General features: G+C 40.1%; 2 protein-coding genes and 1 long non-coding RNA gene across 8 annotated transcripts; 1 reads left to right on the plus strand and 2 right to left on the minus strand.

Moving 5' to 3' along the window:
• The first annotated feature begins 729 nt into the window (after positions 1–729).
• EMC2 (ER membrane protein complex subunit 2) lies at positions 730–37,930 on the plus strand. The gene is made up of 11 exons (XM_048286261.1): positions 730–831; positions 7,124–7,237; positions 7,880–7,944; positions 12,184–12,269; positions 15,104–15,161; positions 26,059–26,144; positions 26,315–26,374; positions 28,692–28,773; positions 29,912–30,022; positions 30,893–30,997; positions 36,835–37,930. The coding sequence occupies exons 1-11, from the start codon at positions 792–794 to the stop codon at positions 36,919–36,921; spliced, it is 894 nt and encodes a 297-aa protein (XP_048142218.1). The 5' UTR covers positions 730–791; the 3' UTR covers positions 36,922–37,930.
• A 9,873-nt stretch (positions 37,931–47,803) lies between these two features.
• LOC125316879 lies at positions 47,804–62,083 on the minus strand. Its single transcript, XR_007199885.1, has 4 exons — positions 61,961–62,083; positions 58,881–59,003; positions 50,892–51,022; positions 47,804–48,848 (listed from the first exon to the last, which is right to left on the minus strand). It is a non-coding gene; the product is annotated as an uncharacterized LOC125316879 (long non-coding RNA).
• A 27,273-nt stretch (positions 62,084–89,356) lies between these two features.
• Positions 89,357–124,312, minus strand: TMEM74 (transmembrane protein 74). Of its 6 annotated transcripts, none has more exons than XM_048286528.1 (6): positions 124,265–124,312; positions 116,484–123,227; positions 114,408–114,677; positions 111,465–111,527; positions 101,201–101,352; positions 89,357–93,553 (listed from the first exon to the last, which is right to left on the minus strand). In XM_048286528.1, the coding sequence occupies exon 2, from the start codon at positions 123,019–123,021 to the stop codon at positions 122,071–122,073; it is 951 nt and encodes a 316-aa protein (XP_048142485.1). In that variant the 5' UTR covers positions 123,022–123,227; positions 124,265–124,312; the 3' UTR covers positions 89,357–93,553; positions 101,201–101,352; positions 111,465–111,527; positions 114,408–114,677; positions 116,484–122,070. The 6 variants fall into 6 exon arrangements, with proteins under 6 accessions (XP_048142485.1, XP_048142483.1, XP_048142484.1 ...); XM_048286526.1 differs by lacking the exon at positions 124,265–124,312 and adding an exon at positions 123,939–124,224 and having other exon boundaries at positions 116,484–123,179; XM_048286527.1 differs by lacking the exon at positions 124,265–124,312 and adding an exon at positions 123,939–124,224.
• Between the last annotated feature and the right edge of the window lie 19,867 nt (positions 124,313–144,179).

The following is a 144,179-nucleotide window of genomic DNA, read 5'->3' on the forward strand; positions in this document are numbered from 1 at the left end:
ATCTATTTCGTAACAACTATACAGTATTGAAATCTAGAGCCTTATTTACTAAGAAACACTTCATCTCCAGAGCAGAAGCTGTGATGCCAGAAGTGGAGAGGACAAGAGGTGAGTACAGCTGGCTCACTCCTCTCTGTCCAGCCCCTCAGGGCTTCTTCGACTCACGGTCAGAAATTTATCGCTGTGGTGGTTCACTGCCCATGGGGCGTCTGGGGCACAGGCAGATAACCCTTGACGGTTCATGCCCCCCTCCAGGTTCCCGGGGGCTTACACTGAACCCAAACCACACCAGGCACCTCTTCGCCCGGCGTGTATTGAAGGTGTACAACCTCACGCCATGCGAACTGGTCCCGGACAGTTTATGCGGATGTAACACAGGAGATTAACCTGCAGCCCTTAGTGGCACCTGCACTCTGGGCTCTGAGGTTTGAACCCAGCTGCCCGCGGGCGGCACAGGCACGGAGCGCCGCGGACTGGCGATCACGCGTGTCCCCGTCGCTGCACTCCCGACGCGAGCAAGGACGAGCAGAGCCCAAAGGCCTGGCGGGACAGGCGCCGGCTGCCTGACGCTCCGGCCCTTCGGGGACTCCTCCAGCGGGGCGAGGCTCTTTCTGGCCGCAGCGACGATGATGGAGGGGTCGGAAGGGCCCCGCGGCGACCCCGGCAGAGCTGCGGGCGTCAGGCGCCTCACGCCATCCCCGGGCGCTGCCCCGCGGGCCGGCCCCGCTCCGCCCTCCCGCCAATGACGGCCGGGGCCGTCACCGCGCTGCGTCACGGGGGCGGCCGCCAAGATGGCGAAGGTGTCGGAGATGTACGACGTGACTTGGGAAGGTAACGCCGCGCAGCCGGCGGTCCCCGCCCGGGGCAGGGGCCGTGCCCGGCCCGACCGGCCCCCGGCCGCGGGGAGGGGGCGGCGCTCCCGGAGCCCGTCAGCGCGGCGGGCCCGGGCCGGCGCCGGGCGACCGTACCCAGGCCCGGGGAACAGGGGCGAGGGGTGGCGGTTCTAGCGGCCGCCGGACTCCTCGGGCTGTGGGCGGCCGGGCCGCAGAAGCGGCGACCTGCGCTCGGCCCCTCGGTGCCCGCAGCTCTCCGGCCGGTGACGCTGCCCCGGTGCGCGGCGGGCCAGCCCCGCCTCGCCTCCCCTCGGCTCCCCGTGCCTCCGCTCCGCGGGGACGGACCCCGCGTCCCCAGGGCGCGGCGGCTGCGCTGCCGTTTCCCGGCCTTCCCCCCATGGTACAGCGCTTACCCGGAATAATGGTCTCTTGGCAGGGTCAGCAGTTTGTGCCATAGTTCATATTTTGGTGGACTGAAAATTACGTGATATTTTCGTAAAACTCGATCACAAGCGTTTGTGGGGAAACTCCAAGAACTTCTGAAGTGACAAAAGTTTTTGAAAATCCTGCCCCTCAGGTCTTAATAGCTTTCGCGTCTGTTCGATCATAATGGTGATTTATTTTTCATACATCAGTGCTGTCTGAGCTTTACTCGACATTCTCAGTGGTTCTTCTTTCATAACCAGTATTCACATGTGAGCTCAAGACAGCATTCAAACCCCTTGCAGTCTCCTGTCAAGAATAAATGAATGGTTTATAATAATTTTGGCCATAAAGGGGGAACCTTTAGCTATATACCAGGCGTTACAAACATTATACTGTAGAGAAGATAATGCAGAGAGAAGTGGTGTGATCTTTGGTTTTCATTTCGTTACTGCTAATCTGTGAAGAAATAATTGAGTAGTAGAATAATTCCTCAGTCATGAATTGTTGCTTAGTTTGGTTTTGTAGCTAACAGGAGGAATATTGCATGGGATGTATTTTAGCAGAAGCCAGTAAATTGCCCATTGAAATAGCTCCCATGCTGTCTTTCCTGTACCTTTTTCTGTAGGATTGAAGCAAAACAAAATGGAATTTCAAACATTCAGTTTTTGGCTCAAATTGCATTAATCTCAGGAAAAATTTTAGCTGTTATTGAAGAAAATAGTGCTGTAAGTGAATTAATAAGGATGAAGAAGTGGGCTTGCTTGCCAGTGTGTCGGGAAGTCAGTTAATTTTACTTTGATATTTGGTTGTATCACCATGATGTCATTAGACTGATTGGGAAAACCTTGATTGACCATTCTTTTATATCTTTTGAATGAAGCTGTAGTACTTGTGAAGCTCATCTTGGATGGAGATCATATGGATCATTACTGGTGTTACTAGATTTTCACAGAAGTTGCCTTAAACCACCTTGTGTTGAAAAATTTTCCAGTTTTTATTTTTCTTGAGCAGATGTTACAAAACTGGGATTTAGGGGGTTTTTTTCCTGTTGTTCTTGAGTATCAGTGACTGGAAAGAGAAATGAGCTTTTTCACAGGGTGGGTAACATGCACTGTGAACATGTTTCTGTACATTTAGCCCTAGATTGTTTTGGCCCAGGGCATTGCAGAGTTTATGTTTATGCTCTAACATAGAGGCCAGGTGTAGGATACTCAAGCTTACTGCTTCTGGATGTGGCTAATTCATACTGAGGTGAGCTTCCTGCTCTTAGAAATAACCTCCATATTCTGTTTCCAAGAGTTCTGATTGACATTTGTGGCATTGTGCTAGGTGTAGAGTGGGTGGGGTTGAATGAGAAACTTTGGAGGACCAGCTGGTGAGTTTTATCATTTCAACTTCTCAGTTGTGTACATCCAAATGAAAGTCTGGTGTATGTTGGTACAAGAGATTGTCTCCACTTTAGAAGCACACATTCGAAAAATTCTGTATTTTTTTTCTCTATTTTAAGAGACAAAAAATAAGGTGAAAATGGAGTCCTGCAACAGACCATGCGAAGACTCTTCTTAAAGAAGACAACTTTTCTCTTTTTTTCTGTGTGAGCTTTAACAGGTCCTGGTGCAATAAAGCTTTTCATAGGTGAGGTGATCCCAGCAGTGTTGTCACCTAGTTCCTAGCAAAGAATTTGAACACAGTTCTAGGAATTTTATGTAGCTCATTTTGAATCTTTATAAAATGCCTTATTTCTGTGAAACTGAGTGTATGGTTGATATGTCCTTTATATACCCAGGCCTTTCTGAACAAGACATTTTATACTTACATATTGCTCAAAGATGAATCTGTGATTCAAAGTTAGAAAAGAAGAACTACATGAAACAAATGAAATAGTTTGTACCTTGCTTTGCTTTTAACTCAGGTTCTTTGAGACAGAGGTAGGAGTTTAACCATAGTTAAATGTTGTTAGGTACATGCGTGGTACAGGTGGTTAGGAAAGATAACTGAAAATAGCTGTGTTTTCCAGCGTGGGAGCTGTTGTTTTTATTTTTTCTTTCTTTACTTTGTTGCTGTGTCTCAGGCTTTAAAGTGTACTTGGAAATCTGTGTAGCAGGAAAACATCCCATTTAACTTCATGGTCTTGATCAATGGGCTCAGATGATCCAATACCACAGGGTGCTGTGGTATTGAAAGACAAGCTTATGTGTTCTTATGTAACATATTTTGCAGTAAAGCTTATTTACTTGAGACAAAGATAATATGTTGCTCCTTTTTTTTTTTTTGATACTAATTATCCTATAGAAAATGGCATATTTCCTGATTCCTTCATATGTAAAAGAATTGGAAACTATGTGGAGTGACAGGAAGCCAAGAACTGCAGGTGTAACAAAGGATCATAATGTATTAGGTTTGGACATCACTTGGTACCAGGATATGTGCAGCCTCTTACTAGGTGGTTCTTAAGCTATGTAGAACTTCATAGAATAAATATTTATATTTTCAGTGATACATTAAAGATGATTTTGTGCCATGAGTGGAAATATTAAAAAAAGCAAACACCTCTGTAACTTCATTTTAGGAGCAAGTTTTGGAGTTAACCTCTATGTGCAAAATTAGCATGATCTGCAAACAGGTAGCAGTTCAAGACCTCTTAAAATAACAATTGACTTTCACAGAAAATGCATCTGACATTGTCAGAATTGGACAGAAAAACCAGGTTTTCTTTTCTTACCCTTGCACAGCAGCTTAATGGCATTAACACATCACACCCTGCTAAAGTGAAGCAGTGACTTCAGGCTGTCATTCCCCAAGATTTTGGGGATCTTTGAGTGCTGTCACAGCAACTCTTGTTTCAGTCAATAATTCTCTTCAGTAGATATCATGAAAAAATGAAAAAGAGAAATATGGCATATTCTCTAAAATTAGCTTTCTTTTGATATAAATTGAAAAAGTGAAAAAAGTATTTTCTAAGATTTTTATAAGCTCTGAATGCCTCTTGCTTAAGTTCTTTGTAACATTAAATTAGTAATGCTACTGTATTAAAAATTGTACTGTTCCAATAGTGGCATTTAAAAGTTTTTGGTACCATGTTCATGTGAGACTTTTCTCAAGGAACTCTGTGTCATTTTTGAAAATATCATAAAATGCTTTATAAGATGAAGTTTTAACTGTGTATATGTAAGGCCATTTTCTTGCAAATGTGTGTATCTGGGAACGTGTTGTATACAAAAAGAGAGAAAATTCCTATTGAATTTAAAAACCGAGCACTTCCATCTTTAATGTCTCTAGTCATTAAAGTCCACTTTAGGTGACAAACTCCCTTTCTGTGACTAAGAAACTGAATTCATATTTAGTTTGCATGGGAAGACTCTAGGAAATAGAAAACAGTCTTAAGATTTTATCTCCATGATAATCTATGTGCAGTTAACTGATTTTTGATGTGGTTTTGTTGTGTTCTGTTCTGTCTTTGCTTTCTTTTAGCTATTCCTAATTTTCAGTTGTAATCAAAGGGTCAGATCAGTTTACTCTGGGTTTCATATATGGATTTATGGGATTACAGCAGGCAAAGGTGAGATGCTGGGGGTTTTTTTAAATTGAGGCCCTTTTGACAGCAGAGTTGCCAGGGTTAGAGGCAGCATCTGCAGCACTCAGCAATGACACCTGTGCCTCTGCCTGCACCTGCCACATGAGAGTGCACAGAGGTGGGCTGTGCATGAAGATTTCGTGTCTGTAACAGAGAATCAATATACAAATGAGCTCTGGAAATATAATGGCTGCGGGGTCCCTGACTGAGTGCCGTGGTAGCAGCTATATGCCAAGGTCACATTTTGGAGTCTGAAATGTCTGTCTGCCCCAAAGTGGTAATTTCCTTCATTTCATCAGGGGCTTTTAGATACCAAGGACTTGAAAACTATGATCCAATTCATCAGTGCAAGTGTAGGTAATTATAGGAGGATTACTTCATATCTGGTTGCTCAGGCCAAATGAGCTGACACTTTACCGGACAGAAAAATAAAACACAGGTTGTGTCTCTTGGCTTGCAGTAGACTTCTTGCATGGTTTTAGGAAACAGCAGACATTGTCCCAGCTGCCTCTGTTCCTTTGAACTTGTAATGCTTTTGATCTACATGTGCCAAGCCTGCCAATTTAGAAGAACCCAAGTCTAAAACAAATGTATCAGTTGCTCAGCACCAGCCTATATGTGACAGGAGAAATTGTAATTAAACTTAGACATTTCTTTACCTTGTTTTTTTCTTCTAAAATTGCTAATTGCTCCTGCCCAGCCTTGTATTACATCTCCAAGACTTTTAAGTTATTATTATCTGACTCTTTTGATAGATTTCTTAGTAAAAAATTGATTTGACTAAGAAAATGTAATGTTTTGTTTATGTTTGACAGTTTTTAAAAACCTTATGTAATTTTACTGCACTTCTTAGTGTTTTCTTCTTCTACCTTCTACATAAAATCAGTATTTCTAAAATTAATAAATCTTTCATTCATCAGCTGACATTCTATTCTTTGTCCTACAGGTTTTTTTCCATTGCTGTGAATGTTGAGCTTGTGTGATGAATGGTAGATGTACCTTCTGTTAATAAATAATTCAAACACTATTCCATTTGGAATCACACTGAAATGAAGGCATTGATAATTTCCAAGTAAATGAGTGGGTGGAAATCAGACAGCTTATTTATTTTCAGGCATTTAGCTTGTCAGCTTTTGTGAATGTTTGTGCACGCTCACATTCTTGCCGTCTAATGTTGAATTTCCAGGGACCATCATATGTCTAGAACCATTTAACTTTGCCCATGCATATGAAATGTAACCCTGTGGTGGTTTTGGTTGAATTTCAAAACACAAAATGTAGCACAATAACAGTCCTATGAGCAATCTGAGATCACTTCAGGTAGATGGAACAACTTTCAGTGCTTAATTTTTAACTGTCATTTATGTTAACTCTGTGTTTTGAAGTGCAAGAAAAACTGACAGTGTTTAGATCTATCGCTGTATTTGTTTTTCCAGCTGTTGTAAAGTTTTAAAAAAATATTAGCAACAGTTATCCTGGTACCTTCTTATTAGTAAAGCCACTATCTAGTAATGAAAACTATTTTCCTTCAGTTTTCTCCACATTTGTTCTTGTTTATAGAACATCTACACATATATAAATGTTTGTATATATAAAATTGCATTCTTAGCAATTTCCTGATCTAGAAGATAAATAAAGCTCAGGCAAGGTAGCTTCTAGTTGACTTGATGAAAATGCCTGCTCTCCTCTTAAATGTACTCTTGAAACAAAAATCCTAATGCTAAAATAACAGTCTTTTCTATCTTGCCTAGGTAAACAGTGATATTTTTTTGGACACTTCCCTGGTATAGAAAGCCTTCACATTCATGTCTACCTTTCTTGAAGCTCCTTTCTCTAGGAGTGTGTAACTTCCTTTCAGAGTGGAAGTTTTAATGTTTTTTCTAAAATTTCAAGCGAAAATTTATCCACCTGTAGCAGAAATGCAGTTTTAGTGTTGTTTGTGAATGTGTGAAACTACTTGGGAGAAATCTCTTGTAGCCTATTCTACCTAACAATGGATAAATTTTATTATTTATTGGATAACTAGGTATACATTTTTTTACTGCATGTGTTACTGTCCTGAGGGATTGCAAACTTAGAAGTTGAACTGATTATGTTAGAGTATGAGTGCAGTTTGGGTAATGAGGTTTCAGAGATCTGTTCTCTGTAGTTTTTTAGTATTAGAAGTAACTTTTTTAGCTCTGTTGCTCTTTAAAACCATTCTTCATATGTGTATCTTATCTATCATATGCACATTCAAATTCCATTACTATCTGGAAATTTTAATTTTTTTACTCCCCTTTGCCCACAGATATGCGTGACAAAATGAGGAAATGGAGGGAAGAAAACTACCGAAACAGTGAACAGATAGTGGATGTTGGAGAAGAGTTAATTAATGAATATGCATCTAAACTTGGAGATGACAGTAAGTAAACAACCATTATTTTAAAAGTTTCATTGTCTGATTTGGTTTTCTTTTTTCAGTCTCTATTTTATTTAACAGCCTTTGTATTGTCTTTCAGTATGTGCTGATGTTGATGAAATATATATTACTTTCTTAGTCTAATAGGCTTCCAGAATTCCAAGAGTTTATTTCTTTCCCAAAAGTGGGCTGCAGTGAAAACAGCTGTAAAAATTACCTGTTAGAACTGTTAACTTGCTGTACTAGTATTTAGATTGCAATGCAAAAACTTCATGTGCAGCTGTTACTTAGATGTTACTTGCCTGATTTTCTGTTCTTCAACACTGTGACAGAAATTGAAGCAAGTCTTCACGGGGATCTGGCTAGAATATGGCAGTTTTGTTGGGAAAAACAGAATTAGAGCTTTTTTGTCTTTCAAGATGTCAGAAAATACTTCGGCACTAAAAGCACTAAATTGCTTAAATACGTTTTTAATTAATTCCAGCAGTTTCTTAATTTGTCCCTGTTTCAGATGTGATTCATGAGAGTAGATGGGGAAAAATGTACAGACAGAATTAATTAATCCTGTTTACACGATAGGTGCTTCCTATTGTCTTAAACAAACTCCAAACCAATTATCTGCATTTATTGTCTCTTTGTGTCCAGTTTGGATAATTTATGAACAGGTGATGATTGCTGCCCTGGACTGCAGTCGAGATGATTTGGCATTGGTAAGTTTTCAAGTTGGCTTTTCTTTCACACTGTATGTTTTCATCCTGGGTGTCTCTTCCAAATAGGTTTTTGGACAGTTACAGGATATTCTGAACTCCGTAGCTTGGACTGGTAGAAAGAGTATCTGTCAAGAAATACACAGCTGTGAAGGAACTGCCGCCATCTACCTCCTCTAAGGCATAACTTCTGTTTATACAGATCACATCTCTTCCAATAGCCATGAAAATATTTACAGCTACTCTGGTATGGGCTAAAGGTCAAGAATAATATTAAAGTTGCCATATTGTACAGAGAATGTTTGTTTATTGAAAAACTCCCAAATTATATTGGTTTTCTGAATGTTTTGAGGTAAAATGACCCATCTTACGTATCATATTGTATGTCGTGTTGGCTACCATCAAAGAAAGTCATTGACATATTGGAGCAGATCTTCAACATGAATAAGAAGCTGGACTGCATAATGTATAAGGAAAGGCTGGGAGATCTGTGTTAAGTCTTGGAAAAGTCAAGAAGGGATTTTTGAATATGTACTGATGGGAAGGAAAGTAGAAAGAAGGTGGGCACATTTTCATAGATGTGCAGCAAAAGACAAGTGTGGGATGTAAGCTGCAACAAAGGAAATTCCATTTATGTATTAGGACAAACTTTGTGAATGCTTTATGACAACTGGCACGTTGAAGCTGTGGAATCTCCTTTGGAAATGCTTAAAAATAGATTGGGATATGGCCCTGCACTCCCTTGGAAACTGGCTCTGTTTTGAGTGGGGATTTGGAGCAGGTGAACTCCAAGGGTCCGTTGCAATCCAAGTTATTTGGTGATTGTTGATAAAAATATTGTTAATGGATATTTGAGTTTTATTAATTTGGATGTAAATTTATTTGAATGATACAAATAACAATTGAGATAGAATTAGCTTATTTTGAACTGTAACCTGTTCGTTAGATTAAAAACAAACAAAGCCACTGAAACAAAACAACCCAGTCAGCTTAGCTAATCCTTTAAAGGCAACAACAGGAAAAGGCAAAAGTATGTCTTGCAGGAAAATTTTAATAATCTTTTCACGCCTCCTTCAGAAAACAGAAGAAAACAGAGGCTTGTCTTGCACCCTGAAAGCCATCAAGCTTGAGCTTATTCTACGTAAAAAGCCATTTTCAAGGCCCCAGGTCTTTCACAGCAATTACTTCTCCAGTGCCTTGTTCTCTGTCAGATGACAAAATACCTCATAAGATCTTTGAGCTTCATGTGATGTCATTTGGGTAAAACGTAATGCAGCGGGACAGACTAGAGGATGTGGTTGGGAGAAGGGCAGTTTGAAAGCAGGCAGAACTAGACAGGGTTATCTGGCATCCCATATATATGATATATATGATAAAGTGGAATATGCTGGAAAATACAGTACAAGACTTTGAACTTGTGACCCCACTGAACTTCCTTCTCTTTTGTCCCTCAGAAGAAAATACTCTTGTAGTATAGCTGTTTGTTTAAACAAAACCAAATAGACTTACTGTTTAAATAAATACATGATTAAATAAATACTGATTTATATGTAAAACAGATTTAGTCTTTATTTTCAGGGTCTTTTAAAGAAGACTTTCACAAAATTGTTGACAGAGCCAGTGTTGAAAGATAAGTTGTGAAACACTATTTGTTTGTACTAACCCTGGCAGGGAGTTTAAATTTCAGTGTCTGTGCCCTTTAAGGAATAGTGGGGGGGAATGCAACATTTTATATGCAGCTCAGAAACAAGATTAAAATCATAGGAGGAAACTTAGAGTTATTTTTTATTTTTTAATTTGATTGATTTATCATAAAGAAGTCATTAATTCAAACAGGTCAACATCATTTGTGGCATTTTACCACAGCTGTAGCTCCAAAGTAGACAAACAGCTTTAGAACTTCTGGTATTTTAGCAGTGAGCTTTTGACAGCTGTGATGCATTTTTCTTAGGGGGAGAGGTCTCATCTACTCCAAATGAGAAGCTGAGGTAGTTTTCAGAAGCATTTCTCTGTCTTTTGTTTTTTTCTTTTTCTTTCCTCTATTTATTACTTTGTCCTTTCCATCCTGCACAAAAAGCCCATGTGTAGTCCATGCCCCTGCTGCAACCAGCCAGTTGGTTCACACAGGTGGTTTAGTGCAGTCACCTGTTGTTGGCAGCATTTGAATTACCAGTGTTTTACCTGCTGAAGTCCAGGTTTATATTTCTCTGCCTTTGTCTGATATTTAAAAAGTCAGAAAGCAAATTAAGTGCAAGCTGAAGTTTCACATGCAAATTATGTTTGCCGTTGTAACTGAGAGAATTCTGAGAGAATGTCGCAAGTAGAGTACTGACGTGGTGCAAAACCAGTTCTCAATAAAATAAATGATTATGGGGATTACAAGTTCCATTTAAAGAGGACATTCAGTGCTGCTGAGTCCAGAACATTTTGAAGATACAGCTGCTGTAATTTATTCTTGTGCTTTTGGTTTTATCAGTGTTACAGTGAGTTGTTTGTGACTTTCTTACAACTTTTCCTGTCACTTTGTTGTGTCCAATAGCTTAATCTACATGAGCTTATTTTGGCCCTCTGGCAGTGTTTGGTTGAGTAATGATTGTGTAGTGAGATCTAATGTGAACAGTTCTGGTCTTGTATTACTCCTGCACTTGAGCACTACTTTCATATTGTCAATGAGGATTTTTCAGATGTCAAAGTCCTCCTGCAGAATATGTAATTTATTATTATAAGTGTTACAATTTTTGTTGTTTGTGGAGAAGAATAGTACATGTATTTATAAAAATCACTATCCTTTGGGATCCACTGATCACTGGACCACAGGATGGATTTATTGTATTTTTTTTTAAAGTCTACAAGGTTGTCTGGGTTTTAAAAGCTGGAGTGAATCTACTTTTCTTGAGTTTTATGTAAATTTTCCTGCCTCTTAAGAATGGTCAGATTAATTCAGATGTCATGTAACATGCTGCTAAGTACATGTAGTTTTTTGTGACTAGAGGAACAGCAGTTCACCTAGACATCACTCAAGAGTGCCAGTAAACTATTTCTGTACTAAACCTGAGTCTTTCTATCTGAAATTGCAATGTAAGGATCTTGGTTCATTGCAAATTAAGTTGGTTGTGATGAAAATAGTCTGTTCTTGCTTGAGGCTAAGCATTACAACTTTGGTTACTGTTGCTTTTCTCTCTTCCTTTTCTATTTTTTAGCATCTATGAGAGATGTAAATATTCCTCTTGAATGTGCTTTAGCAACCTGTTTATCTGCAGAAACAAAGAGGGATCGTACTAATTGTTACTGATTTGTACTTTTTCCTTTGACCTGTGGATGTGGTGAGATGGAATAGATTATGTAGCTAGGCCTCTACTAGAACCTTATGTCTGAAGAACAAGTTTCTAAGTTGAGTTGCATAAATAAGTGCCTAGAAGAGGAGGATTCAGTGTGAAGCTTTTAACGTGATGCACACCACTGGTCTGTTTGAGAGCCTGTGGACTATCCTGCCTCCCACTGTTATGAGTCAGCTACAAACTCTGAAATGCTGTTTAGGCACATTCAAGATATGGTTACGAGTTAGTTTGCTCTGGGGAAGTTGTGACTCAGTCCGTTTTCGAAACATCCTCTGCTAATCTGGAGAAATCTGCCTGTGATGAATTCTTTTTATCCAGCCCAGGTGCCTCATTGATTTCAGGAGTTAAAAACTATGCCTCTTCTGCCAGCAGGCTGTACCCAAGCCAGTGGCAAACATTTTCTTTGGATTTCAGAGTTTTATTTTAAAAATAAACGCAGAGCATTGTATTAGCATAGTTTGTTCCATTGTGAAATATCCATTTATTAAAAAAGTATCACTTAAGCTCTTACTGTCTTTATTTTGTTTTTTTTACTGTCTTGTGTTACTATGTGGCAACTAAATAGAATTCAAGTTTTAATGGTATCAGAGCTGTTTCAGTACATGAGTGTAATTTTCAGGGCAAATAACTATTCCCAAGGGGACCTGACAGTCTAGTGCCCTGTATGGAAGATACTTAAAATTAGTCTTCTAACAGACAGAATTTCAGTTTCTGACCTTGTTTTTATCAATTCATTTTATTGCTTATTTCAGAAATTGGTATTTACTTTTATTCAGAACTGGCATGCCAGGTTGTTGAATTATCAGCCAAGGCCTTATTTTTTTTTTTTTTTTTCTATTTTGTCTTCTTCTAGTTTCTGTGTAGATAATTATATTCACAATAGGTTTTGTGGTTCTTTGTGTAGTTTTGTCTTCAGGAGCTCAGGCGGCAGTTTCCTGGGAGCCACAGAGTTAAACGGTTAACTGGAATGCGATTTGAAGCTATGGAAAGGTAAAACCTGAATTTGAAAAAAACATACTTTCTGTCTGAAAAAATGTTTGCTCTTTCTTAAAAAAGATTTCAGCCATTACAGAATGGCGAAATAATGATGGGCAGTTTCTTTATAGGAAGTAACAGTGTGCATGATCATATTAAGATTTTTAGACACTTGTGTTGCATTTTTGCGGGTACTATGCAGTGTTTCATTTTTGCAATCTTCCCATCAGAGATCAAAGATCAGAAGGATCTCTTACTTGACAGCAGAAGTCATTATACAGTAGAACACTGCACAGTTTTTTGGCAGATTCTGTGAGGTGTAAGTTTCATCTCACAGAGGCAGGGGAGCATACGAAAATCAGTGCCAGCATTTTTTTTGCCGTAATTGTTCTATACTCCTGATTACTGCAGGGTGCAGCTCTTTACTCTTGTTTTCTGAGCGTGGGGAAATGAACTTAAAAAGGATTAAATCTACAGAGTTTGTTATAGAAAAAAAAAATCAAAAAACATATAGAATAGAATGGCAGAACATAAAAATCAGACTGACTTTCTTGAAATATCCTATAGAAGGGTTATAGGGTACTAAGTTTAACAGAAATTACTAAAATAATGAACAGATTAAAACTTTGCAGCTTTCCAAATGAATGACCTCAGGGCTTGAGAATGAACTTTATTGTACACATTTCTCCTTGGATACATCTTTATTGTCAACATTCTGTTTGATAGCACTTGGGTGTTGAGAATGACTTCCAGTGACTTTGAATGATAGAAAATCTGTTCCGTGCCACATTTTGCATACAAAGTTGGTGAGTTTGGAGCCTTTGGGCCATATTGATAAAAAGGAATTGGAAGTACACCCTAAATGGGTTTTGAAAAGCTACTTACTTAGCATATGTTCTTCATCCATTACATTCTTGCAAAATTAGCCTTGAAAGTGGTATTTAATAGGAAACACTGATAAATGTCTGTTGCTTGGATCGAGAATGAATAAATGGACTCCATTCACAGGAGCTGTCTCAGGGCAACCAGATGCTCTGTGTTTCGCACTCACTTTATATAAAATACACATTCTTGAAGAATTTCCATTAAACCTAGCTCTCTTGTCTTCATTTTATATAGGGTAGGAAGACAGTGAGAGAATGGCAGCAGTTTTTCCCCCTTCCTGAAACCTATTCAGAAGTACAATAGATCATAATTCAGTTCAGGCTTATGTGACTACATTAAAGATGTTATTGCATGGGAACTGATCTTTGTGGGAGATGACTGCTGCACAAACATTATGTGTGGTTTCAGCAATGAAGCACTATTGAGCCATAGTTTTCTGAAAGTGCTCATGAAAATTCTTGACAAAACGTCTCTGTCAGGTCAGATCCTTGAGATTAGAGTATCAGGGAGCAGAGAAATTAATAAAAGCTGGTTTCATGTCCATAGGTCTTCTCTAGAAGTCAGAGAAGAAAGAGGCTTCAGCTTGGGGTTGTTTTAAACAGGAGCCCCTGTGCAGGTGCTCTAAGCCATGCCATGGAGGAGCCTGTCTCTCCACTGACTATAAAGGAAGTCTAGGAAGATTTAGGCTGGAGGCATCATGTTTTCAATTGAAGTGAACTTCTTATTAAATTTTAGGACTTGCAGGATCTAGGGAGGATTCTGCTTTCCCCAACAGGAAGAGGAAACAGTGAAGAACATCCCCATAGAATGAGACAGCCCTGTACACACTTGCTAGTAAAAAGAATAATGTTCTGGAAGTTCACCCTGTGAAGCTGGGATTATGGCCATCAGTCAGTCTTTTAAAATGCATTTGACAAAGCAGCAAGTAACAGAGAACAAAAATACAGCATTTTACAGTACATCTGCTCAAGTCTGTAGCAGCCACCTTTTACACGTTTCTGGTTTTGTGCTTCCTTTCGCACTAGTTCCTATACCTTGTGGTATCTGGTCTGGACAGCTGAGCTATGATAATGTCAGCAGTGCTTAGGGAACAGTGAGAGGATGTAAATGTGTGTCTAAGGTGATGTCTAAGGAATGTGGAGCATCAAAAATCAATCAGCAGTATCTCTGAAAAGCTACATATCAAACTCCACATGAAGACACAGTGTATGCCCTAGTTCTGTGGTGATAGCACAACGGCTGTGTAGTGAAATATGGTTTGAATTACTTCCTTTGTTTGGGCCATGTACACAGCTGACTGAATGCCCAGATCTGTTTCCCAGAAGGTTTGAAGTGCTCACAGCACCTGAAGTAACCTGTTTCAAGCATAGTTCAGATCGCAGAGTTAATTGATAAACAAATAATAAAAAGTGGGAAATGGTGGAAAACATTTTCTTTCAAGATTTATGTTACAATCTGGGGTAGAATCCTATAGGAATCTTTCCAGTTTGCTGTATGCAGCTGTTCATATAAAGTCACAACAGAAGAAACTTTACATGAAGTTCTAAGTTAAAACAATGAAGTGAAATGTCATTATTTTGGATGGCTTTTCAAATTTTGGAGTTTCTGTTTCTTGTGAGATGTGAAAGGGGGAGTAAGAGATGTGATGGTTGGACCTATCAGGTATAGATAAAGAGAGAACAGACAGGAGAGTAAGGTACTGGGTGTAAAATACCTAAGTTGTTGCTGAAACGGTATTCCATGAAGCAATTCCCATATGTTTTTCTTAATTGGTGACATACAATACTGCTGTTGATACTTAGCACTCACTCAAAAGAATTTTGTGTAAATATAGTTTGCTTATTATACGTATATTATATTTCAGTTTAAAAAAATGCAGGAGGGTTATTAACTATTGCAAGAAGAGTCAAAAAGTCAGAAGTTCTGTCTTAACAGAAATAAATATGACTGATTTCTTTGAACAGGTATGAAGATGCTATCCAGTTATATGATAGAATTTTACAAGAAGATTCAACTAACACAGTAAGTTTAAAAGATAATTCTAAACTGCAATGATGTGTTGTTTGAAACTGTGACTATATTTTCTGTGTTTCAGTGTGGAAAAATGTGTGTCTATATTACTGTGGTTTTTTCCTTTAGTTTTCTGTTAAAATAACCAATGTTACCTTCATTTCCTGGCGGGAAGATGTGATATAATACCTGCTTAAACACGGATTTTAGGAGACAGATTATAACTAGCAATCTTTCCAGAAGTCTTAGTAGTGTTTAGAGTTGGGCCTTTGCACTCTTTCATTTCCCAGAGTATTCAGTATTTAAAAGAGTAATATAGTTTGCCATGTGTCTTCTATGTTCCTAATGCATAGTCTTGCTTAAGGATTAACTATTAATACACTCAGGTAGTGCTTCAATAGCAGTTATTTTGATGTATGTCTGGGACACTTTACTAGCTCTTGAATCAAAATGCGTAAAGCATGCCAGTTGTATAAAACAAAATCTGAGACAGACTGTACTGTTCTTCTAAGCATTTTTGGAATACTGTTTGTGAAAGCCACTGTGAGCTATTAGCTGCCAAAATAAAAGTCTAGAGAAACTTGTAGCAATATATTTTCATGGAATTTTTTTTTTCCCACAAGGATAAAACTTGAAATATGAAGAAACTGTGGAGTTTCAGATTCTTGTATGACATACATATTTATTGGACAGTTAATAAATTATTATTAATCATTGTGGGTATAAGTGTTACTTGGTTTTGAGGAGCTGTCTATTGGGTAAACTGTGTAAATGTAATACTAATCGGCTATTGCAGATGTTTTGGCAATCTCAGGTAAATCTTCCTAGGTGTGTGTTGAACCTCTACCTTTCTTTGGTCAGCTTATTTGATGAGGTCTGCTATTCAGGGGAGGAAAACCCACAGAAACACAGATAACTGGGATTAACTAGGCTATGCCAGAGCTGGATATAGATCAAGTGCCATCCCTTAAACTAAGTAAACCATTAAAAAACCCCACAAAACAAATTAAAAAGCAAGCAGTAACAATAAAAAACACCCCAAACCACTAGAAAGTTATTTTCGAGGCAACACATCTGGAAACAATACCAAGTTAAGCACTCGGACACAGTGGTAGGTTAAAGTCTGTCTGTTAGCAGTGATAGAACTCACAGATTTTTTGCAAGGGTAAAAAGAACTATTGCAGTTCTTCACTCTTCTTTTTCACTCTCCCTGAAGAAGTAGAAGCTTGAGCTCAAGAAGTTTTGAGCACAAGCATAGGTGTCCCCAGTAAATGGTGGATTTTATCTGTGCATGGCCCAAAGAGTTTCAGAGACACTAAGTCTTCAGAGTCATGTAGAACCAATATGGAACCCATTTGCAGTGAAGTCACAGAAGGGGTCACCTTGGTGCGTGTTTTATGACCTTTTTCTGAAAAGTGAAAAATGGAGCACCGTATTACAGTGACTTTTATGGACCACAGATCTTCGAAGCGTGCATTTTTGGCAGTTCTACTCTTCAGCTATCTCAGCATAGCTAACAGCATCTGAGTGGTTTGTTGGATGACTTTATAAAACGATATATTTAAATAAGTGAAATGCATGATTATTTCTTTATTTGGATTTCTTCCGTAACCAAATCATAAAGATTATCCATAAAGTTGTAATAGTTAGAAGCATAAGCTGTAAATATTAGAACAGTTGTGTGGTTGGATTTTTTAAGATCTGATAATAGAATTGGAGAATGTTAAATGCAAAGGAAAAGCTCCTTGCTATATAGCTGTAGAATTGGTTGAGTAAGGCTTGCATGTCAAGAGTGAAAGTTAAGTAAAAAGTTTTGATAAATTGTCATGTGCAGATTTCTACGTGTCATTTACCTGTTAATTATTTCCATGCACACATGTGGCTGCTGTAGGAAAATATTTCAAGATTTTAGAAAAGCAACTGTTGCTGAGTTTGTCTTGGCACTCACCTTGCTTTATGGAAATTTCTTCTGTCTGCTGACACATGGAGTTGCTTATATACATTGAATGTTTTGACAAGTGCTTTAAGTGAAACATAGACATTTGTTCACACAAATAATGTAAAAATCATACCTTGCACTGACTGATCAAAAAGTAGCATGGAAAAAGATTTTTCCAAAAAATTACTTCCTTTAGACACATAGCAGAATTTTCCATTCTAAAAAGTAAAATTTGAACTCACATTATGTAATGGACATTTCCACTTTCATCTGAGGTTTTGTTGCATGCAAAGCACTGAAATTAAGGTAACAGTAATTATTTTATTTGATTTCTTATGATAGAATTCAAAATAGTCTTTATTTTTAAAATAAGATCATCTCTAAGTTTTATCTCACTCTGCTCTTACTTGCTGAAAAAGATAACTCATTTGACAATGGAACAATGTTAATGTCACCTCAGAAATTTTGTGTCATTTTTCAAAGCATGTAGATGTTGAGTAATAGTCACTTTCTAAAGACTTTAATGATTAAAATGTGGCTCGTGAAATGCATAACTTGCATACATTTCAATAGGGTAAGAATTGGAATCTTTTCCGTTCTGGTCTATTTTGATTGAAGTCATGGCATGTTAGAGGTCAAGCTGACAGATTACTTTTATTGAGGCTGCGTAGTATTTTCTATCACAGGGCTCTTTTTATTAATTAAAATTTCGTGTAGCGTCCAGTTAAAAATGTTGATAGTGATGCTGAACAGTGACTGATTTGTTTGTAGGTCTTCAGATAAAATGCTTGTTCTGTTTCTCTGAACAAAATAAAAGAGATTCATTGGTTTTTTAGTGGTGTTGGTAGAAAGGACTTTTTTGTTTGTTTTTGCTCTTTATGTATTTTGTTGATAAATCCTTATCATGCTCTGCTTTGGAGGAAAGCCTTCTAGGTAGACAATTTTTCTTCAGTTGGGCACTTCTTGAGGTGGTCTGCCCAGCAGTGCAGAGAAGATTGTTGATGAGAAAGGAAACTGAGTTCATGTGATCAAGACTTAGGTTGGTGTCTAACCCACTCCACTGTCATCCTAGTGCACCAGCAGTTTCTCCTGATTATTCAGCTCAACCATCAAGAAGATTGCAGAGCACTTGGTCAACACCAGGGAAAAGTGAGATAAGGCACAAAGTTCTGCCTTAATTCTAATCCACAGAAAATCTGGTGTCTTTATTAGGATAATTTGTCAGCCGTTTTTCTTGCCACTTTTTCAACCAAGCTTTTCATGCAAGACACTCTGTATGCTTCCTTAGCTTAGGACATGTGGATAGTCTCATTAACTTCTTGGGTTTTGTAATATAATTGTGTGAATGAATAATTAAAATTTTCGTCGTAAGACAGTGTTCTGATCAACTTTACTGTTATGGGAGTGGGCAGGGACAAGTGTATGTGTATGGTCACGTGAAGTTAGCATATGGTCACATGAAGTTGCCCTTTCTCTTACTGTTTTGAGATGCTTTTTGTAGATGAGCTGGACGTACTTCAGAAGAGACACAGGAGGTTCAAGACCTCTGGGAACCCAGAATACTAGAAAGATTCAGAGCAAAATCATAGTACTTAGTATCATGTAAATAGGCAGCAATTATATACCATGAATATCTGAGTTCATCTCTTTCTGTGATTGTGCATTACTGCCATCTGGACAGTATAGGTAACCCTTCTTTCCCCACCTCCTTGTCTACACTAAATAAGATGACAATAACGAGTGCTGAATTGGAGCATTGCTTATCTGTTTATCATCTGAACTGTGATATTTCCTTAAAACTGCTGCAGCAGCTGTGAATTCATTTTTAACAGAGACCTGTGAAGATCTTGCAGCTTTGTACATTCATCTACAGGATGCTCTGAGTTGCAAAAAGGAAAACTGCTCACCAAATGAAACATCTAGTGGGGAGAATTTTCTGAGGTGACATGGATGTTTCATTAAATATATTGGCAGCACTGCCAGGAAAGACAGAGCTAGACCTAAACTTAGGTGTGTACAGTAGTAGTTTTTAAGGGAATCGAGAAAGATAGCTTGGCACTGTCTGACGCAGGATGGAGCTCGTGAGAGGTGTGAAAAACTGCAGCTGCTACTTTGGTTAGTTCCCAACAAAAACTGATGGGTAAGCTGGGAATGCACTATGTGGTCCTAAAAGTACGGGTTTTTTGCTTTTGACGGAGCGTCATTTACCATTGCAGGGTTTTTTTGCTTCTTGTTCAGTTGTGATCAGTGAAGAGAGCAGAGTGCATTCCATTTTTCCCATGTTTTGTGAGTGTAGCACTTCCAAATGTTGATGGAGATTTTGTATCTTGAAATTAAGTATTTGAGAACGTAAGAACAGCTGTACTGCAGTTGTGGCAAAAGTCCGTTTTACTTGTCCTGTGTCTGACTTTGACTTATTGCAGATCCAGAGGTGTGTAAGACCAGGGCAATGACAGTTTGCTGTGGTCTGTTCTGCCACTTTCTTTTCATCTTCATGTTGCAGTTTTCCTGTGCCAGAAGTGATAACTCTGTTTTTAATGGCTCTTCATGAAATTTCTGCATAGATTTATTTTAAATTTGTTTAAGTTTGCCATGCCTACATCTACAACATAATTGAGAAATTAAATTTTGTAATTGATTAATGGATTGGGCAAATCTCCTGGGTTTTTTTCATTCCCACACCTTCAATCTAACAATTTTATTTAATGCCTCTGAATTTGTCTGTTACTGTCAGCAGTTGTTTTCACCTTATTAATACTCATGACTTTAGGGATCTTTTGCACTTTTTTCCCCTCTAAACTAACAAGTCCTAATGTGCAGCAATTCTTGTTGCCATTCTGTGCCTTTAACTCTGCTGCTGTTCTGAGTGTCAGTTCTGTGTTTTTTCCTTTATTTGGGTGAGAAATGAGAGGACAGAACAGCAGTCAGTAATGCAAGAGCATTATGAACTTAAAAACAACAAAATGATGCCACAGATGTGTCTTTTCTGTATTCTTTTCTGTATTCATTTCTGTATTCTTTTCTGATAATTCCAGTATCACCGTATTTTCAGTTTTGGGTTTTGGAGCAGGGTTTTTATATTTTTTTAAGATGGCTTCTGAACACTGAACTGATGTTTTATAGAACTGTTTATTGCAAGTCCAGTATCTCCCTCTTAACTGGATATACTCAGCTTTTTTGTGTACATTAAATTAGTATTGTTTGACCCTATATGCAGCCAGTTATGTAGATTAAGTTTCAGGGTTTGTTTTATTGTGCTGATAAAAGTATTTATTATGATTCATTATTTTGAATGCTATTTTTTGCTGTTGTCTTTTGTTCTTTATACTTAAAAAACTCCTTATCGACATTTAACTTTACATCACTATTAATTCCCTTGTTAGATCACTTATCAGGAGTGCTGATTAGTAGTTTTTAGTACAGGTGATTCTGGGATTCTCAGTGCAGAGAGCCCTTTCCTTTTTTACTTATTTATCCATCCCCTATTAGACTGTGGTAACTCTAGTTTCCTTCAGAGCTTTCAGCTTCAGGGTGAGACATCTTGTTGAAATTATTTTTTAAGTCAAAGATGACTTTTACATGGATCTTTATTCATCTACACTTAGTGACTCCTTGAAGAACTCCAGTAGATTAGGGAAGCCTTACTTTCCTCTGTGTAAACTGTTCTTACTTTTTGTTGGTATATAGCATTTTTCCTGTTTGCCAGTTCCAGGCTTTAGCTTTTCAGCCTTTACAGCTTCTACCAATTTTCTCCATGCTGGTGTTAGTCTTTATAGGTTGTTTATTGGGTTCCCCCAGAATTCTGTAACAAGTCATGTTTTGCTTTGACATTATCCCTAAAGGAGCAGCTTCAACCCAGTGGCTCTGTGCCTGCATAGGTTTGCATGACTTAACTGTCTTTCGTAACTGACTTTGAAAAAAAGTCTGAATTCTGGTAAGAATACATTCTTTATTGTGGTTGGTTTTGATTACGTGCTATTTTTTGACATCTGTGTAATTTTTTCCGTGCATCTTTGTTGTAGTTGTTTACACTTGTTTTGATTTGCATATTGCAATTTCAAGAAAAATGTTTCAATGTATCAAACTCTTAGACCAAATGCACATTTTCTAAAATATTAAAAAGAGAGAAAAATTTCTTTTTAAAATGAAAAGTATCATTTGTTTAATGCTGTAGTAGTTATAAAGATAAGAAGTTGTTCCTTTCCTAGGGGTGTTAATCCCTGAAAATTCTCCTACTAATGCTTTCTTTGCAACCATGAAATTTAGAACAATGTTAGACTCTCTTTTGGTATGTTCTACTAATGAAATGCAGAAGTTGATAAATGTTCAAGTCTTCACTTCATTTTGAGTCTACTTAATGCTAATTAAAAAGAATCATGACAAATGGACGATTAGTTCTTATGCCAGATTAGGAATTTTTAGTCTTTCAAAGAAATACCTTAGAAAGGTTCACTCCTTAACAAATTTGTACATACTGAAGTACCTTTGTCCAGATGATACTGTTTCTGTAAAGTATTACTTTAAGATGCTTGTATGTTTCAATTAAGAGTTGTGGATTTATAGAATTAGCCAATAACCATTCTAGAGTTTTGCTTTAAACTCTGGAAAATTGATGGGGGAAATCCATGTCATAGTATCTGCGCGGTCAAACACTGCAGATCTTGTTACAGCACTGGAGGTTTTGCCTTTTCCTTTTTACTTAAGGTGGAAGGAGAAAGAAGATTGAGTTAGTTTTTGTATGAGGCTTGTTCTAGAAAGCCTTACTGTTGTGATGTGAAGAACTGAAATGTACTCTCTAAATGCTATTTTTTAAATCTTTATCAAGGTAATTGTTTGTGCCTATTTTAGTGGGCTTCTTAGACTTCAAAATAATTTTAAGTCCCTGTAGTTAAAAATAAATTTCTCAAGAATATTCTTGGTCGCCTTGAAATTAATAATTGAACAGATTTGTACTCTGCATTTTGCAGTTTTTTAGTATCTTGCAGTAGGTCCCTTAAAAGTGAGTTTGTATTTTGATATGTGAGGTTTTTGGTAAAAAGGACCTTTAACATAATAAAACATGAAATTGCCTGGTTTTCTTTTATCAGCTGGTTGTAAGGCAGGTAATAAATTGGAAGTATGATATAAATGCTAGGTAAAGCTTCTGTAGAATTGGTGTGAGTCTGGCTTTACTTAACAAGTAACTATTTTTGTATGCTAAAGTGGTTATTAGTGTTCGTTGTGGTTCTGTGCAGTAAGGCATTTTGTTTAATTTGTATGGAAATAAAGAAAAATTGATCCTATGAATGTAAATTGTCATTAATTATACTGCTGTCCTCCGGATGCTCGGGAAACTGTGTGAGCCTCAGCTCACAGAGCAGCACTTAAGTTGACTCACACAGTGAGCTCATGGGCAGTGTAAATGAGAACAAGAATTAGAAGTTTGCAGCACACAAACAGGCCCATGTTTTGGTTGTAATGCAGACCTTTTTGTATATATTTTTCTTAACGTACCGACTACTGGAATTACTGAATTTTACTTTTATTTAAAAAAACCTGATAGACTTTATGATTCAAAGAAAAACTAGGAAGTCAGGTGGGAAAGTAGTTTGTGAATAATACCATTAAAATTAAAAGCAGTAGTAGTATGTTTTCATGTCTATATTTTTTCACCTGTCGTATCATGACTGTGAATCACAGATCTGAATACTTCAGATCTACTGAACACTCTGTGCATATCTCTTGGCTTTATGATTTTATTCAGGTGATGGAAAAAGTTAGAATTTGCTTTAAAAAAACTCTACATCCTCACTGAATTCTTTCCAGTGGTTTTAAAAAGACTTTCAGAAATTCTGTGCTACTAGACAATGTTTTGTTCTTCCTCAGGATGTCACCACTGCTTTGAGTGGCTGAGCCTCTCTTTTGTAAACTCAGGGTTTTCTGTAAATAAACTTAGCTCCCAGCATTTCTGAGGGTGAAGAGAGTGCAGATTCCAAACCCAGGTGCTGCTATATTTTTGGTGATAAAAAAGGGAAGTTTTAAATACCGTTTTTCCTATGTAAAAGTGTAATTTTGAAGAAATTTCATGGGATTTGGTGCAGAAGGGAGCTTCTGTCAAATGTGTATGTAATTCATTTAATTCCTAAGTACTACCACCAGAATATGTTAATTATGTCTAATGCTTTTGTCCTTGTTATTAGATTGCATTAGATTACATGTTTGCTGTAGGTAAACATCAGCTTCTATTTGGGACTAGAAATAGTTGTAGCTTTTCATAAATGAATGTCTTGAGGCTTCTTTGATTTATGTTACTTGGAAGTGCTGTGGTTAAGAAATAAAGCAGCCATGGAAAATGTGTTTCCAGACTCTTTTGGAGGACTGACTTGGATGCAATTGAAGGAGTTGCATTAGAAGCAAAGAGGAGAGTGACTTATGTAGACTGTTCCTGTTTGCCATTGCAAATTAAGTTGTCATATGCATTGATTGATTTTATACGTTTAATAGATTATTTTAGTTCTCAAGGGTTTACTTTAATCAGGCTCTTGATTTCTTTAAATTTTGAAAATAACTGAGTTGTTAATCCAACAGCTACGTTTAAAAAGCTACATTTATAAAGTCAGTAGTCTGTTACCTGCAAAAACCCTTCTGTCTTGGTTGGCTGTACGAATGCTTGATGCATTCCTTTGGCTGTGCATGCTGTTATCCCCACTTTCCCTTTTTTCATGTTTCAGGCTCAGTGGGCAGGTCACTGGGCTGTGTATAATGACAGCTTTGGGTAGTGGGTTAACGCTGCCCTGGTGTTCCCACCATAGCAAGGGGGTGACCTGCTTTACAAACGCTTTGAGAGCTCCATAAAACGTCACAGCGAACAATCACCGGGGTTTTGGTTAGGGTTTTTTTGGTTGTTACTCTATGGTTTTGTTTGTAATAGCAGCATGATAAGCATGTGGGATTATTCTTTTTGAATTTAAAGAAAATAAGTTTAATTATGCTGTTACCTTTATTTTTTTAAAAAGCAAAAATAAAATAGAGTGTTGCTGTTACAGTGATAAATGTGTCAGCAGTTAAAATTTCCAGTTATGGCTTTTAGCCAGATGTCTCTCAGTAAAAGTAGAATGGTGTATGTAACTTCACAGGTTGCAGTTTGACAAAGAAGCCGTAGAAGCCACACTGCTTGTGTTCTAATTTGGCCCCTGATGAATGTTCTTTCTGCCTGTGTCTTACGTTTAATCAGAAAAGTCAAATACTTTTTTCCTCACTTGAGTTATTTTCACTGAATTTTCATTGAATACGTGTTTGTGAGGGAGATAAAGGAGATTAATTAAAAGGAAAGAATGAACTTCATGTCAAAAGCATTTCTACCTTTTCTGTTTTGATGCTTGAACTAGTTTATCCCTCTCTTCTTTTGGAAGCAATTGATTAGTTCAATTGGTGATTAAAGTCTAAAAAATTATTTAGGAGAGTATTTATGTTTAAAATGATGTAAATATACAAGAACTCTTGCAGGGCATATGTGACTGTGAACTTGGGTACATCATGAATAAGTTAATTTCAGGGCTATCTGAAATTCAAAGATTAAAATTGTTTAAGATTTTGTTGAAAAGTTGTCTGTTCATGTGCTGTCAAGGCTTCTGAAAGGTGATACCCAACTGTATAAACTCTTTATAAGATATGAAATAGGATGAGAGCTATGAAGGGAGTAAGCAGTGGGACTTAATTACCAGAAAAGTGTGCTTTATACTTTTGGTCATTATTATCTCATGGAGAAATGGCATACAAGAGTGTGTGTACAGACAGACATCATGTACACTAGACCATCTGTTGTGTCATTTCTGATCACAGTGGTTGTGATCACCCAAGAGCACAGGGATTAGAGGTGAGGAAGGAGGCTGATGGCATTCCTTCTTTAAGTTATGTTATGCTGGAATTGTATTTTTCTTTTGTTCTCTCAGATTTCTAATCTGATGACTTTCAGGGTGGCTGAGGTGTGCTGTTTGCTGCCAGCTGGGAAGATTCCTTTGTTCTGAATCACACCTCAAGTGTATGTTGATACTCAGTTGGTTTGAGCATGGTGCTGATAACATCAAGGTCACAGGTTCGACACCTGTGTAGACCATTTTAGTAAGAGTTGGACTCGATGAGATCCTTGTTGGTCCCTTCCAGCTCAGAATAATCTGTAGGATTGACAACACCTACAGGCCTGAAAACTGTAACCAGCATCATTCAGAAGCTGGAATATTGGATTGAAGTACAGAATAATCAACTATTACAATCCTGTATATCTTATCTGCTTCTGGTCTCTAACAACTTCTATGTACTTCAAAATTTAAATACATTATAATTCTTACAACTCATTTTTATATTGTTTAAATTGAAATACTTTTCTACCCACATATCAAAGTACTGCTCAGATTTTGCCATTGAATTGACTATTTTGTATTCCCTTTACATTGCAGAGCCTACTTTGTGCTCCAAGAATGATGAGAGACTTGTTTAGGAAATTGTTGTGTATTTAGCATTAGTTAAAGATGGCATTCAGCACTCCAACAAGAATATTTTTTAATGGCTGAAAGCCATACTTAAACAGAGTACAACAACTAAGATGCATCTGTGAGATTTTCTAGGACTCAGTCACCATTTCTCCTCTATAGTCATGGATCTTGTGAATGACAAGGTGGGGTCATTGGAACGGCTGAAGATTAGCATCCCCTGCTGTTTTGTAATTATCAGAATCTGGACAGTCATTTATTTGAATGAAATAATGCATACAGTTTGTGCCTCCCAAGAAAAGCATACATAATGCGATTGTAAGAAGAGGTTTTCAATCTCTCAGTGGGATGTCATAGGGTATGTTTATAAACTTCAACCTAGCAGTGTCTCTGCAGTGGAATTCCACTGGTATTGAGATAATAATTTACACAGTCAAATTGCTTTCCTTACAAAAACCCAGGGAATTATGAGGCCTAATCCTTTATTAATGTCAACCCATAGGCAGCAAGAAAGCGTAAGATTGCCATTCGAAAAGCCCAGGGGAAAAATCTCGAGGCCATCCGAGAGCTGAATGAGTATCTGGAACAGTGAGTGTCTTGCAAGAATACGGAATGTGTTTTGCCATTCTGATAAATCTTTTTAATTAAAATGGAATTTGCATTTAATTTACGCTTTTGCTTCAGTGCTAGTCATTTGCAGAATCCCTTGTACATTCTTTCTTTTTTTTCTTTTTTCCTCTCTTGTCGTCTCTGTACAGATTTGTTGGTGACCAAGAAGCTTGGCATGAACTTGCAGAACTTTACATCAATGAACATGAGTAAGTTGTTTGCTAAGTCCACATAAAAACTGTTAATTTGAAACCCACTCTGTGTAAGTCAAAAACCTCAGTGATTTTTTTTTTTTTAAGGACTAGTGATACAAAGTATGCTGTCTCATTTCCAACATGACAGGCCTCAACTAGAAATAATTACCAAGCTTACGTGGCTACCAAATACTTTAAGAAGGCATTTGATTTTCAAACAGAAAGAGTTTACTTAATTACCTGTGTGTTTCAGTAAGTTTTAAAATCTGATGTTTAAAAAAGTGGTTTGAGTGCAGCAGGGAACAGCACTTACTTCCCATCTTTTTTTTTGTTCAAGTGATGTATTTTACTTGTTAGAGATGGTAAATTCTTTACTTCTAAAATCAATTGATCACAGCAACTGATATTCCAATTTTCTTTTAGCCTACCTCTCCCAGAACTTTTAGTAACCTTTAAAAAAAACTCCACAAAGCAAAACATGGATCCAGAGTTGGAGGTATCTGGTCGCCTGGGTACAAAACCCAGTGCGATCAAGAATGCTGAATGTTGTAGTAACTTGCTTATTGGAATTTAATGTTTTTGTTAGCTTTTTTTATTGCTGTAGTGACAGGAGGAAATCCCAGTGTGAGAGGATTAGCTCCAAGCCTTAGTGCAAGTTTTCTAATATCGCAGCATTAATTCAAACCTCCACCCAAAGGCATATCTTTTTTTTCCCCTCTTTCTTTAGTTCTTCAGCCCAGCCTGAATTATATCACATTGTTTCCTTCTTTCCTTTTCAGAGGGTAGTAGAAGAATCAAATTGTCAATGAAGAAATAGCTGTTCTCACTGTGAGGGAAAAGTTGTTCCCCAGTCACCTCTCTTTGCACCCCATTCTCAAAGAAAATAGTTATTAAATTCCTTTAAATGATGACTTCAGAAATAATCTAGAATTTTGATACCTGGATTTCCATTTGTTTGGGGAAATCTACCAGCCACTTTTCCAAGAAAACAGCTACTAAAAAAAAATTAGCTAGAAAGATACTTAAGCTTGTCAGATCTGTCAGTACGAAAGTGAATGAGAGAGTGGTGCAGACATACGTATTCCATTATTGGGTTGGGGTTTTTTTGCTATAATCTTTATTATGAAATTGTGCAGTAAACTCCAAGAAAGGAATTACTTTTCCTTGTATTTGTCTTGGTCTATAATTCCAATAAAAAGCAGTATGTAGAAATTCAGTTCATGGAAAGAATTCACAGTGCTCACTGTACTTCTATGAGCATCATTATTATTGATAACAGGGAAAAATTGGGCTTGTGAAATCACCATGCTCTCATTGTTCATAAACACACTTAGATGTACAAGGTTTACGCAGTCCTCAGTTCTACCCTGTTCTGCAATAAGGATTCTGGCTTCTGCTTTTGGAGAATGAGGTGGCTGCCCTTTTATCTCCAAATTGATAATTGTTATAGATACACAACTGTTATAATATGCATTAGAGAAAACCACAGCGTATTATTTTAGGATACAAGATTTTACAGATAATATGGTTTACTATGGTCTCATAATTGCTAAATTGCTTTTACTGCGATATTAGGTATCTACCCACACTGTCCTTATAAACCTTGTGTCTCTGAATTTTGGAATCCTATCACGTAAACTAGTGGTATCGTGTATCTCTAGATGATGCAAATTGTGCAGAAAATTCTATTATTTGGAAGATCATGAAGCCGAGATTCTTCTCAATAAACCTGCATTTTGAGCTTGACTTCTTAATTCTTTCTGAAAGCTTTCAGAAAAAAAGCCTCAAGGACTAGCCTTTTCTTTTCAAATGATAAGGATTTGCCCATTTGGACAGGTCTGATGCCATTTTCCTACATAGATTTGATCTGTTTGAGTTTTAGAACTGTTCTTAGTATGATTTTTTTGATCTCAGTTCTGTGGCTGACTGTTGTCAGGTGAAGTTAATTGACAGTGTAAATGCTATGGTCTGTAGTTGGGTTTATGAATCCTCAGGTAGCTGAATTTTCTTAGGAAAAAATGAATTATTTTGTAGTCTCAGCTCAGTATCTTACAGTACCGAATACCTGTTTCTGCTCATCACGCTGATAAGAAATGGCACTTACTAATAAGAGAGAAGTATATTAAATACTCTTCGTGAGCTCTTCCTTATATACCTAGACTATTAGATTTTGTCTTGGTTCTAAACATCATTTTAAAATGAAACATTTTTATTAATTGTGAATCGTGATTTTATGGGGGGAAAAGTAAGACTTTTATTGTGCTGTAAAAAAACGGAAGCGAAGAGCTGTGTACTCTTGTTTCATTTTATCACTGTTTTTTGTATTCCTCAGCTATGCAAAGGCAGCCTTCTGCTTAGAGGAGCTTATGATGACTAATCCACACAACCACTTATATTGTCAGCAATATGCTGAAGTAGGTATTTCAGAAAAATCGATTATGTTTTATTACATTTTCTGTTTTTATGTTACAGAAGTGGTGAAAATGGTTTCTTTAATTTTTCCCTAAGAGATTTAAAAGAGTACACGGAGAATGTTAACATCTCATAGACCTGAATATGTTTTGAAAACTGTGTTTTCTTACTCAGTGTGACTAAGCTAAATATAAGAGTTAGGGCAGGAATTATTGAAGATAAAAGCTAATTTTAATTGAACTCTTCTTGTTGAAGTTTTTATGCGCTTTTCAAATTAAGTGCATGAGAAGTTAAATTTTTCTACAGCAGTGCTTCCTAGGTGGTTATGATATATTGCCTGTTACTGTGGACTCAGATCTTGAAATCCACATTCCAAATTCTGCCTGAAAGGAGCACTGGGGGAAGAGAGGTAAAAACTAGAGGTAAATTCAGAAGTTTTAGCTCAAGGCTTTAGCCATTTGAATTTATCTTTTTTTTCCAGATTATATTTTTTTTTCCTAAATTGTACTGTTAACTGCTTAGAATGGGTTTAATTTGTTTAGTTAACGTGGATAAAATTGGGTTGACATTAAAACTTGAAAGCCTTAGTAGCTTTCTCATAGAAAGACTTCGAGGCATATCTTGTAGTATTTATCCCTCTTTTTGTTGATCTAATATCTGGAAAAATGAATGGAAAAACAGTGGAGTAATACTCTAAACTTTGTGTGCTATTTTGAATACATAATGAAAGGCATTGTGTTGTTTTGTGTACTGGTTTCATGCGTGCTGTGGAAACATACTGTCAGTATGGATTTCTGGTAGTCAGAATTTAGATTTAAATTTGTGCTGCTTTTCATAAGAGACTATCCCAAGGTTTCAAGTATTTATAGGTGAAAAGTAATCACTTTTTAATCTTGTAGCAATACATTAATTAACTTAATGCTGGGGTTTTTTCTCCTATAGTTAAATATTTTAAAATGTATATATTGCGAAGAACTTGAATTTCTCCCAGGCCAGTATTTGGCCTTTGATAGGACTCAACCTGATTTGAAATGTCATGTGAAACAAACTTGGAGTGAATTTTTGTAATATCATTGCTTCAGAGTGAATTCCTGAGGTATGAATGACATGCAAGTTTCAGGAGCTTATAATTTTTTACAGGTTAAATACACTCAGGGGGGGCTTGAAAACCTTGAGCTATCAAGAAAGTATTTTGCACAAGCACTGAAGCTTAACAACAGAAATATGAGAGCTCTATTTGGACTTTATATGGTAAGCATGATTATATATTTTCCATGTTATCATTTTGAATTATCCTTTGCCATTTGCTGTTTTGTTTTTTCCCCCTGTTGTTTTAACTTAATAGGTCAGATTATTAACACTGTTTTAAAATACGAAGTGTTTTATGTACATTTTGAGTATGGACAATTTTGTGCCAGTAAGTACTCCTTACTTGAAGTGCTCTTAACTTTTAAGTCTTGCCTGTATTTTCGAAAGAATTATAATTATTGGCACAGGAAGGTAATTTCTTGAAAAAGGATTTAAAGACATGCTCCTGTCTAGAGGATGGTGAGCTGCTGAAGAATACCAGCACAGTAGCATTGATTCCTTGCACAGTGCATTTATTTATATAAGTAAAAAACTCTCTTTGGTTCTTAAAGTAATATTTTTTATTCTTTCAGGTAAAAGTGGACATACTTTATGTAGAGTCTTACCTGCTTTTAAAATGTGTTTTCTGATGCTACAGGGAAAAATGTCATGTTTTTAATGGCAATTTGGACATACAAGTGATGTATTTTATATTGTCTATGGTAACAAATTGAATGTGGAAAACTAATTCATAACTCTCAGTTTAGGAAAAGCAAATTAGATTAGATGATCATGTCCAGGTCTGGTTCTTAACTCAATACACAACTGAACTGAAGTTTAATGTAGCTTTAAATAGAACAAACAATAGCTTAAAAAGTTCAGCTAATTCTTACCTGGATGCTGTTTGCCAGTAACTTTAAAAATTTTTTTTGTCTTTTTCCACTGTCACTGTGCATGGGACTTGGACTGTAAGGATGCTGAATGTTCTCTTATTTCATGCACATAAGTTTTATAGTTACACTGGGTTTTGTTTTTATTTTATTGTATTCCTAGTCTGCCAGTCATATTGCTTCCAATCCAAAAGCAAGTGCAAAAATGAAAAAAGATAATATGAAATATGCCAGCTGGGCAGCAAACCAAATAAACAGAGCATACCAGGTTAGTACTTCACCGCTTTATGATACTTTTGACATGCTCTATAGTTCTTTCCTGCACTTTTTATCAACTGCTGATCAAGAGGTTAAATAGGACATGTAAATCAGCATAATCTGCTTGGATGTTTTATGTTCTGCTTCAGTTTGATTTCCAGGAAACCTTAATTAATATAAGGTTGATATTTTACATTTATTAATTACTATCATGTACTTAATAACTTAAAACAGCTTTTTCCTACTAATATTAACTGAATGTACACTAGTGTAATACTGACCTCCAAGACTTGGTTCTACAGCTATTTTGGTAGAACTTGGTGTCTCTTTAGAGTGACTTTGTTACCCACTTCTGTTTTACTAGAAAACAAATGAAAATTCTAGAATTTTTATTTTCCTTGAGTTTACTTGACCTTTCAAAATCGTATTTAATTGCCTTAGTATTTGTGACTGAAGTTGGTTTTGTGTAGTTTTGTAGAAAAATGCTTGTTGAGTTCTGAAAACATAGACTTTGTAGGCCATGATCAAAGCTTGCTGAAGTCATTAGGAGTCTTTTCAACTTTTTGAAAAATTAGGTGTAAACTTTTATATTTCCTATTGTATTATAAGCATCTATTTCTTTCTCTAACTATGAATGAACACATGTTTTAGGTCAGAGGCTCTGCTGTCTGTGCATCCCAAATATAGTATGCTGATTTGACTCCCTTACAACTATTTTTAATGATCTGCTAATCAAAGTTTATATATAAGTAATCCTGAACATCAAAATCATACTGTCCAGTTCTCCCCACAGTTTTTTCTTTGAGCAAAAGTATTGATACTAAATGCAAAGACTTTGTATACATGTAACACTTCTTTCTCTCTGCAATATTTCAGTATCGGAACCCAATACTTAATTTTTTTTCTTGTTGCTACTGTTTCACAGTTAGTACTACCAAATGGCCTTTTTACAAGTACCATCTATTATGAAATTAAATTAGATTTTCCTTTTACAGCTAGTGCAGTTTTCCTAATACATACTGCATGTCAGTTCCTTGCCAAGAGTGCAGCTTCTTGTGGCTGATGTGTTTTTGATATATTCCAACTTAGAGGTATTTTCCATTTCTCCTAATTGGCCCTGTAGCTTCTGACTGTACAGTGAAGAGTATTGTATCCCTGGGGACAAAATGAAGAATTTTATACCTATGTGCCTAAATTTTATTTCTCTTCTGCTGTTTAAATCACTCTGCTTTTCATTAATAAACCATTTACCTGCTCACAATGGTAAGGTGTGTATGAATTAACTACTTTGTCTGATGTTTCATAAATAACCAGGGCTTCGTTTGACTTGAACTGTGCCTGATATTCCTGTAAGCACAGCACGGACAGAAGACTCAAGTATTGCAGAATTCAAAACAAAACAAAACTTCCAAAAAAAAAGAAAAAGAAAAAAACCCAACACAAACCCAACCAAAACAACCAAAAACTTATAAAAAACTGTCAAAGAATGGAATACACTATGGATTCATAGTTGATAGAACAAAACAGGTTTTAAAGATGTGTGAATTTTTTGTGAAAACCAGTATTCCATGTTTTACATCTTAGTAAATGAACTGCTTAGATTTGAGTGGATTTGCACATGTTTTAAGTAAATATTGTGATTGGAGCTCAAAGTACCGGTAGAGAGTTTTAAGCACTTCTGGGAAACAGCCCCTTTTAAGGTTGCATCAGGGTGGAAATTTAAAACCAGTAGTGGTTGTGGACTGGCCTAGAAGACCTGGAAATAGGCAACTCCTGGTTCTAAATATAATGGATGTTTAATTAAGACAGTTTCTAGTTAATTGATGCATATCCAGATAAGCATACCTGATTTTTTTTCTTTTCCTTTTTTTCTCTCCACATGGCTTACTGTTAAGATCATAATGTCTCTAACAAAACATGACTTTTATTGGGATTGGTGTGGTGCTGGGGGCATTTTTGAGTGTGTGGGGTTTTTTGGGGGGGTGATTGTTGGGTTTTTTTTCTTTTAGTTTGAATTTTTTTTAATTACTGTTTCTGTGGAGTTCTTTTGGATACTACATTAAGCATTTTTGGTTGATGCTTACCAGAACAGGCCATGTTAACACAATTAACATGCATGCATACATACATATATATATATATATATATATATATATAGAGCATACTTTAGCTGCTCTTGTTAGCTGTTTGGGGTATAAAGTGAAGAACACTGTGTATGATTAGAATCTTAGGGAAAATTCAGCTCTTGAGAAAATGAAAGTGCTCAAGCTCAAGCCAGGATCTGGCAAGTAAATGGGGTGAACACCCCCTTCCTCTGCCCAGAAGAACCACAAGAAGCTCTAGAGAGTACAGCTGGGCAGGGTAGCCCCAGCCCAACCCTCCTGACCTTGTTACATGGCTGCAGAAGCATTTGGCTACTCCAGTCTCTGTGTCAGAGACTCAGAACATCCAGCAGCTACAGCCTGTGGTGTTGGGTGATGCTGTAAGTGGCAGTTCCCCTATGAGTCAGTGTTGATTTGTTGCTTCCTTGGTGAGCTGAGCAGTTGGAAATTGTCACCCTTTGGACCTGAGGATGAAGTCTTGGCCACTTGTGCCAGGCAAGCAGCCCTTACAGTGTTCCTGCCTTAGTGGAGGGTATGTCTAGACAGGTTTGGTTTTAAGCTGGATATTTATATTATCTCTGTAAGTCCTCCCCACTTTCCATGCATTATCCACCTGTAAAGTGCAGTAAGAGCCTTAAAAGCTTGTTGGGTTTAACATTGACTTATTTTATTGGTTGGACATTCTCATACTGCTAAATGAAATTTTTCTGGTGGTCATGTTCAAGACAGCAAAATGCATTTGGAATCCTGATTTGGATATCTAGACAAATTATGTGAAATTGTGACTTCAAATTCCAAGTTATTAATGCAAAAAGTTACTTTTGAGCAATTGTCTTGCAGTGAGATCATTCCCCGTTTTCAGTTTGGATTTGAACTTGAATTATCAGCAGTTTTCTCAGTTATTTTGGAAAACTGCCTTTATTTTTTCAAATAACTGGCTATAGTTGCTTTTTTATTATTTAGGGTTTTTTTTTGTTTTTATATGCAATTCACTTGAAATATTTTTACTAGTCCCCTTCTTTCAATTTATTCTGTCATTCAAGCAGTGTGCTTTGGCACTTGATTTTTGCTTTTTCTGTGCATTCTTCTATGAAATCAGAGAAACTTCTTAGTTTATTGTCATTTAAAAAAAGCAATGTTTGAGTATAAATAGAAAACCTTATTTCACCAATGTCAGACTGTGCAGCACTGTCTTTACAGGAAAACATGGTGATAAAGAATAATTAAAAAAATTTCTGAAAAGCACAGATATTTGACACTCCATCTAGTTAATATACTTATTTTGATGTTAAATATGTAACCATCGTTGCTGATTAGTACTTCTCATCTGTGTCTAATCTAGGAGAAATGTAAACTTCTTCAGGAAGACAGAAAGGTTTTGTAGCTAGGGCTGCTGTATGGAGCTGGAATTCCTGGCTGCTAACACATCCTCTGAAAAAAAAAAAGAGGTCATTATTTTCCAGGCTTCTTAAATTTAATTGACTGGGTGGAAAAAAACCCAAATAAAATTTAATTTTAATCTTGTATTTCAGAAGTTAGTGAAGTAGTCACTATTCAAAGAATTAGTTTTAAGTTTATTATTACTATAAGCTTACTTTTGCCTTATGACTGGGAAACTGGATCATTCCATCTGTGCAGACCCCGAGAAGAACTTCTGTCTGTTCTAACTGAGGACATGAGTCATAGTTACCTTACCACCAAAACAAAATAAGGCTACCTGGTGCTCTTCAATTAGGTAATTGGTTTAGCATGTCCTCTGGTAGAAGCATTTCAGCAGAGGCAGGCGAGTTTGATTAATGCTCACAAAAATCTTCAATGTGACCCTACTTGTAGTAATTTTCCAGATACATGCTTCTTGGGTACATTGCATAAATTCTTCTGTGTTAGCAATCTACATATTATTTATGGCTGGAGAGGTGATTTTGTTACTAACCATTTGGGAAACAGAAAATTAAATCATGACTTAAGAAATGGATTCCAGCTCAATCAGTCAAATTGCTGTGTAATGGCTGAATAGACAAAATAATTGTTTGTCAGGGCAAATTTGAAGTGATTACATTTCCAAGTGTACTTCTGGTTGTTATGACGCAGAGTGGTTTTATTTGTTCAGCTTAAACTACATGTCAGTATCATGAAGCCAACCGCTCTTGAAATTAGCAAGTAGCATTTTTTTAAACTAATGTCATATGTCAATTTTGCCAGTGTCCATGGCGAGAATAAGAAAAAATTTTCTATTTTGAAGCTTTTCTCTGCATGCTTTCTGTGTGGCTTGCAAAGTGTGCTTTTTGACCACAGTATATTTAGGCTTCTGTGCTTTTTATTGAAATTTCTGAATGCTTTGAGTTTGAAGCAGGTTTTCACTTGAAACTTTTGACTTCTGTTTTTAACTTGCTTGTTTTTGTGAAAGGATTTGGAATTCCCAAGTGTCTGTTTAATGTGAACAAAGAGAGGATATTTTATTCAATCAGGTATAAGCAAAAGTTGCTGCTTTCACCTTGGAGTGTTAAGAAATCTTGGATTTTCCTCTGAAGCTGACTATTGCATGGCACTCTGGAAACTGCACAACCTGAGCAATGGGTTTATATATACTACTAGAATCAAAACCTGGCACATCAGTTAATCACCTGGAAATAAAAAACGTGAAAATACAGTGTTTTCAGTACATCTCTAAGCTGTAAAGTGTTGTCACAGTAACAACATTTCTCCTAACTATTTAATTTGAAATAGCTTATCATTTGCTGTGCCAAAACTATGTTTTTAAAAAACTCGGTGCTGATTGGGAGTCGCAATGCTAGATTGTAGCCCTGGGGTCAAAAGCAGGTTAACAGGTCCTGCAGCTTGTTGCTGGTGTGATATTACCTGAGTTTGATGACTTAATCTTTCTTAACAGGTCATGAAGAGTTTGCTAAATTAAGTTAATTACAAGAGAGAAGGGACACATTATAAATCAAGGACTAACTATGCGAGACACCAGTGGTATTTGAAATAAAAAACTTCAAATTGAAAATTTATTGAGTGTTTAGATTTAAGTAGAGAATTTAAGTAGAGAATAACATTTAAGTAGAGAATAGACTGTTTTACTAGAAGCAAGTTTTAGTTACCATTTCTGTAATTTCTTTACCACCCCTTCCAACCTGAAATGCAAAACGTTTTAGTGCAGGTGTATTAAAAATGGTTAGGAGTTTCCTTTGACTAAAGACCAACCTGGTCAATGAATCCCCTGTGTTAGGTATGGCTGATGAGCGATGGGAATTGTCAGTATCATTAGAAAAACCCTTGAGCTCAACATGGAGTGGTCAGCATTTCCTGTCCTTCTGCCCCTTCCTTTCTAAAGTCATTAGTAGTATTTATTAAGCTGTATCTTGCTTTCTTATCAAGACAGACTTATTTCAAATGTTCTCTGAAATTGCCATTTTAATAGTAGGCTACAGTCAAGTACAATGTCATCACTCATGGTTACTTTGAACCATAAAATATATGTTGTCTGGATTATTTCATAGTAAATCTTGATAAGTAGAGCTTTTTCTGTCTTGTTTTAACAAAAAGTAATTTGTCTTTGCTTCATAGAAGGAGGGTGATATAGCTTGTATTCTGGTAAAAATTCTGAGTTTTAATTTTGTGCTTTTAAGTTTGTAGTAAATACAGTTAATTACCCGTATTTGATGTTTAGAACTGTTATTTTCACAGGTTTTAGACATAGAATTTCAGAAATATGACAAATAACCATCCTTTCTTTCCTGTTTAGTTTGCAGGTCGCAGTAAGAAAGAAACTAAATACTCTTTGAAGGCAGTGGAAGACATGTTGGAGACCCTGCAAATCACTCAGTCTTAGTTTGGCACAGAGATCTAATATGAAATTTTCCAACTCAACCTGTGGGTTATGTTACTCTAGTGCTGTTAAAAGTTAATTTTGTATTGATTAACATGCTATATAAAATAACATTTTATGAAAAGTAAAATGCCTATTTATTGCTGCTATAAAGAAATGCGATTATTACCCACTGAAATGAATAACTTATCCACATAAACAATATAAAGAAACGATGTGCTGCATATCAGTCTCCTCAGATTTTTGTATGTACAGTACCTGCTTCTAAGCCATAATTTGTAGAAATAAACTTGTTAAATGATTAAAAAAATATGGAGACTTATTGAACTTGCAAATGGAAATCACAAATTTACATATGTAGATTAATAACGTATGCTAAATATTTTTCTTACTTGCATATTTAAGAGTTAAAGCATGCTACAGAGGTACACTCTGGAAAATACATCAAGGAGTGATTATGAGTACACTTTATTAGAGAAGGTTTGTTACGGGTTTTTTTTAATGAATTGATATCTAATACTGTAGAAATGGAGAAAATTTGCTCATGGACTTTGCTTCAGAGGTGCTGTGGTACTGGCTTATGGCTAAAGACATTCTTCTCCATGGCTTTGTGGGCAAATGCTTCTGTGTCCACATAATTCTCCAATCAGTATATGGATATTCCCTCTTTTTTATTCCTTCTCTGTGTCCTTTGCTGTACTTGTGTTTCACATGGTGAATTTCAGCTGGGGCTCTGTGCTGGTCTCTACTGGTTCTGTGCCCCTGGTGTGGGCACCCCTTTGCTGTGATGCTTTGGCTTCTCCACACTGAGCAAGAGGTACTGCACTGAAAGGGTGACACGAGACAGCTTGTTCAGCTGCCTTGTACTTACTGGGGGATAGTGTTTGTTACACCATCAGCATGAAGCATCTGTCACACTGCAAAACTGTATTCTGTTTGTCTTTAGGCACTTGTTTATTTACTCAGATAATTAGTCAAACACCCTAATTAAAGCATTTTGCACTTCTGATCATTCTGGATGTTGTTCACATGTGTACTGTGGCAATTGAGTTGCACAGATGTCATTTCATTTACTACAGCTTCAGTAAGATTGCATAACAGCAGTAACATAGCCTTGGCAAATTCTAATAACAGCATTGCAGTGTTGTTTTCATGGCTGTTACAACCATCCAAGATTATTAGACTTTCAGATTTTATACTGCCTAATCTATATAGATGGGTAGGTTAAAGGCTGTGTATTAAAATGTCCTTGTTATGATCATGGACTTCATGTAATAAAACACAGCTGAGTTCCTTAAAAACAAAGCAGCAACAAAAACTTCCTTCAGAGCTTGAAAATTTGTATAACTGAGCTGTTTTTTGCATGAGACTGGGCCTTTAAGAAACATGTAGGATCTGACTCTTATCCATGAAGTAGGTTGGAGTCCAGTAGTGTGATAGAATGGGTGCCCTGCCATGAGAATTAATTGTATGTGGAATAATAAAATAGCTTAATTCACTGCTGTTGTGTTACAAAACTGCAAATACTGCCTAGTATTATATTCAATCATCTAATTCTAACTTGAGGAAATAGTGCACATCCTTTCATAATAATAATTCACAAACTGGCCTCAGAACAGTACTTGTGGGTAGATTATATATGCTTTGGGTGGAAAACCAGGAAAGTATCATAGTTGAACCTGTGTATTTCTGTTGTAGTCTTTGATTGTATGAGTGTGCCATCTAGAGTTTTAAGCCCTCATTAATGTTTTTTTTTTGTTGTACCTGCATCTCCTATAATTTGGTTGCATTTTAAAATGAAAAATCATGGGAAGTTGTACTGAAGGTTAAAATTACTTGGTACATAACATTTTACCTCCAAGGTATTAAAAACCAGTAGTGCAGTATTTTTGTGTAGCAGGCATCTGCTGCTGAAATGTGTTGTATATAAAGTTTTGTTCAGAGGCAGCGTTCAATATAACTATGTCAGACTTGGGTATTTAGTATATCAGTTTCTCTATAAGGAAATTTGTTCTTGTTTTCACTTATTTGATGACAATTTTTGTGTCATTTGGTTGCTTAGCAGCTTCTCATTTTCATTACTGCTTAGCATCTCTTTGAAATTACTATTTAGCACTCTGATTTGTGCTTGTATTTTGACAAAAATTCCACATAGTAGAGCTTACAAGTTAACCTTGCAAATATTTCTGACAAATTTGTGTTTACTTCAAAGGTTAAATAAATTACTCCTATGAAAATGCATGGGCGGTCTCTGACAGAGCTACTGAATTGCAGCAATGGAAACTGAGAGTATTTTCCATATTCAAACTTAAAAATAAAGTTTAAAAATCCTCTGTCTGCAGGAGAAGCAACTGCATGAAATGCCCTGAACTCTCAGCAAGGAAGGGCTTGCTGAGAAGAGTAGCTGTCATATAATTTGATCTTTGTAACAGAATTTTCCAGTTCTAGTAAATGATTTTGTAATGTTACAGATGGTATGTTTCATTAAAGAATAGGTTTTCAGAGAATGGGTTACTTAATTAACAAATGAACTTCATTATGTTCTGTATTGTGCTCTGACAGTGACAAATGCTACACAAAAATATTAGCAAGCATTCAGTCTCCTCTTTACAAAATAAAAGGCCATGTTTTCATACTGTTTTCAGTTGACAGCGAAAGCTTGGGACCTTTGCAATGCCAGGCTATGTAGTGATGAGCGTGTCTTTATTTTCTCAACCATACTTTGGTAACAGGCTTGACAAGGAGATCTCAGTGTTACCCAGTGAGGTAAAGGTTATTGAAGAGCCACCAAAACCTCCAGTTCTGCCTTTGTGATACAAGTTACTGGTGACTTCTTCAAAACCTTTTGTCCAAATGTTATACAATTCGTAGCTGCAAAAAGCACATCTTGTTTAGAATATATCCCTAAATCTCTTCAGTTCAGTGCCCAGAATATCTTGCAGTTGCTATTGGAAACTCTGTTATTAGTCAACGGAGGACTTCCTCTTGGCAGGGCTGTATTTGTAATGGCATCCATGTTTGCTAGTCACTGCATTTACAGTGGAACTTGTATTTCAGCCAGCTTTAGAAGGGAGGGGAAAAGGAAAGCAAATTAAACTTGACTTACTGGCATGAATTTGTTAGCTTCTTGTTACTTGCACTTTCATCTTCCAAGAACACCAACTGTAGCTACAGTCAGGTTTGCAATAATAATTCTTGTAATTTAAGAGTTTATATATATTCAGCTTTAAACCCAAAACTCTATTATAATCTAAACCATAGAGATCCCAGTGAAACAGTGCTGTGTGATGTGCACATATCCCCATATGCAGCAAAGGACTACTCCCACCCTCCTTCAAGTTGGTGTCAGATTAGAAGAGCATTAATACAGTTTTTGACTGTGGTTTTGTCTAGAAAATTAACACGGCTTAGTATTTCTCAAAATATTGCGTAGTACTTGCATTGTTCAGTGTATGAATAGAATTTTAGGGCTATTACTTAACTACGGCAGGTAGTCTACTGTACTACTGTCTACAGTAGGTCAACAGACTAGTTGAGTCTACCCAGAGACTAGTTACCAGGAATAACTGGGTCATTAATCTACCTGCCTTTTAAAAATAAACAGAAAAAAAACCCCACAAACAACAAAACCGAAAACAAAAAAAACCAACCAAACAAAAAACCCCCACCAAAACAACAACAACCAACCAACCAGAAAGACCAAAAAAAACCCCAGAGAAAAAAGAGAAATCAACCGCACCAAAGTCACCTGGTAAAGTTGTTTTTCAGCTGCTGGATGTGAAATGGAAAATGTTTATCAGTGCACTTCATAAGTGAATATATTTTGCCCTGTGGTGAGGAAATCCCCTGTACAAAGCTGTGCAATCCTTTCAATGCTTATCAGGCAGGAAATAAGGCTGGAGAGAAGCACACGGGCCTGTTCAACCCAGTGCCACAGTAGGGTTTCCACTGGCAAGTTGCAAAGAACATGCCATTCATGTGCACTCAGCATCCCAGAGCTGAGTAGTCATGGTGAAAAGTGCAAAATAAGCCTGGCCTGGCTCAGCCCAGAGCCTGCGGAGTTGGTGCTCAGGTCCGTGTGCTCAGAGACCCAGCACAGCACCTAAGCTTTGCTCAGCTGCCACTAGGGCTGCACATTGCTGTGAGTCTCCCTGCAGGATCTTGCTCCTACTAAGGACAGTCCTGTCCTCTGCTTTACTTTCTCTCCTTAGCATCTCCACAGCTGGAATCTTGCAGAAGATCTGTTTTTGCTTTGGGACTGGTGTAGAGGTGAGGGTACAGATGGATCAGCTTGCTGGAGTGATCCTGGCTCTGTAGGTTTTGCACATTATTGGCTTCAGTGCACTGAGTGACCAGTGCGCACCTAAAGGTCAGCATGTAAGCCTTTGCCTTGTGCTGAGTCTGCTCAAATCCTTTGTGGGTGCTTGACAAAGAATGGCTGAGTTTGGATGTGATCCGTGCTGAATGACCTGCGAGTGTATGGAAAGATCTGTTATGGTGACCTGGCGACTGCAGTTTGCGTCTCACAGTCACTGGGTCTTTTTGTGCGTCCTGTGAAACAGTGTGGGATGAATCACTTCAGGAAAACAGTTCCAGATGGGAGGCTCTTTATTCAAGGTCAAAGGGATGGCTGGAGGGAGGACGAGCCACCTTTTCAGCTTGTGTGAGTCAGCAGAGGTCCAGTAGCTCTCTGCCCTGTAGAACGTGACAAAATTTGCTGCACTTTTGCATTGCCAAAATAATGAGAGGTGTTAGTTTGTATTTAACAAAGAAAGAAATTGTGCAAAAATGTTTCTCTCCTCATCCGTGTGTACTTTAACTGCTTTTAATGCGACCTTGTTGATATTAGGGTTCCTCATGACATTGGGGTGGCACATAGGCATCTGCCTCAAGGCAGTGGAGAAAGACACATTTACAGTGACTGCTCACATGAGAAGTTTCTGGTGGGCTTCCATCATGGCAGGCCACAACCTGTTTGCACTGGCAATAGAAGCACTGCTTGTCTCATTGGTGGGGCTTGCTTAAATAAGATTCCTCTTAGGATCAAGGCTAATTTTCCCCAGAGAATGAAGGATCTTTTCCCAGATTTATAGTTTTTCTGTAGCAAGCTTTCAGGTTTTGGACATGATGTTTAGAAGTGAAACTTTAAACCAGGCAGATGTAATCCTCCCAGGAAGAGACTGCAAAAATCAACACTGAAGCAATTTCAAAAAAGTGAGCAGCAAGTAAAATTAACCATTGCCTCTGTTTATTTAGGTAATTGAGCTTGACACAGTGGTGTGTCTGACAAGTTGGTTTGTGTTTTTTATTCCATTAAATACAGATACGACACTCAAAGCTGTCACTGCCCATCTGAGAATATTTGTTTCAGTTTAGACTTTGGAAACCATGTAAATGTGGATAGATCACGAGGTGGGCAGCAGTGTAAGAAAACTACCCAGTAGAACTCTATCTTTTTCCCTGGACAGCTGTTGCAGTTTATTCTGTTTAAGTTAGAATCAAGAATGAAAACCATAAAAAATTAATAGATCTATTAAAAGTCAAGAGCTGCTGTGTCTGTTCAATTCTGAAATCAGTGTTGTTATTCCTTTTTTTAATTACATGATTATTCTATGGGCTGCTTGGCCATTATTAGCAGGCTTTATTGTAAGCTGGAAATATGTTTGAAAGATTCAAAGAGAGGATGAAAACTCTGAGAGATCTATAAATACCCTGGTATTTATGCAATTGAGATAAATTGTATATAAAATGAACACAGAATTTCTGTTTTAAACATATCAATAACATTTAGTGCCTTGTAACAATATTGTAATTGTAGTCATGCCAAGCTTTTTGATCAAAACTTCCCAGAAATGTGATGTCTGTATGGAGCCAAAAGCTCTAATAAGCTTTTAAGTAAAATTTGATTTAGTTAAGTGTAGGCACCACCCGGACTTAGAAAGGAGCCTTTGCTAATACAGATAATTTGTTCCTCTTGGGAAGCTCCCATGTTCAGGTAATTCTGAGCCTGATGGCCATATGAAAGAAACAGCTACAACTATTAGAGTGGTTTCAAAGAACATCAAAGTTTTTCCGTATACAAACCATCTTCTCAGTAAAGCAGAGATGTAGATGTGATAATTTGGGAGCTTCCTTGAGAGCAAATCAATACATGATACCATCATTGGAATTGGATGGACAAGCCAGGCAAGAGACTTATGTCTGTTTTCCTTTAGACCCTTTTTTTAATGTCCAGTGTGCTGCAGAAAAAGCCTTCTGTCATGGAAGTTTGGTGTTTCAGATGTCTAACTACATAGCAGGAAGTGAATTTGGGGGGTATGAGCCTGACAGGCTGGCAGGTGGCTGGGGTCAGTGCAAGGAGCAATGTCTTACACTGGTTCCAGGTTAACACCTGGGCTTTCTGTGCCAAGGCAGTAGGGCCTGGTACCCCATCTAACATCTGTGTTTAGGAGGAGAACAGTCTTTCTCGTGTCTTTTCAATGCCCAACCTTCGTATTCAATCTTCTGAATGCCTGTATAACATGAACAGTGCTTTTAAAATGAATTCCAGTGATTTCCCAGTTCAGGGGAGATCAATAATTCAATTTATTCCTTCCAGCTCTAGGCATCATACATACAAATATTTTGTTCAAAATGAGATCCTGGGCCCTATTTCTGGATTCCTATTTAGACAACAAAATTAGAGATGGAATTCTCCAAGTCATCAGCTCCCAGTTGGCTTTGCTGTCACTTTATTGATTCCAATTTTTTTTTTAAATCAGACTACATATTTAAGTGCTTAAGTGCTTAGACATGGATTTTATTCTTAAATTTAGGCACCATTTTTAAAAAAAAATTATTTTGTGTCCTTCATTTGCCAGATTCCTAAGTGGAAGCAGAACAGATAGTTGTCTGAATGGCGCTGTGTTTGTAAGCAGTTGAAGAGTGACTTTTCATAGACGGCCATCTGCATCTAAAGTAGAGAAAGAAAGCAATGAAAGTGATTGCTGACTAATGCAGTAAGATCAACATTTTAAACAAAATGAATGCAAAAAAGGCTACAGATACTGGAAATTGTAGGACTTAGTGAGGTTAGGGGTCTGCTTGAAATAAGGAAGGTGTAACAAAGTCTGTGCACTGCTGGGTTCTGGAGAAGCCCTGTGGTCTTTTTTCTTTGTGCCTCCATGTCCATTCCCACAGTCTCTTGCCTGTTGCGTCCCACCAGTTACATCTTTTGTGGTGGTTCTTTGGGGCAGGCTCCTGTCAATGTACTGTGGCCAACTGTGACATATGAGGATGGAGGGATGATGTCGGGGTGGTGGTTTTTCTATTGTTTTGTCCTGTTTCCTTTTCAGTAGTGGGTGAGACTTGAGAGTGTGTTCTTTGGCAGTGAACAAGAACTACCAGAAGACTGCCATATATTGGCTGTGTTCACTTACCTCTGGTCACTTCAGATATATGAGCCAGAGAAATCCAAAGTGTCAGGAGGATGTCTGCTGTTGTGACCCCAGTCATCAGAAGAAGTCTGTGGGACCAACGTTTCAGTGCCAACATGGGAGTAGGAGGGAGGGGAGCACAAATACCCTGAATGAAGAAGACTAAATAGATGGGAAGTTAACTACTGAGGACTTGCTACAATGCAAGGATTTCATTTTACAATAAAATTGAGGTTTGACTGCTGCTTTTGTTCCATAACAGAAAAAAGAAAAAGCCAACAGGAACCTTTTCACCACTGAAAAAGCCATACTCACAAAGTTTACTCCACACTGGATTACCAGTAACCTAATGTCTGAGTCATTTCCCTGTGTGGTAGGAGGTGAGGGTTTATGTCGTCTACCTGATTACAAGAGAATTTGAACTTGTGTTTCTTGTATTCCCAGCAAGTGACCTATCCATCATGTTGTGGGTCAAGTCTCTGGCCCAGAGATGGTAGGAAAAAAAGGAGAACTCAGTACAAGACAGCTTCTCTTGGCAGCTTGAAAAGAAAAACTTTGCCTTTCTTTCGTGGTGAACTTTATGTATCAGCAAACTACTGAAGTGTTAACTGAGCTTGAATAAAGTGAATTATCTTTCAGACATACAGATGCATCTTCAGATCATTAAGATTAACTCAGCACGTTGCTTAGCTCAGACATCAACTGACGTAACTGATGCTGGCAAGGAAGGTGCATGCCATTGCAAAGACAGATCTTAAAACATAACTTAATTTTTCTTACCTGCTTAAGGTTGGTGGGTTTTCATTTTTTATATGATTTTAGCAGGGTTAAGTAGATAAATTTCCTTATTATGCTGATCTTTCTACAAAAGACACCTGTAAATTCTGTTCTTTGTTTCATTAGTAATGTCTTATCTCTCAAGTCGTTCAGTTGGACTATGCAGTCCTTTTTCCCCTCCCTAAGTAGTTTAAAATATCTCTGGTGAAGTCTCTATGCAGAAAATAGTTTAACTTTGCTGGGAATTACCTTTTATTGGTTATTTTTCTCTTGTGCAGTGGGAGTTACATAAAGACAAAAATCTTGTGGGCAATGGTATAGTTCTGTAACCAACATGAAGCAACCTCCCATTTCCTGAGTTTTGTTACTAACTTGGCTCTGCAACATGGTTTAATTCAGTAATTTAGGGTTTTTCTCCTTCAGATTCCTCAAATGTAAAATACAATCAATGAACTCTTTGGTTCCCCCAAAAAATCACTGCTCATAGGTGTTGCTATGAAATTAATACATTGCTTACCAGTTTTATCCTGCTTAACTTCATAAATGTTATATTAGTAGTTGGCTGATCAACGAGCTAAATCTGTCTGGGGAAAGAAGTAATTTCTCCCAGGTAACAAGAAATTTATGTCATGTGGGTCATTCCAGTCAGTGTTTCGAGTGACAGGAAAGTGTAGGGTAAATTTGGCAGAATTCATGTACATTTTATACTGGCTCCAGATGTTTTAAGCATTCTACGCATTTTAAAAAATGGTCTTTTAATAGTTGAAGTGGTTATTAGTTTTTCTACTCAAACCGAACCTCAATGTGAGTAGCTGATGGATATAAATTAGCATGTCTTGCTAACCTAAAACTTTTATTATTTATCCATCTATATTTTCTATAGTTGTCAAGAGCTTTTGATCCTGTAGTCTTCATTGACTATATAAAAGATAATCTGCCATTTAGATTAACAAGAGAAATATATTTGAAATATATTGTAGGCAGAATTTTTACATGGTCTACTGCAAAACGATAGATCACACAGTAAAGGGATGTGGAATAAAGTATGAAAAGGGTTTGAAGAAAAAATGAGAAGTGGTTCTGAATGTTAGTGGGATCACAGCTAATCCTGAGATTAATTATTCTGTATACTGAGAGTTTGATCAGCTCTGATTTAACTCAGCAGGAGTTTTTATTTTGATCTGAATGTGAACTTGATTTTGTGACTTTTAGGTCAAATATTATATTCCATTAAAATACTAATTTATATTTTGTAAATAATTTTTAGACCATGTTCATTTATAAATCATAGCTTTCTCTACATTGAAGGTGCTGCACTGCCAAACACCTTGTAATGAATGGGACACGTGACAAGTCAAGTGTTTAAAGTACATGATAAAACAAGAAACTGATCAAAAATTTTCTCTTATTTTTAGACTATTTTTCCACCACAAGTCTGGAAAGTAAGCAACTGATTTTTTTTTTTTTTTTAATTGTCATTAGGCAGCTCTGGTATAATTTATGTTAAGTGTTTTTGGCCTGTTTATGTGTGCTGAAATTTGCCAAAATTGGTAATGTGACATTCCATCTTCAGCAAGCCTATAGAGCAATAAATAATGACACATGACTGTATGTGAGTGTTGTTAGTTAATTTTTTTTTGTGGTGTTCATGAAATGCAACAATCTTCCAACCCAAATTCTGCAGCATTAGGCAGCAAGTTGTACTCTGAACTAAACCAGATGCTGATCAGCTCTGTTCCTATTATCGACTTGGGGCAGAGATGGTAACCAGACCTTATTTGCAATGTTAACATTTGGAACAGATTAACAGCAGTTAGGCTGAAATGAGAAACCTCCACTTTACTGAAAAGGTTCAAAACATGTAATGCTGTAAAAGTCAGGACGTCTGTAGTATGTTAGATAGGAATAAATAAGTTAACTGTAAGCCGCACTTTCTCCTTTGCAGGATGTGTTATTTCCAGTTTATGAGTGACTCTGAAAGGACATGTTTATGAGGTATAGTCAGGCTTAAGTCCTGACAAACCATCTGACAAACCAAACCTGGTGAGGTAAATTCTATCCAAACTTGCTGTGCCTGTTCATTGTGAGAGAGCCCTTCCCAAAGCCAGCCTGTATGGAAGATTTTTGTCTGGGGCACACATCCCACATGCATTTGGGAAGTGCAGAGACCCACGATACTTTTGACGGCCTTCTGCTACATTCAAGCCCAATGGGGAACTTGCCCCAGAGGTCCTGTCAGAGTACATGGAACATGTGGTGGCCCGTGCATGGCATGTTGGACTTGGATATTCCTCTGTGCCTGCTTGTGGTATCTCAGAGGATTCACTGGGAACTGGAGGGGTTCAACAGGAGTGTTAGCCCAGGCCTAATGCTTTTTAGGCTGAAATGGGGCTAAGCTTCACAACCTCTTTGTGAATATTGTATAGATATTGCTGCAACCATAAGCTTCTAATATGTGTTATTTCTGTTGTATTACATTCCTCCTCCTTTCTTGTGCTTTTTAACTGGGAATATTGCTTTAGCTGGAATTGAATAGCAAGCTTCAATTCTAAGGAGAGTATTTCTGCAAAAGTCAGATGCTTTTTTCTGCAAATGTCATTTCTTCATTTCTGCAAATGTCACCTGCTGCATGGGTTTTCTATGTGTCTGGTTTGAAAATAGTATTCAGGTTTGCAGAGAGTAAGTAAGTGCTGGGAAAAGAATCAGCAGCAAAGTGCTTTGTTCACAAGTGGAGGGGGCTGTATTGGTGGTGCTGAGCAATTGCCATGGTAAGCTAAGTGGGAAATTAAACCTGATCTGCTCTAATTGCATTGAGTAAACTATTCCATGGATTTCATTTCAGTTTATCTTGACTTGGAATGGGTTTTGGTTAAGCGCACGGTGTGGTTGGAGGCACGCGCTGGAGCTGTAGCTGTGCTTGGCTGTGACGTGTGTAACTTTCTACAGGTAAAGTTACAATCCTTCCTGTAGGAAGTAGCAACAGCCATTCCTGTCTTTTGGGAAGGAGCAAATTTGTAATGACAGGGACTCTGCCATGTACTGCTCTGGCCAGGTGACCAGCAAGGAGGGATGTGTTTGGCCTTCTCCTTTGTTGGGATGGGGAGAGGACCCATCCCAACAAAGGCAGAGCAACACCAGCACTGGGACAGGCACTGCAGGGAAGGACCTAGAAATGCACCAAGACATGGAACCATTTACTCCATGCAAGCTGGTTAGAGATATGATCTAAAACACGTCTCACCGTGGGCAGCAAATGGAGGGATCCTGGAAGCACGGGACAAGTGCCTGTCTGACGCTCTTTCCATGTGTGGTTGGTACATGCTGCTGTACACTTTGACCCACGCCACCCAGGGTTTTGCTCCTGGCATTCAGTCACAAAAAAAAAATATGTTGCCTCCTAGCTTGTGTCCACCCAGCATGGATGTGAGGCAAGTTCAGGTGAATGAGTGGGTTCAGGCAGCCTTGGACCTATGCTGCAGAGGTCCACTGGTATTCCCTCCAGTAGCTGCATCACATAGCTCCTGAGTGAATCAACTTGTAGGTCACCCAGGGATGTGGGTGTAGGTAAACTTCAAAAATTTATTATAAAAAGTATGTTTGCCTTTTTTTTGACTTTCTAGGTATTTGGGCCTTATGAAAATTGATCAGTTACAGGTCGAAGTGAAGCCATCCCTGGCCATGGTGTTACTTAGAAGTTTGTCTGAATTTGAGTTTGCAGCTGGATCTCTTCTGTGCTCCCTGTATTTCAAATCAGAAAGAATATTTTCAGATGATGAAGAAAAGCAGAGAGTACTTTGCAAGTAATAATATTTTCCATGTAAAAGTGAAAAGGTAGTGAAATACTAAGCTGTTAGTATTTTAAAGCATGACTTCTTTTAGATGGTGTATACCTGGAGAGCACAAAGGAGGGATTAATTTTCCCCCTCAGGTCAGTGGCTATTTTATGGAAGGAGTATTTTATGGCACAGGCACTGCAGAAACAGGCAGGTGGGGAGCTCTGAGGCATGGTAGATGTTGCTACCTCTGCTTAAAAACTTTGATCTGAGACTGAATTTAGAGTATCCAGCATAAATACACAGTGCAAGATGGTGAAGCAGGAGTAAAATTCCAGCAAATAACTGCAGCTCAGCATGTCAGTACACACTGCCATGTGGCTGTGGTGTTAACATCTCCCACGCTGAAATGGCTGCAAAACAGTTTACAGAGTGGAAGCATTTCTTCAAGCGAGGCAGAGTTTTGAGAAGAAAACTTGAAGTGACACTGTTGCACAGAAAGTTTTGTGTGCCCAGTCTTTCATATTTTCAGTCCTTCACCTCTCTGCATTTCTTCTCTCAGACATAGCTTTGCCCAACTTTCATTTCAGCATCCACAGGACTGGTAACCAGGTCTCATTTCTGATAGTAAAATTTGGGTCATCTTTTACCTTGGTCACTTGAAATGTTTTGCTGGGCAGTGGCATATTTTCATAGGCAACCTTCTGCTCGGAAGACAAAATCATACTATTTCTAACTTTTGCACTTTAACTTCTCTCTGCTTTACCTTTGCAATGAGCATTCCTATTGTAAAGAGTTCCTTAGCCCTTTAAGCCCTTTTTAATATAAACCATTGCTTTTAAAGGTCCATTTTGCCTGTTGTAAGAAATCTGACATATTGGAATTAGTGACAGAATTTTAAATATGGAGCTGATATGCTGTAAAATCTCAGCTGCAGTTTGCATTAGATTTAGATTTAAAGTGAGCAAAAATGTAATTGAGGGATAAAAATTGGCAATACTCATAGCCTAGGAATTATGTTTCAGACTTTGGAAGGAAAATGGTTTGGCTTATTTTTTTTCACTTTCAGGAACACTATTATTTTCCAACTTAATGGTTTCAGATGCTGTTAAATGAAAAAAATATTTCTGGAGTAAGTGAACTTTGCAGGTGCTTTGTCCTGGGGTGTCTCTTGGAGTTTTACAGTATGACTCTTTGTGAAAGCAACAGGTCACAAACCTTCGTGAAGTGGCTTCCAGCCAGCCAGAGTGACAGCTGAGGTTGCTGGTGTTGCAGCTGCCCTGGTGGGGTGTGACTGACCTGCCCAGCCCAGCGTTTCACCATGCTGGGGGGTGGCTGCAGCAGGGGACAGCACTCAGACATCCCTTTGGGAAAAATGTGTTGTATTGCATACAAAGAAGAAGAAAAAGGATTCAGATCTTATAGTCTCAAGGACTAATGGCTTGGCACATTGCACAAATGTGGCCCAAACTTAACCGAAGTATTGACTGGACTTAGTTATCACAACTGGCACTTGGATGCCAGTTTGGGCACCCAAACTACTGGAAAGAGGTTTGTTCTCATCAGGAGCTCCCCATGGCCATCACCATCTCACATACTTTTTATTTGTTTATATATAACAATATATTATTCTTACTGTCTCAGGCATGCATTTGGGTTAGCTATGAGCCTAACTATAAAGAAAAAGCACATTTTTCATGGTGATCCTAAGACGAAATTCTTGTCTTTTTCTTTCCCTACAAATGAAGAAGCAGAGCCCTCTATGTGAACCACACTGCCCTACCTTCCCCTCCTCAGGGGCCCAATCCCACGCTGTGCTCACACCTCCAGTCACAGCAGCAAATGGCTGAAGCACTGGAATTTGGTGGAGTGAGAGCTCCTCCATTAAAGACCAGCATCTCTCTTACTGTCACTCCAAAGCAGCCAGGATCCCTATCCTGGTACCGGCAAGGCAAATTTGATCAATAGGCATTTTAACTGCTCCTATTAAAAAACAAACGTAACCTACCACGTGGTTGTGAGGTCTGAGGCTTCAGCACACTGAGCTGTGAGGTGGAGGTTATCTTGGAAAGCTGAGGTTCAGGCTATCCCTTCCAGCCTCGTACGTCTTGTAGTCAGTCCCAGGAACAGCCAGCTCTCCTTGGGGAATGGTAACAATTACCTAAACATGTAACTTATTTTAAAGACAGCCTATGATTTTAGTTATATGATTGCTTTCTTGCCTTTTACTTGTTTCACCAAAGATCAATTATGATTTTTTTGGACCAAATCTTCTGTTTTTCCAACAAAAATATGCACGTCAAATGACAGAAGAATTGTTTTTGGTGGTTTTGTTAAGATCATGAACTGCCATTTAGTTTTTCTTAAAAAAAAAGAAGAAGTCCTGTCTTGTACTCAAACACATTAATTCCTTAATTTCTTAGATGCGACTCTTTGGTTCACTCCACCTCTCTTTAATTGGAGAAGCCTTTTTAGGCTTATGCTCTTCCCTGCTTACACAGTGTCATTGCAGCAACACCCAAGGCACTGGGTGGCTGAGGTGCTTTCTGGAGCATTTCATACCACAGTAACAGTTTCTGATGTCATCTACATGTTTTCTGTGTAGGTAACATCCTCAGGCTGGACCAGGCTCTTAGAAGTGTCTTGGTTTTGTTTTATTTTCAACTTGTTAAACATGAAAGAGAGGTAGGAGAAATGTTAGTCAAAGATGCAGGTTTTACAAGTATTTCTCATTCACTTGATGTAAAATAAATTCTTTACAGCATAACTGGAATGTCTTTGCACATGTTCCAGGATGGTTGCACCCAGCTCTGAGAAGAGAACAGGGCCTTTCCAAGTAACACACAGTTAGCTCTGCCAGCTTTACATGTAGCCTTTAGTCAGAGATGTATGTAATTTCCATTTTACAGCTGTCCAGGCACACTTTTGAAAAACCTAGGCTGTATACACCAGATGTTACTTAGTTCAGTGTGGTCTACCTTGGACCCATTCCAAACCTGCCTGCATATAATTTTCAAGTCCCAACAGCCCTGCAGTGCTAGAAGATAAAAACTGACCATAACTGTACCCTTTCATATTACTTAGAGCTCAGTTTAATTATCTGAAACACTACCAGATATATAGTTCAATCAGGAATTCCACCTTAATATTAACTACTACCATATCCATTTTTTTTTCTAATTTGAGACAGGTTTTGGATTACTAGGTCTGAATTATGCAAAGTTCAAATCAGCGATTAATATAATTACCTAGAGAGGGTTTTTTTCTTAAATTGTGAATAATGGAGTGTGTTTATATGGCCTCATTAAGAAAGGCAGTCCATGAATTTATATGATTTTGTTTTATGTACAGATGGGTGGGGCATATGTGTATGATTTGGACTTGATATTTAAAAAATATGATTTACAGACCTGCTAAGCAACTTGCAGTGCTGATGATACCCTCTCAAGAAATGAAGTTTTTCAAGTTTTTTGAGTCACCTCTGTTTAAGCATTTGCTTATAATCAAATGAATGCTGAAGTGCTTCCCTGAAGATGTCAGGAACCAAAGACAGTTTTAAATCAGGGCCTTCAGTGCCTGTAAAGTTTCTTTCAGAGCCCTGTTTCTGACTGTAGCCTGACTCTGAAGAGCTATATAGGTTTCCAGCCCTCTTTTGTGGGATTTGTGTGCTTTGTAAGCCTCAGCCCTTGCCCTGGAAGCATAAGGATAAGAAATATTCTGAAGTTATGTGGAGAGCCCCACTTTCTTTAGACAGTATTTTCAATGTATTGATTATTATCTGATATTAAAACCATATTTTAATACGAAAAAAATAGAAAGCAGTTAAATAGTTTGGTTATTTTGTAGTCATTGCTGATTTTCTTAGTATTTCCCTTTATTGGTATGAATTGACTGTGATAAATTTATCTCATTTGTCTTTGCTGAATTATTTGTCTTACAAACTGTTCCTTTAGTTTTGGATCAGGAAAGAGTTTAGAGAAAAAACAAACCAAGGAAAATACTGGTGACTATTTGTAAAAAATTATGATTGATGCTCAAAATGTGTAATCGATGGAAACAGGAGCCACTTGGTTATGAATTAATTTTATCAGCACACATAAGCAAGACCCATGTGACAAATTAGAATAAACAAACACATTTGATTTTGATATGAAGTATTAAGCACATTCCTTTTATAAGTGATCTATGTCTTGGCTGTTATTTCCCTGAATGATGCATTACATTTCAAGTAGTGGTACTGCAGGGTAAAGCTAAATCAGATAAAAGTGTTTAATGAAGGAAGTAGATATTTCTGTCTCACTCTGTGAATAGCTGCTTTCCGTCAAGATTTTTAAATAGAAATAACAACAGTAATAAGAAATATTTCCAGCTAATATCTTTTATAGATTTCTTATAACCTACATTAATTAGACCCCTTGCTTCACGTTTCTCCTTTTTGATTCATATTATCTTGTTTCAACTTTCTTTTCAACTTTAAATGTTGTGATCTCCTTCATGAGTCAGAACTACAGAGTACTGAAGATTTTTACCTCTTTTTGTCTTGCACTTTAAGAATACATTAATTTCCCAGACTGCCCTCACATTTGTGACTACGGCTCCCTGCTCCACTTTCTCAGTGCTCCATTTGAGCTCCTGCTAAAACTGAAAGCTTTGGGAAAAATAAATCTAAGATGTCAGTGACTTAAAGCCCAGTGCTGTAAGTTTAAGATGTTTGCCTAATATCACATCACCAAAATGGAACAGATAAAGATGAAGTGTAAAGTATATGTAACGTGGCTTGCAGTTAAGTGCAGTAATTGGAGAATGCAGGCAGCAGATCTGGGAAGGTGATAAGGCAAGCAAAAGCTTCTTGGGAAAGGTAAACTGTCTGAAGAGCTGACAGTGATATGCACTGACTGGAAGGAACCCAAAATTGTTTTAGCCTTTAAGCATCCAACAGACATTGAAGTAATTGAGTAATCATACACTCTGGGTCCAGTATTCCTGTCACTGATACCCCATGCGTCTCAGTTATTGGTGTAATTTAAATCTGATAGCCACATAATGGACCAAATTCTCTCCTCTACTTTTCAGAAGTTGTCCTATTGGATTCAATATGAAGAATGTTTGCTTAAGTGCAGTAAGCAGGATTTGTATCATGAGGCTTATTTTGCTTCTCAAAAGTGGTATTCCCTGCTGTATGTACTGTATAGCACCATAGAAGACAAAATACTTAATTCTAAAGGAAAATACCTGAAGCATCATAGATTAGTTTAAATTCTCAAAAAGGTGTAGGCTTTTCTGTTTCTTCCAGTGTTTAGTCACTTTTTCTTAATGTTTACGACAAAAATTGTCCGCAAGTCTCCCTTTTGGTGCCAGTGTTTTGAAAGCGAGTCAGATTCTGCACTGTAAAAGATGATGCCTGCCCTATGTATTTCTTGGAATGACAGCTTCTACCTTTCAAAGGTCATTTGGGTTAGAAATTCTCATTAAAAAATACTTGAATACATGCCACATACCTTGTCTGCTTATTCAATCTTAATATTCAACAAAACATTTCAATATTGCTAAGCAGCCAGATCGGAATAAGCCCATTGGAGCATGGGAACATCTTTTAGTGCTGGTTTTGTATACAGCACCTCATATGCTGAGGCTCAGGGTGCACAGGCTGAACTGTGGTGCAGGTAATAAATACTAACCATCAACAGAGCTTTAAGGTGGGTTCTGTGCAATGAGCATACAGCTTTGTGGAACAAGCCAGGCCTAATTTGTTAAGTAAAATAGGTGATGGGCTTGCACATGTCTCCCTAGTACTAAGGTGATTGATTAATATGCATGAAGTGTTATAGGACAGGTTAAAAGCATCTGGTCAACCCCACAGCCTGCAGCAGGTAGAAAGCCAGGCCCACAGCTTAATGCAGAAACTTGGCCCTTGTAGAATTTTCCCAACTAGGAGTATATATGCCATGGGGGAAGCTTTTCTTGAGATTATGTGAGTTAGTTAAGCTTGGGATTTGTTCGGGAGGTTTCTTTTGCAAAGGCCCACCTCTACATGATTCCTTCCACCCTCTCCACCCTCCCCAGCAATAGGACTGCTTTCAGGTTGGCTCTAACACAGTAACACCCATCTGGTAAGCTAAATTAATCTGAACAAATCCTAGTAAACTACATGAGACATGGCACTGCTGTGCAGTCATACAGTGTAACTGGTAGTACACTTTCTAGCCTGACCTGGGCTGTGACAACCATCATTTTTCCATGGAATATGTCCATGGAAAGGGCATCCCCAGCTGTTTGGGGAGCTGGTCAGCTGAGGAAGTGTTCCAAAAGCCAGAAGAGATGAGAGCACCCTCTTGGAGGAGAGAGGGGCAGGGTACAGCTGCATTAACATGAGCTGTGCTGTGCAAAGTCAAAAAACACTCTGGCACATCGTATGCAATAAAATAAGCAACAGATACGTGTGCATTTGGGGACAAAAATTGTCCTCTGGTTGTAACCTGATTCTGTTCATTGAGACTCTGTATTTAGCTGTCTTGTCCCCTTTATATTATGAAGCAGCCTGCCAGGGTCTGAGACTCCCCTCCATCCTCACTTCTGCAGATAGCAGCACCTCATGGCTGTCACCCATCTAACTGACACATCACCTCCGCACATCTTTCAAAGTTTTCCCTCCTGGAAAGAGGACTGAGTTTTCAGAGAGAAAGAAGGGTTGAAGATGCCTAGCCTCTCTAAGACATGGCCCTTCCTATCTAACTACACTGCTGAAGCTCACCCTGTAGCTTTCACCAGCTCATGTCTTGATCTCTGCACACTTTCTCTAGGTATGATAAATGCAGCATTGCTGTTTGCTTCCATCGAGCATATTGCTGCATGGGTCATCCTTCAGCCTTGTTGCTTTGACTGTGACACTCTCTGACATTACTCTCTGTAATCCTTCCCCGATTCCTCTTTATCATTTCAAAAATAAGCTCCTTTCCCTCAGTTCATAATACCTTCTTATTCTTCATCCTGCCCATTGTTCAGTAAAAAGGATCAACTCCACCTTCCATTATGCCTGTGATAGTTTTTCAGCCAGACACTGCCAAGCTCTCTCCCTTGCTGTCCTGCAGCATGGGCAGGGCTCTATCCACATCCCCATTCCTCACAGCCAAATGCACATCTTCATTTTACCTGCTGCCTGTGGAAAACTAGATGAATGTGAAGTGTCACTGATTATCCATACCTCATATTTACACTGTCTTGCCAATCCATACCAAGCCACTGCCTTTCAAATTTGATTGAAAAAATGAGGTTTGCAAATATGTTTAAGCTTGTCAGAACTATAAATTTTAATAGGACATATGAAGCTCAATGTTTTTTCTGAAATTGGGTTTAAATTCTTCTAGAGGAGGGTTGGTATATTATTTAAATCAGACAGGTCTAGGAATAAACTCTAAAGTGTCATTGTAGCACAGAGTATGTTTAAAAAATAATAGTACTTGTAAAAATACCTGATCCTACTTCATTCTGCAGGAAATATACCCTATCTTCTGCTGCCTCATAGTGTTTGTCTGTTTTTGTATGTACTGTTACACTTTGTTGGTCTGGAATAGAAGCTCTTGACTACTATTTCTGATTTCAAAGTAGGTGTTGATTCCAGCAATTTCCCAATATGTCTTTTTTAAAGTTAAAACAGAATCTGATTAAGGATATGAGTGAGAGGAAATGGTACATATTTTCTCTTGTTTCATTCTGAATGCTGATAGAAAAAAAAAAAATCTAGAGCCAGTCTACCCAAAAAATTTCTTTTAGAAAAAGTTACTTGAAAAAAAGGTGATTTTTTTGGGAAATGGTTTTCTTGCTGCTTGCATCCTTCTTTTGTAAACATACAATTAATTTCTTCAATGCAAATAATGAACCCCGAATCATACAACATGTATGAATTTTTACTAAAAATGGAACCAGTTGCCTTAGAGATTTGTAAATGTTGGAATAATACATGAGATTGTCTCTCCCAGTGCCCTGTAAAGCTTAGACTTTTCCAATGAGAGATGTCAGCTAAGGTGATTATGCTGTGAGCAGACTAAGCCTTGGGATTTCACAGCAGATCTCAAATGTATCTAGTAAGACTAATTAGCCCATTTTAAACAGGACTTTGGGGTTTTTTTTTTAAATAAGAGCACATTTATATTTTTTATAGTATTTCTATAGGACCAGTTCAAGATAATTAAATGGAAAAACAATGTAATAAATTCTTGGAAACAATCCCCTATAAATATTGGTTTATCATTTGGCATTCTCCTCTCATTTCCACCGGATACCAGTGGGATTTGTATATCCGCTTCCTTTATGTTTCTAATTAAGAAACCATGTCAGATTTGTGGAAAACCTACACAATCTGTCACTTTGACTGCTGAGGAATGGGCATGCTTCCCTGACCCCTATCCCCATCAATCTGAATAGATCCAATTTCTTTGATTTATATTGAATAGAATTTCATTGGTGGCTACTGCATAAATCTAAAAAGGCCTTAACATTTTGTTTCACCTAAACAATGATTGGGTGGAATGTGTCTGTTTAAAAGTGACCTTGCTCCAGTATTTGAACTTCGGCTTATAACAGGGGAGAAAAAGATTTTAGTTGTTTTTACTCTCAAAGACGCATGAAAGTCATCACTGGGTTTTCCAACGTATTTGATTAAAGTCTTTCACCCAAAGTATGACATTCTGTCATGCTTAAAATGCAATTTATTCAGAAAGTGCCTTAATAAGTGTAAGAAGACTAATTAGAGTAGGGTTATTGCTATTTTTTAAAACCATGCTTCTTTATAAAAACATGCCTTGTGCCAGCACTACACAACTGACAAAGCCAAGCTGAAGTGCTTTAAAAATTTGAAGGCATTTGGTTTGCTTCCTTACAAATGTTGAGATGAGCATTTTCTGTACTCTGTGCTGGACTTGCAAGAGGCTTGGGGCCCAGTGGCAGGAGGGTTGCAGGGCTGTAACAGTGCCTTGCACTTCCATCCCCACAACACATTCATAAACCAAACAGCCCAAGGGCAGGCACCAGGCCCAGCCTGTGCCCAGACAGACTCTTTTCAACCCCCCACATTCCTGCCTACTGGGATAAGTCCTTCCTCCCACAGTGGGACCTGACATTGCTGGGAGAGTGCTCTGTGGAGTAGGAGCAGCCCAACAGCTTCACACCATGGACACCTGCCTGCTGGAGCTCGAGCCTCACTCCTGGCCCAGCTTCATTGCCCCAGATAGCCAGTGGTCCTGCTTTGGGTCCCAGAGACAGAGACAGGGCTTAGCACTGAGGAGGGAACAGCAGGGGTGATGCACCTTCTCTCAGCTGCTCCTTGGCTGGCCCCATGTCTTCTGACACTTGCATTTTGAAATGATACTTTACATCCCTTAATCATATTAATATAATATATATTATATTAAAATAATAATAATAATATATAATAATAATAATAAATATTATTATAATAATATATAATATATATTATATATAATATATATAATCATATAACTTGTTGGTTAGGTGGAGCGTGAGCGCACCCAGATTGTGGTGTGAGTCCTAATGTGATGCTGCCTTAAATCCTGCCTTCATTTGCCCTGATCCCAGGAATGTCTGTGAGGGACCTGACGGGTGAGCAAGGATGGTTTGGTTGCCCAGGACTGAGTGCCTGTGAGCACACCACTGTCACCTGCAAAGGGGAACCACACTGCATTTTTGGAGCAGCTTATTGTGTGTCCAGGTATCTCTATCCAAGTGAAATAGGCTGTAGCCAGGGCTGTCCCTGCCTCAAAAAATTTTGGAGGGCCCCTTCAGCTAATGCAGGAGATGTCACAGGCTGGATACCACCAGCAATGCACAGCCCAGAATTTGATGGTTCAGGTGGAAGTGCCTCACCCAGGCACATTTGCATCATTAGCCATCACATCATGTACAGTATTCACAGACAGTCACAGACAGCAAAAGCATCTGAAAGATTCGATGTTTCTACCTTAGAGTTTTAGCCACTACTTACCTCACCCCAGGGACCACATTTACCATCCACAGCAAGAATTAGGGCTCCTCTTCCAGTTTTGGGCCCAAAACCCATGCTTGTTTATTCTAGCTCGCCCTCCAATTGCAGAAGGAGTTGGGATGTCTGCAAAGACAACCTGCTGAACTCCAAAACCAGTCAAATCAAACTATGGCTCAGTTTAGCATAACAACAGTTAGTCTCCTCTGCATTGATTTGAATCACACAAAGCCAGCTTGCCATGAGGCATTTTTTATGAAGCCTTCCAAAGCACTTATTTTTGCTTCTAAGAGAGAATATTTAGGTAAATCTTTGGTATTTCTGAAGACTGCTTTTTTTCTTGGTGATTTATTCAAATACAGTGGTTTTGCATACTCAAATGCTTTCTTTCTGGTCACTGTGGTGCTAATTCCCATTCCAAAGCACTGACAAATATGACTTTTGTTAGTGCAGGGTGTGCTGCAGAAAGCATTTTCATAGTGCAAGATTTCATTACAAGAATCTGGAAAAGTTAAAGCCTTTCTACTGTTTTTGAAGTAAGTAGAAAATGGATCACCGCTGGGTTCCTCAGGTTCTGGGAACAAGCTTCCCTGCCAGAGGTTACTTACCTGATATTTAGCATCCTATCGCTCTCCTTAATTAGGAGTACTGCAAAATTCCTCGTCTAGATTAACACATTACATATAATTAGTTATCATTCTGGAGTCCTGCATCATAAACTGCTCTCTTTAAGATGTCTGAGATGATATATAAAAATCTTTATTCCAGAGTTCTAAGTAAAATCTCCAGCCAGTAAACTGGAATGTAATTTTAACCCTTATGTTTCTTTAAGCCTGATAATTCCCTTAGTGTCCTTCTACATTGGCCACATGTCTTCTCTGTGTCCAATGCTGCTTTGCAAACATACACATGATTGAATTTTGACCAGCATCAGATCACAGGCTTGACCAAATAGCTGCATGAACATGCTTTCATATTATAAATATAATTTCTATATTTTAATCTTTGCATTCTTTAATCTTTGGCATCAGACAAAAAGAGGACAGAAGCAGTAAAAATGAGATGTAAAAGTTTCTTTGAACATGCTTTGTCTCCAAACACCTGCAGAAAGACCCAGAGCAGCCCACCTAGGGCAATACAGCAATAGCCAGGAATGGCGCAGAAGCTCTTGCAGATGCTTGGGAATGGTGTTTGAAGTTGTTAAGAAATGTGCCAAGTGTGCAATCTGCCTGACAGATGCTCAGCTGCCAACTGTGCCTAACGAGATGCTAACGAGGGTAAGACAGGGAGAGGAGCAAAAACACAAACATGAGACAGACCCTGTGTACCACCGTACATGTGTCCTTGTACCTCGTGCCACTGCTTGGTCTCACCTGGGAGCCACTGGATGAGCCAGCAGTGCAACTTCCTGACAGTTTAGGGTTTGTGCTGCACTGCCCAACCCTCCTGCACGAGGGCTGTGTCACGGGCCTGGGGGCAGACGCAGCAGGATGGAAGATGTCCTCCTCCGAGGGGCTGTAGGGCACAGGTGTCCCCCAGGCAGTTACCTGCTCCTTGGTCCCAGCCACAGGAACAATGCTTCAAGTGGAAGTTTGCAAACGGCTGGAGAAAATCCAGGGGAAGCTCTGTAAATGCTCTGCCATTTTAGGTACAGATGGAGCTTTTGTTAGTGCCTCGGGGCTGGATGATAAGGGATGTGAAGATCTACTCTTTGTTTGCTGACAGAGCTCTGAAACATTTGGATAAGCATGGAGATTACTTTCATCAAGCTGAAAAGTCCACGGCTGTGTAATATATTCATACTCCTGAGACTGAGGAATTATCTGACACTTTAGAAGGGAAGAAATCACGTATTCAGGACAGTGCAAGTGTTCTGCTGGAGACTGACATTTAAATGTGCGCAACAGTAATAAAAAGGGAAGTCTGTATAAGGAATACAAAAACTGTATGTCTGTAGTCTCCATGTAAAAAATGAAAAAGGGTTTCCAGCTTACCTGTGGCTGGAGAGAGCTGCACCTGAAAACCATTGCACCCCTGTTTGCCCACTACAGACAACAGCGACACTTGACCTTGGAACCATAATGTTCCCAACCTCTACGTTTATCAAACATGTGCCAGCAGGCCACAATAAGAAAATGTGAAATCTGGCCATGAAAACATTGTCTGACCACACTGGTGGGAATCACTGAAGCACAAATAACACCTCACTACCTAGTTCTGCAGTTCCCTGTGCCTATAAAATACAGATAGCAGCAACACAAGAAAAACAAGCATTGCCTGTGTTACTTGGTCTTAAACTGAAGAGAGGCTGGGTAGCTCTGTGGGGCATGGCAGCAGCACATGGAAGCTCATTCCCCACGTGGGTTAGATTGCGTGCTGCGTGTTCCTGCTGAGGTCAAGGAGCTGGGCAGGCTGTGGATCAGGCCAGGTTTCTGCAGTGGCCGCCACAGCCACTGTGGCGGGATTTTCTCCTCCTATGAAGTTTATTTGCTGCCCCTTTCCATCTCAGGAGGAAATCTTCTTCCTTATTGAAGGTCTAGTGGAAAGCTTCAACACGCCTCTGGACATTAATGTAAATACGTACCAAAGATTTTTGAGGAGAATGATACATATTTTCGTTCAAAAGCGTTTTGACTGCATGTTTTTAAATACAGAATAATTGAGATATTTTAAGTTTTAATCACAGAAGTTGGGCTTCTGCCAAATAATTTGCTATTAGTTACCTCTAGGCCTGGGGGATTCAAGTAAAGCACCGGAATAATGTCACATGTGAGAGAACAGATCATGCAGCTGAGAGAATGAGAATTAGGCCATTGCAGCATGCAAAATATATCAACATAGAATCATAGAGTCATTAAGGTTGGAAAAGACCTCCAAAATCATTGAGTCCAACCATTAACCTAACACAGACAGGTCCACCACTAAACCATGTCCCTCAGCACCATATCTCCATGTTTTTTGAACACTTTCAGAGATGATGATTCCACTACTTCCTTTGGCAGCCTGTACCAGGTCCTGACCACTCTTTCAGCACTCCTCTGGTGCAACTCGAGGCTATTTCCTCTTTTCCTGTCAATTATTACCTGGGAGAAGAGACCGACCCTCTCCTCATGTTTCCCAATGTATAATCCCCGCTTTGAGCAACAGTTTAGACAAGGTGACTGTCACAGGTCCTTCCAAACTTTGTTAGGGCTGAGCAGTAATCAGTAGCTGTGAAATGGAGAAACAACATTTTATTATTTATTTCTTTCAGATAAATTGGTTTTATTTCATATTCAACATTTTCATTTAATATCTATATACATACCTACAGAGAAGCGCATCCACCTCTGCTTCTGTTTTTTCTTGACTGATGTAAAGTATACAAATCAAGGGGGGAAATACTTTTAATTGCTCTGCTTTTTAGCAACTTTCACTGTGTTTCTCACTTCAGCCTCTGATCTCCTGTTGGAGACATAGAGACTAACGTCTTCCCATCCATGGTCCCACTCATAAGAATAAAGGCCATGTGTGTATTTGTTACGAATATCTACAGTACTCAGTAGCATTGGAGAGAGGAAGGCTGAAGATGACCTGTTTTTTAGGAAAGTTGCTGCTTGTGATTCACATGGGAGTTGTGGGGTCTGTGGCCTTAAGAAGGCTTAGAAAAAAATGATGTTGAAGAGAACCTCATCATCTGCAGAGCTAAACATTAGTGTTGCAATTGTTTTTTCTATCTCTACAAGCAGAGTTTCAAAGGATTCAGGAGAGTCACAGATGTTTCTCAGCCTCACCTTGTCAGTATTTTGGGAAATTGAGCAGTCTCAGTACTTGGTGTGGCCTCATGGCCAAAGAAGCAGGGCAGAAGCATAGCATGCGGCTCCTCCCAGCTGCAACACACAACCAGCTGACCTTGGCCTCAGGTCAGAGCCACTCAGCAGGATCTGCTCTTCCTGAAGTCACCATTTGCCCTGCAGCCTATCCCAGCCTGCAGTGAAGAGACTGGGTGTCTGAGGAACAATAGACCACGGGATAGCAGCACAACTAGGTCCAGGTATGGAATCTGGCTGCAGGTCAGGCCCTTGTCAGGGTAAGACCCAAGCATGTACCTGTGCCTCTCCTGCACCAGCTCTGGTAGAAGGAAAGATGACTGTGGTCTGCAAAGAAGATATGGTTTATCTAGACCCTACTTGCAGTGAGGCCCGAAAGTGGGCTGTGAGGTGTTCAGCCCCCAGTGAAAAGCATGTTGTTTGAGCTGCCCTGTGGCTCAGAACTGTTTAGGTCTCTGAGGCCTGCAAAGCAGAGGTAATGGAGACGGTCGTTTATGGGACTGCAAGGTCAGAAGACTGTTCCTCTGCTGGGGTGCAATCCAGGAGTGATGAAAGGCTTTAGCCAGTGGTTCATTCCACGGACCTGGCAAGCGGAGGAGTGTTAATGGTAGGGTGAGCGTGCAGTGTGAGTTAGACTGGTGATCTGGGTATCAGCACAGAGCAGACACTGCCTCAGCCAGGTGGAGCAGTAGGGCACGTGACACTTCACAGCAGGGCAGCTTTGCAAGAGACCCAAAGGACTTTAAAAGTCTTTGGATGAGATCCTGGCCATGTCTCGTGATCATTACAGAGATTAGATTGACAATGCTGAAAAAAATCCCAACGACCCATGGCATGTTAGTGGAGTTCACAAAATAAAATATAACCTCTGCCTTTTCCTCAATGGCTTCATCTCCGTGTCTCCCTGCACACAGTATTACAGGAGAGCCTGTCATTGCAGCATCCTTCAGCATAAATGCTGCTCTTTCCTTTCGCATGTCACTTGGCAACTGAAAGTGTTACTAAAAACAAAACCCACTCACTGTTCAATAATTTAAAATAACAGTGGTTAGACTCAAGTATTTATATAAAATAGGAACCTAATGTTTGCTTGAAAATCTTATACGTTCTTCTAATTTTATTTACAAACTAAAGATACCAAATTTCTGATTTTTTTCAGCTCTTGTGCTTGATTACTGTTCACTCTTTACTCCTGACACACACTTGTAACTTTTCAAAAGCATTTTTTCTTAATAATGGTTTTCTTAAAAAATTTCTCTTCAGAAATCTTGTGTGCAAAAATATTGTACACCCATCCAAGAACTTAATCTGATGCAAATTTTTCCAGGTCCATTGACTTCACCATATGATTGACACCAGATGGCCCACCATGTTTGATACTACTGCATTAAGGTATTAGCATAAGTATAATTTGCTTTGTACTTTTCTTTATCAGTAGTATTTTCTTTCTATCAGCTTCAGTTGACTTTTGCAACCTTTATTCAGGGGGATGAAATACATTCCATGTGAGTAATCATGTTCCATGATGGATAGATATCAAACTGCTACCTACTAATATAGCTAAAACTTGTTTGGTGAAGGATTTTTCAGTCTTAAGCTGTATTTTGAAAATATTTGTTATAGGAGGAATTTGTGACTGTGACTGTGGAGTGTTCTTTGTGTAAGAATATTGTGGTTTTCTCTTTTATAAGAAATGTGTCTAATTTGAAATGGACAGCTCTATAGTAAATGCGGGCTATGTAAAATCGTACATTTCACCTACTTTTCTCTTGGGCATGAGCCCTTTCTTCATTAATAGATATAGAATCATAACTAGGTCATTTTAGACTATAGATAAGGAATTCTGTCTCTTACAGTAAAGAGAAATACAGTTAAAGTACCTTCATAAATAGCCTGTAGCTTTCCAAAGATGGGTTTTTGGTTTGGCATATTGACTTTGCATTTATGAGGCAAATGTAAGAGAACATCTGGTTTGTTTTATCATTAATTCTGGGAATGTCCATTAATAATGCATTTTTGGGAATTGTTTTTGTTATTCCTGGAGAGCACTGTAATGAACAATCCTATGCTTGTTCTGCCGAGAGACACATTTCAGTTTAGAGGTTGTTTTGCAGTCTTAATTATATTAGTTGCTATCTCCCTTTTTACTGCCAGAAAGTGTGTACTATTAAAATGAATTGCTGAGAAAGATGCCAGTGAACATTGTGGAAAACTAAACTTCATAATAGTTTAAAAAAGAGGCATTCTGCCTTTTAAAATTTTTTTTTCCAAAATTAAATTAAAATATTTTTTCTGTAATTCTGGCCTATATTAATGCAACCTTAGGAAAAACACAGTATTAGTAACACACACCTTTTTTTTCCCAGATATCAGCCTAGCTATGAAACAATTATGAGTGGATAAATTGTTCTTGCTGTTGGCAGGAAAATGAGACATCAAACACCTCAATGTTCTTCTAGAATTCCTAGCCCTAGTGTAGCCGGATCACGTAACTCCATAAATTGAAGCAAGATTTTCCCAGGTCAGTTAGGCAAGCAGTGGTATATGTTGGGTTGTGATTGAAGGCCCCACTTATGGCAGCTTGGCATGGTTAAGGAAAATCTGGAGCTCCCATCAAATCCCTAGGTGAAGGAGCTATGGGACTCAGCACTGGAAAAACAGGATTGTCCAGCAGTTCAGAGTACAGTCAGGAAACACAGATTCTATTCCCCGTTTTGGTCTGATGTCTGATCCATGCAAAGTGTCTCTGTTTATAGCATTGCAATTATGGAACTAGTGTGGAGCTAATTAAAATAACGTGGGATTCTTTCCCTTAACTTCCTGGGTGTCAGATCCAACCCCCACACATACTCTGGGGATTTCTACCTTGTGTCTGTTGTGGGGTACACACACCCAGCCTTCATCCTCTTTTCTTAATGATTTCGTTCTGTTTATTTACCCAAGAAAGAACCTTTTCCATAGGTACCAGCTGAGCAGCAGGGGGCAGGGCTGCAGTGGAGGCCTTGGCTGTGGCACGGAAGATCTGTGTGCACCCGTGGGAAACAACAACACAACACGCGACTGAACTCCAGTGGCCACGCCTGGGCTCAGAAACAGTGTGAAAGACCAGATCCAGACAATTCAAACATCAATTTTTTAAAGAACCAGGGATTATTTTTTTACACTGTTCGTTTAAACCCCGACTCAAATCAAGACCCCTCTCTCCACTGCATTTTTCCTAGAAAAAGGGGAAAGTTTCTCCAATTGTTTATGCATTCTACCAACCGAGCAATGTATATGGCATCACTTACTGTACTGAATTTCTAGTTTTCCAGGACCAAGTATAGTAGCCTCTGAAGAGATCAGCAGCTGGGGAACATTTTGGATATCGAAATTCCTAATGACCCCAGAGTAGTATTCCCAAACCTCTTGGCAGTTCCAAATTTCATGCCAAAAGTTGCAGGCATCTGTCTTACATTTTGAACATTTGTCATCAATATTCTTACTTAATTTAAACATCCGCTTAGGGGGGTCATGTATTCTCAATGAATAAAATTAGCTGCATGTAACCAATCTGTGAATTTGAGTTTAATCATAGAGCTCCGGTCTGGTTACAGATGTCTTTGTCCAAGGACTGTAGTTTACTACCGAATGCCTTCCCCATTAGCTCTGGGATTATCAAGCAAGGATTTATACCGTGTAGAAACCTTTTTCCTTTCTAAATACATAACTGAATGCTCTCACTGGGGGGATTAAATTCAGGCTCTCTGAAAGACCTACAGCTGGTTATCTCCTTTAGCACTGACTTTGCAATCCACACTAAGGTGAGGGGCAGGGCATGGTCTTGCTGCCTTGGGAGCACAGCAAAGATCAAATTGCCAATGAAAGTCACAATTCAGTTCCTGCTCCCTCTTGCTCCTGGGGGAGGAACAAGGTTACCACCACCTATTTTTCTGGGTCAGTTTGCTGCCTGCTCCCACCCTCTCAGCTGCACTGGCGGAAGCTTTGGGGATGCTCAGTCAAAGCTCCACTACCTCTTGCTCCTTCACTTCAGCCTTTGTTGCTCCCTTTGCTTGTGGTGCCCACTCACTGCCCAGTACAGGTGCAGGAAGGGGGTGCACTGCTGAGCCTGTGGAAAAGGACATGATTGTCCCTCTCTGAAATATCATCTTTATGATGTGGTAATTGGTCACAAACTCCTCAAATCCTTCTTTGTATCATAAATATTCTGCACAGATGTGATTTCCAGTTTGCCACATAGCGCAATTTAATTAATTCATCACTGAATTCCATTTTAGCAGAATTGTAGCTTTGATGTGACAGCAGTGGCAGTGTGCTAGCAGCACATAAACTACAAACATTTTAATTAATGTTCTTATTTGCATCATATCAACATAACGAAGGAAAAAGCAGAAACAAGATCTGAGATGCAGCCTCTGCTTTCCATCCTGGTCTAAATAGCGTCTATTTGTATGATATTTAGATTGTAGCATATGTAAGCCATCTGTTCAGCAGATGAAGCTGCAGTCCATAAGCTAGACTCTCCCACTTTCATCACTAAATCTAGAACCAACCCTACTTAAGGAAGAAATAATTCATACGACTCTTGGAGCTGAAGGGTTTGACTGTTGTCCTCACATCCTCATATATCCAGAGTCCAGGAATATGTCCATTGAACTACATGCAAAACCATCTGATTTTAATGTTGAATTAGTAAGAGGATAAAGGATAAAATGGATCTGTTTCTTTGCTGTCATGATATCTACAGGTTTTCTTTCCCCTGAAAGACACTGAATTCCAGAGTCAATACTGAGTTTCCCTGTGAAGCAGCACAGCTGTTACAGCGGGGTTTACTGTAACACGCATATCAAACCAGGAGTCCCGTGGAAAAGAAGTATATATGGACAGATTCCTGGTAGATGTTTCAGAGATGTTTATTTCTCCAGCCGCATGGCCGGGGCTCTCCCGAGGAACCCTCAGAGTCTGGGTTGAGGGTCCTTGCCCGCGCAGGGGAGCACAAACCAACCAGTGGGAAATGAGGATGACCAGGCAGCAGGGAAACCCCGTGTCTGTCCCCAGGGCCCCTCTCCCAGGACCACATGGCAGGGGGAGGACACCCCGACACACAGCCTCATTTCTCTTCAAGCATTCGGAAGCGTGATGGCCTTAGACAGCTCTGGGCTGCACTGTGAAGGCCAAGTGTTCCAAAGTGAATCCAAATGACACAGAGAATACTTGCTGTATATTTTTCCTGAACTCTTTCTATATAAAAACAATTCAAAGCTTTCAAAGATTTTTGAAATACTGAAAAGGATGCAAATATGTGAATTCCTGTTTTAAGGGTTGCTTTGGATAATGCTTGGTATTAATTATTCCATTGTGATAATAAATTCTTATAGAAAGTAGAAATCAAGGGTCATGAAGATTACTTTGCTAAGAGATCCATGAGAAGCTAAATGATTGATGTGTGTGAGCTGTGTAAAGAACTAATCCTCCTTCAGGTAATCCTGAAATGTCTTCCAAGACACATACTCTTCAGCCATTCATTAAGATCACCAGACCAAATTCTTGAAGTTTTTTTACTCATTATGGTGGATTTAATCTAGTTTTGGCTTTTGCACTGTCTGTATTAAAAAAACTCTCAGGAGCCAAACAAAGGTTGCTGGAAGCAACACGCAGGCTTTTGGAGGCCAGAGGAATACACATTGTATTTACTGTTCTCAGTCATCACTGTCTGACAGAAGAGTACAAACATGCAATTTGGGATATGGGATGGAAGCCTCCACCAGCACTCAGCCAGGCCAATGGGGGTGGTTTTCTTTTGTGCATATTTTTACAGAAACTCTTCTAAGATGAACTGTAACTGTAACTGGGGATGGTAGCAATCTGCGCCCTCACAGCTGGAGTGTAGTTCACAGTGGCAGCTTCAAACCCAAAGCCCCAAATATACTTGCTTAAAATTCCACCTGGGAGCTGCTTGAACTCACCTGCCAGCAGTGCTTGGTAGATGTCTGATGTTTTGCACCCAGTATGTGCTGTGTCAGGGTGTGTGACACCTCTCATGCCTCAAACCGGACATTTCCTTTCCTCTCCACAATTCCCTATTGCCTGATCATGTGCTGCTGAGCACACATAATTCACTTCCGCCCATGAAGTTTTTCCCTCTTGTCCCAGCCACTGCAGCTGGGACATTCCATCTTCTGGGACATGGGGCTCTGTGTCTGCTCAGCTGGACATAGCCCAAAGTTTCCCACCTCAGAACTCCTCTTTCTCTATGTTTCCACTGTTCCACTTTCTATCAATTTGCTAAATAGTCATTAACATGAAGCCTGGACACTGATGGCTTTTAAATTCCACTAACAGTTTCTCTGACGAGATGAAAGCCAGTCCTACTTTTTTTCTTCTTTGCCTCCTGCAGCTCCATCACACTATGACAAATACAAAAAAAATTAGAAGATGGATTTGCTATTCTCCTTGATTTCAGAGTGAACACCAGCAACTCTAGTACTGCCTATAAAACACACAGATCTCCTCTTATTCCTTACTGTTTTCCTGGGGGAAGATAGGAAACATCTCAAGAACCACTTTTATTCATTCTGTGGCTCCACAGAAGAGATGGATGTTACACAGTAATTTTTCTGAGAGATGAAAATTAATCTACACTCTTCTCTTCTACTTTTTCTGTTATATTAAGCATATTGGATCTGGGATTTGAAGGTTAATGCCAAGACACCTGAATTATCTCCATTTGCTACTGAAGGTAGCATGGATGACAGCTCAGAGAAGAGACATCAGCACCATGCAGGAGCCACCGACAACACATTCATGCCTATTGGCCCTGGCTCTCTGCCTGCTGCGACAAGGGACACGGGGCACCAGGAGCAAAAGTGACAGTGACCAGGGGCTGCAGGGAGTACCAGGGACTGTGTTTTGCCCCATCAGAGCTACGTGTGTGCAAAGTCATCTGGTTGCCAGAGGGTCTGTAACAGAAGCAGCCAGCAAGAGCTTGTGTTCTCTTTCCTCCCTCCCAAGCTATTTTACAGGTATGCAATCTGCTCAGACAAGAAGCAGAAACTGGTGAAACAAAGCAAGCTAAATCCACTTCCACATCAGCCTGTTTAGGCTCAATGGTGTTGAATCAGAGAGAAGCAAAGTGAGAGTTCTCCTAACATGAGAGCAGTCACTGTGAGCCACTGTTTTGCCATCCTGCCAGGGCCAGGGGTAAGGATTCTGGTTACCAACTGCCCCCAGGCAGTGCTGGACGGGGGGCACAGGATGCCTGTAGTTGGGGTCTAGGGGATCAGCGAGGAGCAATGAGCGTGTGTGCAGCAAAGTAAGGTCCCAGAGGCTCCTGAAGGAAAGGAGCTGTGAACATCAGTGGGGATGACATAAGCTAGCATGGATCAGCAAACCTCTGGAGTGCAGGGGTGGAGAACCTATCCAGTGCTGCAAGGACACCAAGGACCTTTGCTTTAAAGCCTTTTACTTGAGTGGTCTCATCCAGACATTCTGTGTTTTCTCCTATTTACTCATTTTAATGTTTGGTTTGTTATTTTGTTCTGTAATAAAAAAAAATGCTTTAGGGATTCGAGGTCTTCTGGTATGCTGGCTTCACAGAAAGTCTGGAGCAGCTTCAATTCAAACCTCTTGCCAGGTCAAGTCCCATCACAGCATTCAACGGGGAATTCAAGAACTGGATATGTTTCTCCTGTCTCCAGGCTTAACTCACTGTCTAGATTTATGTCAGCTCAGAGAAGCTGGGATAATTTAAAAATCTGGAAATTCAAAAAGCTGGAAAATAATGTCAGCTGTTTTAAAAGAGCCCAGTGGACCTGGGGATCACTACATGTGGGGTTTGTGGTCTGGACAGGGTCTGTATCTGCTCTCTTTAATGTCATTCTCATGGTTGCTAGGACAGTGCCGAACTTCCAGAGACTTTTCAGACAATCTCAGTAGTCTTCCCAGTCCTGCCAAAGACTAGTCTCAGAATTAATATATTTTGTCTCTCAGCTGTTGACTTTCCTTTTAAAGCTCCTAGACCAAAAATATATCTATTTTTGTTAGCTCTAATAGCGACTTGGACAAGCAAATTCTAAGTGCAATTTGGGTGCCCCTTGCTAAGGAATGTATTTGGCTCTGCATGGATTCTGCAATCTTTTTGAATCTAATTATATTTACACTAATCTCCACTAAAGACCCCATAGCTACAGGACTGTGATAGCATCTCCAAATCATAATAACACGCCCAAATCAAATCCCTAGGTTCTCCTCCAAAGCATGGAATGAGGACAGGCATCCCCAAAGTGGACAGCACTGCCTTGGGCAGACCCCTCTCCCTGTGAGTTGAATATGCTCAGGGCAAGGATACGTCCCAGATCACTCACTTCACCCTGTAGTGTGAAACCGTTCTCTCTCCTGCAGAGGGCTTCCAGTTCTCCTCTGAACATCAGTGCCAGCAAGTCGTCTGGAAATCAGCCTGTGGTCATTCCCTTCTTCCAAAATATGGCTGCTCCTTTGGCTGGCTCCAGCTGATGTTTAAAAAGAGAAGTTGGGCCCCACTCTCCTACATCCTGGCAGAGGAGCGCCTTCTCTTGCTGGTGGGATGAGACAATGAAGTGATAAGGGAGAGGCTGGCAGGGAGGCTACAGGCATGGCCAGTCCTGCTCTGCAGGTCCTGGTGCACTGTGGACTGAGCAAGGGGCCTCACTGCTCCTCAGAAGGACCATGCAGCCACCCTCATCAAACCTTTAGCCCTGTGAACACTGCAGCACATATAAAATGTCAGTGCCTCCTGGGACATGTAGTAGCTGAACTTCAGCTTTGGTCTTGGGTAGTCTTGTATTGAAGCAGAATTTGTCCCTCTCTCTGTGTGGTACTGCTCTCTAACATTAATTTTAACCTCTCAGGTTGGCTTTTCTTGTTTTTTCTTGTCTGAAACCAGTAGCCATAACTAATTCTTGAGCTTCCAATCTGCAGGAACTTCATACTCCATGAAATGTGAGTGTGACATTATGCCTGTGGTGATAGAAATGCTTTGCACAAAGGCTGCCCTTTTTTGATCAACAATTGTAAAGGCTGAAGTGCGAAAGTCTGGCATACTACAAAATGATGTAATTTTCACACTGAAATCTCTTGTACAAAACAAGACATGAGTTTCCATGACACAGATTAAGTTATTAGTAGATAAACTAATGCATTAAGTAAGTGGAAACAGCTAACTGTGTGAGGGAACTGGGGGAAAGGTTGCAGCCAAGGTTTGTGTGATTTGTCTTGTCACTCCTCATGTATTTAGTGAGCTACAAGCACTTTAGTTGCCTGTTTGAAGCTATTTGAGAATAAGCTTTGAGGAGAAGCTCCACAGATGAGGTATGAACAAGGGGAGATGGCTTACAGTCAGACTCCTTCACTTGAGAGCGGGTGGCAGGGGAGAAAATTGCCTTGGAAATTCCATCTCTGCATAACGATAGAGAGAAACTACCCCAAAGGGGCATGTGGAACAGGCCAACATTATGAGAAAAGGATCATGGTCAGTGGGAGAGGGTCAGTTAAGCTGAAGATGATGGAGAGGGTGAGGTCAGAGGTCTCACCAAGGCAGGTTGTCACAGACAGTTGTTAATGTGGCACCAGGGGCAGCCAAGGCAGATGGTACACTTAGAGCAGTTACCAAAAAATTTGAAAAATATCCAGACAGACCCTGGCTGCAAACAGGGATGCCAGTGCACCTTGGGAGGAATCGTGATGATGAATGCAGAATAAAGTGAAGTCAACGAGCTGTTCTTTAAAAGCTGAGAGATCAACTCCCACTTTATCTTGAGGGGAGAGAAGCAAGCGAAAATGACAAAGAAAAATAATTTTTTTTTTTTTCTATTTTAAAGGAAGACTACAGAACTACATTAAAATCTCCCCCTGAGCTGCTGTTTTGTCTTCATGGTCCAGCTTCTTGCCTTGGGCTGATTTAAGCCTGCCAAAAACAAAGCAGCTTCTGGTTATGCTTGGCTTTCTCAGGGTGACTCACTGGAAAGTCTGCTGCAGCTACTTCTGGTGTGTTTTTCCTTTACAGTGTAAGAGCTCCTTGCAAATTAAAAGGCTTTCTGGTGATATAATCTTATTGCATCTCAGTCTTCTCTGAATTACATCAGTTTTTTTCTATATTATTAATATCATATAAATGGTACTTCTTTTCCAAGCCTGATGGCGGCTGGTCTAGGGAGGTGCTTGTCAGGTCATCCGTATCTTTTCTTTTAGATCAGATTCTTGCTTATAAAGAAAGAGACAATGTCTCTTCTTATCCATGAAAGTACTCAGATAATTTTATTTAGTCACATCAATCAATAATTATTTCAAGTTGTCAAGACTTTTCTCCAGACTGCTAGAAATAGCTTAAAACAGATAAACTATTATTGGGTTTTCATTAGGAGAGCAAGCCCAGAATTTTTAATAGATAATTGGTAGAGGTTTAAGAAAGCATTCCAAGTGGATTTTATGATCAGGTGCTTCTTTATAGCCTTTATACTCACTGAGGGTAACAGATTCAATCTGAAGGGGGATGTGAAGGTCAAGGCAATGTTAAAACACTCTGGAATGAAGGATTGACATAAATGTTTAGCTGTAAAATGGTACCTCCAACTTACTGTAATCCCTTCAGGCAGCATGGTTTACTAAGACCTGTGAACAGAGTATATCCATGGCTTGACATGGCTAAAAGCTGTATCCTAGGGAGTGGTTAGGAAAGGTAACTATGATTTTTATTTTGATATTTTCTACTTCTGTTTTACAAACCTCTGAGGTAATCAGAATTATCTGACCTAATGGAAGCTGAATAGTGTGCAGTCTTTGAGATTTGAAGTTTGCTTTGCACACCACCTAGTTCATTAAAGGTTGCCTGACAGCTCTCCTGGAACTGTCTCCTCAGCTGGTGGAAATCAGGGTAGCTCCACAGGCTTCAAAGGATCTGCCTTTCCTTCCTCCTCTTATGTGTAAACAGCCTCTTAAACTAATGAACCGAGATCTCAGGTTCATGACACAATTAGAAAGGGAAAGCAGATAAGATGAGCTTGTGCAACATTCACATCTTGAGTCTCGGTTGTTTTGTTATTTAGTACATCAGAAACAGAACTTTAGCACTTGTATGGGCTAAGGGTAGGTCTGGATGGGACAGGCAGCTGATTTCACACACAAAGAGGAACATCATATTTAGCAATTTGTATTATGTACCCTGGAGCTAAATCTGTGCACCTCAAGAGGCGTCTACATTGTCAGGGGGCTGGAGAGTTAAATGGGAGATGCCTGAATAAATGTAGGAGGTGCTTCAAAAATTCTGAGGTATGGAATGAGCCAGAGCCCAAAGCGTTCCTACAACAGGTTACACACCCTGCACAGGGAAGTTTCTCTCCTGAGAAACCCTCACACCTCAAGCACCTTTTTGTGCTGTTTGTGTTTTGTTCAGGTCTCAGTGCTGCATCCATCAGTTCTACCTGAGCCAACAGGCTGTGACCAGACACTTGTCCCTGCCTGGTAAAATAGCTTCTGCCCAGGGGCAGTCTGCCCCAACCCCCAGGGTTCCTGCAGGGGCGGTGGCAGTGTCTAGAGTGCTGTAGCACACACATAAGGGCTTTAAAAGGCAGCACCAGAACAGTCCTGGTGTACTTAGACCATGTCTATGAAGGAAAGCTGGACTAGGATGGCTTATAAATGGTTTTTCATTTATTAAATTTGATATCCATGAAGTTTAACTGGTTAGCAATTGCATTTACATGCCAACTTACTGATAGTCTAAAACCGGAAAAAATAATTCTGCATGTTATGTAGAGCAACTAAGAACCTTTTAATAGTCTTCAGTGATGGTTTTCAGGAAATAAAGTTGTACTATTAACATTCCTGTAAAACCATTAGTCCTAAATGCATGTAATTGATGGCAGTACTAATGTTTGTAAAATGAACTGAGGCTGATTTATAAGTCTGACAATAAAATAGTTCAGTAAAGGGCTTTGATCTAATGGCTGTGAAAGTTGTACACACACCTTAACGATTATCCTTGCAGATATCCATCCTCCTTTCAACTTTTACTAGCTTCAGTCATGACAATTTGGGAGGGAAAAATCCCAGCTAAATACAGCTTGATAGAGACAGCCATTGATCAGTTATGCTCTGTTCCCCTTTCAGATACGAACATCCAGTAGACTCCTTGGGCTATTATCAGTGATACTTTATTTGCTCCTATTGACTGAGATTAAAGAAAATAAACACCTTGCCATCTTCCTGAACTGATCAAAGATTTCCTCTACCCTACCTATACTGAAGTCTAACAAACTGGCTTCTCCAGCACAATCTTTCTGCTGCAAAAGAAGTACTTATGCATATAATATTATCCATGATAAATCCCCAGTTGCTTTGGTCCATTGGATCCACTCACTTTGCTAGTTTTTCTTCCCTTTTCCTCCTTCCTGATAGAAATTGTAATTTAAAAATCAAGTCAAATCAATCAATACTCACCCAGTTTTTCCATAGTATTGAAACAGTATTGAAGTTAATTTTGCTTACCAAATGAATACTTTCAATTAACTTCTAGGCACACCTAATGAACTCAAAAGATTGCATTCCTTAAGCTAGTGAGATGTAATCTTCCTATAGATGGCTCAGTATTTATGGTGCTTGTCTAAGAGTCTCTCTGTTTCCTAGGACTAGGATTTGATACTGCACCACAAGGTTTTATGGGTTGATTGTCTTAACTCTTTAAGATGAAGATATTGTCCTTTGCATAAATAATTCAGCATTTTTGTAGTTGTTCAGTGTGTTGACTGTCTCAGCTCCTTCCACAGTCACTATCTACCACAGCTTTTTTTTCCCTTAGGCAGTGTGTAAGCAGTTTAGAGTGGAAAAGGTTGAGAAGAGCAGCTCCTCCTCTGCATCTAGTCTAGCAGGTAGCACACCCTCATGGAGAGTGGGAGACCTCACATCAACCCTCTGTGTTGAATCAGGCAGCAGAAGGACAGGAACCTGTGTCTATCACAACCCACATGCATATTGTTAACTGGTCAGGAGGGACCGAGCAGAGGGAAGGCAGAAGCTGGCAGCACTGCAGGTCTCATCTGTTCCTGTGCAGTCAGCCTCTGAAATCAACAAAGTTGCTTTGGAAAAGTTGATGTCAACGCCACGCCTCGCCTCACCTCGCCTCCTTGCTTTGCTTCCCCTATATATATATATATGTATATGTATATCTATATATCTCTATCTATGTATATAATTTTAATTTTAAAAATATGCAAACCCAACAAAGCTCTGGTTTCTGCAGAAAAGGACCAATTATGAACCAAACCCTACCATTCATTTTCCTTCTATGTGGACAATTTTATTTAGATTAGTAACTTTGCTGAAAAGCTTAAAGTTTTGCCTGTCTGGAACATTATTCAAAAACTGGAATGGAATTACTTCATCTTCATAACATAATTTTAAAGGTATGTAGTGTGGTATCAACCCTGAGAATTCACATAGGTAACAGGCATAGATCACATTGCAGGTTGTATTTACTTCTGATTGCTTTCTGCTGCTCTGAATGAAAGCATTTCTAACAAGAATCTAAATGTATTTCCCAGCTCAGTGAAACTGCCATTCACTATGCAAAAATACACAAAAATTGCCTTCAAAAAACCCTTTGGATTTGTCATCACTCTTTGAGCGATGGTACCGGGAAGAATACTTCATGGTCGAAGTGACTCCAGCCAGGAGGAGGGCTGAGTAAACTCTGTGGGCCACTCGCAAGCTGGATGTTTGCACCGCACACGGCTCCACAGTCATCAATGATGTCTCTGCGCAGGGCCGGCTCCGCCGCCCGTGTAACTGCGCTGCAGAGCGGCCGCGCCGCTGCCATTTCCCGGCGCAGGGCGCTGCTCTTTGCCCGGGCCGCGAGCCGGCTCTGGCCGCCCGCCCGCCCAGCGCGCCCTATCTGATCTGGCCGGGCTCTGCCGAGGCCAGTTCACCCTGTCAGGAGCGCTCGGACGCGTGTGACAGCCAGCAGCAAGCCCGCGTTGGTCGGACACTCGCCCTGCCGCGCCCGCCGCTTTGGCTCCCAGCGGAGCGCGCTGCAGCCCGTGCGCGGGGCGGGGCGGGGCTCTGCGCGCTTACACCGCGCCCACAGCGAGCTGTGCCCGTCTCTGCCAGCTCCTACAGCTCCCTTCTCTCCTGGCGGGGCCAGAATGTTAATCTAAGCCGTATAAAGCTACATTCATTAAGTTTGGCAGAGCTTTGAGTCTTGAATTGCATAGAATGCAATCGTGCAAAAATAGGCCAAAATGTAAATGTGTGGTTAGAAACGTGAAGCTAAATAAAGAGCAAACAGATACCCACCTAAAGAAAAATCAAATAAATTTAAACTTAGTATCAGTGACTTTGGCATCTCCTATGTGTTCTTAGTGACAGAGAAAAGCACACGATGTAATGCCTCCTCATGAAGCATTTTAATTTTCTCTTCGTTAGTTTCATCAGTGGGGAAGGGACACTGCTCACAAGATTTGCTTTCACATAAATCTGAGTAGTAAAATTCAACATTTTCTGCTGGAACCATTCTATATACAACCTGTCCATTAGTCACCTAATACATTTTTTATCACTTCATAGTTCATTTTCTTCCTTTGACCTTTGAGGATTCCCAAGGAATTCTAAAACCCATTAGTATCTATGAACACTCACAGTAAATCCATAAATGATTGCTTAATGGTCATTGCTAATCAGAATTAAGCAATCTTGGCATAGCTAAAGCTTTTGTATATTTTGGGGTTTTTTTTCCTATGTGGTACACAGTTTGTTTTTTTTTAAATTTATTTGCAATACTTATCTTAAGTATCAAATGATAAAATAAATGTACGTTTCTGAGAAAAAGCCGATAAAATATTGTATGCATCAAGTGCTGAGGTCATAAATGCATTAATGAGAGGCTGCATTTTTTACAAAGGATAGAGGAACTGTTTATGAGCATCACAGGGACCTGACATAACTTTGATAGGGATGAATGCAGCATCTCAAAGCAAAAGATAATGGGAGTAAGAGAAAGGGATAGATGAACTTCAAAAGATTGGATTTCATATAGACAAACATCACAGTGTTCAGATGTTTATCTGCAGTTTATCTAATCCGGGTGGCCTAGGGCTGTTGGAAGTTCACAAAGTCCCTGGTACCTCTGCCTTCAGGTAGGCTAGAAATGAAGTGAGACTATGCACACTTCCAATATTTTGGCACTTTTGCTTTTATTGCCTGCTGCAGACTTGAAGTGCAGAGGTGAGAGCAAATTGAAAGTAGTGGACCAAACACAGCCCCATCAGATCTCCTCTGTGCTGGATGCTGTACAAACACAAAGTCACTGACAGCTTCACCTGCCTCAGTAAATTTACCTTCTACAAAGGAAATGAGGGAATGTGGAACTGCACAGAGTGAAGAAGTGTTGATTTACAAATGTTCTGTAAATTCTGCTGTTCTTTAGTTTTGCAGTAAAGTGCAACATTTATTTATTGGGTTTTTATTAATTTTAAATATTAAATTCAAGCAGAAGGTATGAATGATGCAAAGCCTTGAGACACAGCGAAGGATTCTTGGTGTTTTCAACAGACACTTCATTATCCCCTCTTTGGATGACAGCAAAGTTATGTGTGTGAAATGCATATGCTGAAACACCAAAACACCAAGCTGTTTCTGTGCAACCTGTTTCCAATATGAGACTCTATGCTCGGTACCTGTTTAACCATGTGGAGTAGTGAAAAGACAATCTAATCTAGGAAATTTATTGCTGGACTCAGAATTGCTGGTTGCACCTTTAAAAGCCCTCTTCCCTGCTGCCAAATGAACAAGGGAGACTCTCAGCTGCATTTTAAAGATGTAACTTTCCAGTTCTAATGACTGCAGAGGTATGAATGCCAAAATAGGGGAAATTAATAAAAAAACCCCCAGTTTTTATTATTTTAAAAAACCCTGAGTTCTTATAGCCAAATGCTTGTTTTCAAGGCTTGAATCATGATTTTGAATGTCTTGACACTGAAAACATTGGACTAGTTATTTGTGATTCACAGGGCAGTTACAAAGCTGTAATAAGATTTTGCTTAGTTTTGATTTTTACATAGTTGCATTTCCAATGAGCGCCAAATAATCTCTGCCTGTCTTTAAGATAAACGTATTGGAACTCATAAATTGAGGTTATCTGTTGTTGGGTGTCTTGGAGGAAAGGCAACTGAATTCAATACAGGAATTGCTTGAGCCAGAAGCAGATGTCACACTCTAAACATCTGAGGCTCATGATTTTTTGGCTGCCTCATTCTGTGTCTTTGTCACGCATTGTGTTCCAGTCTTGCTTTGAGGGGAGCGGCGAGGGAGCGCCAGGGCTGCCTGATGTCGCTGTGTGTTGTCGTCTTCCACCATCATTTATGGTCAGGATCCTCATCCAAAGCCCTATGAGGTCCGGCAAGAGCCTTTCCCTGATCTCTCCATGGTGTCAGAGCAGCCCCTGCTTGCCCAGTGTGTCCCTTCTGTCAGAGGGTGGGTTCTGCTCTGCTTAGCCTTTCGTGAAAAATAATTGCTTTCCTTTCCTCTAAGGAATATAACTTTAGACCCAGAATTTTCCAAATATTTTAATGTACATTTAATTTAATATTTCAAAAGACACATACTCCTAGAGGAATACCTATTTTTGCTTAAGCTAATCCATTGTCTAGTATATATTTAAGCTGGATTGCTTTCACCTTTTACTATATCTGTTCTGTTGTGTTTTTTTTTTTTTTAATTGATGTGATAATAAAGGGCTCTTTCTTTCAATTTTATTTCTCATTGGTTTCTTTTCCTGGTAATCATGCACCGCTGTGCCATTGTGTATGGTCTGGGGACATGAGCTGGCTGTGAGCAGAAGTCAGCGATGTCCTTACAAAGCAGAAGTGGAGCACACAGGAAGAAGTCCTTGGTTAAGGTCACGGTCATCAAGGTACAAACCAACTCAAGAAATACAACACCTTGAAGGTTTAGGCCCTTTGCAAGGAGCAGCAGGGGAAAATATTTTATGAGTACTTTAGCTGACTGATTCTGTTTCAGGAGACCATAGCAGAAAAAACCAGAATAATTGAGGAAATTACAATAATAAACCCTTTTCTGAAATGGTATTTAACTACTGACAGCTGATGAAATGAGTCCAGAAGCATGCATAAAACAAGAAAGGAAGAAAAAGAAAAACATGTTCTTGTTCATGGACATTGAGCAACTTGGCCCAGACCGGTCTCCATTTGGCTTTATTTCAGCAGGAAATTTTTTGGTAAATCATAAATTCTTTCCCAAAATATACAATGCACTAGTTTAAAAACAATCAATCATTCAATTGAAATTGAGGACGAGTTTGTAGAGGCGGCTGTCTCATTTTCAAGTAGCTCGTCAGAGATACCAGTGGGATTCCTGCCTGCAGAGCCGCCGGGGAGCCGCCAGGCTGGGCTCCAGCGCTGGGGCTGGGCAGAGAGACTGCGGGGAAGGAGAGCCACGGGCTGGAGCGGCACATGTTGCTGGTCGGTGCTGCCAGGTCAGTGCTGCCAGGTCAGTGCTGGGGGGAGCCCCTGGCCTTGCCTTGGGGCATGTGGCCTGGCTGCAGACACTCTTTTCCCCATCTCTAGTGTACGTACTGACGCTTCCATACGGCTCAGGCAGGCAAGGAGCTTCCAGCGCACGGAGTTTGGGTTCAGCCTTGCAGGTATGCTTCGCAGAGCACCGCCAGACATGCACGTGGAATCTGTCACTGAGGTCAGGGCGATCGCTTCCAGGCACAGTGGGATGGCTGGTGTGCCTAAGGGGCGCTACAGGGGGGCCTGGGAACTGCTCGTGGCATCTTCAGAGGTTCTGGAAGGATACGTGCTTTATGTAACTAGTATTCCCTAGTGCAAAGGCAGCTGCCAGTCTGTGTCACTGCAAGCTGCCAAACTGCTCTCCATTTTCCCCACATACCCTGCTTTTTAAGAAACCTTTATATTTGTTTTTTTCTACATTGTTTTTCACATCTGATAATTGTGCTAGATTAATGATGAATGCTTTGATCTTCATATACAACAAACTTTGTTGTAAATCCATTGAGAAGGGTGTAACCAAAAAACAGAAAACTCCAAGTAATTTGGAATAGTGAGACAGGAAAAATGAAGAAGCAATAAAGATGGTCCTTTAAAAAGTAGGAAAAAATAAAATCCTTTCTATTTAATAAAATGAAACAATGTTTGAAGCATATCCCACAAAGATCAAACAGAGTTCTTATGTCAATATTACTGAAAAGGGAGACCTCCTTTTTTTTTTTTCCCCTGATTATTAAGGTTTTGAACCCCAGACTAGAATGTTTTGGAATTACTTAGGATTTTCACCAGTCTAACAAGATCTGAATCTTGTCTTTTTAAAATAAATTATTTGAAACCATATTCCCCAATGGCCCAGCCTTCAGTAGATACTGCTGTTGAAAGGCTGGTCCCTTTGTTTGTTTGCCAGAAATATGACTATATGCATGTGCTTTGTTTTTGAAGTCTTTCTATTAGTGGACATGAGTCTGCTTGTCCTGTCAGGTCCTCAGCCAATACTGAACTTGAACTTTGTTCTTCTGTTTCAGATCTGGTGAAGCCTCTCCCTTTTGTCCAGATGTATCTTGTGGTGCAGAAAGGGTATTTTCTCTGCCCACAGACATTATCTTCCCCCAGCTCTATCAAAAGGTTTTTATAATTTCTCAAATAATCATGGGAGGAGATTCCTGGGTTTTTTTCTTTGCTTGCTGCAATCATAATGTTGTCTTTTGGATCTCTTCTTTTACCTTATGGCCTCAAGTGTCTAGAGCTGTCTTCTCAAGGTGCACCCTCATTCCAGGTGGGAAACTATGCTGTGACATCTGCAGCTTGTAACACTTGAGTCTGCAGATACAGCAGTTGTGTATGAGGCTGCCCACAAAGTTTTCACAGATAACTTGAGTTGAATGTGTTTTTCCTGGTGCCCAGAGATCCCAGGCAAACTGGCTAGACCTTTTAATTGGACCTAATGGATGTACCTGCATATAATTTGAAACACTGGCCTTTTCCAGAATAACTTTACTAATTCCCTGGTGACAGTTTCTTACTTTTATGTGTTAAGAACATACTTCTAGTAAGGAATTTTATAATGCTGGTTCCAGGAAAAACTATTCTCACATTGCACTAACATGGAATTGCAGAACAATAGATCCAATACATTCGTGTACAAGGCCTATTTATAATAGCATCAGTATCTTACTGACTGATTTTTCTCTGAAACTACAATTATACCTAACTATAATCTCTGCTGCAGTGATGCAAAGTCCATGAGAATGTTCCCCTACAGGCAAATAAACTTACACGTGTGAAGAATCCCAAGCCAAAGTCTTAGAGATGTGTGAGTTTTCCAAGTAACACCAGGTGAGTGGTGACAATGCAAATGACCTCAGTAATCCTATTTTGATCAAGACTGACTCTGCTATTATGGTAGTCCTATTTAGGTACCATCTTTTTCCCATTAAACAACTCCTCCTGTAGCAAAAGCACAAAGAAATGATTGAAAGTTTTAGTTTTCAGTTTACTGCAGTTAAGCCATGCGGTTTTCTGAATACAGTTTCATAGGACTACAGAAGATTGTAAATCCTCAGAATCCTTTGCACAATCCTTTAATGTCAAAGACAGCATGTATTCTGAACTGCTGAATCTGCAGCTTAAAAAGAGGTAGGTTTTCTTCCAGACTTCCTACTAGGAATTCAGGAAGAATTTTTTTCCTCTGATAGTCAAAACCTTTCTTTAATTTTTGTTCAGAGTGCATTCATGGCAAGTCTTTGAGTTTTAGTGTGAGTGTTTCCTGGTATCTAAATACTTTTCCCTGCCTGTCCTTTCATTTCAAATAACTTCTAAACAACAACCATATCTTCAGAAATAAGGCACATCATTTTTTCATTTATTCTGCTACAGCAAATTTGTACTGTTTTCTTGGAAAGTTGATATACCATTTTCCCCACTAACCTGTATGTTCTAGATAGACTCATTATCTGATACAGGTTGGATTGATCTCGCATGAGTATATACATCCTGTTCTTTTCTGGGTTGCAACTTGTTAAAGGTCTTAGTGATCCATTGACAGCTATCACTACACAAAGTTCTATTTTCATTTCTGGGTTCTATTTTTTCCCAAATTTCTTAAAAATCCACTTAAGTGTTCAAAATTTAAAATATCAGATTTTTTTACTGGAAACCTTTCAATAAATTAGAAGGAAAGTCAAATACAGGAAGTTTTAAGGATTTTTCAACCATTTTTTTCAGTTTGTTTTTAATAATTTTAACTTTTTAAAAACTTCAGACAAACATCACTACTTGAAATGGTTAAATGTTGACAAATATGACAAGTGTGGAGAATATTTTTCTACAGCATCTTCTGTAATGGAGATCAGCAATATCTGAATGCCTCAATTGGTGCAGGATATTAAAAAACTGCATCAAAGTAACAATTGTCTGGGTTTAATCTCTAAGATTCCACAGAATATGGATGTTTATTAGTCAAAATAAGTTGTAAATCACAATTTTTTTACATACTTGTTGACGGAGGAAGAGGAAAAATATTGCACAGACTTGTGAATTATATGTCAGATAAAATATATTCAAAGTACTCCAGCCTGCTAATTTGAGTTTGCAAAGTTCCTGTGACATGCATGTCAGACTTAAAAAAACCCACAAATATATTTTAAAAGTATCCAGAGATCACAGAGACATCAACTTATTGTGTGAATTGCAGCAAAGGAACACGTGGATTTGATACAGGCAACTCTTGTATTGCCTGTGATGCGTAATGGCAGACACTACATATGATTTACTACAATTTTTATTAAAATAAAAAGAACACTTCAATAAATACCATATCAGACTAGGTATTATCCAAGACATATTTTAGTTCTTAGTCTTTGCTGCCTCTTCAAATTTTGGCATAAAACAGGAGGATATAACAGACTATAAAGAAAAAGTTACAGAGGGTCTTCCAGTTTGTGATGAGTGAGAAGGCTGCCCCAGTTACTAGTGCTACCTAGATATGCAATAATTGATAGGAATAATCTCATATCCAGGAAGGGTTTGTCACAGCGTTTATAGTACAAGGTTATGAGTAAATTTTTCTTTCACTCCCTCAAGCTTGATTTATCCAACAGATTGTTACTATTGAAATTTTATGGTGTTTTTTTGAACTTTGAAACAATTTCTCATAGGACCCTGGGAGAAGAGAAACAGAAATCAAGCAGAAGTGAGTGATGCAGAAGTCACTTTTGCATCTTATTTTGTTCATGTATGAGGGCTCCTCATGCCATAGCCATCTTGCTTACCTGTAGAGTTGCTCAGCTTTCTCTACAGGCTGTGTAGGACATGCAGGCTGCTACTTACATAAAGGGAGTAGTTGACCCTGGCTGGATGCCAGGTGTCCACTAAAGCCATCATATCACTCCTCCTGTGCAGCTGGGCAGGGGAGAGGAATATACCATAAGTCTCCTGGGTCGAGATAAGGATGGAAAGAGATCACTCTGCCTTTAGTGCCACAGGTGAAACAGACCTGACTTGGAGAAATTAATTTATTTTATTACCCATCAAATCAGAGTACGGTAATGAGAAATAAAAACTAAGTCTTAGAACACCTTCTCCTCTCCCCTTCCCTCTTCCTAGGCTTAACTTTTCTCCTGAATTCTCTGCCTCCTCCCACCACCATTTATCACACATTGTCTCTGCTGTTGCTTATTCCTCAGGGGAAGGACTCCTCACGCTATTGTCATGTTCCAGCATGGGATCCCTCCCACCGGAGACAGTCCTCGATGGACTGCTCCAACGTGAGTCCTTCCCACAGGCTGCACTTCATCACAAACTGATTCAGCATGGGTCCCTTTCCATGGGGTGCAGTCCTTCAGGAACAGACTGCTCCAGTGTGGGTCCCCTATGGGGTCACGAGTCCTGCCAGCAAACCTGCTCCGGTGTGGGCTCCTCTCTCGTGGGGCCAGAGGTCCTGATAGAAGCCTTGTGAGTCTCCAGCACAGGCTTCCCAAGGGGTCACACCCTCCTTTGAGTGCAATCCCCTACTCATTACGCAAGTCTGGTTTATATTGGCAATAAATTAAATAAATTTCCCCACGTTCTGACAGTTTTGCCCATGGCAGTAACTACTGAGTGAGCTCTCCCTGTCCTCACCTTGACTCATGAGCCTTCTGTTATATTTTCTCTCCCTGGTCCAGCTGAGCAGGGGAGTGATAGAGCAGCTTTGATGGACACTTGACATCCAGTCAGGGTCAGGATTTAAACACAAAAACATAACAATTTCTATAGTAGATGATGCCTTTAAATTTTAAACTATTTAATTTAGTATTTCGCTTTAACGACAGAGTGATCAGTAGCAGATATGTTGGAGAGCAGATCATCTATGAGATAATATGCAAGGAATTTCCTAGCTCTTATCAATAAGTAGCTTGTACTGTGATGGGTGAGTTTTGGTTTTTGTTTTTAATATAACTACCAGTCTGCTGTCTCTTTGATATGGCTGTTGAGAAGAGGCTGAGTTATGTTCCTGCACCTAGTCTGGGACTTCTTCTAGTTTTATTTATTATCCAAAGTACATGATCCTAAACTGATTATTTTGTGCTGCTGTCTGGTAAAGTAACTTGGTACAGTTTATTATATTAATATGTGTTTGATTGCTGGTTTTGTCTTAACTTCAGCATCAACAGAGTAATTTTTTTCTGGGATTATTTAAGAACATAAAGTCTCAGAAAAGGTGTTGTTAAAATTTAATTTGTATTTTCTCTTTGGCTGGACAACATAGCTGTTGGCAATGAACTCCATTCTGTGGGAAGAAAACATATCTCTTAACAACTTGAATCTTGCTCTTCGGTTTTGCTGAAAGTCCAGCATAAGTTGTTAAAGAACATGGAATATTTTTGTACCTTTGTGTTTATTACTTTGACTCTCCTCTCTCCTAAAATGACTTTTCCTTTCAATAACTCTTGTCACCAATTTCCATATTTCTTTGACTATATCTGTATTTCTGTTGTTCAACACAAGAATGGGTTTTATCCTTTGCAATAACTACCTAAAAGGTAGTGCCTAGTCCAAGATAGTTACCCAGGATCTTTCAAAAGGAAGACTGAAATCCAGGGAGAATCTCACTGCATTGTAAGATAAGCATTTGAAATAACTCAGACAATTCCTATCCTTAAGATTGGTCTTTTATTACAGAGGAAAGTGTAGTCTCCATTATGAGACTGCACACTGACATTTTGAACAGCTAAAGTTAGGTGAGATTGATCCTGCACACATAATCCTACCTGAATCCCTATTAGGGATTTGTATATCACCCAATGTTTTCAGTATCACATACCATACCATTCTTTAAAAATCCCATACAATTCTCTTCCCTTCCCTTCCCTTCCCTTCCCTTCCCTTCCCTTCCCTTCCCTTCCCTTCCCTTCCCTTCCCTTCCCTTCCCTTCCCTTCCCTTCCCTTCCCTTCCCTTCCCTTCCCTTCCCTTCCCTTCCCTTCCCTTCCCTTCCCTTCCCTTCCCTTCCCTTCCCTTTTCCCCACAACCATTGTGTAGAGTCACAGAATGATTTAGATTAGATGAGATAGATGTCTGGAGATATCTAGCACAACCTTCTACTCAAAGCAGACTCAGGTCAGATTGCTCAGAGCCTGTCTCAGTTGAATGTTGAATATTTCCAAGGATGGATAATCTTCAGCCCTTCTAGACAGCCCTTTCCAGTGTTTGACCACTCTCATTACAAAGATTTTTTCCTCATAACTATTTTGTATTTCCCTTGCTATTATTTGTGTCTCTTGTGTCTCATTCATCCACTGTGCATGACTGAGAAGAGTCTGGCTCAATTTCTCTATATCCTTTCATTAAGCAGTTGTAAACAGCGATAATATTTTCTCTTACCCTTCCTAAGACTGAAAAATCCCGCTTCCCTCAGCCTCTTCTTGAATGTCTCTCCTTGCTCTTGCTCCTTAATCGCCTCCATAGCCCTCTGTTGGACTTCCTCCAGTTTCTTGGTGTTGCTTGCACAGAGGAGTCCAGAGTGGGACACAGCAGTTGAGATGATATTTCCCTCTTAAACCAAAGGGAATAAACACTTCCCTCAACCTGCTGGCTGTGCTTTTGCTTATGCAGCCCCATATGAGCTTGGCTTTCCAGACTGCAAGAGGTTTGCTGTGCATTCCTAGAGCTGAGCGATGTGAAGCCTGGGTCTTTTTCAGGGTGGGTGCACTTACTGCAGAACTCATTTGATGTAATTCCAGTTGTGTCTTCCAGTGTGAATCACTTGACACCATCAAAGTGAAATGCTAAGAGCCATTGCTCAGTCACTGGGAGTGGGATAATTTCATCCAACAAATGTTAGGTGTTGTGTCTGAGCTCAACATCTGCGCTTGCTCTATGGGCAATGGGGAGAGAGAGAAATCTGCAGAGACTGATTCTTCTCACCTATTTTAGACCCTTATTTTATGAGGAAATTATTCTTATTGGAAGGGTCTGGCTCCTTTCCTTGGTTACAGAATATGCCTGGAGAGTTGGCTTAAACTGAAGTTTTAAACATTTGATAGATTTTCTTAGGTCAAGCAAATTTTACCCTTAATGCAGGGTTTTCCAGTCTTCCCTTGCACAGGCTAGGCAAAATGTGTTTACAAGTAATCTAATGCCCATATGTGCATTTTTTCTGCTGTTACCATTCTAAATGTTTTCTGCAAGTCTGACCTCCAGAGTAATCAGGTGTGGTGAGATAGATGAGCCTACTTAAGATTTTATTTTACCAAGCAAAACAGATAAAACTCATCTAATTGCTCTAATAGCCTCATTCATCACATGACCTTGGTGATCTGATGTTTTCCACTCTATTTCTCTCTTGTAATTCTTGTAGAGGAATGGAAAACCAATGCCAAGTCTGTGCAAGATGAGATCCTCTTCTGGGGAAGATGGAACTTTCCCAGAAGGAAGGTTCTTCTCCCCAGCTGGAAAGATACTGACTTATTCTTCCTGCTTCTTAAAAAAACAGTGGCCATTTGGTTGACCAGTGAAGATAGCTGCATTAATATGAGAGCTGCTCACAGATGCCTGATATCAGACAAGGAAATGGAAGTTGTAGTAGTGTGACTCTTGCTTTACATTCAAATATTTAAATTTAATAATCTATTTTAGAGGATTTTTCTACTTTTATTTGTATCTTTACCAAAGGTATTTATAATGCTTCAGTATTTGAAAGAAGTGCTGAATATTTGTTGGCAGAAACAAGTATAAATTTTCAATTCACATAAGCATCTTTCAAATTCAGAGCACTGGCTAAGTCATTTGTGGATAAAGAAGGTGAGATGTTCTACGTAAGATGGGCCTGTAACTCCTGTATGTCCTGCATCCTTCACAAGCTTCATACCACTGGCTGAAAATGGAAATACATCATCTCACTAATGAAACTGAACTTAGAAATGTCATAGTCTGAATACTCAAATTCCCCTTTCAGAGGGAACCAAGAAAAGCTGATGGTTAAGTGTGGATACAAAAATGCTGCTAGCAAGAATTCTTCTTGCTATTTTCTAAGTCCGTGAGAGACTTTTCTCTCTCACAGAAGATATTCGCAGAGTTTATAAACCATGAACACCTGCGACCTTGCTGAGCTTTGTTTATAGTACAGTAGGAAAATATTTTGACAATGGATGTTTTAGGATTTTAGCCAATCACCCCCAAGGGGTGGCTGATCCTTTGTCCAATTAGACTATGAAGAAAAAAGTCTATAAAAGAGTTTGTAAAATAATTAAATCAGTCAGTCTTGCTGCACAATTCCTGCCTGTTGGATCGTTTCTCTCCTCCTCCCTATGAAGGCGGGATATGGTAATATTTACTACAGTGATAGTTAAGCATCTCCTCACCTGTCATCAGCCATTTTTAAACCAAAGCTAGCAGTTCTCTGTGAGTGGGACAGAACTTTTCTCACCAGAGAGCCAGATGGTACTATTGTAAAATTCATCAGCAGCTTCAAAGGTTCACTGCTGTGCATCAGCACTTTGCTCCCTCAGTGCCTTCTCATGCTCAGTGGTGAGAAACACAGCGAGGCAATTGGGCTGTGTTGTCTTTAACCTATGGATGATATCCAGGTTTGAATTCTAGTGGGGCTCAGCTGAGCATCATTCAAAATCCACAGCTGTTGTCAGAAGTTGTCATTTGGTTAGTGATACATCAGAGGGCATTGTACTCTTCCTCTTTGATCCATAGAATTTGTGTTTGTTCTTGATCTGAGAGATAAGTATGGTTTTGAAGCAAAAGGCTCCTCAGAGTGTAAATGTACAAGAATACCTGGAAATGCTTACTTTGCTATAATTTAATAATGCCTTGAAATGGTTTGAATAATTTATTCAAAGATTGAATAGATTCATACAGTCTATGGGCAGAGTCTCTATTAGCCAAACCCTGCTGAAAAAAGTCACTCCTAGCTAAAATCTTGGGGATGTACAACACAATTTACCTTGTGGAGCACAAAATAGTGAGACTAATTATGTGTGTCAGCTGCTTGTCATTTTAGCATCTTTATGTCTCCAATGTATTATTTCAAATGTTGATTTAAAATGGACCTTTGACCACTTATTCCTATTGTGACCTTTTGAAATGACAAAACAAAAATTTTTGAGCCCAGTGGATGACACATGGTGAAAAGCATGTTTTCTTTATTTGGAGTGGCAATCTCTTGGCTAATTGAGGTTAAAATGAGAATGAATACAGGGCAATTTAGGTCAGAGATTTGGGGACAACAAAGAAGTCAGAGGGCAAAGTCAAGCAGTCATGAGGAAATGAAACTATTTTCTTACTGTTATTTTAATGCCAGTAGGTCAAAAGAAATAAAATTATTAAAAATGCATCATCGTTTAGTGTAGATGTAAAAATAGCAAGGCTCCAACTAAAGGCAAGAGATCCATAACCTGAGTGCTGTCAAAATCAAATGAAATGTAAGGAAATGAAAAACAAGAAAAATCAAAATTTTCTGTACAGTTTAAGTTCATGATACATCTACAGAGGAGTTCACACAGTTCAGATGTCCCAGCTCAAGAGGATGTGATATTAAACATAAAGAATCACAGGAGAGCAGCAATCATGATCAAATGTGTGGAAAAGTTTTAACATCAGGAACAAATGGTCTAGGCCTCTTCAACTTGGAAAAGAGATCAATGAGGGTAGACAGGACATATACCTACAAAGCAATGACTAAAGTAAGCAGGAAATGGCTGTTCACTGTCTCTCCACTTTAGAAGTAGAAAACATCAAATTAAATGACTGAGTGATAGTTTCAATTAAGGAGAAGATGAGATTTTTTTATCCCTTGCTAGGAGAGCTGTGGAACACACAGTTGTGTGTCAGTGGTGGATGCCAAAAGGTTTACGTAGCTTCTAACCTGAGTAGCCAAATTTGAGGGAAAAGGAAGGAAATCCCACAAGGACTATTTAACACATAGATCCCTCTTCTGGAAAGGAGGTTGCTGAGCTGCAGACTGCTGTAGGCTGGAAGGGGAGGCTGGGGAATCATCACTATATGCTTGACCTGCCCTTGGACTCTTCTCTTGGCCTCTCTTACTGGCTGTTGACAGAATTTGGCCACCAGATCTTTTGTTTGACTCCTGACAGCTGTTCTTAAACCACCATACAGAGACTGGCAGTGCTGTTATACCTATCACTGTGGCCTCTGTAAAAATCTTCAGCAGGAACACTTTAATTATGAGTGTGAACCTGCAGTGCTCTCAAAGTAAGCACAGTACTTGTGCACAGCAGATCATTATGCTGAGAGTGATATCCATGAAATTATTGAAACAGATTTATGGGCAACTCTAAGACTATCAGTTGTTTACTGAGGACTTCGATGATCTAAGGTTCTTAGTTAATATTGGTCATAATACGCCTCTAGCTATTATAACTCCTTTCAGTTTGTAGCTGAGTTAGAGCTGAGTGTCATTTGTTACACCTAATTCACCAGGTCGTTTAGGTGATTACTAAGTCATCATGCCAAAGCATTTTCTTTGGTAGTCCTTAGCTAATTTCAAATTGAACAATACTATTTGTGAGTCAAGAAATACAGTACCTCTTCTTTCCTTACATACTGCACCTCCAGTAATTCTCCTAGTGATACTGTTAATAAAAATGTTTGGCAGAGGCAGCTGCTTTTCAAGGTGTGAATTACACCTTTGGCTTTTACATTATTTCTGCCATCCATGAAGCAAAGAGGCAAGAGAAAAAAGCTCTCAGTGTTCCAGTAATCCCAGACTGCATGTAGAAATATCTACTTCATTTCCCACCAACTTAAAATCCCAATATTTGCCTTGTGGACTATAGCAGACTTCAAATTGTGGGTGAAGGGGATCTGGGAGGACTGAAAATCCAATCAACTTTAGAATTATGTCTTGGCAAACTGAGCTGGAATCAACTGCTGGGATGCAGAAAAGGCCAATATGAATAGTTTTAAGGAGAAGAAATAATGAAATAGGTAAAAAGAGGTGAAGAGAGGGAAACTGGTTCAGTAGTAATTTAACAGAGTGGGAGTAGAGGAGTAGTTGCTGAAGATAAATTAAACAGGGGTCAACGAAGACTAAGATACTGTCATAATAAATTGTTCCTGCTGGAGGAGTAATTGAAATGGCACTGTTAACTTCAGTGGGAATTGGATTAGGGTCTGTAAACTGCTGGAGGAATATTTAAGTTAGCTTTTCACATTAAGTCTTCATAGAGATAAAAATACTTTCAAAGGAAGATCCTAGAACTTCCACCATTATGGACAATAATGCTTTATTTGAGTTAGTTTCAGGCTAATTGAATTAACACTGCTGAAATGTAGAAATATCTGAGTTCCCCTGAAAAACATTTCAGCTGTTATATTAAATCTGTGAATTTCTCTATTTTTCCTCAAGTATCAAAGCCAAAACCAAAGAGTTCATTTTATTATACAAAAAAGATGCTTCAATTACAAATGGTGAAGATTTAATTCTGAAATTGTCACAAATGAATATTCAGTAGGTCCCAATCCTGGACCTGCACCCTTGGAAAAAGGTTGCCAATATTAGTGCACCCATTTTGGTGCACAGTCTTGTTCCTGTTAGCCTTGTATCCGTTGGCAAGGTCATACCCAGGAATTTTGACTAATTTCTGTAAATGCCAAAGTGTTGCCGAGTGCCTTCTCTGAGCAGGTGCTCTAGGGGCAGATGGGACAGAAATGAAAGCACTGGCACAGAGCTGATGAGCATGACAGAAGAAGTGTTAAGTTAGATGAACAGTTACAGCAGGGGGATATCTTAATAATTTGTAGACATTGGGCATCAATTGATTTTTCTTTTTCTCAGGCTCTAATAAGATTGTAAAGTCAGGGCCAGAGAAAGACAGGCAGCAGGGTTACTTTTTATCCAGCTACCATGTTTGAAACAGGTTCCAGTAGACAAGTGGGTTTTGTTTTTATCCCTTTGGATGCCTAGTTCAACTACTGGAACATCTGTTACTTCAACACCACATCCACCCAGCTATGCATTCCAAATAAGCCTTGTCAACTTGGTGTGCACAATCTGAGAAGAAAACAGACACACTTCTGTTAAAAGGAAAAAAAAATTGTGCTAGCAGACATTAAATGTGCTGTGTTAGCTGAGGACCAAAGACCCTTAAAATCAACGGCAAAACTCCTGTCCCTTTAAGTGAAAGCTAGTAACTTACAATAATTTCTTTTTGTTTTGATGAAACGGTGTTTGCAAATGTTCTTTGTTAAAGAAACAACACTGGATCATGAAAAGTACTTTTACACAGAGTAATGAGAGGATTTTAGTGGTGTCATTGCTAACTGGAATATAACTAATACAAATGAAAGACCACCTCATGTTTTCTGAACCCATATGCCCCACAAAACTACTCTGCTGATTCTCCACTATTCTGTTCAGCCTTAGAGAAGGAGCCTGTGTGTTTACACAGTCTTCCTCTAAAGGACTGAGCAAAGTAGGTGAGATGCATAGTAAACCAGACAAAGGAAATGGCAAACCCCAGACATTTATTCTGTGAGGTGTCCTTGTCTTCTCAGAGGTGTGGAGCTGCGTCAGCTTGGATTCACCTGATATGGAGGTGAAAGTAGAGGGCATATATGGAAAGTCTGTGGATGGGATTATTTATAGGCACTCTCTCAATAAAAATGTAGTGGACTGCATACTTTTACATGTTTGCAATAGGGGGACGGAGCAGAAAAACACACAAAATTTCTCATCTAATAAAGATGAGAGATAAAAGACAGTGAACATTTCAAGAATACAGGGGAATTTGTTTTGTTGGGTTTTTTGGGCAGGAGGGATGGACTTGGGAGTCATAACAAAACACAGAGTTCTTTTTAAATTAATTTCTTTGGGCTTCATATTCCTTTATGAATGTTGTCTTCCAACTGCTCCCCCATATGATTTCAGACACAGGTATTATTGCACAACTGAACGAAAGAAAAAGAAAAAAGGAGAAAAACCCATCAATGACAGTTACTAACAGTTGTCAATTTGCTGAAGAAACAAAGACTCAAGAAATCAGATGGTTTTTAACCCATGGGGCTTTCAAAACTGTGTCCAAACTCCTGAGGCAGCAGGTAACCTGGCATCATTTGGCATTCCAGCTGATTCTAGGAGGTGGAAGTAGAGAGGTGTATGGATGTGAAAAGCACACTGATTTTTTTTATCCTCAAAACATTTCCTTAGTGCTGAATTATGGTTCAGGCCAGTTTGTAAGTTATATGAGCCAGTTTGCTGATCCCTAGATATGAGACTCCAGGGAGATAAAGCCAGACTCCAAAACAATCATTCAAAAATCCAGTCAGAAGAAGGATGAATATGATACTTTTGGGGATGGTGGCCTGTGGAGGGAAGAAAAGGAATTTTAAATGGGAAATTACTCAGAAGATCATAAAAATGAGCAACACAAAGAGAAAAAACAACAACTTTTTTCATTATGGAAAAATATTTTCCTCTGTGAGACTTCGCAAAATAAAAAGGTATCTGTCTTTTTAGCTCATTCTTTCCCCTGAATTTCAGGTGGCTCTGCCAGAGTGTGGCAGATCCAAATGCTCGTGCTTGCTGCTTGTTACAAAGATCTTCGCTACACTTGACAGTAGAAGTGTCACCAAAGATCTATGTTAAAGGCTTGCTTCAGTAGTTCACCAAACACCTATGGATTTGGTGAAAAAGAAGCATATTTTGGTAGTAAAACAGTCAGGGTCATTGAAGCTCTCTGCAAGGCTGCATCAAATGAACCTACAGATTTCCTTCATAACCTTAAAGCCTGAAGTTCATGAGTTTAGGGGTTACAAATATACATACATTTTTAAATGTTTATTTTGGCCAAACAACAGCTGGATGTGGATTAAAGTGACCATTCATGTGTCTGGTCATCTCCACATGTAATTAGTGAAATTAAGTATTGTTTTCAGCAATATTGCCTGCATTGTGCGTGCACATTTCTGCACTGAAATCATCTGAAAATTGGGCCTATGACCTCTCTGCCAGTATTTCTATTGGGAATGTGGTGAAGTTGTTCCTTCAGTAAACACGCAGAGATATTGCAAAGCTAAATGACTTCTTTTGGAAAGCACACTAAAATCTTTGGAAGGAGACCATAATGTAAGTACAAAGTATTATTTTATGTAGGCTGAGTCACATTCCTCTATCTTACGTGTACAGCTGAAATAGCTGTTCAGTATCAGTCTTAATTAGGAAAAGCCTGCAAAATGTTCTGTGTGCTGTATGGTATGATCATCACTGATGTAACAGCACTGGTGCTTGAGTCCCATGTGCTGAGTGCTTTCTTAGGAGAAAATCCTCAAAAATGGGAACAGAACAGGAACACAGGTGACAACTTTATTTATGAATGGGAATCTACTACAGGTGCCTTGAACCTTGCAACTATGTAGATTTTTTTTTTCACAGGGAAGAGGGCTATGAAATATGTCTTTTGTTTAAATCAATTATTTATATTATAAAAAGGTACCAGTTAGGAAAGCATCTGATGTAGGACAGAGGGCCAAAAGGAGCAGCCAGGTAACTGTCCCCCTGTAGCTCCTGAAGCACACTATAATTGCAACAGCCACAGCATCACTTGAGCTTCAGCTCTTTGGGCATTATCCATGGACTGGCATAGGAAGTGAGCTGTGCTTTAGTGGGCTCCAGTGTGTCAGAGTGATTATCTCCTCAAAGTAAAGCTGAAAATGGGAATGGGATTTTGAGCTGTTATGGGGAGAGGTGAGTTGGGGAGTCAACTTCTGTCAAACTCTTGCTGAAAACTTAAAAAAAGATGTGTATATTTGGGCAACTAAATCCATAATCTGTCCCTGGCATCCTGGCCGCACCTTGAATCCTGCGCTCAGTTCTGGGCCACTCACTACAAGAAAGACATTGAGGTGCTGGAGCATGTCCAGAGAAGGACAACGAAGCTGGGGAAGGGTCTGGAGCACAAGCAGCTGAGGGAGCTGGGAGTGTTTAGCTTGGAGAAAATAAGGTTCAGGATAGAGCTTCTTACTCTCCACAACTACTTGAAAGGAGGTTATAGCAAGGTGGGGGTCGGTCTCCTCTCCCAAGTAATGAGCAACAAGGTCAGAGGAAATGGCCTCAAATTGTGCCAGGGGAGATTTGGGTTGGATATGAGTAAAAATTTCTTCAGTTAAAGGAATGGCAGGCATTTGAATAGGTTGCCCAGAGAAGTGGTGGAATCACCACCCCTGGAAATGTTAAAAAGACGTGGATGTAGCACTCGGGGACATGCTTTAGCATTGAACATCGTGGGCTGTGGTGGCCGGTGAACATACATTACAAGGGACAGAGAGTTCTCAGTAAGACAAGTCCCTAGTATCACAAAGTACCTCTTTAGGTTACAGTGACCAGAAAGGCTTCTCCCAGGATACTTGTTCTGTTATGTTAATCTATCCCAGTTTGGATTCCCCAGTTGGCTGCTAACCTCTACCCCCCCGTCACTCCCCCAGAGCTTCCCCATTGGTCCCTGTTCCCTAATCCCGCCTTTTCCCCGTCCCTGGATAAAACTGAGTTTCGGGATCATGTTTGTGTTTGCCTTTGCAACCTTTGACGCTGTAGAAGCAATAAATGCTCCTGCCGGAACGCACGCAAATGCCCTTCTTGACTCTTTGCTACCGACTGTAACATTGAACCCACCCGTGCTTCTGTGGGTGCACGTGGGACCCCGCAGAGCCGAGCAGGGCCGGTATTAGTGGGTAAGCAGTTGGACCCAATGATCTTATGGGTCCTTTCCAGCTTTAACAGCTCTATGAATCTATGATCCCTATAAGCCTGGTTTTAAAAAATGCTGTATCAATTTCTGCATCTATGGAAGTTTGTATTTACTTAGTCTTAATGTTGTTATCATGAGCTAAACAGGGACATAAAAACCCAACTCGCTTCTTTTTTACATTAAAGCACCATAAACACATTTGACATGGTGTACTTTAAAAAATAAAAAAATAGGGAAAACCACCCATCTAGAAGCTAAGCCTTCTGTGCAGGACTCCTTTTGGCTTCAGTGCGGCTACCTGCCAGGTCGATTCCAGATTTCAAGCAGTCTAGTGAATTGTGACAGACTGGCGTCAGTCTTGTATTCCTATCTTATGAAACATTTCCAATGGAATATTTTAATTAAGATCAGCTTCGCTGGCATCAGAAAACTCATAACCTTCCCACAATCAAATATCAGCTGGAGAAAGCAGTCAGCAGTTGACCACAGAGCTGTTGTTTAACTTCAAAACAAGATGGGAACCTGCTCTGGTTTGTCAGACAATGTCTAGCTGCTGTCCTGCTCCTTAGGTTCAGCTTTGACTCCTCAGTAAGAAAACAGTAATGTAGAAAACCACCCGTGTATCTTTTCCACAAATATTCAACTCACTCCCTGGATTCAGACGGATTTTCTGATATTAAACAAGTAAATCTGTAATGGAATAGGGAATTAAAATTAATCAAAACCAGAGCTGTTCAAGAAATTCAGTGTATGCATTGATTTGTTATTATTGTTTTCCTCATGGATTTCAGTCACTGAGCACTATTTCCAGCTTGCCGTGTCGTCAGCATTCACTGGATCCCTGCACAGGCTGTCTGAGGAAATCAGGTTGTTTTTAAACAAAGATGCAGAATGTGGTCATTTAATTTTTTTCAGCTTATAGATTTCCGGGTACTTGAAGTTCCTTTGAAATGGAGCAGTTGTCTGGGCAGATACAGTGGCCAATCACCCCTTCTCCTATTAATTTGCATATAATGAACCTATTGTTCATAAGGGATTAGCATCCAGAGACTGCTGGCTGCTCAGGCTGCTCTTTGACAGATTACTTGGACCTGTCATGACTCTTTAAGGATCCCTGCTAAGAGGCAGAGTAAATTACCCTCTGCTGTGCTCTATGCTGCTGTGGCTAGGCTGTGGTTTATTTAAATCGAGTTCAGCCATTACCACACTGCACGGCAGCATATGCTGCAAGTGAAGAAGAGTTTTGTGCAGCTTGGGCAGTGGGGCTCCCAGGGTTCCTCAAGGTTGTTGGCTTGACTCTGCTTGCATGGCAGGCAGATCCATAGGGGCTGGTCATGGTCATAGGCCCAATGGCTTTGGCAGCCCTAAGGGAAGTCAGTGTCCTTGGCTGTCCTTTTCTTGGTGTCTGGTCACTGCCAGCAGTGGCTCCTACGAAGGATCAGCTAAGCATCTTCAGCATACTAAGGAGACCAGAGTGGCGAAGAGCTGTCAAGTGCAGTAGGTGGATACATTTTGACTCCTCTCCTGGTGCAATAACAGGAGCTATCAAATGAAGATGGGTCCGGGAAAAAGGGAGGCAGCTCATTGCTTAGGGTGTGAGGGAGCTGGGGAAGTTCTTGTCGCCAGAGACTAAGAATGTAGTTCCCATGAGTTCAAGGGGAAGCTGGACCTATTATTGAAGAAATAAATTTTGAAGATACAGAGACAGTGACTCGTCCTCAGAAAGGTCCCCAGCTATCAGATGCTGAAGGCTGTGAGTGTTTGAGCATGTAAAACTAGATCCTTGTGCTGCTCCTATGCTCTTCCTCAGAAATCTGCAAAATCTCCATCTGTGACTGATGGAGACAAGGCACTGGACTGAACTCGCCATCCACCCAGAATGATTATTCCCCCATTTCTCACAGATGTGCTCCTTGCTCCCACCCATTTTTAAGCCACACGCTAGCCTACTGAATTACCTCTCAGTTAATTCAGGTATTTGTACTTGTTTTCCACATTACAAATTAAGAGAGAGATTTACCAAGGTACATTGGTCACTCCATTATACCAGTGTTGCAGAGTTGCTGCCATTTAAGAAGTATTGGCTGATGCTTTTTGGAGAATCTTCTGTACCAACAGATCTACTTCTCAAAGTTGAACTATAAAAGGAATTTAATATTAAGCCTACCAGTTTTCAAACTAGTGGAAACACACTGTTGGCACTGGCTTCGGGCTTCTCATACGGAGAACATATATGCAGTTTAATTATTTTAAAATGTCATAAGCGATGCCAGTGAACAAAGAAAGCTACATTAAACTGGAGTTACTGCTAAAAGGATCAAGTACTTTGAGGAGTAAAAAAATGTTACAGGAATGCTATTATCTTAGAATCAAACCTTATGAATCTAGGACACGTAAAGCTAAATTTAGACAAAGTAATCGTATACTTAAAAAATAAATCTAGGCAAATAAAGACAAGCGAATACATACTTAAGACAACTGAATGTTCATAACAATCTTACTAAAACAAATCTTTAGCCCCAGTTTGAAGAGAAAAAGTGTGATTAAAGAAAAGTCAGTGTGTCTATAAAAATTCATTTAATCTAATTTGTGACTATGCACATTCTGACTGCAGGGAAGGCCAAGGTACTAGAAAGTTACATAACATTTCAGCTAGAGGTAGGATGAAATTTGCTGTCATCTTAACTCAGGGACTGAAAGCCTGAGGTGCCAGTGGCACACCCTGAGAGTCCCAGGATCCTGAAGAGAAGCACACAAGCACATGGTGTTCTAGCTTTCTTGTAATCTAGCCTGAGGTTTAAAGCCAATTTGGGTATTGGCTGCAGACTGCAGTAGTTACCTAACTCTGCACGGTCTGATTCACCCACTCTGAGACTGCACCACTGGGACACAGCTGATCTCAGGGGACAGCAGCAGGAGGCTGCTGTGCAGAGCCAGCGCAGGACAGGCAGGAAGAATTCCAGCAATAACACAAGTGCTGTCAATGAGGTATATGGTTTTTATAAAATTGTTTTTAATAGAAATTCACTTAGGAGGTGAACAGGATTTTTTACTAGTTTAGCTTTCAAGCACTAAAATACTCTCTTTTGTACTTGTTCACAGCCTATCTCTGTGGAAGGCTGATTTCAAAGCTGTGACATTCTGAGACTGTGGATTTGAAATTGTTAACATATCATTGTAAGAAACATCTTTAGAAGAGAAATGTTAAAATTGAAAGCTTTCAAAACAAACAGGAGCCTAGGTTCTATATATATACCAATATGCTGTATTTTTAGGATTGTGATAATACTATGCAAGCATTATTAGTGAGACCTTAATCTGGGTTTCCAGTACCTGAAGTAATAATTCTGAGCCAGGGATAACACTGAACTTTTTGATAAAAATTTTTCCTTAAATGGGAATGTTTTGATCCACCTCATCTGCTGGCACTGTTTCTGAGCCTCCAACCTCCCCAGTCCCAAATACCAAGCCATGCTTGCTTCATCAGACAGATGAAGAGGGTGAGCAAGGCCTTGTGCCAAGTGTTTAACCTGCCCTTCCTCCTTCACCCCTCACACTGCTAGTTGTCCATCCATCTGCAAACATTGTTTCTTAAGCAAAGGACTTATAAGTCTTTATTTCAGCTTCGGGTGCCTGGTCCTTTTGAGGTGGAAGCGTCTCCTTCACAAATGAATAAATGCTGCTCCCTGCTGGAAACTTTCAGTAAATTGCAGTCTGCTGATATTTTCCTTATGAAAAGAAGGTGGTGGAAAATGCAAACAGCTATTAAAAATCAGACAAGTGCAGTCCTTCAGGGGGCAAACTCTCCAAGGATCAATGTTAGTGCAGTGGTGCTGGATCTCTTACTGTCCCTCCTGGGCTGTTCTTCTGCAGTGCTGCAGTCAGAGCCACAAGCACTGGGGCACCCTCTCTACCAAGGACTTGGCATCACAAGAGAGGAATGAGAGAAGCCATATAGAGACCACCTGGCAGCTGCTCTTGTACCTCAGGGGAAATCCAACATGCCTGCACACCTACAAAAGCAGATCTGTTCCTATTGGTGCACAAGGAGCTGCTTCACCTCGTGAATGGAGGAACTTTGCACTGCCTATCTTGTATCAAGCACATAAGTGCAGAAAAGCAGGTAAAGAGGAAGTGATTCTTCTGATGGACCTTGACAGCAATTATGATCCTGGTCCCTAAACTATTCAAAGCATGCCTGTGGATGCCATGTGGTGGATCTCACTGAGAGAAGAAAAGGTCACAGAAGATCACAGATCTGATTTGCAAGAGGTGAACTAGCTTGACAAGCTGTCATGCAAACCCATTTTATGCAGGTTAATTTAAGTAGAAAATATATTCAAAATGCTCTACTGGATTAGGCAAAATTCTGAACACCTCTTCCAACTCTCTTGAATAAGCTTCACATAAGGTGCTGGGAGCAGCAGCATCTAGTTCCTCATGGGAAGGTCCAGTGTACTAAGACACTTTTACAGAGTACAGAGGCATCCTTATTAATCTGAATGTAAGAGCTCTCAGATTTGGGAGGTGTTACATCCCATCACTCACAGTACTCCCATCTCACCTCTCCATGGATTGCTTCTCTGCTCAAGGGCTGTGGTGCCAGTGTGTTTGAATGTGTCCACACATGTGAAGAACTGAAAAGACTGGGAGAACTCTCCTTGAGTAGATTGTGCGAACTAAGGTGTTAATTTGGCAGTGTGTATAGAGCAGCTGCAGTCAGGAAAAGAAGTAGTCAATACCAGCTAGGGATAAAGAAATTTGCAAAGGCAATAGTGTTTCAAGGAATAAGAAGCACATCGGAGTACAACACCACACTTGCCTTCTTCTAGCAGTAGATGATACCAGACCAACTTCAATATAATTTTCGTATCTTTCAGCCTCCTTTCCACACCCACTTTGGTTTAACATCTGTATTTTTTCATCCTTCACCTCTAGCAATCATTGCCTCAATCTTTACCTCTACTCCTTCCTCAGTTGTGGTTTCTGAATTATTGAGACATCTTTTTTTGCACCATTGACGTACAATGATTCCTTTATAAATCCCGTATTTACTAAGGCCTTAAGCCAGTACTTGGTGACGTTGGTGGGATTCAGTCCACTGATTTCAGAGGACTTTGGAACACACTTTCTCTGTGAATTACAATATTAGTTTTGTTTCTTAACCCTTTTCTTAAGTGGTGGAATATCAGTATGGAAGCCAATATGTTCCCAACTGTGAGCTTTGCCTTGTCAGTTCCCGCAACAAAACCTGGAGAAGACGTACCCTGTTGAAGGGAAGGCAGCCAAGACAATATGGAAGAAAGCTGAGTTCTGTTTTTCCAGTTTTGTGGGAAGCAAATGGTAATTGTTGTTAGTTTCAGGCCAGAGTTACAGCTCCCGAGCTGGGTCTCAGTCCCTGGTTCCTCTGAGGTCAGTCTGGAAAGGATGAATCAGAGGTGAGATCCAATGATGCATTAAGAGCTTTCCCAGCAAAAACAGATTTAGAGGAACAAGCAAAACCAAATCCACTCAGTTAATGTTCTTTCCTGAAGCCCAACAAAAGCCCAGGACAAAAAATAAAGAGAAGTAGGTGCATCATTGCGATACTGTACCCTGAAACTACAAAATACTGGGACTGAGCATGTGGCACTTCTTTCTCTCTTTCACCTAAGTCTCTTGGTTCTCTCTGAAACTTAGCTTTTCCCATGCAATGCCTTCTGTGGGCACTCATGTCTTCTCTGTCCTCTTCACTAGGCTGCCATTCCTCATGGGTGCTGTTTGTAGTTGTCTCTCTTGTTCATGCCACTTCTATAATTTCTGTTCTCTTATCCATTGCCCAATCAGTCCTGCTCTAGCTAAGCTCTTTTCCCTGCTATAGTATTCATCTTCACATTCCCTGTGTAACTCCCAGGAACTTCTTTCCACGTGGGACCAGAAATCCTCCAGAAAGTGCTGTGAACCATATCCACAAATGGATTATGTTAGGCAGGCTCTACCTGCAACTTTAACATTAATTTTCCATTAGAGGGAGCAATGTCTATGGAATAGATAAGATTCTGCATCTGGAAAGCAATTTGTTATGTCTTTAATATTTCTGTCTGGTTATATTTGGGGTTTTGTCTTTAACACCCCTCAGTGCAACATTTGAGCATTTTTGTCTTTTTCCTGCTTAATGTGCAGCAGCATCTTTTTCTTGGTAAAAGGTAGAAAGTGATTGACTCAAATAGAAATGAGGACAGAATGTAGACGAGAAGGGGTGGATGTTTTTCTGCTTTTTTTTCTTTTTTCACTTGTAATTTAATGAATATTTTTACAGAAGATTAATTGCAGAGTTAATCGATTTTGAAAAATACAACATCAAGTAAAATGTTAAAACCTCATTGTTGAATAAAATTATTCAAAAAATCTTCCTGGAGAAATATATGTTTGGCTGGTAGTTTCTAATATGATGTCAATGCCTGAGCTGTTTCCTGTTTGGTTTGTGGCAATTAAAGCACATCAAAATGAAAAATAATGCAAAGAAAGTACAAGAGCAGAGCTGCAGACAAATACTGGGGTTTTTTTTAAGAACAGTTGGGTGGTGTGGAAATTATGATGTTCCAGAACTAATGTTCACAGTAGGGAGAAGAGAAGGCTCACAAGCTTCAGTCAGTATTAAACACTCAAGAAACGAGATATTAGAGGTGGTGGTATAGGACAGGACCTTCTGAATATTACAATAAATCATTTTTCTTGAGATAAGGTTGTTGCTCCTGTGTTTTAGTAGGATTCGAGACAAAAAGGAAAGCAGCCTGACAGCCATGTTAATGCTCTTGGTATGTTTTGAGTTCCACCACTGAACAGCTAGACTCTTACATTCAGCATTAGAAATTATTTCTAAGTGATATAATATTAACACTGCTTTTCTGTAGAGGTGGGACATGGTGCCCATCAGAGTGGGCAAGATGATACGGATCACTTTTCTGCCCCTTCTTTTGCCTGTGAAATGCAGCAGGTCCTGCCAAGCTCAGAAGAGACGTGAGCTGGATGTCTCACAGCTGCTTTTGAAAATGCTTTGGCTTCTAGATCCAGGGAGCTGCTCTGTGGTAAAGAAGGGCTCCCAATAGTTGTCTGCACCTACCTAATCGGGTGATCAGAAGGGAGGCAGACAAAGGGACAGAGGTAGCTCTCACAACTTGAAACATATATAACATATATAAACATATGGTTATACATGTAAGGAAAAATATTCTTCATATGTGGTCCAGCAGTCAAACACTGGAAGCAGCTGGGAATGTCGATCTTCAGAATTCAGCTGGACATGATCCCGAGCAGCCTAATCTAACTTTGAAGTCAGCAAACCTTTCAGGAAGATCTTGGCCAAAATAACCTCTAAGAGGTCCCTGCTAACACAAATTCTGTAACTCCATTATGATGTCATATATCCTATATAACCCAGGCATCCACTCTGAATACCTCTATCTGATCTATCAATCACAGGTAAAAGTAAGGAGGAAAGACGTCAGATAAAAGTGCAAGACGAAGGAAGCAACACAGACATAACTTTGGTTCTGAAATGTTCTTCATTAACTTCTCAGAAGAAATTGGGAATTGACTTTAGGATGAGACATTCTACAGTAGTGCAAATACTTAGAGACCATGTAATCATGAATTCTAGCAAAGGATGGCTTCAAATATTGAGCTGTTTTCTCTCACAGCAGCAGTGGTGAAGGGACAGAAGAAAGACATTGAGTTCCTGAAGTGAAACATGTCTCAGAGGAGAATAAATCCAAAGCAAAACCTGAAGGCATGGCCATAAATTCTTGTGTGATATCTATTCATGTGATTCAAACACAGGATACTGCTTGCCTGTGTTGATGAAAGTAGTTGATCTAATTAATTATTTTCGTTTGGATGATAGGAAAGACCAGGAAACCCTCTCTAACAGAAGGTTTGTGAGACATCTGAGAATAGCACTAAAAATGGACTGGACCTAACATCAGTAAAAATATTGAAGAGATTCATCCCATTTTTGAGGAGGTCAGTGGAAAGTCTAATACATTTATTTTATTATTAAAGCAAGAAGTGATTTGTAAAAGCTGAAGAACAGCTTTCAAAAATGTGTGGGCACATGTGTGCATCACATAAATTAGGAACTGAATTCTGTGGCTTAATATAAGCTATGAGGAAAACTAAAATGTTGGGAGAATTACACTGATCACACGGGGTATTCTTTTTTACGTGTTACTACCTGCTTTTTTCTTCCTTTTTTTTTTTTTTTTAAATTTTTGTCCTTCACATTGCCAGGATAACTGTTTTCTTAGTACATAATTAGGTGATTTCCTTTTGTAGCACTTCAAGAACACTATTTTGCTTCATTCTCAATGTTCAAAGTGCAAGACTTTGCAGTTCATAATGTCCCTGACTACTTCCTAACTTTATCTAAAGGCAAGAGCAATGAATGTAGCTACGAGATACAATTTTTTCATGTCCATTAACACTTTATTGGCATGGTTTTTTGGTCAGTTCTGTTACAGTGATTGTGCTGAGACTGGATTATAATTAATTAGTGACAGTAAAAAAGCCAAACGCCAAAAATCCAGTATGAGTTAGACAAGTTAAATTGATTAAAATTAATAGAAGATGCTCTGACATCTAACTCCCCACTCACCACCATCACCTCCTTCCATCACACAGGTATTTTCTTTTAGTAAGAGTTTACATTTTTGTTTTCCTTTTGGCAGTGTTTATCTTACAGCTCTCTGTGGTTCTCTCTCTACTTGCACCTCACAAACAGTATAGCAGGGTTATAAGGGCTTTGTCGTGTAATTGGCTAGTATGGTATTGTAAATAAGTAAAACTAATTCCCTGGACAAATAGATGTTGTATAGCATTAGATGCACTTGAGTGCAAATAAAGAATTTGATTATGTTTCTCCCTCCTGCCTGTGAAAAACAGTTCCCTTTTTATCTAATATCATATGCCTTAAGTGCTGAGGCTGCTGGTAATTGCCTTGCAGGACTGTTCCTCATCTAAGAGACATCTGCAACTCGTGACTCACTAGCAGTCTACTGAGAATTCCTTTACACTAATTTCCATCCCCAGCTCCTAATTTGTCTCTCAGGCTACTCCTGATACTACAGGAGATACAGGAAGATACTACAGTATCTTCCAACTTTTCATTTCTCCAAGGAAATTCATCAAATACACTCATGCACAAGGGTGGGAACCAGCCTACTGCTCAGAGAAAGGCATCTCAGAGGCCACTTTTCATGTCTATTCATGATCCTGTGCTGAGAAATCACTGTTACTTGAAGCAGGTAAGGTGGGCTGTGCTGTGGGTGTCAGCTTAGGTGTAGATGCACTTGCAGCATGGGAAAGAGGGGCTGTAGCAGGACAAGACTCATATAAAAAGTTGTGAGATGCTCAGCATAAGTCTCTGCCTCTCTGCACTTGCTTGGAAGAATGCAGCATAGGTTTGAACTCTAGGTTTGAAACTGTATCATCTCTTTGTCAAGTAAGAGATTAATCCAAGGAGCTTCTGTTAATCCTTTCTGCATTTCACACTAGGCACAGGGAGAAAACATCCAGTTTGTGTTTGGTGTTTGCAAGCTAATGCTTGTGCAGAAGAATTAGGGAGGTTGGAAGGAGTTCTCTGCTGCCTGTGGCTCTCATTTCTATTGCATTACCTCAAGAGGTGCAGAAATTGCTAATCACTGAAGTGAAATGACAAAAAATAAGTAAGTAATGTTATATATTAGCTATGCTTAATAAAATGAAAGACACCTATCAGTTCAAGTTCTGCATTTCCCAAGAAGTTAAGAAATAACTAATATGACACTGCAACAGAGGCAGTCCTGTTTCTGTAGACAAAGATGTCTGTATTAAAAGCATTTTTTTCTGAGCTGACATTAGGCTAATTCCCTCCTGTCCATTCCTAATAGATTGAATGCTAGGAGTCAAATGCCACTCGACCTTGTAAAAATCAGATCACCCACTCGAAGAAAACAAAATCTAACAATGAAGAGCCTTTCTGATATAAGTAAAAAAGGTTCTGATATAAATAAATAAGTAGACTACCTGTTTCTACTAAAGTGATGTTCCATGGTGCTGCTTTACAGAAATACTGAGGCAGCCTTTTCTGCAACAATCATTTAACCTGAAAGAGTGCAAGATAGTCGGAGCACTCAATAGCAGCCTCTGCTTCTGCCTGTTCTCAGGGGTTTGAACAGTAGCAATTTGTTTTATGGGACATGGCATTTCTCCTGCCCTGCTGATGCAAAGAATTGGCCTTTTGTACGGCCCCTCTGTGCGTGCTCGGTGCCAGCAGATTGCCTTTCTTGGCACACACGGACATTTCAGAGGGAATGTACGCAGCTCTGTTTCGCCTGACAGACATTTTATTCATGTAGGGCTGATTTGCCTCATTAGCCATCAGTCCAAGTAAGTGTGATACATCAGAGTCCTGGCTCCAAGTTAACTTAGGGACACTGTTATCCACAGGCAGCTTCTTGGGAAACATCCTCTCCACCCCTTTTCCTCTGGAGAACAAGGAGATGCATGTTGTACTTCTTCCTGCAGAGGGAAGACCTCGCTCCACTCCTTGTGCCCAGTAGCTCATTTGGCTGGTGCACAGGAGCTAAGATGCACACACTGCTCCTTCCACAGCCTTGCTCTGTGAGTCAGGGATAGAAAGGGAAGGAAAACAGTATGTGTTGAGAATTGAAGCAAAGTGGTTATGGTACATGACCTGCATGAGATGACCCCATGGCTCTGATACAGGCCAATAAAGCATGCTAAGGCTTCAAAGAAGAGTAATTACTATCAATTACTGCATCTAAGGTCACAAGAGACTGTAATTACCTCTCTGATCTCCTGTATTATACGGCTCACAGGCCATCTATTATAATTATAAGAATTATTATAGTTGTTAATGCTATTATTTTAGAAAAAACACCCATCTTAATTTCAAAACTTCCAGGGATGCAAAAGCCTTGGTAAAGTATTCACTTGGTACTTACTCCAACTTGCTTAATTACCAGTGCCAGTCAGGCAGTAAATTTATCTGCTAAATCCAGTAACCCTCTACTATCAATTTCTGGTCTGCAGTAAGTATTGATAGACCTGGGCAAAGACAACCTGGATGTTTGTGTATGTCTACCTGTGGTTTAACAATGCAGAGGAAAAGTCTTCACTCTGCCATGACAAAGGGCTTGAGTTGAGAGAGCGCTGCTGATAAGGTTTTGCTTTACTGGTGCTGCTTGAAAATGCCAGGTCATAACCCTCCTTTTGTCCTTTGCTTGTCAAAGGCCAGTGTATCATTTTCTGTTGAATAGCAGTTAACAGTATACCCTGCTTTCCTAGTTCTCTACAGGATAATAGAGGCATCCTCTCTGCATCTTTGTACATGGGTGTATACAATTAATTATACTGGAAAAGAACTTAGAGGCAAAAGGCATTAATTAAAGTGCCTATAAATTTCCTGGAGTGACTACTGTAAGAAACTTGGTCTTCAAAGTGCTTTGTTTTAGACCTTGTTTAATCTGTACTTTCTTCCTGCCTGCACTGATATAATTTTCATGAGTAATTACTATAGGAGAATAGACTTTCTCTCTGTACAAGTTTTACTAATAAATCAAATATCCTATCAGAATGGGAAATGAACATAAAAATTAAGTTCTTTTATATTACAATTACACTCATAACCAAGAATTGTTACTAAAATATCATTAGAACTGTGAATATAACCAAAGCAGAAAAACATTTAAAAAATTCCTAACCTGGTTTGTTCTAGGGATAGATAGTGACTTTTCAGAAGGCCCCTCCCATACAGGGAGATGAGGCTCCTTCAGTTGCTCTCTCTATATATGTTCAAATGTACATTTCTCTTAGCAACTTTCCTTCCATATGTTTTGATCCTATTGACCAGTCTAGCCAATCAAATTTTTCCAGGATGGAGCGGGTTGGGGGGGGGGGAGGGGGGGGAGAGATAAATGCCGTATATATTGCTACATCCAGTGAACATTAGCAACTGAATAGGAGACAGGGACCTTTTAAGTTCTCCAGCTGAGAGAACAGCATAGTGACAGCTCACACCTTATTAGACACCAGACAATACAAAAAAGCAGAAAGAGCAACCACATCTTTGGAAAAGCCTCAATTAACAAAGAATGAGACATAAATCTGCTGGAAGCAGCACTTGTTCCATGCTGGTGTTCAGAGGGGTAAGCACAGCACATCCCTCGGGGCTGTGCTGGAGGGGCAGGAAACACAAAGTGCTCCCACGAAGTGGAGATGCTGTCCTACTAAGAAAGCACAAGTTGGGTCTCCATATCAGTGAGATCAATTGCACTTGTAACCTCAAATTTCATTAGTGCTGTATCTGTTTTCTCAGCTATGGAAAAAATAATTCTTCCTTTTGGAAAATTTTGCAGACTGTGGGCCACAGCTGTTAGCAAAGCTCCCATTGATTCAGGGCCAGAGAATAAACCTCTCCACATGCTGTAGTTATTACAAGCTGTTTGCATTTTTAACTCATGCTAACAATCTAGTTGGAGGATATTTTTTATTATTATTTACTGATTTTTTTTTAAACATAAGACAAGAAAACGCATATTAACATGAAAGGGTCTGAACATCTCCTCTGGCAAAAAGGAAGAAAGAAAATAAATTGCAGAGGAGAGAGAGATTTTAACATGTAGTCACCTCTTGTACTGTAAAAAGTAAATAAGAAAGTGGATGACATCACTTATGACCTAAATAAGTGTCAAAATAATGAAATGCGTTTGCTGATGGGAAGCAGAACTGATAGATGCCTCAGATATCTGACTCTGTTAATTTAGAAGTTGCTATCTTCAGCTGAAAAAGATGTTAAAATGCCCAGTGTCCACATTTTATTTCTGGTGCTTATGAATCAAACCCACACAAAAATGAGGCAATCAAAATGCACCAGATAGCCATAGAACTGAGATGGGGATGCTTATTAGTGTTGTGATGAGAAGTAAAATTGTCAAAGATTGCAGTTCGATAGTTTTATATGAACTACAGACAGGGAGAAATTCCCAAAATAATAAAATTTCATTTTCACATTCTTCTGCAAAAGGCTCCAGCTTCTCATTTCATATATTTTAATTTCAAACTGACACAAGCTAAGCTAAATATTCTGTTTTTGTTGGGAGGAGGCAAAACCCTGAAACTCCTACTAAAGTAGAGCATCTTGTAGTGTGGATTGGGTAAAGGATAAATATCTTTTTTTCTTTAGGAGACATCTGTCTTGAAACAGTGTTTTCCTTTTCATCTAGCTAGAGGCAGAGATCTCTAAACCTAGCCAGAAGGTGCTACAAGCTGTAATTGCTGGAAGGTCTGTGCTCCTCCGTATGTGGTGGATTTAAAGTTCAGTGCTCTGGTTTTACCAGTCAACTGCTCAGCCTGGAGAACAGAAGGCTTGAGGAGATCTTATCTATGTGTATAAAAACCTGATGTGGGGCTGGGGGAAAAAAGACAAAGCCAGAGACTCCTTGGCACTGACAGGGCAAGAGGCAATGAAATCTGAAATACAGAAAATTCTGATAATGATCAGAAAAAAACCCCTTTTCTTTGCTTTGCAGGTGGTCAAACACTGCAAAATGCTTCAGAGAGAGGCTCTGGAGCCACCTTTAATGGAGGTATTCCAAAGTCAACTGGATGAACTACAGGCAATCTGCTCTCGCTGACTTTGCTTGAGCAGGGGCTGGACCAGATGAGCTCCAGAGGTGTCCACCAGCCTCTACCACAATTCTGTGAAAGGGCTTCTTCTCTACCAGCACTTTTTATGAAATTCTGAAAGCATACTGACACACTGAGTGCCATCCAGTGATCAGCTCAAAGGAAACAAATAGTCATTGGGACGCTTTTCTGACCAAAAAAACTTAATTTTTAACTTCTAAGCAATCTCTGTTTTGTCAAATTATTTATCTGTCAGCTTGACACATAAGATCAGACTGTGCCTGTACTTCCCATATGTTTCTTTTGCTGCAGATCATTCAGTGCCAAAGTTTCCTGAATATCCAAATCTGACTTTTAGATTATTATTTTGAAACACTTTGGATAAAAACATATGAACCTCAAACTTTTCTGCAGGGCATATAGACCATTTTCCTACTTCCAGCACTTTAAAGATAAATTAGCTTCACTGCAGAAGAACAGAAGACATTCTGAAGGTTCTCTAGCGATTAGTTTAATTAGCTAATAAACCAAATGGAATACACCTATTTCATTGAGATAGCAGAAATGCATTATCTTGAACAATAAACCCAGCATTTGCATGCAGCTTATGACAGCAAAGAGACTGTGAGTAATTCAAGAGAGATAAATTTAACAGGAGAGGAGATGCTGAACAGGGAGAGGGGTGAGGATCCAAGCAGAGCTGGCAGAGCGGTGAGGACAACTGCCATGATGATTAAGGACATGAGGATACAGAGGCAATTGCACTCCACTCAAGCTACCTTTGTCCAGACCTGGATGAAGCATGTAGGAGACACTTCCACTGAGAGGCACAGCATATTGCTCAGGCACTGTGCCCTCCTACAGCAGCTCTGTGCTACTTGGGACCAGAGCTGGCTGTGTCCAGCCAGCTCAAAAGCCTGCCCAGCTCAAGCCAGGGTCCGTCTGTCCCCACGCACACAGGTATGCCCCGAGGAGCAAATTCCCAGGAGCATCTTAGTTTCTCTCCAAGGTGCTCATGAGCCTTTAACTGGTTCTGAAACTAGTTCTGAAACAAGCTGAGAAAGGGAAATATATTGTAAAGTAAAGCAAATGAGTCATATGAAAATGGAAATAAGTGATAAAAATTATGCTAATAATCATCAAATAATCTTCTGCTGGGCCTACCATTGGTTTATAAGGGGGCTGGTGCACAAGGCAGAGAGGGACTGCAAGGCTGGGAGAGGTTGCGGGGGAGTGAAAGAGAAAAAAATGGAGAAAAAACAAGATCGCCTTTTGGTAAATCAGAAGACGGCTGGATTTGTTCAGCGGTTCATGAAGACACTACCTAAGGTTTTCAGGTGATTAGTGCCCCTAGGGAAACTTGAAGAATGTAGAGTGTTCTCAAATTAAATGCACAATCAACTTTTATTCTGAAAGACGACAGAATGATGTGAGAGAGAATTTAAGGTCTGTCCAAAGCAATTAATTTTTAAAAAGACACTAGAAACCTAACTGGTCTTATACAGTGTAGTATAAAAAACTCGTGGCATCTGACTATCCCTTCTATTAAAATAGACAAGAGATAGAAACCTTTGAAAACACTGGATGTAACTAGAGGACATATTTTATGAAAATGAGTTGTTGCTTACAAGATCAGGACTTTTTATTACTGTTGATAAATTGGCTTACTAGTATAAAGAATGACTAATCTGCAAGGGCTTGCCTTTGGATGTTGTTGGTTTTTTTTATTCCCAGTCTTGATTAGCCTCCTGTTTTACAACAGCATCAATCAACTGGACTACAATCAATTCAATATGAATTGTGAAATCTATTTCCACAATAATTATTGACTGTAGCTATTAACATTATGAAATCCATATTCCTACCTGCTTGCTGACAAGACCTTCACCTCCCTTCCATTTTCTTCTCTTTAGTTCCACATACTTTGCCTGACAAAAAAAAATAAATTAAAAATACTTTTCTTATTTTTCCCGCCTTCTGTTCACTGAGGTGAAATGGTAAGATGCACAGGTAACTCTGAGGTAAAATACCTTATCTCAAACACGAAATAAACCAAACATTGTCCTATATAAATGACAGTAAACATCATGTGATCATGTGTGGACACAGGGATTAACTTGGGGTTCCCACAAGAGCTCAAAGTAAAGAAAGATAGTATTTGTGTGACAAATTCACCTCCTGTGGTGTTTGGATACAGATCTCCTTACTTGAAATGCATTGGTTTATCCTGTGTGTAAATAAATGACTGTAGTTGTTTATATAAGCTTATTGTTGTGTATCCTGGAACTTTTAATGGGATGTGGGGTGAAGTTTCAGTGAAGGATTCTTAAATAGTGTACAAATTTTCCGTGTTAGTCCTCCATGGCCTGCATTCTAGCCTTCACCTTGAAAAAAAAAGCCACTAAAACCTGCTCTGTTTACTGTAGTTAAGACTTTGATTTTAAACCACAGACTTGAGGTATTACTGCTGTGCTGTGGAGCATCCCCAGGAGCTGTTTATCTCTCCAAGTCACAACTTCTTTCATTTTGTTCTGTGCAGGAGCAGTAACTTATTACTGGCCTCAAATTTTATCTCAGGCTACCTCAGCCACCCAGCTGAAAGGTAAGCTTAATCCCATCTGAATTGAAGGGGAGATAGAAAAGAATTGGCTTTTATTCCTATGCACTGGACACAGAATCAGATAATATGCAGGACAGCCAAAGAGGAGGAACTAGCTCTTTGCTGAGCCACAGAGCACTCACACCAGCATGCCCACAGACAGATGAGATTTGGGCTCTCAGATGACAACGTATAAATGAGATCTTGATGGATATTTAAATGATTATTTAAGACTCTCTATGAGAACTCCATTTCCAAGGCTCACATGTGCACTCTTGGAGCTGCAGCAGTGCCATGTGTCAGCGGGACACTGCCTGCTGCCACCAAGGCAGTGGGGTTGGAGTGGTTCTGTTTGCACACGTGGCTTCGTGAGGCTGATGAAGAACTGCAGAGCTGGCATCAAAGTGAAAAGCAAGAACAGCACAAGCAGAAATAATGTATGACCCTAAAGCACCCCAGACCTGCACCCCAGACCTGAACACAAATGGGAGTTATCTGGATAGAGGAAGATTGACAGCTCTTTGAATCCAACCACTAAATAAAGACATGCATTTGTGGTGCTCCTAGAAAGACTCTGGTTCCTGGAATCAATGCAAAGATTTGTTCAGCCCAGTGTGCAACATTTTTCTCCCCTTCTCAGACAGACTCATTTTACCTAGAAACTTGCTGTCTGCATTGTATCTCCTCTTCATTTTTTCTGCAGATGATAAGGCATTGTCCAAAACTGACTTAATAACAGCAGTAAGAGAGATGGATTATCACTTTAGGTTATTCAGACAGTAGTTAAAGTTAATAAAGGCTCAGACTGCTTCTTTGTGCTACAAATGCTGTGCAACAGATTAGCCTGCTGGGGAGCACAATTGGAGGTGCTGGGTCCCCAGTCACTCCTCAGATGCCAGGGTAGTGGCTACAGCATTCATTTTCTCCTGAAGACATCTGACATTTGCTTCTCTCCATACTTCTCTATCTCTGCTGGAAAGCTGCAAGTGTAACCTCAGCACAGTTAATGTTCTTCTCAAACACACCAGGACAAGAAATACCATTAGTGTGTGAATGATGTATGAGGTGCTGGGTTCCTGCACCCCTCCCTTTTTGTTCAGGGGTTGACCATGAACTGTTTCTGCTCTCCTTCCCTCCCACAGTCCATCATGGATCTAAAGCTTTGACCCTGACTCTCTGAATGCACTTCTCCTATGCGCAACTGCTTCCCAACAGGGGCTGCAGAATTAGGCAAGGCAGCAGCATATGACAAATGATGCTTTTTTTGTAGACTGTGCAGAGCTGGAGGTCAAGCACACTATTAATAATTCTCTGACTTTTTAAAAGCTGTATTTCCTTCATTTGTTGGCAACATGATTTGAAAGGTCTGTACAAGCCACTTAAAACAGCAGCTGAACGCAGGCATTTCAGCATTGTCCAGTATTGATTTTTGCTTCTAACTCGCCTCTTTGCTAAGACTGGTTTCAATATCCTGTGAACTTAAAGTGAAGACATTTCCCATCTCAATAGCCATGCATTGTAATTTGAACCCATAGACAAGCCTGTAATATTTTCCTTAGCAACATGGCTTAGCTCAAACAGCAAGACTGACACAAAATCTGTACCCTGGACCATTGCTGCCCACACTGAAGAAAGGCTGAGTGGGGAACGAATGGAGGTGGTCAGGAGTGGGAAACGCAATCACCAGGCTGTTCACCGAGCTCAACCTATACAAAAAAATCCCCACAATGTAGGGCTGTTACAGCAGAATACTTCTGCTTTCAGGGAAGTGGTCCCAAGGAACAAGAAACTCCAGTAAATTCAAAGCACTAGTTAGTATGCTCCCACATAGCAGAAGTTTAAAGGAAAAAGACATTCAGGAAATTTAGCAAATTCTTAACCAAAATTAAGGAAATGTGAAAATGTGAAAGAAAAATAACAATTGTAAACATGGATTTGGTTAATCATAACAGTGACCTAAAATTTAAGAAATTTCCCCACTGGGGAAATTAGAATATATAAATAATAATTTTCTTTTCTTTTGTGGGGGAGATCCTCATAGAAGAGAAAAAAAAGGACATGAGGAAGTGCTCTATATTTATTTATATATTTATACTAGAAAGAAGAAAAAAGACAAAGAAAAAACAGGTTTTCTGATTGGTGGAGAGTGAGACAGGAGCACAATTGAAAACGACATTGAGAAGGCTGAAGTGTTTCAACCTTTCTTTACCTTATTAAAAAGATCTAGAAGTATTCAGACTGTCCATAGACTTCAGAACGTTAGAACTTAGGCTGGTAGAGAGCAGAAGAAGAGGCTGCATAGATACATAATGTATCTGCAAATCATGTGAGCCTTATAAAATTCACCCCAGAGTGCTCAGAGAATTGAGCAGCAATTTCACAGCCATGAGCAATCATCTTTGAGGACTGATGGAGGGTGAAAGTTCCAGAAGACTGGAAAATGACCTCTCAAGAGCTCTTCCAGCCATGGTTACGATTCCTGTAAGGATGGAAAAAGAAAGGTAAGACTCTGATCTATTGATTCCTTCTTTAGGAAGCCACAGTGGCGAATAACTACTTGGTATTGTCCTTATAGGCAAAGCATAAAGTTTTGAGAACACAGGGTCAGTCTGGATCAAATCAAAGGTCCATCTGTCACCAAATAGGCTCAGATAGAATGTAACTGCTCAGTAGCCTGCAGCAGTTACAGCTTTATCTAAAACCAAGGGTAGGGCAAGCACACACCAGCATATTCTCTCAGCTCTTAGCAATCAGAAGCTTAGGGACTTACAGAGCTAGAGACTTGGCATCCTTCTGTTAATAGCCCTCTGTGACCTTTAATAGCCCTCAACAATTACTAATCAAGAGATCTTGAAAGTGCTGTCTTTATTACATGAAATCAGAATATATAGAAACTGAAAACAGTCACATACTTTCTACTGCTCTGCCTTTCAGTGAATGTATTTTTGTGCCCAGCCTGGATATATTGTTATCACATATACATTCATTTCATGAACAGCTAATCCTTAAGCAAAGCAATACCAAAATGTCAGGATAGCTACTTGATATTATTTTCATTCAAGCACAGTTACTCTCACTAGTTTGTCAAAAGCTGCTTCATGTTAGAGTTCAACCAAATTTATTTCAAGCTATAAAGAGACAAGACAATCTCATGTAGATAGATACACTGCAGTTGGAGAATAGTGATTAAAGAACTTTATTTACATTTCTAGCTGATCAACATCTTTTAGATCCTTCTAATGGGAAGAATTGATTTTTTTACCCTACAAAAGGGACTTAATCAATTTTGCTTCTGGATATGTTTTATTCAACAATAGCTAAATTTCCCTGCATACCCATCTGTCAAAACAGAAACAATCATTGGAAAAGAGAAGCCATTTGTGCTGATATACAGATATCTGTTTTATTTTTTCAACAGAAGCCTATTGATATTTTTATGCCTTAAAAAACCCAAATACAAATGACAAAAATGTGCAAAACCTTAACCAAATACCTCCAAATATTAGTAAATTTAGTTTGGGTTGGCTTTCCTAGATTTTTTTTTAAATTATTTTGCACTTTAAATTAAATGTAAATGTCATTCTCCAGGAAAAAAAAATTGCGATCCTTTTCAGATTAATTTATTCTAGTGGTTCTGTACAAATTCAGCCTTTTCTGCAGTGCTGGACTGGGACTTAAGAAGCCTTGGTTCTCCAGCTGTCCAGGTGGCTCTCTGGGCACAAGAGGTGTCTCACTTCATCTGCAAAATGGGAACACTGTATGTTCTGTACAGAGCTTTGGTATCTGTGTGCAGGAGACCTTTTGAGAACATTATGTTTCATGCTGCTCAGCATCTCATTTCTTGATCCAAATGGAAGAACTTTCAGTGGTCTGTGGGTTACACACTCGGTGCAGATGAACAAAAACCACACGTGCGAGGTTGGAAAGCTCTCATTCAGAACAATGGCCAAATGCCTGTGAGGTGCAGCTCAATTAATGGCAATAGCTCAGTATTTTTTACCACATGTAACAGTGGGCAAATCTACACATAAATAAGCAGAGAACTCTTTACAAGTTCTTAATACAGCAAGTGTGCAGAAATATTTTAACGAATTTTTATTGAAAATCTAATTAAAACATGCATTATTCGGCTCAGTTTCTACCATGGGCACTGCATTTACATTTACACAAACAAATATTAAGCAGGTTCATTTCAAATAAGAGGTTCTTGTTTTGTTTGGTTTTATGCAGATTTATAACATCCACAATTTAATTTAAACTGATAGGAAAATCAGAGAAGTCTCACCTCCCTGCAGTCTATAGGACTCTTGACCTTGCCAGGACTCATAAACACGGGGAACAAAAGCCCCTGTGAATACAACAGATGACACTGAATCTGTCAAAATTTAAAATGGTAAGATTAAGAAGAAACATGTAAAAACAGTAAAAATGAATTTGTGTTTGCTTTCAGTTAAAAAGCCTCCCAGTCCTTTAAGCCGATGGATTGTCATATCTATAAATACATCTACTCTCTTAACCTCTTGCTATCAGTTGCACACCATAGTCTGCATTTGGCATCAGAGCAGTCACTGCAGCCAATTTGGCCACTTCTGGGACACATTTATTACTGCTGTAGCCAGAACAGCCTAAAACCTGAATTGCGAATTGGGGCACTGTTGTACTCTGCTCTGTGGTAACAGGTAGTATGAGCAGACTGCCCCTGCTCCAGCCTGGACCCACACCCACCACGGCGCTCCACCCACATGGTGATTCACACGACAGTGGCAGGGAAAGGTCTGATTCTGTCAGACCAGAATGAAAAGTGACCTTACGAGGCATAACCTGTGTGGCATACCTTTGAATCACGTCTGGGAGGGAGTACAGGTTGTCAAAGGTGGTTAAAGTGATAACTGACCTACACCAGAGATCTGAGAGAAACAAAAAAAGCCAGGAGAAAACTGTGAGGCTCCCTGGAGGTCCTGCTTAGCTGCTGGTGCCAGTTGCTGCTGGCCCTGCACCGGAACCCTCCCATTGCTGCCCACTCTGGCACAGCTCTTCTGGAGGGGGAGGTGAAGCTGACACTGAGGTGGCAATGCTCAGCCCACAGACCTGCAGGAACATAGCTCCTGCATCTCCCTGCATCACCCATCACCTCCAGTGCTTTCTTGGAACCGCATGCCCACCCATCATCACCATGGCTGGTGCTGGGCCTGGCACTCTCTGCCCTCCTGCCCTGGCCACGGCCAAGCCGGGCCAAGGTGAGGATGTGATCCTGAGGTGGTCATGTATGTGGTGATGGTGAGCAGGGGCTCAACACCCACGTCCTCACACAGCACCTCCCCAGCTGCCTGCTCACACAGCCCTGGCTGCTCCCACCCACCTTTTCTCTTTTTTGTTCTGGTTGTATGGAGTTGAGTGGGACACAAGTGCAGCAGGGTTTGAAACTCTGCATTGCTTGGCACTTCTGGTCTGGGAAGGACCAGCAGCAGCAACACCAGGGAGGGGTGAGCTGGGGACAGGCTTGGTGTGCCAGCACAGCTCAATCTAGCACCACCTCTGCCAGGTGGCCCTGCTGCCTACTGAGGCCACTGAGGACTAGGGACTGCACCCATGGCACGAAGAGCAAGAGCTGATCACTGGAATCAGCAAGGAGCAAAGAGGCCCACAACGACAGTGCTCAGCTTCATAGACTTTTATTTTTGACTCTGTACAGAATGCAGCTGTGATTGTAGTAAGGCATCAAACGCACTATTGAACAGCTCACGATGGACTGTGATGTTTCGCCCTGTAGTGGGTCAGAGTTTTACAAGATTAAACCAATTGGTTTCTTAGTCAGTAAACTTTATACTCATTGCAGACAGATTTTTAAAAGAATTACAAAGACTAAAAAATTGTAAACACATAAAAACCCAACAACAACCCAGTGTAGCTTCCTAGGAGAGTCTTAGGCATTTCTGTCATGGGGCTGGCTTCGGGCTGGCAGGAGCAGGCGAGGCTGGTGGGAGCCACGCTGGGCACCTCCAGCGTGGGGGGCTGGGACCATGTGGTGACAGCCTCCATTCCAATGGCATTCCCAGCAGGTGCCATGCAGCTCCCAATGTCCAGCCTCAGCCACAGCATCTGACTGAGAAAAAGGAAGTGGGAGCATGGGTCACCAGGGAGCTGTTTGAGCAGCAGGGAGCCAGACACTGGCAGCTGTCGCCTCGATGCGGGGAAGCCTCCATTCCTGCAGTTTAGGGAAGCATGGACACCTCCAGTGGGAAGGCAGAGGCCAGGGCTGGGCCCAGCCAGCAGACGTGTCATGAGGTAGAAAATGGGAAAGTGTCACATTGGGCAGCTGGGGTTGGTCAGAAATAAACTGACTAAGGGCAAAAATCCTGTTGTGTTTCCAGGGTACTCAGAAATCCATACTCAGAATCCTGGTATGTTTAGAGGGCACCTAAAACCCACTTTGTATATGCCAAAATTTAGTTCCTCAAAAAAAGAGAAAGCTCTCCAATGATTCAAGTGACAATTTTAGCCCAGGCAATGAAAAAACCACCAACGATTCTTCTCACATTTGTACCCTTAAAGCATTTCAGTATCAAGCAGAAGTCAAATTGTGAGGGTGCATCAGGGGGCAATCAATGTCCCTTGGCCTCGCCCTTTGTCAACGTCTCGTGCGAGGTTAATGGTGGGAAGCCCTGTCCACCAGCCAGTGGGCTTATACATTCATTTCCACCATCAGCCACCAGACAGCAAGTGCTTTGGTTTCTGTCTGCGTTTGGTTTCACAGCACGAGAACCTGAGAGTCCAGAGGTTTTATACTGCACTGTTAACTCACACCATGCTGCAATTTGTAAAGGTGATCAGAGAAACATCCTGAGCATTTTTATCTGCTAAATTCCTGCACTTTGAAGGCCTTCCTTCACCTCTTTCATAGCACACACACCAAAATAAAGAAACTCTGTTAGTCCTGCTGTTTAAATTTTATTACTCCTCACACTTCTGCAGTGTATATTTAGATTATTAGGTTGACTAATGTTTCCTTAAAATGCTCAGGGAAAATTTCAGGGTTCATTAAAGTATTGCAGGTTCATGATCTGTGACAGGCGTTTTACAAAGTGTCAGAAAACTTCTCACTTGACAATAACATACTGACAGTCAGGGGAGCGTTCCTTTTTCTAGTGCTAATAATCAGCATTAAGGCATGTCATGGTTTCTACAAGAAATCCGTGATCCGTACAGCTTAAGCTGTCATCTTTCTGCAATAATGGAATGTACTCCAATTTCATGCATATGTATAATTAAAAAATAAAAATAATAGCTCTCAAAACCACCAGCTGCAGTTTTAGAGCTTCTGTCATGTAAGTGAGAACACGGGACCCAGGCAGGTGAAAGGGTTTTCATCCCCTGAGACATCCACCTCCCGCCCTGCACCATCTTGCTGACCCCAGCTCAGCACCATTTGCCCTCTCCTTGGCATGGCTTTCCCTGGACCTGTGGAGGCCACGGTCAGCCCCTTCCCATCCTCAGGGCAGGGTGAAAGCACTGTTTCCGCCCCCCCACACTGAGCAATGTGCCAAGCTCTGTGGGCAGTGCCCACATACCCCACCAGCAGGCCAAGGACAGAAAAGGAGGAACCTTCCTGCTCTGCATCCAGATTCTCAGGCTAGTTCCTTCCTCGCTTGTACTTATCACAGCAGGCTGAAGGTAGCTTCCAGATGTAAGAAGACATTTACCCTAGAGATTCAATCCAGAATCCCTGACAACACAGCCAGAAGGATGTAAGCTCTTCAAAGACGACTGTGGAGATGCTGGTCATTGCTGAATTACTGCCTGTGAACACGCTGTGTATCATGATCTACTGGGCAGCAGCACCCTCTAATAAGGCAGCTCATTTAATGACGCAGTAACACTGACCTAAAGCTGCAGTTGGAGCAGAGAACATGTGAAGCAGGCTCTCTTTTCTGGGGCCAGCTTTAAAGTCTGGGTACCACAGTATGATATTTACTGACCAAAGGCATGAATCTGGAGCAGGGCAGCTCCTGGGCCCTTGATCACAGGCACCCATGCCAGCACCTGCAGCCAGCAAGCACAAGGGATGGAACTAGCTGAGTCAGACTTGGGTGCTGCACTTGTCTCCTGACAAGAACAGCAGAGAAGGGGAATGAAGAACCAAGTGGCAAAATAGTGTTCAGTCTCTCTGTGAGGAGCCCATGTTTCTGCCACTCACTTGTTATTCTGAACTTTGTGCTGCCACTTATTACTGGGTAAAGGGAATATAAAGGAGATCTCCTCACTCCTTCCCATGAGAACTCTTCTCCTGTGTGTCACAGTGGGAAAAAAAGTATCATTTTAAAAATAATTCATATTCCTGATATTTGAGAGTTAACTCACAACTGAGAGGGCTGTCATAGTGAAGCACATTTTTCTTTTAAGACTGCAGTCAGAGACTGCACAGACAGAGCTCTTCACCCACGTTTGGCTTTGCCAGGGACACATACACACATAATATACATCTACACATTAATAAGACATATATATATATATATATATGTGTATGTATTAACCATTGCTCAGTAAGAACTGACAGCGGTGTACTGAACAATCTTTGCTGGTTTTCCCAGCACAGCAAGAACATGTCAATGTTCCACAGAAACTGACTGATAATAAAGCAAATACCATCAGTGGTACAGGTTTTTGGCTACAGTGCCACAGAACTGAGATTAATAGCAACATGTACCCTTCATCATCCCCTGTGTTAAGTGAGTCTCATGTCAGCCAGTAAACTGCCTGATACTTAACCTCTGTATTTCCTGATGATTTATTTTTTACAAATAAATTGGGTTTTATTGAATGAGTCTCAGAGAGATCCTTCCTGACCTTCCTGGTTATGAGAAGGTTGACAGCCTAGTGATATAAAACTGAAGTTTCAAAAAGGACTAATAGGATGCAGACATGCCCAGTATAAGCAAAACCCTGCAGCTGAGCTTGAATTTCTTCTGGCATCTGTACTGAAGGTGAAATGTCCAGTCTCAGCATCCCCATGCTTTTTCAGTCTTTGGGTCTTTTGAGATTCCAACAAGAGGTCTGTTTATTGATGTAATAGCAGTCGTCATACAAAGACATCTGTCCACCAAGAACTAAACTTCTTTTATATGGGTCACTATAGCTATCAGAAGTTAATGACTATCAATCATTGCTAATCTGAACTGAAATGGAGCCACTGACCTCAAGCTGAAAGAGCCTTTTGTCTCCTACCAATACCATGGGCCATATGGTTTCCTGCCCTTTGCCTCTTATTTTATATTTTAAATAATCATCACTAATTGTACAATTGTTTGAAAATATGGGAGGTTTGTGGCCAGTCACGACCAAGTGGTGTTCTTTCTTCCCGCAGCTGTCACTCAATTGAAGAAAAGGGATATGCTTAAAATTAAAGAATAAAAAAGCATCTCTTAATGAAATATTAGCCCTGCTATTTGATTACTGGTCCTGCTTCTTAACATTCTATCAAGTAGCCTGTTACTAATCCTGCAGGCTTCAAAAATTAACAGCTTCTAAAGTGTCAAGGTCATTCTCGTTCTACATGGGAGTAATAAGAAAATTATATAGGCAAGACACCAGTGGAATGTTTTATATTAGGATAAACAAGTATCTGAGGAACCTACTTATCACAAATCTCTTTTTATTCAGTGGTTTTCATTATTTTGTATCATTTGCATTTCGTCTGGCACATTTCCCTTTTACAACAAGTACTCATATATTGCAAACATTTGATTATAGAGCTTAAGATAACACCATTCTTGTCAGACAAATAAACTGCATCACCAGCTATCTTTAGCTGCATCTGCTTTCTTTAATGAAACATATTTTCCTGTAGAAATGCTGCCTTAAAAATCATGACCACACTAATTATCTATGGCAAGCACATCTTCCTCAACTAACGACAGCTCGAGCATATTATCATTTGCTCCAGACTTCATTCTAAAATTGAAAGATCCATACAGCTTTGCAGACTCCTTGGAGGATGCAAACCTGCTCCTCCGGTAGAGCTCCCCTTTCCACATGGACATCATCAGCAGGCTGGAGAGCACCACGCCCCCCAGGGTTAAGAGACACAGCCCAGCGATAACACAGCGGTCCAAGTGAGCACCGATCCTTGCGCTCTCGTTCTCCAGCCTCTCCATCTCCCGGGCAGCCACGGTGTTGGGATCCACAGTCACATCTCTGGGTACCACATAGGAAATTATCACCAGCAAAATGCCACTAACCAGGAACAAAATGGCACTAATGAACCCATAGTCAACGGATTTCCCAGCTGCTGCCTCCGAGGCAGCATCATCCTCCTCTGAGACCAAGGAAGGAGAATCGTGCACCCATTCAGGTGGCAGCTCCCTGCAGGAGTGCTGCTGCAGAGAGGCATCCTGGCCACCTGTAGGAGTGGGGGGACTTCTTGCATGCTCCAGATTTACATTTTCATCCACATAGGTGAACGACGTCTCGAGTTCCTGGGCACAGCAGCAGGCTTTCTTCTTCCCTCCGTCCTCTTCCCTGGGCAAGCACTCGGCTGGCTGGCAGGGCTGGGAGGTGCTGGAGGGTGCAGGGTGCTCCTGAGGCGAGGTGCCCAGGGATGAGGGCTGGGGTGCCAGGGAGGGCTCAGCCACAGGGCCCGTCTGCAAGGGCTTGCAATGCCGTTCACAGTGCAGGGCTGCCACAGCAGTGGCTGCTCTGGAGTCCACCTCACCCCCCTCATGCTGCTGCTGCTCGTAGGGATGGGAGGGCAGGCTCCAGGCGGTAGCGGTGCCCAGAGACACCTGTCTGCTCTCCTCAGCCAGGTAGAGAAGCTCCATGCAAGCCATCGACCTCGTCCCCACGAGCCTCACCTCCTGGGCTACGGCATCCTCCAGCAAATGCTGCTCCTGACCTGCAGAAGCGGCTTCACAGTACTGGTGCTGCTGTATCCCAGAAATCTTCTACTTTTTCACCAACGTTTTGTTAGGGACATGGCTTGTGTCAGCTGTTAAATGATTAAACAAATCCTCTCTGACATTCATTTCTTTTTGGTCTGCAAATGAAATAGCGGAGGGGGAAAAAAACAACAACAACAAAACCGAACCCGACAACCTCACGATGATACATTAACCAAACCAAAGGGAAGATAACACCAATGTAATATATCAGCCCTCTTCTCAACTGTTTGAGGGGAGATGGCAAACACGATTGTTTTAGCCACGCATTTAAAACTGCAATCCTCTTGCAGATCCAAAATCCATTAGGGAATCTAATCAACCTTTGACACCACTACCCAATTAAGGCAGTAAGTGCCTACAGAGCACAGGATAACCAGAAAAACTGTGTAAAACGTCAGAGAAAAGATATGTCTGTTCTTTTAGAAGCATACAACTCCCCTCCCCCCCTTCCAAATAAAGAATTTTACACTCAGATTCACAGACTAATTAGAAAGAAACACGCAAATCCCATGTAGCTCAGTAATCCAGGATCTGTATTCTCCGGTGGAAATCTGATAATCCTACGGGAAAAGCTAGTGCTTTCTATATAAGATCTACGATTCATCTAAGAGCTTTTGGAATGAAATTATGCCTCAAAGACTGATGACTCAAAGACGGATATTACTTCTCATCTGCAATTAATTCGTTATTACCCCATTCGCCTGGGCCCCATCCCCCTCGAGGCCGCCCGGTGTCACGGGGCGAAGCCTGCAGCCCGACAAATGTGTTGCATGCGTAGGAAACACATGTGCCCCTACAGCACATACGTGATCGCTCACGGCCGCTGCTCACTCACGCTCCTCTCGGGACCTCAGCGAGAACCGGCCGCGCTGGGAAACGCGATCCCCGCCGGCGCCGGCAGTAGCTGGACCCGCCCGCCACCGAGTGACCCGAGCGGTACCGAGGTGAGCGGCGCGCAGACACGCACAGGCACACACGCATCCCCGGCAGGCAGGAGCACGCCGCCTGCTGCTGCTGCTCCTCCTCCTCCCCCTGCTCCTCCTCCCCGCGGGGCTCTCACCTGCCCGGCGCGGCGCCGGCCCCCGCACGCGCACACACACGGACACACGGACACACGGACACACACACCTACCTCCCGCCCGCCTCCGCCGCCGGCCGCGCCCCCGCCCGCGCTGCTCCCAGGGACCCGGGGCTCCCGCGGGCGCCGGCGCCCGGCCCGGCCCGGCCCAGCCCAGCCCAGCCCAGCCGGGCAGTGCCGGGGCGGGCGGGCTCCGCTCGGCACGCCGGGAGCTGTAGTCCGCGGCCGGCGGCGGCTGCGCTGCTGCGGCAGCGCCCGGAGCCGCGCCCGCCCCGCCGCCCCCGGGGGCTCGGCCGCTGCCTGCGGGTCGCGCTGCCGGGGCTCCAGCCACCGGACAGTCCCCTCCGAGTCCCCAGGTCCTGGTACGGGTTCGGAGAGGCGCTTCCGTGCAGCCCTATGCGTGGTCTAGCTCAGTTATCACCCAGAGTTGTTTTCCATAGTCATGGGAGCTCACGACTTACTCCAGGGAAAGATAAAATCAGAGTCTCAAATGATGAATGATAAAATCAGATTCTTAAATGATCCCAGAACTCCTGGAGCTGAGACGTCAAAGGATGTACTCGCTGCACAAGACTTACTGGAACATCTTGGGAGCTCACCCGTGTTGGCAGCCTGTCCGAGCACTTCCTCTGGCCGGCACAAATGACTATTAGAAAAAAAGACTGTTGCCAAAAAATACATAATAAATGAATGACCATTTCATTTTCAGTACGAACCTTTACTGAGTTTTCTTGCCAATGCCTTTACTTTGCCAGTGTCAGTGATAAACTAGAATATGGAAATAAAGCATGGAGTAATCTGAACTGAAGGTTAATCAGAGCTGAATACTGTGCTGTTGTGGAAAGACCAGGCTCTGAGGAAACAAAAAGCATGGGCAGAGGGACCTTTGTCATGGAGCTGAAATGAGGATGCACGCAGGAATTGGAAGTGAGCAGCACCTGCCTGCATGGCTGTTGGGCCGGGAAGCAGAGGCTCGAGATGAAAAGCAAGCTGGGGAGGAACCAGAAGAGACAAGCACACACTGTCTGAAGGAGTCCTAACATCAGAGAACAAAGTGATTCTGCGTAAGGACTCTTTGCCAATTCGGAAGCGATGTATTAGGCAATCAAATCAATTTTGAAGATGTATCCTGCTGAGACCCAAAACACCCAGCACAGGAGATTCAAATCTTTGTGGGAATAACTCCCATGAATGTCAAAATTACTTGCCAGGACATGGCAATAGTAGGGCACTCACAGTGCCCATCTCACAGATCGCTCAGTGCTCTGGGCTGCTTTGGATACCATTTCAAAGCTGCTCCAAGCAGTGTTTCCTTTAGCAAAATGCATTTTCAATGCATTGAATAGTGTATTATTCACTCTTTGAAGAAAAACTGTAGGGAGAAACTTAGAGTTGGGAAAATCGTGCCGGCTGTCCTTGGAGCTTTTTATAACAGTGCCCTCTTTGACATAAATATAAAGGAGCAAATAACACCTAATCAAAGGAACAAAAAACCCTATCTGTAAATTGTTCAACTAGTTTCAAGTAAAAGTAAAGACAGAAAGAAACTCTCCTTAAGGCTATTGTACATTTCCATTTCTGGGAATTAGCAGAATAGGAACATACAGATGTTGGGCAGTGACACTGCAAGCTGCACCTGCCACATCCAATAGACAAGTCTTAATTAAATGACTGACAGGAAAAAATATGGTGCTCAACCCTGGCAATGCAGCCTGGAAGATTGTGAACACCTTTCCGGGGCCTTGGTACAGCCTAGCAAGGCCTTGGGTGGGCACTGTCCTTCTGAAAGCTGATACAAAGGCAGGAAATTGTCTACACATAACAAATGGCCGTGTTGTCATTCTTTCAAAACCCAGAATCTACAGCATGTTCTCTTGAGCACTTACTAGAGCCTTAGTTACTTGTTATTTAACCACACAAATGTCTTGCTGCTCTGCCGCCCACTCTTCTCCCCATTTTGTGCCAGCGCGTGTTGGGCAAGTATATTAATTTGTTGCTGGTAATTGCAGTCCCACAAACTATGGAGCAAACAGAGGGAACCACAACTCTGTCAAGCCAAGTGTTGTCTATTCTTATGTGCCTTCCCATGTGGTGCTGCCTCTCCTTTGCCTAGTACAGTTCACAGACTCTTGGCCCAAAATCATTGTATAGTCACAATTCATAATACTGACATTTCATTTTCTTACTTTGGATGCAGTGAGTTAACAGCATTTTCTTATAAAGAATGGAAGTGATTGTTGCCAATGCTCTGAGGTGTGGAGGTGGTGAAATGAATGCATAGCAACGCATACTCTGCAAACAGAAGTACAGCTGGTGAAAAGATTAATCAAGTAAGGGCAGGGAGCAAGAATATTTGTCACAGAAAAAAAGTGGCTATGTAGAACTAAAAACCAGAGTGATGGACACACAGTGGGACAGGAATAAAAGACTGGAGTAGACTGTCAGTGTTGATGAGCCTTGTTCTCTCTGCTGCAGCCTACCACATCATACAGTCCTTTCAGATATTGAGCAGGGCTATGGTAGCAACACAGTGATAATATGGAATCTGACAGTAGGCTGATAAAGGTGTCTCAGTTGAGATACATGCAATTAGATTTAAACCATGCTCTGGACCAGCTTGTAAGCTCTCTTTAGGTTGACCCAACTATAAATGAGTATGTGAAATAGATGTATATGTTTTTTCTGTTCTCAGTAAGCTATGCTCAGTATAAAACTGGAAGGAGGCTTATGAGGAGCTAAAAGTTTCACACTTTCTATTTGAAGCCTCACTGAGGACCTGACCAGACCTGAAGGCTTCAGAGGAACCAGGCAAAACTGGAACAAGTTTTCTCAATGGTGCATCCCATCGTGGTGTGGTAGAGGGTGGGTTTTGAAATATTCTACTTGCCATCACCAGTTCAGGGAATTTTCCAGTGCTACATGGGATCCTCAGTGAAGCATTCCCCCAAACATTTTAATTCTTTTTTTCCCCTCTCTGTCTGATAACATGTATACAGAGTCCTTCAGTGATCTCGTGTTCCCAGAATCTTCAATTCTTTGCCTTGCACAGTCACAGTTTCCAGTGGGTTTCCAGTGCTCCTTGTGTTTCCAGTGCTCCTTGTGCAAGTGTTGCAAGACTGAACAGCTTCTAAACTAAAGGTGATCCCCAGCCATCGTGGCTTAGAGAATAACACATTCAGAGAAGTCTAGAGAGAATATTGCATAAACTTCCCATTTCCACTTGAGTAGATCATAGTATTGAATAAAGTAAATTGGCTAGGGACCCAATAATATGGGGCTGCAGAAAATTTTAAAACCTATTAGATAAATATATGGACCTGTGTACTGGTCTGTGAAAAATAGCAAACGTAATAGAGGGGAATGAAGAGGTAAAGCTAAGTTCATATATAAAGTGCATAAGAAAAAAGTGATACAATTCTTTTTTGGCTTAGAGAATATAAGTATTCTGAGGCTAGTGAGCAAATATTTGGACAACTCACTATAAGAATAAAAATCCAGCATTTCTGTGTATTTAAAACACATTACTGTCACAGATTTATTGATTTATAAAGCAAAAGCAGACAGGAAAGCAATGTAATTCTGCTGTAGTTGATTCACTAATGCACATCCATTGTGCATTAATAAAAGACATAATAAGTAAATAATTTTATGGAGATACAAGAAACCATAGATGTGTGATATGATGTTCCAGAATTGCCACGAGTAGATTAAATCCTTGATAAAGCCCTCTGCTTCCCATGTCTGAACATGTGAAATCATGGTTTGGGTAAACAGAGCTCCTGAGTATGAACTAAAAAAGTCAATCTCGGTCTTAGAGTAGAGGGTCATCTGGAGGAGCAAGGGGCCTGCTGACCACTTGGAAGACACAGTAGTTGTAGCCCAGCTCAGGAGCTAATGAAGGACAGGTAGGAATCAATGAGCTGTCAGGCTGAGGTCTGCTCTGTGGCACAGCACCTGTGGAGCCTTTATGAGGCTTTACTCACCAGGAGGGAAAGGGCCAGCCCTGGGTGTCCCTGGGCTGCTGTTTCCCACCTGCTGTGCCCACACCAGTGACTCAAGCTGGTGACCTGACCAACCCCACTACCACATGTTTTCGTGCTGATCCTGACCAACCTCCCTGCTTTCCCCTGTCAGGAGCTCATACTCAGCCATTTTCCCTTTTGAATCTCCGAGCAACTGAGCACCCCTGTGTCAACAGGCCTATCCTTGACTGGACCTTGATTGTTCTAGTGTTCTGCTGACTTTCTCACAGCTCCTTCTCAGCAGTCTGGGCTCAGGTGGCACAGTGGGACATGGACGAGCTGGCCCTGCTATGCCCAGACCAGACTGACTGCTGAGTGCCAGGTACCTGGACACCACTGTAAGTGCCTAAGCTTTGGACACTGGGGTGGAGGAGACACCTTCTGCCTCCCTGTGTGCCTCTGGAATGCTGAGCACTGAGCCGTGTGATCTGAAGGAGCCTTGACAGAGCCCAGACAGCTCCTCCTTGCTGTGGGCCTGGGATGGCCACATGTCCCCACAGGTGTCTGCCCGCTGGTGGGGAAATACCAGCACTGTGCTGTCACCATGCTGTGAGAGCCGAAGTTGCCATTATGGTCATACCTGAGACATAAAGGACATGTTTCTCCCTGGGTCACCCCACAGATTGAAGACTACAGCCCTGAACCCTCTGTGGCTGCTGAGTGCCAGGTGTCATGCACATGACTGACTCCTGTCACCTTTTTCTGGTGTTTTCCTGGATGGTTATTCTCTTCACTATCCTGCACACTTGCATGGAAAGACAGAATCACCTCCAGTAATCACACATTAGATCTGGGAGATGTAGTCCACCAGTTATTCAGCGCAGACAGACCTAAAAATGCTAATTGTGGAATGAAGGAATTTAAAGGGAAAGTGAGATAATAGACTACCCTGGAGGGAAGCCCAGCTGAAAATCAGAGGCCGCTTAGGAGAGAAATAAAGCAATCACCAAGGAGATTTTAAGCAAGGTATTTAAAGGACAGAGAATAGTGCAGAAATAAAAGGGGACTGCAGCATAATATGAGGAAATAATAGCTTGACCCATAAAGCTGGGGGGAGGTGGTTTATACTGAATCTGATAACAAAAATTACTCTGTTGCAGTACACATAAAACTATGGGTGAAAGAAGAAAGTGAAGGCTGCAGTTTCTGACAAGGCAAGGACACGCAGCCTTCAGTAATATATATATTGCTGGTGACAGAATGAGGTTTTATAGAAATTATGAGGAATAGCACACAAGGTTTCTATATTATCAGCATGTGTTAAAGAGTTTCTTCAACAGAAACATCAAAGATGTGTTCACATTAGAGAGTTAATGCTGATAATTTATGGAATTTGCCTGTATTAAAAAGACTAAACATAAAAATATAGTAAAACCTTCTTCTCTTGGTAGTGCTTTATGTCCACATACTATAAAGTACATTAAAAAGATGAAATCAGTATTCCCATTTTAAAGGCAAAGAAGCTGAAACATGGGAAACTTGTGTAATTTGTTACAATCCAGGAAACACAGAACCAAAATCAAGGCACCAAAATTAAGATGGAAAGATTGGGCCTTGAGCCTTGTTCCTTATTCCACCTGTTTTAGCCAACAGCAATGGGCAAGCACTGGCTTAGGAGGGAACTCAGCTCTTTTCTTCATACCTAAGGGGAGAACCATTGGCATGAGGGAAGAGAGACATAGAACTGTTTTAAGCTCATCAATCATAGCATCAGAGATATGCCAGGAGGGTGTATCGGTGGGGTTTTGAAGCAGTGCTAGGGTCCCTGCACATTGCTGGTGGCGGCATTCGTATCTAAATTGGCAGCCATAGCAACCCATATTCAAAAGAGTTCAAGGCAGAGCTCTCCTCCCTCTTCTCTTCCTGTCTTCCACAGTCCCTTAAAATGACTATCATGCTGAATTTATGTGTGGAGGAAAGCCTTGCCCATGTATCTAGTCCTGGCCCATTACAACCACTGTAGCATTTTTGCAATCAGCTTTAAACAGGCCAGGATTTCTCACTGTCCTTTCTCATCTCCTAATAATATTAAGGTTCCTTCTGGAACAGTGTCTGCAAGGAGTTGTAAAAAACCCTGGCGGAATACAGCACGCTAAAACCGGGGGTAGATAAACAAAATGGGAAAAGTGAGACTAATCACAGTAATACAGGCCCTGACAGATCTGCCAGACTCTTCCAAAGGGCAACATTTCTTCTACAATATTGAAAAACAGTGAACGAAGTGCTACAAAATAAACTGCAAGAATCAATCCTTCTACAGGGCCACGTGAATGAGCTAGACCATCCATCTATGCATTTTCCTCTCTGACATCCAGTGATTTGATCCTGTTTACTTTCCAGGGGAGTGTGATCAGACTGAAACTGGAAGGAAAAATATTTGATCTTTTTAAACAGTCAAACCTTTAAGGTCCAGCCTGTCCCCTGAATTTTGAGAATGCAACTTGAGGTTTTTAAACAAGACCTCTATTGATATCAGTGGTAGGCATTGCAGACCAAACACCCACAGAGCAATAAACATTCAATTCATCAGGTATGGTTAAGGCTTTTAATATTCTTTTTCTTGTCTATGTAGCCACTGTTCATATTCCTAAGGATGTTCCACTTGCTGTCCTCCTTTGATAGCCTTGGAAGATGGAGGAACATCTCTTCCTAAGGCTGAGCTTACATAGGTATCTGGAATCGATAGTGGAAAATAAAACCTGACCTGATGGTTTTGGTTTTATTTCAGTTAGGAGGCACGGAAGGAAATATGATGTCATGCTCTATATTAAACCAGCTCTCTGAAAGCTTTTAATTGCAGTGTGTTTTGAAGCCGTATATTCAAATGGTGACTGCACACTGTGTTGGCTCCTTCACAAACAGAAGTCTTAGAGAGTCACATGCTGCTAAAGAAAATGCTTTACACTTTTTTGTTCTTGACACATCAGAGTAATTTTTATCTGGTTACTATGTTATGCACACAACAGAACTGCAATGATAGTAAAATCTGAGACATGCAGGCAGGACTGCGGGCACAGTATGAAAAAAGGCAGTCGCTTACTTGGGCAGTTAAAGAGCTCCTAATACATTATTTATGGGAAATCAATATTTTTTGTAATAAATACATACACGTCTATCTGTCCAGTCAGGAAAGCCAAGATGTCTCTATCCCACTGTTGGTGAAAAGCAGAAAGCAAGACCATAGAGGCCTTAGTTCACGTGGGCTAATTACCAAGTCTTCCTCTGTCAGTGTCTGGGGACCCAGCACAGACAGGTTGGGTTTTGCAGGAAGGTTGGCTCTTGAAAAGAGGAAGATCATTTTTAACTTGTGGCAAAGACCTGGTTCCTGAGCAAACAGGTCTCCATTACACAGCCCTGAATGCTCTTTCCATTGCAATGGGATTTATTTCAGTGTGAGACAGGGACATGTAGCTGTCTGTGTGGTGAGAAATGCCTTGGTGTGAGGCCTCCTTGAATGCAATCAGAACAGGAGTGTTGTGTGGAGGAGCCCAAAAAAGGACTGCAGTGATCCAAGCACCCCTGGGTGAGTCCCTAGGGTTGGTGGGGGATAGGGCAGTGCCTGATCAGGCTGAGCAGGCAGTTTGTAGGTGCAGAGAGATCCCTGCAGACAGATAGCTTGTCCTGGGCAACGGGCATCTGGAGGTGGATGAGCAAGGAAGAAGAATTTGTTCTTACTGTGTGCTAAATGTATTACTGTTTTGTCTTTCCCTGAATAAAGATTTATTCGTTTATACATTTTCTCAGAGTCCTCATGAGTGAGTAAGTCAGACCTAACAAGAACATGTGGTTTTCTGGCACTTCTTGGGTGGGGATTAAACTTGGTTTAATCATTTGCCTCAAGAGATGTCAAATACATTGATGCTACTGGTTTCTGTTCTTATTACCACCTGGCTGAGGATTATATGTACACATTATATTGAGGTAGTAGGTAGGAGTTCTTTGGTTAATCTTACTTCTGAGGCATCCGTGCATGTATATACACATAGGCACTCACAAACAGCTACGTGGAGTTTTTCATGGAAAGTGGGAGATTTGGAAATGAATTTCCACTCCTTTTACTCCAAGTGACACACCCTCCCCCACACGATATTATACATAAAATGAACCATGGAGAGCTATTTTCCCAAGCAGACAGAAATGATGTATTTTGAGGTGGGTAGCTGCATTTCAAAGCCAGAAATCTGCATGAAAGATATTTGTGCAGTGCCATCTGGACAAGTTTTTAATTAATGTGGAAAATGAAAAATTAACAGAGGGACTAACAGTTTCTTCATGTTCAAAGACATAATCCTGCAGGGAAAAAAATACCAATGATTATACTTCCAAAGGATTAATAAAGAACATCTAACATGGGTTTATAAAAATGAAATCAGACTAAGAAAAAATATTTTAAACATTTATGGTTAGTTTTATTAATTGATTAATTTTATTAATTTAGAACAATTCTATTTTCTTTAAGAAAATATAGAAAGAAAGGATAATGACAGTAGATGAAGATACAATTTTGTGTATTCTGAATGAGGGATTCTTTCCACCTAATAAAATAATAATGATAACATTAGAGGAGGAAAGAGGGAGAGAAGTATCACTCTGTTTTGGGGCGCATAATAGAGTTTAGCTATCTGTCCATTTACATTGCAATCACCCTTTTTTGCACCCTGAGCATCAAAAGGTAATAAAACATGGTGAAACTGGAAACTGAGTTTTCTGCCTGTCTTCTGAAGTTTTGAAATACAAAGTGTGTGAAGACTATTTAAATCGCATTGCTTTGCAATCTTTGAGAAATATTGTCACTTTTTAACAACTGATCTGCTTCTTCATCTGATTTTCTGGTGATATTTTTAAACCAGTAGCATTTAAATCCCTATTTTTGGATGATAGGAGAAATCAAAGGGTACTTGTGACCATGAAAGATTTTATTCAATTTGTCTCAGAACAGATATAGCCTTCTGTATCCATATATATCCACATATCCTTCTTGTCTGCTGAAACTTATTTAATGAGTTCCATTCGAAGAGGGTGTTTTTATATCATGGAATAAAATTCAGTGGTTTTGTGCCTTGCTACAAATCTGTCTTGTCCTTTTTCTTCTGTACAATTTTCTGTAATAATTTTATTAATGTTTTAATGATGTTGAGATCTTGGAATAACATTACAACTCACAGTTAAACTGAAATGATACATTTTTTTATGTTAGAGGAGAAACAAGCAGCCAGTAACTCTGCAAGTGTGAACCCAAAGGCGGAGGGAACATATGTCTCCCATTGGGAGCAGGAGTTAACAGATTCAATATGAGTAAAGGATGGTAAGATTTCAGCATGAGGCAACATCTCGACTTAAAGTGAATCATTCCCCAAATTGGCCAGGAGTTGGGGCAGGAGGAGAAAAGACTATGACTGATATTTATGTTATCGTGAAGATATTTCTTTACTCTGCACTAACATGATTCTTTAAATTAATAAGCACAAGCATCTATGGCAGTCTAAATTTAGGAAAGATACTTAAAGTACCAAGGCAATGAGTGTTTAGGAGAAAAATCTAACTTTATTTCCAATATTATTCAAGTTTGAAAATGACATCGTGTCTATTTAGCAAGTTAAAACCCATGAAATGTAGTCTATAGATTAGTGCAAGATGTTCTGTGGCCTCCAGATGTTCCTACCTCCTTGGGCATCTTCATTCTGTGCACATAGCTAAGACTGTCTTCTGTTTCCTGCTGAAATTTTCTGACTGTATTTTTAACTGTGGATTTTTCCCTGACTTGTTCTACTACTCCACATCAAAAATAATCTGGTTTCAATGGAGTCAGGTTTGGTATTCATCCAACTAAGTGTGGAGCTGGGCAACACAGACTTCTACTTTAGAGCCAGCTGTCTTGATGATGGTTGTAACTGGGAAGATCAACTCAGCACAGTCAACAGAGTTAAAAATGAGATTCATCTGACCAAATGTAGGACCTTACATTAGAATTAGGTGAATAGTGCACCTAATTGATTGTGACTGCTGCTCACGTTGCTCTGTCGCACAGTGTCCTTCGCACTGTAGACAGATGTGTTTAGATCAATCCCACCATGATTGGGTAGTTATAATTAATTTTTGGAGGATTATGGTAAAAATCTCATTTTAAAAATGCTGCCTTCCTCCTTGTCAGTAAAGCTTCCCAAACCCTGTGCCTGATCTGGAGTGAGGTGGCTTCAGTATCTCTCACAGCTTATCTTCTCTTCCTCATGGCTCACCGGTTTTCCCTATTGCTCTCCTCTCTGCTTCTTCCATGTTTCCCTCATACATTGAATTTGACTTTACAACAGAGAAAAGGAAATGTTTTCACCTCTATGAGCCACCATTACAGATGTTTTGCTGAACTTAATCTATTTTGAGCCAATATCTGAGGAATTGCTTTGAGTAAGACACCAGGTCTTCTTGTGAAACCCCACCTGGAGTACTGCATACAGTTCTGATGTTGCCAACATAAGAAGGACATGGAACTCTTGGAGCAAGTCCAGAGGAGGGCCACAAAGCTGATTAGAACACTGGAGCACCTCTCCTATGAAGACGGGCTGAGAAAGTTGGGTCTTTTCAGCCTGGAGAAGAAAAGATTGTGTGGGGACCTCACAGCACCTTCCAGTATCTGAAGGGGCCTACAGGGGAGCTAGAGAGAGACTCTATGTTAGGAACTGTAGTGACAGGACAAGGAGTAATGGGTACAGATTGAAAGAGGGGAAATCTAGGTTACATATTAGGAAGAAATATTTTACTTTGGGGGTGGTTGGTCACTGGAACAGGGTGCCCAGAGATATTGTGGATGCCCCAGTCCTGTCACTGTTCAAAGCCAGGTTGGATAAGGCCTTGAGCAACCTGGTCTAGTGGGAGGTGTCCCTGTTTATGGCAGGGAGTGTTGGGGCTAGATGATCTTTAAGGCCCATTCTAACCCTTTAACATTCTGTGATTCATTCTATGATTCTATGATTCAGTTGGTGACATGGGTTTATGGCAGTTCCTCTAGAATCTAGAATTATGCATAAGGAATAGCAGTTTCACTACTTTGCAGTAGTGAATATATTTTATTGACCAAGGACTTGTGTCCTACTCACTGCTTGTTGTTCAGCTGTTGAGTCTGTGAATTCCTCTGGGCAAGTGTAGGGTTGGTGTTCTTCATCCACCTCATCATCCACATCCCACTCTGAAAGACGGGTGGGTAGGTGAAAGAGGGAAATTACCTGACTGCTTTGCTCTCTCTCTATATATATTTATTCATCATTCATAATTGATCCTTATTCTGCAGAGCATAGATGCAGCTAATAAGGATGTGATCAATACTCTCACAAAGTCACATGTGACTATAAATTTGCATTATTTGCTATTGCAACAAAAATGAGTGAATAGATTTTGTATGCAGGTGCAGAGATGCAATTTTAAAGATGTGAACATTAAACAGTGGAGGTTGCCAATTAGACAAGGTGTTAAAACATATGTATAGTTGCCAGCATTTGTATAGTCTCACTCTACTTATGTGTTTATAGTGCCTTTTGGATATGAGCCTAGAAATTGCGTTTCAAAATAAATGTATTTTCTTCTACTAAATCGCATTTCTGTTTAACAATATTTTTTGTGCTTACAATTTTAGCTTTTCATTTTTTTTCCCATAACCAAAATTTGAATTTACCACTTTGAATTGTGAATATATATTGATGGGCCAGCACCACGTAAAACTTACTTACTACCCAGGCCATACTGAAGCTTGATCTGAAATTTTCAATATGTATGGACAAATGGTGATTTGATCTAGATATATTGAAAAAATGCAAGCATCTTGCAGATTATGTTGGGCAAGAATATGTAAGAAAATGCTTAAAATTATTCTCAGAAAGCCTGAATTATGAAAGTAGTTTGTTATAGATTATGTTACATCATAAATGTTGGTGTACATTTAAACCTGCATTCACTTCTGTGCAGGTATTGCAAGGATGATTTATGCATTTCTGGAAATGCAAACACTCCATTTTCTGTGAGTCTGGAGGTAATGCCAAATGCCTGCTCATTCCAATACACTCTATTTGTATCTTCGGCCACAGCAAAAGAGCAGCTTGATTTAACTTCTGTCTGCAGGGTCTATTCTAACACCAATTACTGGAGAAAATAGCCTTACTTTCAGATGTTGAATTTAAGTTTGCAAATAATTCTTCATAATTAGAAACTAGAGGTATGAAAGTAGTTACATCATTCTCTTCTGCCACTCCGTGTAATGTCTGTCCATTCTTCATTTAAGAATAAATTAAGAATAAATTGCTGTTGTGGAAAAATGCTGTTAAATAAAGCTGATCTTGAGGCCATGAGGTTATCTGAATATTGTTTGATGATATGTTGCTGTTGTGCTCAGTCTTTATAAATTGTAGGAATTTATTTCTAAAATTGCAACCTCTAAAAAACTGCAATAGAAAATTACGCCACTGTACTTGATTTCTTCATTTTGGATGATGCTTCTCTTGAAGCATGAGCTGTAAGAATTTGGAGGAATAATTGAGGTTTCAGAAAATAAATTTCAGTAGAAACTTACAGGAATATTCATCATATACTTAGGTAGATGGTAAAAGATGATTCTTTCAAGCCTCTTAGTTAAAAAGTAATTTTTTATAAATTCTATGATGTTTAATAATATGTCATTTATTTAATGAAGGGCCACCAGTGTTTTGATACTGTTAAGAAATATATTTTATAAGGGAGGTAAATCATAACCATTCTCCAGTTTGAGTTCCAGTGAGAACTCTAACCAGGTTTTCACCCTTCACAGAGAGGCGTACTGAAAATAAAGTGGACCAATACTGCACAGAGAAGAAAGAGAAGAGCTATACAGAGATACAGGGTTAAAATAGCTTCACAGTGATGTTCAAATATCTCTGAAGATGATGTTAAAGGACAGAACAGAATGAATCATTCAGGTATCTAAATACAGACTTCTAGTGTTGGTTTAGATACCAAATAGCAGTTATGACAGCAAAACCCAAAGCTTTAGAACAACAGCCAGGTGTAACACCCCAAAGCATCTAAAATGGCACTAGACATCCATGTATGGCAACCGAATCCCACCCAGAGAGCCTACCTTGATTTGATAAACAATTCCAATGCCAGTTTAGAAAACAGATTTAAGTAGAGAAAAGATCACATTTAAAATGGAAATCCCTTTTGCTCAAGGTAAAACCAAGTTCTTATAATCATGTGTCAAAATGATTATCATCTGAAGAGCTGGAGGAAGTTTGGAGGCTGCAAAACCAAAAGATGAATTTAAGCAGTGATGCAAGACATGCCTGGGGCCTTGATAGCATCCCCTTCCATTGTGACTGAGTGCCTGAACAGCCTCATATTCTGCTCATGGAGCAAAGATCTTTCTTTTTCCTTGAAGAATTCTAAATTATTATCTTATAAGATAGGGAGAAAACAAAACATGCTCAGAAATAATTGGGCAGCTTAGTGGACTGATGCAGTGAAAGATCAAAGCATGCTTAAGAGAGAGGAATTAATTTAGCTGAAAGTTTGAACAGGTATGAAAAGTTCTGCTGCTGCTTGGTTTTTTGGATGAATTTTTTTTATTGTGCTTTTAAATTCTTGTCAAGGGCATTTGGAGTACTCCCTCGATATCCTACAGCATGGAATTTTTAAATGGGAATAAGTAAACACTACCTTATTTGATGGAGCAAGGTGATTTTTCAATAAATGTGAAAAAGCAGTGAAAGTTGTCTCACAAAATGTCATGCTGGCCTCTTATGCTCAGGCAAGAAAAAATTTCCTGCAGAATATCCATCTTAACTGTTACCATCTTCTAATAGATGATAAACCCCAAGTGAAAAAACAATACATTTTCACCCAAAACAAGGCACAACCCTCTAGGACAGCACATGATGTTGAGGTCAGGCAGAAGCCAGATGTGAAGGTCTCCTTAACATTATCAGTGTTGTAAAAGACTGGGAAAAACCCCTGTTGGAGAAGACGCATTAGATAGCAAAGAGCACCTTTACATGATGCAGAGAAATGTCCTTCCCTGGATCTGCATGGCTAGGAGAAGCCCTGTGTGCTTCCAGGAAAAGAGAGAAGTCAGTGGATCTTTGGCAGTGGTGATCCAAAATCTGTGGCTTTGAAAACCTCACTGGGGCTTAACTGATGGCACAGAAGTTCACCCAGGGCAAAGTCTGGGATTGTGTTAGCTGGAGACACCTCAGCTGGGCAGACATGAGATGATGGGAGAAGGGGAGAATGGGAAAAAGGGGAGAAGGAAGCAATTCATGTGACTGCTGAAGGGACCAATATGATCTAGACGGGAATGTTCTTCTCACCCTTACTCAAACCCTCATGTTTTCCTCATTTCTCTCTGCATTTGATTTTAGGCCTGTATCTGATATCACTAGCACATTTCACAAAAGATCATCCTGTGTTGCTTTTCTACTCCTCTAAAAAGGAAGAACTAAATGTGAATGCATATTTTAATGTTATTTGATCATTCCAATGCCACTACCAATTTAGATGCAGTAAATTGGCTTTTGTAATCTTTATGCAGTGCTACTGATGTGTGGATTTTTGGTTGTAATTTTGTTAGTATAATGAAGACAAATCAGGATAGAAAATCCCAAACAAATGACTAACAGAAAATTTAGATTCCAATTCTAACATGTCTGTATTAATATAAATTCAGAGTTATTTCACTGCAGCCATTGAGTTATATGCCTAAATCTATATAGGCACAGTTTGTTAAATAACCAATGATTCAAGAATGTTTTGATTTTCATGTGCTTGTCCTCATCCTCATTAAGCCTTTACAATGACATTTATGCTTATGACATGTAAGAGAATGTTGTTCCATTGAAGAAGATACATCATTACTACCATTTGGTATTGCAATGGGTGGGGTTTTTTCCAGTCCAGAAAATTTAATGTTGACTTTTTTTCAGGTAGCAAATTAATCAGACAAAAGATAGAATGGCATTTAAAAAAATCCCCAAACCAAGCACCTGCTAATGTTATTATTGCCAGCTTCTAATTCAGCAATGACAATTTTTTGACAGTGGAAGATTTTATTTTTCAGTTAGTGGGTGCTCTGAATAAGCTCAGAATGGAAAGCTGAACATGCACTGTTGACATCCATTCTGAGCAATAGAGATGTTAAAATAGTGGTACTTCTACAGTTCTAATCCCCAAATCCACCCCCTTGCCTGAACATTGCTCCACTGACTAGCTTGCTAGTGCAAAGTGCAGAGAATGATCTTCCTATTGGTCACAGGGTGACTTGCATTTGAAGCTTTTTAGGGACGTTGTCTGTGCTGTGAAGCAATCCCAAGGCATCACAGGAAAATTAGAGGTTGCTTTGACAAAGTGAAGAGATTATTTGGTCTACCTGCTCATTTTTCAATTTCTCAAACACATTTGAGAACTAATAACCTACTTTAAAGCTTGCAACATTTTTTTTCCAAAGGGATTCTGAAAATGGACTCTGTTCCTAAGATCTCTGTCCAATGACATCAGAGACTGGCTTCCTTCTATCAGCTTGAGGATCCTGAGCACACACAGGCTCAGGTTCTGCCTCTAAGCCTTTTTCCCCCTGCCTGCAAGTACCTCCTCAATTTTAGAGTCAATCAGGAAGTACTGGTGTTTTGGTAGGGTTTCAGCTGGCTTCATCTGGTCTCCACTGTCCCTGTTGTGCCTGGTGAACTCCACCCTGATTTTACTGTGTGCCTTAGCTTCTGCCAGGAGCACCTCGTGCTGTGTGCCGGGGAAAGAGTGCAGCACGTGCAGCTGTACAGAGGAGCTGTGGTGCTGAGCAGGGACAGTCTGAGGTGGAGGAAAGCCACAATATTGTTCAACACTGGCCTGAGACAATTCATGTTGAATTAACTGGAGAGGAAGAGAATTGTTTAGCCTAAGTTTATAAGGAGCACAAAATAATAGAACAACTGGAGATACAGGGCCTTCTAGATGACAGTGCTATTTTGAGCACATGCTAGGATTATTTCTGCCTTTCTGAGTATACTCATGCAAGCCTCAGAAGGGACATTGTTTAGAAATTCACTTACACGGGAGTGAGGTGATGTTATGACCATGTCACTCTTCAGCTCCTGCACGGTGCCCTATGTAAACTTCACACAAATGTTCTGCAGGGACCTGGCTGCTGGTTCCAGCAGCAGATATGGTGTCCATGCACTCAGTGCCCAACTCTGGAGTAAGTAGCTGGTAAGCTTACTCACCATATCATTAATGGAAAAGCTTTTCTCAGCAGACATTTGAGAGATACGTACAGCATGTTGGACAGTACCTCCACATTTAGGCCTGAAGTTAATGGGTGCTGCTATGGCTCAGCACCCCTGAAAAGCAGCGAGTTGAGGAAGCTAATGATGGGCTTTGGTACTGGTTTAAGAAAGCTAACCCTGTTTGAAATAGCTTTTGTTACTTACTTGAGTGTTCAGACAATGTGTACAGGCAATGAAAATGCTGGGAAATGCAGCAAATAAAGATAAATGCTGAAAATACGAAATTTATTAGTTAACATTAATTCAATAATCAGTTAGCACATTAATTAGTTAAAATTTTACATTTATTACTAAATACTATATACTTTTAATGTTTATTCTAGAAAATACTAAATACCAGTCTTACCCTGCCAAAGCTGAGAGGTGGGCAGGCAGACCTAGGCAGGACTGTGGCCAACCAGCTTGGAATGGCAGTGGGAAGGCTGGGGCTGCCCAGTCCAGGCAGCTTCTGTGAAGAGAGCAGGATCTTGCACAGTACCACCCCAGGACTGTATCTGCAGGGAAGGACTTTCCCACCCTTCATCTCCTGGAATCTGTCACTCCCAGCTATCATCTCCTTAAATCTCTGCTCCTCCTGTGGGGTGTGCTAACCCCAGTGTTCCATCTGGTGCCAACTCTGTGCCACCGTGGCAAGCCTGCTTCCAAGCTGGGGGAGTTTTCTTATCCCCAGTCCACCTCAAGGAACTCTGCCATCTAAAAGTATTTTAAGCAGATGACAACCAAATGAAAATCAAGGATGGGAGGCTTTTAACATTGCATGCTAAAATTGTGCAGTGACTTGTGTGAGCCAGTACCAGGCCAGTGCCCCCAGTGGCACTGCCTGAGACTGGCAGGGGACTGCAGATACCTCTACAGTGGCCAGGGGCCAGCACCAGCTGCAGTAGAGAGGGACTCTCCTCTTGCCCCCAAGCAGAACTGAAGTACTACTTTTTCTCAGAGGATGACATGGCTTCAGTAGTCAGTGTCCAGGGTAAAATGGTAACACAGGACTATTTGGAAAAGCTATATAAGAGGCATTGCCTGCTTCGTGCGTTTAATCTATGGAGAAAGTATCTGTGATTTATTTAAGAGTCTGGCCTCTTTTTAATTATGTTTTCAATTGGTTTGCTTCATGAGTACTTATAAATAGATTTTCCCTGAAAAATGTAACGACTTCAAGTGAGTAATAGGTAATTCACTGGAAATAAATGGAATGGTGCCTTAAAAGAATAAATTGGTAATGGAATTCTTCTATTAAAATCAGATATGAGACATGGTTTATATGCATTTACACCGATGCCAAAAGAATATTCTTTCCCTCTCTCCTGAAAACCTTCAGACTCATGACATGGTGTCCAAATGCAAAATTTACTGTCATTGCAAAAGAGAATTGGTGGTAGTTCCAGCCCTTTTGATATTTCCAGATAAAAATCTTCGCGTTTTTTTTTTAAAGAAAGCTATAGAGAATCATATAATAGTTTGAATTGGAAGGGACTTTTGAAAGTCTAATTCCAACGCCCTGCAATGAAATCAAGATCTGAGTATAATCAGCTGAAATTATACATATATATGCATATGTTTCTTCAGGCAAAATCTACAGCTAAGTTAAAGGTTTTTTTGGGATGAGAAACATTTTTATCATAGAAAATGGTGAAATAACACTTGTGTTTTTGTAAAAAAAAAAGGAAGACAAATTTGTCATAGCTAAAAATTATTTTCTGTAGCTGGGTGTTTATTCATTTCTAAGTGCCAGCCTTCAGATGGTTTTAGATTCTTCAGAGAACCCAGCTGGTACTTAAACTCGCTCTTAAGGTAAATTTTTAACACTTTTTTTCATCAAGGTTCATATATTCTGGCAACCAGAGGTAGATATAAAGAGCCAAGTCAAAACACAAACCAACATCCAGCAATTGCTAGAAGTTTACTAAATTGCCAAAGTTACACAGATGTTGTGTGACTGAATTAACTGAACACCACTGAAGTTAAAAAAAAGTTTAGCTATGGGGTCTATTGACAAGATCTTTCTGTGCTACAGAAAACCTTGGAAGTGCTGGAATTGGTTGAATTTCATTAGGTACCTGAGACAGAGCACATCTTACCAGCAGCTTTTACTTTCAAAGCTAATTGAGCAGGGGATACCAACAGGCTTGTATTGGCCTTCAAATTATCTACTTGCTTATTCAAACTTATTTCACATGATGATTTTCTGGCATGGACATAGTTAGACCCATCTGCTAGAGTGCCACTGTGATTCTTCACATCATAAACTGGTGCAGCAGTTGCAGATGAGCAAAGCACCAAGCCCACTTCAATATATGTTCTGGGATAAATGTGCAAAACATGCATATACAACCCTGCTGGGAACAATGAGCTACCCATTTTGTCTGTGTGCTTCCTGAAAAGGGCCACAGCAGGAACATTTGGCCTTATATCATTAGCAAACACTTTTATGCTTAGCTGCCTTTGCTGCACATTTCTGGTTTTGGGTTTTCACAGAAAAGAAGCGGTTCTCTGAATGCACACAGTTATTTGGGAGCTCAGCCCTCTGCACAGCCACTCTCTGTGACAACTAGAAATAACTGAATTTTCAATGCAGTTTTAAATACAGTCTTTCTTTGTCACTGTGCAGGATCACTTAGAATAGCAGAGTTTTGACACTTTTTGTCAAAATCAGAAAATGTCAAAACATGACTATCACATGTTCAGGATGACGCATGCCCAAATCCACGGCTTCCAGTCCCAGCTACAGCAGAAAGTTTCCTCTTGTTTATTCTCTCTATCTCCTCCTAGAAAGAAGGCAAATAGTACTATTTTTCCTCTCTTCCTCTCTGTGTACACGATATAAATGACCATTTCACAGATGGACCACATCTGCACCTGATCATTATTTCACCAACACAAAAAAAAGACGTAGAGAATTCTGTATAAACCAGCATAAAGTCAAATTAATAAACAAATAATGCTGATTATCTTGAAATGCTGCATGAAAAAATGAAAAAATAAGGAGATGGAAATATAATTTAAATGGCAAGGAGAAACATCTATCTGCTAACTAGTTCAGAGATTATTTCATCAAACTCCAAATATGTACATGAGAACCCCTTCTGAAGCAGCTCCTAAGATGGGCATTTAAGCAAAAAGGCTCTTCAGATAATCCCTTTGAGGAAGATTACTTTGTCTGATTCTAAAGGAAGAGATTGTCATCAGCGCCTGTTGATGTGCATCCAGGCTGACAGTTAAAAATGTATGTGAAAAACCCTGTGACAGAAAGGATGGCAGTGGATGGATCAGGGAAAGATGTTAATGAATTTTTGCCTGAGCAAAAACCATGCTTGGGTGCTATAGTCCTGTTCTGTATCCTCAGTCCGTTTCACTTGTCATGGGGATGATGTGTGGCTTGCTACAATGAGTGGCTTCCAAGAGGAAAGGATTGTCACCCCACCCAGGGACTGTGCAACACATGGTATGGGGTATCCCCAAAATCAGTAGATGATGCAGTAATATGGCTCAGAAATTAGTGAGAATAAGCAGAATCCAACTCCCAAGGCATCTAAAATCCTACTTTTGCTAATTAAAAGAGTATAAAAGGGATAGAAGATGTGATCAAGCTCTGAATACATTTTCTGTGAGGGCCAGAGGGAATTATTCTGATAAGAGGGGAAAATATAAAGGATGTTT

The sequence above is a fragment of the Corvus hawaiiensis genome, chromosome 26 (assembly GCF_020740725.1).
Source record: "Corvus hawaiiensis isolate bCorHaw1 chromosome 26, bCorHaw1.pri.cur, whole genome shotgun sequence".
Taxonomy (NCBI): domain Eukaryota; kingdom Metazoa; phylum Chordata; class Aves; order Passeriformes; family Corvidae; genus Corvus; species Corvus hawaiiensis.

Bases quoted from the DNA above. Each gene is read 5' to 3' on its own strand.
- EMC2 (XM_048286261.1), top strand. From the start codon at position 792: ATGGCGAAGGTGTCGGAGATGTACGACGTGACTTGGGAAG. The intron at 12,270-15,103 runs GTAAAACCTGAA...TTCTTTGAACAG, and splicing joins CGATTTGAAGCTATGGAAAG to GTATGAAGATGCTATCCAGT. The intron at 28,774-29,911 runs GTAGGTATTTCA...AATTTTTTACAG, and splicing joins ATTGTCAGCAATATGCTGAA to GTTAAATACACTCAGGGGGG.
- TMEM74 (XM_048286528.1), bottom strand. From the start codon at position 123,021: ATGGCTTGCATGGAGCTTCTCTACCTGGCTGAGGAGAGCAGACAGGTG.